Source organism: Cavia porcellus, unplaced genomic scaffold (assembly GCF_034190915.1).
Source record: "Cavia porcellus strain 051 isolate PalLab524CR breed Dunkin Hartley unplaced genomic scaffold, mCavPor4.1 scaffold_9, whole genome shotgun sequence".
Lineage (NCBI taxonomy): Eukaryota > Metazoa > Chordata > Mammalia > Rodentia > Caviidae > Cavia > Cavia porcellus.
In genome coordinates this window covers 39,834,597-39,948,196 of record NW_026947492.1, presented here as the reverse complement: position 1 = coordinate 39,948,196, position 113,600 = coordinate 39,834,597, and the positions used below count along the sequence as shown (strand labels likewise).

Sequence of the window (113,600 nt, the reverse complement as noted above, 5' to 3'; positions counted from 1 at the left end):
GGTGCAGTCTGTAGGAGTGCACTGTGATATACTCTTAAAAGGTAGAAGGAAGGTCACTTCTGGAGACTTCTGTTACCAAGCTTTAGAGTCAACGTGACAAAGGCTTGAATCCTGGCTTCCTTGCTTACTAATTGCATAGCCTTGTGGAAGTTACTTACATTGGCTTCCTCATCTATAAAATAGTGCTAAGTATGAATACCTATCTAAGAGATTTGTTGAGTATTAAACGTATTTATGAACATAAAATTCATTGGTGTGCCTGGCCCATGGCATTACTCAGCAAATGTTCATTGTTATAACAGCTGTTGTTGGGGGTAATGTTCATCTCTCTTGAGTACAGTCAGCTGGGAGTTGCCAAAGAGGCCAAGATTTTCTAGGTCAAAACTGGAAGGACCAGTGTCAAGTATAGTCTGAGTCAAGATTGCAGTTGAAACTGAAAGAAGCTAGTGCTTCACCAGTAGTGTCAGTGAATCTGAATGAACAGGTGAGGATTGGAAACAGTAGTGTCAGAAAACAGGAACTCAAAACGTTTCCAGCGGGAAAGGCGGATGAGCCTGTCTGATCTCTGGAGTAGAAAGACCACTTTCTGTGTAGGCTCCTGCCTCACTGGCAACATGATATTGCAACAGATTTGGTTTCCCAAGAACCCCAATACTTGGAAGAGAGTGAAATATACAAACAGCATATACTTTTTAGTGCTAAAAGAATGGTAGCCCTTCCTGTAAATCACCGTTCTTTATTCTTCAGGTCACTCTAGGACACACATTAAGGAAGTCACACTGACAGGCTCACTGCTCATGGATGTAGCTCCTGAACCAACCTTTTGGTGGCAGGTTCCACTCTCTTTTGCCCTCCTTGCTAGGCACTGCCTCATTTCCTTTCTGGTTTCCACTCCAAGGAGATCATGTACTAGGGACCTTTTGAGTGCTTAAGCCTTGAATTTTCAGGGCTAGTCTTGCCCCTTTTATCTTGTTCCAGTTGCCCCCACAAAAAGATGAGTTTTCTAACACAGAGCCACTTTCCCTATGGACAGCTGCTCAGGCAGTCCAGCCTACCAGGGTCTTGCCCCATGAGCATCTTATTCACAATCAGAAGGCTCTTGTTTAAGGGAAGATACTAAGTTAAACCCATTTATACTGAAGATTGCAAATTCTTGAATTTTTGCATGAAATTCCTATGTTACCTGGAAAAATTCAAGGAATAAAAAATTTGAACAGAAAAATTTGTTATGTTCCATCAGTATATTTGTCCCCAAAATGGAAAATACTAAAGTGCTGGAGTTAATAAGGCGATACAACCACCTAAAATTAAGTTTGTGTGATTTTAAAAGTTTAGAAAAATGCAATTCAAATTCGTGTTTAAAATTTGATGAGTGATGAGATAGGGTGATATAACAAATCAGCTCTCATTAATTCTTCTGTATCTTTAAGCCCAGACTAAATACAAGCATATTTTAGATACTCTTTTCATATCTGAAAAAGTTTATTGACCTCTATTTTTTCTGAAGATTGCTGTCTCATCCATATAGGGTTCTAGAATTTACAGAAATATTTTTATTAGCAAGGATTCATCTAATCTTTCCAAATTTGTCATAGACTAGAATATAGGTAGGTACACTATAAATGACCTGACTTTAACAGCTAGGGTTTGATTTTCTCTTATGTACAAAAGGTCACAGTCACTAAGATAGACTAATGTTTAGTAAAAAAAAAAAAAAAAAAAAAAGGTTTATCAGTGCAAGAAAGTTCTATTCAGTACCTTTTGAGCAATACTAATTTTTGGTACATCATCATCTAGAACCATCCCAAAGGAATAGTATTTCATGAGATACTTTTGATAACAAGAACTTCCAGAATTTCTGTGTCTTTAGTTGGGTAAAAGAGTTCAAAGTGAGATTTGATAGAGTCTTGCTTGATACTCTTTTTTGTTTTGCAAATATATAAATGACACTCTCTGGGAAAGAAGCAGTAACTTATAAGAAGGAAAGTTCTTGAAGCTCTTGTTATCAAATCGCCTTGCCCAAAATACTACCTCTTTAGGATAGTTGTAGATAATGGTATTCCAAGTTGGCCAATAAAGTACCAGGTGGAACTTTCTTTGTACTTGTAAAATCTTTTTTTTATACTAAATATTGGTCTATCTTAGTGACTATGCCATTTTTGCCCTAAAGTAGGTCTACAAAAAAGCGTAGTATAGGATTTGGGTTTTTATTTTGTCTGATTGTTTTTAAGACTACACTTCAGTTTCTGTAGACTTGGGCTTATATATTAATTCTCTTGTGAAACTTTTGAAAGTCTCTAAATCCTTGTAAACTTTCTATATGCTTATATATTAAGAATGATAAAAATAACAGTTCATAGGGTTTTGTGAGAATCAAATGATATAATCTGCCTTGTAAACTAAAATATCACAGAAATAGAAAAGTTCATTTTATAGGAGAATCTAGGGTTAATCTGATTTCTTTGAAAATTGGCATATAGCTCAACTTTTTAAAAGATAGACATATACAAATGAAAAATATTTATCCAGAGAGTATAAATTTCTTAACCACACTTTGGATTTAACAGTAAATATTGACTATTATGCCGTGGATCTGAAATTAAGGTCCCAGAACTTTCCCTAAGTTCTGCTTTCTTAAAATCCAATCAATTTCCTCTGCAATAGACTGTTCTACAAACTTCATGCCTATTTGCTTTTCTGTGTGAGTCAGTTGAGTTATTGGAAAAACAGACATTAACATTAAAGACAATTTATGAGCATATGAGTCATAGAAGAGCCTCATAAGAAATAAATGCCAGAGAATAAAAAATCACAGGAGAATCTCAGAACCTTCAGAAGCTACCAGACTCCCCTGGAAGCCTACAAGAAGAAAACCAATCTGGGCCTGCCCCCAAGAACACCACATAGTAGCTCCCCAGATTATATTTCTGGAGGTTGCAGTGTGTGTTTCCTTAAGATACTGGCTGGTTAGGCATGTGCAGTGTATCCTGCTTACTGCTTCCAGAAGTCAACTTTTAGAGAAGTGGAAGTTACAGAGGTAAGTAACTGTGGGCTGGTTTGAAAAGTGGAGCACTCCTGGTACACCAAACACCTGAGTTACCTTCCTAAAGATCATCACTGGTATATTTGCAAAACAAGAAAAGAGAATCAAGCCCATGCCATTGGCTTTGCCAAAATGCAGGTAATAAATCTTTCAATAAGTGCTTTCATATAATTGGATCACAGAGATTCTGGTTGGGTTTTATTCATTATCTCCCCTATCTGAAGGTAGTTACTAAATTCAGAGAAACCTCCTTGGACATTAACAGGAAGGACAGTGACTGATGAGTTCAGAAACCATCACATCACCACTACCATCATCATCAATGTCATCACTATGACATTTGTCAGCATTTTTTTTCTCTTGGATTTGCAGAATTAGCAGGGCTACCTGAGGGCATTTAAGAAATTTTGGCAATGCTTCTTGCTCCCAAATAATTCCTCCTTTATCTTGAAACATTGCCAGAAATCTCACTACTTGTCACCCTAGAGTATAAAAACAAATTGTCTGAGGAGAGTTAATATATAAGCACGTCAATACTAGAACTTAGTGTAAGTGACCTTATGAAATCCTTCCCACTAACTGGGAGCCACCCCTACACACACACAATTGCTTTGACAAGTAAGAGGTACAGTGGGAAACTGCTAAGAGTCAGAAGGTGCCTACCTTAGACCAGCACCCCATAAGCCTGGAGCCTTCTTTAGTCAAGGGAAGACATTGTTACAAGGATTGGGAGTACAAAAAGCAGCCTTGTAAGACCTTTGAAACAAGGTCAGGACATTTTTATCTAAATGATCATCTCCCAGTGGATGTACCTGAAAGAAACAAAGGTGGATGCCCATTGCAATTATATCCAGTGGTGTGCTGGTAAATGTTGAGCAATCAGCTTTTGAGAAGAGGAAGGGCAAGCCCTGGTTTATATATTTACCAATTTCTATGGTATAAATACTGGTGCATGGTTGATTTCAAGTTGCCAGTGTGATATCACTGAGAGTAGATTTTAGAAAAGCTACACACAATCTGCATTCCTGAGCTGGTGTTACTCCCTGGGAACTGACCACTCCTTACCATTACTTTATAATACAGTTAAGTACATTAAGATACACAGACATAGATATTAGGCACCTAGGAATTTTCAGCAGAAAAGGAATTGAAAAAGTCATAGTACAGCAGAGAAGAGAAGAATCACCAAGACACATACTGACCATGCCCACGTGACTGCTAACCAGGAGACGGGACATCTTGCAATTGGTTTTGAATATTTGCCTATTTGAAGGCCACATCACCTGCCCTATGAAATTAATGCACCAAGTTTTGTTAGCTCAAGTGCCATTCAATCACAACTAATCTAGCACTTTATTTTCAATCTATTCCAACCTAGCAAACATCCAGTCATAACCCGGCTTCCTCTGTTGACTTACTTCTGTGGAGGGAATACAAACCTTGATATGCCTCATCACAGGAAAGCTGAGCAAAGTGGATTTTGATTGTTTCAGCTTCCTGTGTGGCATAAGAGCATCACGTACTTAAATGCTAATGGAAGTGTTCCATTGTATACCTGGGTTCTATTTTTGAATTTAAATTAATAAAACATCATTATAATATCACCCTCCTCCTTTCATGTGTTTCAGGGTGAATCTGTTTCTCAGAGTGGCCTCATTTTTATTCAGAAGCTCACCACGGCCCATTTCTAAACTTTCAATTCTGGGAAATACTGTGTTATTGTACCCATATCAAGACAAGAATTGATACAGCTCTGGCTAGTTTTCCCTTGAAATACCACTGCCACATTTCTGCCACCTGAATCAAGGTTCACTTATTGTTGTTGAGGCAAGGTTTTGTTACATAGTTCAGGTTGGCCTTGAACTTACTATGTAGTACAGGCTAGTCTTGAACTCAGGGAAATCCTCTTGCCTCAGCCTCCTCAGTGTTGGGATTACATGTGTGTGCCACCATGCCTGGACCACTTCTTATTTTGCTTTCCAAGTTGAAGTTACTGTTTTTAATGACTGCCAAACTCAACGTTACCTACTTTGGTAGTATTTGAATTGTTAACTTTCTTTCTTTTTTTTTCTTTGTTTCTTTTCTTCCTTTTCCTTTTCTATTGTTTTATTCATTCATTTTTACTTGTGCCTATGGTTAGTTCAGAATTATGAGATTCATTATGGTATATTGTTGCATGTATATATTTTAATTATTTTCATCCCTATTACTTTCCTGTTCTTGCTAATTCCCTTCTCAATATTTAGAGGACTACCTCCTAGTTTTCTGTTCTAGCTAGCTTTTTAAGAATGTATTTAATTTATTTATTTTCATATTGGATATATTAAAAAAAAGTATTAAAGTTTCAATTTGCACAGACCAGCTTATTTTGTGCAACAGGACTATCTCCAGTTCTACCCACTTTCATGAAATCATATGATTTCATTTGTTAACCTCCACCTGGGAATCAAGTATGAGAATATATCAGATAAAATACATTCAAAGATGCAAAATTAAGTCAAGTTTCTTTCAATACATACAACAGAAACTACTCAACTAGTCTGGGGCCCCATTTGCTACATCATATAATAAATGCTTAGAAAGGAACAGTTGATACCAAGGGCGACAGAACTCTTTCTCTGTATGTCGCCTTTTTTCTCCCATAGAGCCAGGGGTCTTGATATAGATTGGAGAATGATCACAGGCATTTCTGGATATTCACTCTTATGGCCTCATATCCAGAGAGACAAGGAAGTTTCTCTATTGGTTCTGGCTAGGAAAATCCCCAGGAAGTCCCCTCTCCCACCCTCCAGTTAAGAATATGTCATCTTAGCATCAATCAGTGTGACCAGGAAGGTAAATAAGATGCCTGACCCACTCTGGCATGTGATCATGGTGGTAGCTGGATGTCAGAGGAGGGAAAGCTAGACAGGCACCTACAGTGGTCCTCTATAGATTGCTCAAGAAATTTAAAATAAGCTTTGAGATATATAATGCTGCCCTCTGAATGTAAAAATTGCTTTATGACTTTCTAAAGCCCTAGTTTAGTCAGGAGACTAAGTTTGAACCACAGATGTGTTTGGTTTCTGGGTTCTTTTAAAACAACCAGAAACTGAAAATTCTTGGTCAGTGTTTCTTCAAGATTGTAAGCAGCTAGACTGAGAAGACAGGACAAGCACTCTAGTTTGTCATAGCTTCCATAATGTGTCTGCTGCTTCTCTGACCTCATTTAATTCACCTAGGTCCTTAGGCCATTCTGATTTACTGATCACCAACGTGATCTTTTTTCATTCATATCTATCCTATGAAAGCTCATGATCCCCTTTGATACTTTAAAACAAAATTCAGAGATTCAACTGAGTCTCCTATGATGACAACATTAGAAAGTGTTACCTAGAACCTTGAATCTAGCACTGTGGGCTGTTCTGTTCAGATGCCAAGAGGTGTGCTGCTTATGCCCAGGTTATTCTCAACCTTGTGATGTTCACCAAAACACCTCAGGCCCATCTTCCCAAGGGAAGGTCCATCATGACCCTCTAGATCCCCACATGTCAGTCTGCAGAACTTTTACTCCTCAGCACTCCTGGCTGCATCTCTTCCGTGGAGAAATAATCATGCCCTCCTAAATCCATCAACCCCAGAAGGTGCTGTGTTAACTCTCTAGACACATCTCAATCAAAGTGATTTCCCTGTTTGGCTTTCAATGTCTACGACTTTCTATCCAGAACCAAAGGCAGGAAGGCACTAGAAAAGGCCTGTAGCAAATCTAGCAGCCTGATTCCAAGAGTTCTCTTTTCCAGCTGTGCTGAATTTCAGATACCCTTTTCCTCAAAGAGTCATATCATGGACTCTTCTTTCCACTAGAGTGAGAACAGGGAGGTCTCTGGCTCACATCCATGTCTGTGAAAAAGACTTGGCCATAGGGATAATTCTGAACAAAGTCCTGATCTCAATCTGACACCTCTCCAAATAGGTTGTTCCTGGAACTAAAGCTGGGCACCTGCTCTCTGGGGCCCAAACTTGGTTGGAATTAGCTAACATAGTGAGACCCATAAAAGCTTAAACAGACAAAGACAGTGAAGTTTGCAGCTGAATTCCAAAATGCCTGAGCTATATTTTTAAGAGAAGTCAGCCATATGAGAAACTTGGAACTGCATTATTTTGAAAAAAGGAGAAAATCAGAGAATATCTGCCCAGTGATGAAACCAGCCAGGCCAGGGCCAACCAGGACAATAGAATGTGGAGAGGCAAAGGCCAGTGAACTGCTATGCTGATAGACATTGGGCTAGAATGTTTGCCACTAGAGAGATCAAGAGTGGATGTCTTCGTAACTTTTCTCATTGCAGAGACAAAATACTTGACACCTAAAGTTAAAGAAGGAAAGGGTTATTTAGCTCACAGTTTGCAGAGGTTTCAGCCCATAGTAAACTGGTTCCAAGGCAGCATGGTAAGACAGGTATTGCAGAGGAGAAACAGTTCATGGCAGGCAGAGGTAGTAAATCAAGCAATGGACCTTAGCATAACTTTCTGCCCCTTTAATTTTAACCAGGCTACTTAGGGCAGGTATCACTCACACCCTTAATCCTAGTGCTCTGGATCCTAGCATTGTAGCATGAATCAATCCCAGCATCACACACTAGATCCAGCTACCTCTGAAAAAGCTCTGCCTGTGACTACATGAGGCTTTGGGGGTATATCTAGACACAAGTCATGATAGAGGAAGATCCCATAGCTAAATTTATTAACATGAATAAGCCAAAAGAAACAGAGATAAGAAAATGGGGCCTCCTTGTGGTGGTTTGGAACTTTCTTTCAACAGACCGACTGTCGCAATGGCGCAGAAAGTGTGTTTAAACAAAGTTTTACACACTTGCAAGCAAGAAACAGTAGAAGAAAAAATCTACAAGAGAGCTGCTGAAGATTCATACTTCTTGTGACTTTGTATGGACGCAGAGGGGTAGAAATTCAGGGGCTGCCTCTGCCTTCACTAAGAATTGGGCTCACTCGGACTAACGACAACTTGTTGAACTTAAGATCTTAAGAGAATTAGGGTTGAAAATTCTATATAAGAGCAGCTAAAACTTTTCTGCTATTCCAAATAGAGGACACACTGAGTTTTTCATCACTGATGTCTAGAGTTCATTATGGCTAAGCTTTCTCATTTTTATACATTGAAGGAGCATAGGATCTTCTCATTGGTTACTCTTGAAGGATAGCAGATATAATTCACACTTCTCTGCCACAAAAAAGGCAAGCAAAATTTCATTTAATAAAATATTTAATATATGCATATTTTTAGGAAAAGAAAAAGCTTGTAATTCTAGCATTCATATACAGTAGAGATGAGACCAGACTGAGCAAGGATGCTGTTCTATTCCCAGAGCACCCAAGGGTGTGGAGTTCATCTCTGGCAGTTGGGTGCAAAGACACTGACATCCACAAAAATTCCATATTTTATGAACAGTGCAGTGACTTGAGCTCATACAAATGCAAGTTCTTAAAAAGGAGGAAAAAATAAACAGGGTACATTTGCCCAGAGATAAGCCAAAAGGACTGTAGCTTAATCAGTGCTGAACAAGATCAAGGTGGTGATGAAGAAATAAGTGAAAATCAGCTCTTTGGGCTATAAAATAACTATGCTGGAGATGGCTACAGAGCTGCTGTGCCTTCAGGATTGGCCACTGGGAGATTGCCAAATGTGCTATACCTTGCCATTACTTTATATACACGTAAAAAGGAGGATTCAATCTCTGCATGGGAGCCAGAAGTACCCACTGATGGTCATGAAGACACACAGGACCATTATCTTCAAGGTATGGAGCTAACCAGCTGAGTTTTGGACGTGCTGGGAAAGTTACTGTTGATTTCAACTTTAAGAGGGAAGAACCACTGCCACACATCCCTTTGTGAAGGGCACCACTGCTATTGATAAAACCTTTCTCTCGCCCAGTACTGCCCTGAATTTTCATCCCTGTTCTTGCAGGTGGTGTCCTACTCTAAGAGATGCCTGACCAACTCCATTGCCTGCACATCCCCCTGTGTCTGTAGACACCAGGAATCCACCATCATTCAACTTTGGGGCTCACTTGCTTTTGTATAAACATAGGCTGGAAGTTCACTCCTCAGTCACAGTATTTTGCCCAACACTCCACAGGTTACCAGCTTCTGACACTTACAGTACAGCTTCAGGAATTCCCAGCAGCCACATCCCATCTACACAAGAGTTCATAATGAGCTGGGTATATGAGTGACTGTCTGTAGCTAGCACTCTGGGAGGCTGAGACAAGATCACAAATCTGAGCTCAGCCTACGCAGCTTAGTGACACCTTGTGTCTAAAGATAAAAGGATTGAGGTTGTAGCTCAGTGTGAAGGTCCTAGTTCAACCCTCAGGGGTGGGGTTGGGGGGAGTTCCCACTGATTCCCAAGTCCCCATTGAAGCACTCCAGGAATTCAGAGGCCCAGGTCCACCTAGAAACATTCCTCCCCTGCTTTCAAATGAAAAGTTCAACACTTTCTTCAACAGGTTGTCTTTTTTCTTCTAATTTCCCACATGTTCCTCAAAGTTTTGGTGATTTTGTACAAAGGCCTGCCCTGTCTCAAGCAGTGAATAAATTTGTACCTACCTCCCCTTCATGATAGGAATGCAATATAACAACAAAAATGATCATATATGCTACATGGAAAAACCATGTACTCTTCCATGTTTTTTTTTTTTTTGTTGTTGTTGTTGTTTTGTTTTTGTCTTTTTCATTTTTATCGGTACCGGGGATCGAACTCACGACCACCTGCTTGCAAGGCAGGTGCTTACGCCGCTGAGCTAAATCCCCAGCCCCACCATGTTTTATATAAACTGCAATTACAACCATGCAGAAAATCATTCATAAAGAAAAATGAGTGGTGACATTTTTCAAATAAGGAAGACAATGAGAAGAAATGTGACTTGTTATTAAAGAAACACTGTAGAAAATGAGGCAAACATTTGTTTAGCCATGTGAAATGATCTTGCTTCTAGAGTTATAGACTCTACCTTTAGAGTCCATAACCTAGCATGTCAGTCAGTCAGCCAAGGAGCTCCGTTAGAGGATTAAGGGCCTGATCAAATGTCTTTTGCTCTGCTCTGGGGTTGCATCTCCATTTTCCAAAGGAAGGAAACCTGTACTTTCTCAGATGTGATGCAGAATATACAGAGGTCATTTGAAATTAAAATCCTACCCCTCTATTCTTGTGTGAAACTCATGTTCCATGATCCATTTTTAACAGTAGCTTTAAGAAGCCATGAAACATGCCTCTACTCAGGAAACAATGATAGCTCTTAAACCATAGCAGCTGTCACTACTAGGCTGTATAAATTGAAATGAACTATTCAGGTTTTTTTTTTTTTTAAAAAAACTGGTTTTACCTGCCTTTTAAAACCCTACTCTAATAAAAACTTAGTGTCAGCTGGGAAATTTGAGCAAACAGCTTTTGTTGTTATATTTCCTGATATAACTGTTGAAAATAAACATCAAAGTAATCTCTGGAACTTTTCTGAACTCACACCTAATGGGGTGTATTTTTGGTTGCCAACTTCTTTCTCTTTCTTCTTTTGTTGTTTCACTTTGTTGCTTTAAGAGGTGGGATTTCCCGATGAATTAAGATCCAGGCACTCACCTGAAGGAGGCAGAGGCTTGTAGGCATTCTGTTGTCAGGCTAACCTCCTCTTTTGATAAGAGTCAGCTTGAGCAGAGACAGGTAAGTGGACTCATAAACAGATGACTTCAGAATATGGGGAAAAAAAGACAAGGAGCCCAGAAATGCTACTCAAAATACGAGTTGATACAAAGAAAATGTGTCAGCAGAATTCAGAGCACAGGTAAGTGGGACGACCAAAACTGGCTAGAAGTGAAATGACTCACCCAGTCCCATTTGGGGGGACATATGACCTGCTTGGCACTCCTTTCTTGCTGCCCGATCAGTAGTGAGAGATTTGTACTTGTATTTTATCTCCATATGTGAAGTTTTTTCTTTGATACATTTTGTTAATCAGTTTACCTGCATTAGCTCTAACTTTCACAGCAATATTACCTAGGAGGTAATATTTTGGTCTTTGCTACTGCATGATAAGCACTCTAATAATTTAATGGTTTAAAACAACAGTCTGTTGCTAGCCATGATGGTGCACACCTATAGTCTCAGAACTTGGAGTGACAGAGTGACTGAGAGTTAAGGCCAGCCTAGGTCACATACTGGGTTCAAGGCCAGCCTGAGCATCATAATTAGATTTATCTCAAAATGAAACAAAACAACCCCCAAAACACCCCACAGTAGTCTATAATTATCTGCCTGGTTTGTGGGTTAACCAGGCTCAGGTGAGCCATTCATTTGGGGGTTTCACGAGGCTGCAGTCAATTGAAAGAGGGCCCACTTACTCAGCTGACAGTTGACGCTGGCTGTTACAATTCTTACAAGTGGTGTTGCCCAGAGCTGGAGTTTTTCACAGCATGGTGGCTGGGATCCAAGAAGTAACAACCTAAAAGACTAGATTTACCATCCAAGTCCAGATTACTTCTGGCATATTCCAATGGTCAAGCAAGTCACTGGGTCCATCCCAGATGCAAGTGGAGGGGAGCTAGACTCCATCTCTTGATGAGAAATGGTAAGGTCATTCCTGAGGAGCAGCTGGGTGGGAACCATTTTGAAGGCATTTATGGAAAACACCATCTGCCACAGGTAGTTACTATTAGTCTCTTCCTACAGGTAGAGAAATCTCATGACCTAGCTAGGTCAAATTTTTAAGTTGCCTGTTCAGTGTCAGATAAATCCAGACTCCTTCTGAGGAGTCTCTACTTCATATATGATGATATTCTAAAACTTTAATGACAAAAGAGCCACCTTTTCCAAAAAGGCAATATTTTCAAAAATATAAAAATGACAGTAAAATACTTACAAAGGAGAAATAGAAATTCTATTAGGAATTGTGACATAATATTCAAGACAAATTATTGTCCTAAATATAATTTCTCAAGGAAAAAATGTTTTTCAGGTCAGATAAAGTTCCAATATTATAGGTTACTATAACTTCATAGCACATAATTCAGGTTGTAATTATACTGTTGTCATCTTTTGTGTAATGCCTCTATAACTCCCATCAGGTTAGGAATCACACCAGTTTGGGTTTTTATTACTATAGTGATAGAATTTATTAGACTGTCTAGAATATGGGATTATTACATAAATCAATAAGTAATATTGACATAAAAAGAAATACTATTAAAAGAGGAGCTAACACTTGCCAAACTGTTTTAGTGGTCCAGGTATTATATTTTATATAAACTCATTTAACCCTTTAATACGTTTTTTTTCCAGGTGAACAATGGAATGTAGGGGGATTAAATGACATGCCCCAAATCACATAGCCATTGAGTGCTGGAGCTGGGATTCGACCAAGGAATGTCTCAAGCCACATGCCCTGCACTTTCCACGTGGCTCCATGTCACAGCTTGGGGTTCCTCGGGACCATTCAGAAAGAAGACCAGTATTCATAGAAATTGGAAGAAAGTTTCTTGAGTGCCGCAGGTAACCCTGGGTGAGGGAAAGATGCTGAGTCAGGCAAAGGAGAAGGTGAGCTGGGATACAGGACACAAAGAACTACACAGGTCTGTGGAGAGCTCTGTAGCTGGGACAGTCCCACTAGGGGGCCTGTGCCTTCAATGTTATTCTGTTTCCCCACTGAAGGCAACACAGCAAATGGTTGCTGAATAGCCAAACGCATCAGAACATCAGTCCAGATGGATCATTGAGGGGTGTGGTATCACAGAAGGGAGGACCTCCTGAGGTCCCAGGCAGCCAAGCCCAGCATGGGCAATGCAGTCTTCCCTGCAGGACACTAGAATACTCAGGGCCCTAAATACTAGGCAATCGTCAAAAGGCGAAACCAGGTCAGTTAAGCCCAAGCAAAGCACAAAGACAGTGCCACAAACACTCTTTGTAACCTGCCCAAGGAGTCTTCAGAACAGGCTGATACACTTTTAATTGTCGAGTTTAAATATGGCCCCAGTTGAGTCAACTTATAGTATTTGTTCACTCTACAATTTCAACTTGTGATCATACACCTGATGAAGGGCTCCAAAAACTAAATAATTTAGGAACCGTTCCGGTGTAGAAACTGGTGGTGGGAGAGTGTTAGCTCATAATATGTAAACAGCCAATCACAACAGAGATACTCAAAGGGTAGAATCAATTAAAAATCCATCCTTTCCCAGGCCCCACCCCTCATGTCAGTGCACAATCTACCTTCCCCTTCCATGTCTGGGGAGAACAGAAACAGAGCAGAGAGAACTGGAAGCCAACAGAGACAACTACAAGATAACATGCTTGGGGAAATGCAGCTGCCTTGCGGAGTGCATATGAGCTCCCTTAATCCTTATTATGACGTGGGAATGGCTACGATCGCAGATTTTCCAGAGGAAACTGAAATTCAAGTGGACTAAGACCACACGGAAGGCAGAAGAAATAGAAAAGAAAAGGGTAGAAGGGAGGCGAGAAGGGGAAGTGAGTTAGGGCACATTTATCAAGAAAGGGGACGATAATTTTTAAAATGTTGCCGGGACATCATGCACCCTTCCTCTGCACTCAGATGAGGGAGAGGAGGACTCTAGACCGCCCGTCTGCATTCCACCTTCCATCGCCCTCTCTAAACATCTCCAGATACTGAACAAGGACCTCAGAGACCTCGGAAGAGTGTCTCTTCAGATATTTTTAGATACATGATCGTAGAAATCATACCTGGCCTCATTTCTTCTTGTATACCCCCAACTTTGCTTATTCAATTAATTAATTAATTAGTAAGAAAATGCAAACTGACAAGAAAAAAAATTAATTTCTTATCAGTTTTCATTTTATTAGTGTATGCATACTGAACATAATCATTACCTTATTTTGTGGGGAGTTTGTACATACATAACACATTTCAGCTCTTTTCCTGACAGCCTTTTCCCCTCCGCCTCCTGGCCCCCTTCCCTTTGGCAAGCTATCTATCTCCTTTTTCCTATTATCTATCTTTTATTTTGCTCTTTATTACTATTTTTTTTTCATATAAGAGAAACAAGCCCCTCCCCCCAGAAAAGAGAAACCAGGCAATATTTAAACTTGTATGTCTGATTTATTTCACTTAACTTTATGGCCTCAGGCCTCATTTCAGAATTTTTCAGAAATTCAATACTGTGAAGAGTATGTCCTGAATACTTCCTGTGTATCACGAATTTCTAAATACTGTATTTCATGTACTTTTTGCTACAGCCCTAACAGTAAAAAGAATTACTTCCATTTTTGTAGAAAATGAGCCCAAAGCTCAGAGAGGGAGGGTAACTGATCCTAATTGCACAGTGTCAGAACCAGTAATTTAAGCAAGTTAGAGCCTATACACTTTCCATTTGATTCCCTACCACAAGGTCACTGAAGTCCCTGAGACTCATACGTATTGCTCTGGCCTTGCCTTTAGTTGACCTGAACATTCGGTACAATAGAAATTGCAAAATTGTTGTGACTGATAAATTACTCAGGGCTGGGACTTTTATTTTTCTTGTCTTTGCTTGTGTGACTCTTGATACCCCTATAGCCTACAGATCTCCATCCAATAAGCTTCCTGTGCATACTGAGTCATTTGGCAAGAAGTAGCCTACAGCTAATGCAAACAGAGGACTACAGGACAAGAGAGGAAGGGGAGAATTTTGTATCATATGCAGCTGTGAGTGCAAGAACTTCATTTTGCCCTTCCCCTAAATACCAACACCCCTGTGTTGCTATTCCCTCTAGGAATGATTCTGTCACTCCTTTGATTTATGTTCCCTTAGGAACTCTACAACCGGTATACCTTGTCCTGTGCCTTTTGTAGTCATCTGTAAGAGACTGGATTTACCCTGTGTAGATGTCTATAAGTGCCACCAGTAGTTCCTAAGGGAAAGGGTACTTTTATTCAAAATATTGCTAAGGTTCTGCCCTTGTGCAGGATAGAGGGAGGGTCTGGCTCCTATGGAGTCCTGGCAGGAGCATTGAGAGATTGGCCAGAAGCAGATGAGCCAGCGCCTGAAGGGGAGAGGACCATTCTGCAGGCACATCCAAGTGGAAGACACTGTCCTCTCAGAACAGCATGAGAACAGAAGATGCTGTCCCCTGTGAACAGACTGACGTGGCCTCCAAAACATTCTGTCACCCTAAGTAATACCAATCAACCAAGAGGTGGATGCTGGGTGGGGTGGGAACATGCTTTTACCATGACACATCAAAGAAAAATGGGACTGAAGAAATGCTGGGCGTGGTAATGCACACCTATAGTCCCAACACTCTGGGAAGCTGAGGCAAGATGATTGCAAGTTTAAATCTAGCCTGAGCAATGTAATGAGACCATGTCTTAAAATATAAAAGGGGACACAGTTCAGTGTGAAGACCTGGGTTCAGTCCCCAGTACTGCAAAATGAGACTGAAATCTAGGTGGAGCTCTGGATGGCCTTGAATGGAATAGGAACAATGTCTAAATAACACTAATCCTCAGTTCTGGGTGGTGGAAAGCACAGTATATAATTTTTCCAAATCCAAAAGTGCTGGGTTTGTGGTGGTTCTATCATTCGCTGATTGTGGAATTTTGCAGGAGGTACATAACAGGAGGGCAACTATATCTCTGGACAGGGCTGTCGGGACACACTCCAGGTGCAAAACAAGTTCTTTCCCTCCCACTCCCTCAGGGTGGTGCTGAAGGCTGCTTTGTTTTTTGCCCAGGCGAAGACTCAAAGGAGAATGAGACTTGTGGCTCTCCGGAATTCTGAGGGGAGGGAACCCTGAGCTGGAGAGCCAGATCAGTCACAGGAGAGCTGGCAACAAAGGGGCATTGTTTCACCAGGAGGGCTGTGGGGGGCAGGCCTGACTGGGTGGGAGTGTTTGCTGCACAGAAAAGACTTTTCTGGCTCATAAAGGCCAAGCGCAAACAATAGCTATGCCAGAAGTCAAGAACATAGGAAAATGCCAAGGACTGCTTTCCTCTAGGGCATGAGGGGAGAAAGCTGCTCCTTTTTGTGGTTGGATGGAATGAGCCCCACCTGTAGTGTGGTAGTGGGCAGCAGAGAGGATCACTATGAGGCAGCAGGTGGTAGCATCTACTCTGCCTGGACTGCCTTTGGTTTTGAGCCGCCTTTAATTTGTGCCCTGCAGCATAGAATGGAAATGCTGGTATTACAACTCAAGGGCCAGAAACAAGGATGTAAGAAACATTTTAGGGGGCCCAGCATCATGTGGGCCAGCCACAAATGCAAACTCTCTTCATCTCTTGTTGAATGCCACCCCCAGGGCTGGGAGAGTAGATGTTTCTCTATTCTGTCTATCCTATCTAACTACTCTATTTATTATCCGTCATGCTGATCTAGGAGGAAACTCAGTCACTCTTGATGAATGGTTCCAGGACAGTGTGGAGAAAATCTCAGGCTGGATTTTCCAAAGTCTCTTTGGGATTGTCTGCAGGTCCCAGTGTGCACCAGGGCATCTCTTTCCAGGGCTCAGTCAAAAAAATAAAATAAAATAATAGGAGGGAAACTGAGATCTGGGTTTGAGGGAATCCAGAGGTAGGTATTACCACTTTGTGACACCTCCTGGTGGCCAGTCCTGGGCTGACAGAAGCTGCCTGCCCCATGGCAGATGTTTCTCTCTTGACTTGGGCACCTCCCTGTCTCAGACATCTCTGCTGAAATGTGCCACCAAGGAAGAGAGGATGAGATTTAAAACTAAACAACAAGGGCTGGGGATTTAGCTCAGTGGCATAAGCGCCTGCCTTGCAAGCAGGTGGTCATGATCCCTGGTACCGGTTTAAAAAAAAAAACTAAACAACAAAACAAGCTAGGCTGGTGGTGCAGGAAGGGGTCCTTCAGATGGGAGCCTTGAGGAATAGAGGGAAGTCTTGGAGTCCACCCAGACAAATAGACCCTCATCTACTCAGTTCTGCAATAGGATTTGGGCCCCTGCCCTCCCTCCCCCGAACTCTGGAAGGGCCACCGGTCTGCTGGGATGGGTTTGGCCTCCTCTGGCACTGTGGAGGCCAGGAAGTGGAGGGGGGAGGAGTCCAGCAGCCCCTAGGGCCTGCAGACTCAAGAGGCCTTGCCTTGGGAGCCTGACTAGGAAAGGCTAGGTGTTGCTAGCAGAGGACATTTAATATTTGCATTGTGAAAATGCTACAGGTCTCCACACTGGGGAATGCGTCCTTTCCCTGAAGAGAGCTCCAGGCGAGGCCAGCAAAGGGAAGTAGCTAAATACCAGGCTCTCGCAGGTGCATCAGCAGAAGATGCAGAACCATCAAGGGCTGAAGGCCTGCTGGCTCATCTCACAGTGACCAGACACTTCTCTGAGTCCCCAGGGCCCGCCTTCACCTAGCCCTGAGCCCTGCTTTGTGATGCACTCTGCTCTCTTAGCGTAATTGGGGTTACAAGTTTAGACAACTGTGTTTTGGCAAACATCTCTGTACTTTTCCACACCAGGCTGATTTCATAGATTCACCCACAGAGGGCAACCTTATTCCAAGTTCTTGAGTGCCCCTAGGCATCTCTGCCTTCCCAGCTGGTGCAGGGAGCTTCTGTATCTTCTTGGTTGAAGGCCATTTCCTCCTGGTGGCTTCTCTGTCCTCTCCCTTGTAGGTTCTGGGTGTCCTCCACTAGGTCCACTAGGGCAGGCTTCTCCCACACCCACAGCTCAGCGAGGCTGAGGGGACCAGGAGGTCCCTGTGTGCCTTGCGTCTGTCCTTTCATCTCTCTTCCCGCAAACTTTCTATAAGGAGCAAGGAAACCCTCTAATAAAAAGGAAACTGGCTAGGGAAAGTCAAAGTGGGTGGGTGAGTGAGCATATGAGTGAGTGACTGGTGAGGGGAGGGAGAGGGAGAGAACACACACAAGTACACACACACACACACACACACACACACACACATACACACGTGGGCACAGGTGCCTAACCTCACCCCAGGTGCCCTCCTGCACTTGCAGCACCTAAGTTCAGCACAGTGCTGTGGTGCCTGCTTGATGGAGCAAGCTCTAGATTTAGAGTTAGAAGAGCTTTTAGAGTCAGAAGAGCTGGTTGGGGTTCTGACTCTCCCTATGAGTTTCCCTGTGTAGTTTCCTCTTACAGTGGTACCTCTTTTTCATAGCACTTACCCTTATGCAGTTATATGCTTGCACTATCCTTCTGTCACTAAATACACATTTATGGAGTACCTGCTATGAATCAGAGCAGCCCTTGCTAAGCTTGTCATAAGATAGAAAATAAGTGGCAGACATAATTATTTATTAGGTGATAGCATTTACAAGGCTTTGTAGAATTTAAAACATTGACTTTAATGTGAAAGAAAGAGAGAAGTACTGGAGGCTTTGTGCAGCCGATGGGAATTTGGTTTTCATAAGGATTATACCAGGTACTGTGTTGAGAATCAACTGTAGGGAGTGATTGAGCATCTTGGAGGCCAGGGGAGTAGTGATCCAGGGGAAAGAGAGACAGTGCCTGTGCCAACTAGGGGGTGAGCCCTGAAGGTGGAAAGAAGTGGGCGAATTCTGGATATGTTCTGAAGTAGAATATAAAAATTTTATGTGCAGTTGTTTGTGGGGTGCAAGAGAAACAAATGAATCCAAGATGATTCCAAGCAGCAGGAAGGATGGAATGACCTCTCACTAAAACTTGAAAACTGGAGGTTGAAAAGAGCTGAGTGTGGGAGGTTTGTAATTTGAGATATCTATTACAAAAACAACGTAAAGATTGCTCAGACAGACACATGTCAGGAGAGGACTAAACTCAAGATGTGAAGGTGAGTTTGTCAGGAAATAGGCGTGGGAGTGAAAGTTAGAGGGCTGGAGAGTTCAGAGAGAGCGAGAGAGCGAGCGTGGGGCCCTGAGGTTCTCATGATCCTGTCTTGTTCATGGTTCCATCTCCATGTGTACTCAAAGACGAAAAATCCAGTTCTTCTGACTTACACTTTATCACATATAAAAAGGACATTAAATGATCTCTTTCTTATAAAATTGCTGTTAGGAAAAGTTAGATGAAATAATGAAATTGAAAAATGCTTGTAAGCAGTAGGTCTTAGTGTATTTCTAGAATGTAAGTTTTGTTATTCTCTATTCTTTGTATGAATCTTATAGTTTATATTACTTGTATGTTATTTCCAGTGCATGCAGAGGAAATAGGCTGACTGAGGTCAAAGCACATATCCGATAGTAATACCAGTGACTAATCTACCTAAGCACATCTTTGTCAGGCATCCTGTTAACAATTTTGTTTGTCTATCTTACCCAGCACCCTGCAGCAGACCTCATTATTTTCATTTGCAAATGACAAACCCAAAGCACAGTCAAGGTCCCATAGTGAGTGGGTGGCGCAGTTTGGGCCATGGAACTGACTTCCTTGTCCTGACTCAAATGTTCTTTCCCCAACACATAGCACCTCTTTCTCATCCCCTTCCAAGGCTCCTGTCAGGGCTGGTCTCACTATTCCTTGTCTGAAAGTTTGCAAAATTTTTCTCCCCTCATACTTCGACCCAATCAGGACCCCAAAGTTCAGGCAGTCTTTGGGAAATTCCAGGAGCAAGTTAGGTCATAGCACCTTGGTTTGTTGTTCTTCCTTCCTGGAATATCCTTTCCTTTTTCTTTACCTGGAGAACTCCTATGTATTCTTCCCATTCCTGACAAACTTTCAGGTGTTTTCCCAAATCTAATTTATATGTTACCTCTACTAAGGAGTATTCCTGGCTAGCAGGAGACAGCGATGGCTTAAGTCACATGATACTGTGTTCATGTTTCTATCCCAACAAAGACAACATTTTAAATGGATTTGACTCATGCCCCCATAAGACTACAATCCACTAGAAAATGTTCTTTTGTGCTGACTTTGTGACCACAATAGTGTTAAGAGAAGTGACATTATGCCTGAAGACTCTCAACAGATTAGATCCTGGAGCCTTGGATCCAAAAAGTAAAGCCATGTGTCATGGAATTTCTCAACAAATGAAGCCCGAAGACTTCAGGCCACAGTTGCCTGCTTTTTGTTTTGCCATTCAGGGACCTGGAACCATTCATCAAAAAATCCTGCAGGTGGCAACAGAGGCCAAGGAAGATGAAGCATTCAGAGTACCTCTAGAGTAAGGTATGCTGAGAACTATTTGGACATTTTAGTGCAAGCATTGGTCAGAAAATTGGCATGTAAGAAGGAACATGAGGTTAAAATAAGAGAAAAGCAAGTAACAAGATGCAATGTATTTGGACAGAAAGGCAATGTATTCCACTCCCAATCACAGAAAGTAGCAGAGGGTGAATCAGTCAGGGACATTGCCTCACCGCATCTGCAGAGCTGTTTCTCTATAGTGCCAGCAGCAAAAGTGTCACAATAGAGGTGGCATACAACTTGGATTTAGAAAAAACACCTAGAATTTATCAGAGTTTGGAAAATGCTCAGGAGTTTGTCATGTTTGAGCACAGAGAAGCAAGGGTCCAGTGTAAACACATTGTCTCTTCGAGGGTCTATATTTGTGGGATGATGGCTATGTGAATATCAAAACTTCTAGCTTTCTTTGGGGCTCTATCCCAAACTGTGTCTTCATAAACATTGTTGCCTATGGCCCACTTAAGAGAAAAAAAATACCAGTGAGATTGCCAAGGACAGGAAGACCAGGGTGCTGGCAGGTGTCCATGCAGAAGAACATGGATTTATAAATGTTCAAGCACCATGAGCCAGTGGGGGAAATGGAAAAAGGTGACAGTTTGCCCTGGTGTTCAAAGTCATTGGACAAGGACAGCATGGAAGAGACATGACTTTAGCTATGTGTGTGGGAAGGTGGGGTGGGACTTTTATTATAACAGCCAGAATTAGCATTTGTAAGGCATTTTCATGATCTCTTTACTCCCTGAAACATACTAACAGTGGTGGAGCAGAAGCAGAGACTGGGAGTATCCTGTCCACTTCATGAATTGTATCTCTGAGGACATTGTGCTTTTACTCTTTATCCCTTCCATCTCAGAGGAAGGCACTGTCCATTCTCATCCTGTGGCCACTTCACGCCACCTTGTTTGATCTCACCTAGCTTTCCACCCATTTATTTGACACATATAACATGAACAGATCTATCCATTTAATGGCAAACAAAAATGGGTTAATTAATATTTTAGGAAGAGAATGAAAATTTTATAAGACAAAATCATTATATGTTGCTTATGTGAAATTGAAACTACAACCTGTAGTTTATCTGGCGACCCTGTATATGAGTGATAGCTCTGAAATGCCATTTCTAGCATTCCAGAAGTTGTCAGTATTCCCCTGTTCCCTATAATCCTAGGACCATGAATCAGTGCCTATGGCTAGGTAATGTAAACCTGTAAATTGTGAGGACTCCCGGCTAGCTTGAAAATGGAAGAGCTAATATTCCCTACCCCAGATATTCAAATTTAGATTTTGAAAATATATAATCAAACTCGGTAAAAAAAAAAAGACAAACATGCATATATCTATGATAGTCAGTGGTCTGACTTCCAATCTGAAACATGGCCCAAGCCCATTCACTTGGCCTGAAATTGGAGTTTTGGTTGGACATTTTGTCCTCTACTTTCTGTCTCTAGGAGGGCCTTGCCCTCCCGTACTCCCACTTTTTCCTCTAGCTGCTCATGGCTCACTTCACCCTGGCCATCTTCCCACTGGTCTCTAGCCATCTCTTTTTCTCCATGATCCAAGCACCCCTCCTTGGCCAAGGTCATTTCTAGAGGTCATAGCATTTCTCTAACAGCCCAAAAGAAAGAAGTGATTTTTAAAGGTTTCCACCACCTTACAAGCCCTCAGTGCAGATCTTTGCTTATTGTGTCTTCTTTCCTTAGTTAGAAGGTGAATTATTTGACTACCGACCATGTCTCCTAAATGCCACAATGATCTTTACTGTGAAATACATTCTCAAAATGTATGTTTACCAGTGGGTTCAAGAACGCTCAAACACATGAACTCAGTAACTGCAAAACTAGACTAGGGCTTCCCCCGCCCCCACACTTCCTCACTGTACCTCTATTACCTCCCAGCTCTAGTTTCAAGCATTTTTTCAAGTCTGAGGCTATGGCCAGTTTTAAGCTTTAGCTTGAATAGTCTGTTTTTTTGTTTTTTTGTTTTTTTTGCAGACTATTTTAAGCTTCGGCTTAAATAATCAGGTTTTTTTTTTTGTTTTTGTTTTTTACAGAGCTGATTAGAACTTGAATTTGAAAGATGGTTTTTTGTTTTTTTGGGTTTTTTTTTTTTTTTTTTTTTTTTTTTTTTTTTTTTTTTGGCTTCTGGCTTGCTAGGTAGCTTTGCTTTATAAGAAAATTAGCCATAACACCTTCAAAGGCCTCCTCTTGTGAATGGTACACTAAGCCGGAGGTGGAGACTTGAAAAGAATGTCTTTTAATCTTAGCATTAAACTTTAGTTTCTGAGAAACATTGCATGGGGATCCTTTGTACTGAGGCCTGACACACCTTTGAGGGAAAGGGTTAGAATTTTGGAAATACACAAATAAGATGCTAAGCTGGAGAAAAAAGAAACAAGTCCTGGCCAGGCAACCTTTACTTTTGTTATCTCCAAAGATTTTTTTGAAAACATGACCTCGCTCTTATGATTTCCTGGCCTGCTTATCTATATCCTGGTTCCCATGTGCTGAGCTAGGTTGAGCTGCCTGCTCTGGGACTGGTTTGCAGCCAGCTGTGTCTTCAAAGCACTCCCTCTTCCAGACTTCCTCCAACTCCAGATTCCACAGCTGCTGGGCCAAGGAGGGCCCTTTTGGAGGTCCCATTGCCTTTTGAATTCTGTTATTTCTGTTCTCTTTATAAACAGTCTCTTCATTTTAATGGGAAAAGGCGTTATGTCAGATGCATGTATCTGTTTTGTCATTAGGCTCCAAACTTCTCCATAAGGAAAACTGGCTGTTTTTTTTTTAATTGAATAAACTAGAAGAAGCTTTTTATTAATCACCAGCTTCAAAGAGACTATACCAGACCCAATGGGCAGAACTATAAAACTCTTTGTCTCTGTTTTCTGTTTCTCTCTCTCTCTCTCTCTCTCTCTCTCTCTCTCTCTCTCTCTTTCTTTCTTTCTTTCTTTCTGAGACAGGGTCTCACTATATAGCTCAGATTGTCCTTGTACTTATGGTGTAGTCAAGGCTGGCCTTGAACTCTTGCAATCCTCCTGCCTCAGCCTCCCAAGTGCTGGGATTACAGGTATATGCCACCATGTCTGGCAGAGCAGTGTTTCTTAACTGCAAAATCTAGCCAGAAAGAAGAGGCTATAACATTTGAGGAATTTTGCTGAATTAGTGGTTTTCCTTAAATAACCTAATTTTAATTTCTAAGAGGAAGGGAAGGTGTACGCTTCCATGTGCCAGGTGTCAGGTGCTAGGGATGCAGATATAAATAGAATATAATGTCTGACTCTCCAGATGGAGAAGATGCATTTAAGCACCCTGGGCACAGGAAGAAGCAGTGTAGTGCAGTGGTCAGAGGCTCTCACCTACAGTCAGAGAGCCTAGTTTATGGATTGGCTCTACCACTTTTGGGCTGTGTGGTATTGAACAAGATACTCAGCTTCTCTTTACTTTGTGTTTTGCATACTAAAATAGGTTTAATTTTTTAAACTTCTGGCATAAAGTTCCTGTGTCAATTGAATGAGTTAAACTACTAAGCACAGTGCTTAGCCCTGTTTATCACTATCATTAAGAAGGTATGGAGGAAATGTGTGGGTGCAGAGGAAGGTGCATCTGATTGCTTGGATGAGCAGAGGAAGCTTCAAAGAGGAGGTGACATTTGATTTGCCCTCTGAAAGATGAGCAGAAGTTCAGTAGATTCTGGTGATGTGAGGTAACTCATGTGCTGGGGCATGCAGTGAAAAGCAGGGACCAGGGAGGCCAGTGTGGATGTAGCCAAAGCCATGTGGCTTCTGGGGCAGGAAGGTAAAAAAATCACAAACTTGAAATATGGGACAGTGGATTCAGGGCAGATTGGGAAAGGCCTTGCAATCTATGGAATAGGTCATTAAGTCATTCATTAGTTTCCATGATCCCTAAAATGATGAAGGAAGGCAAAACAAACAAACAGGCTTTTTAATTTGACAAATGTCACTGAACTGGTTGATAGGTGGGAGAGCCAGCAGATGGGAGAGCTGGAATTTGAACTTAGGTCTGTCTCCCTGCAAAGCCTGAGTTCTTCTGGACTCTGTACTTTCTTGGAATGCTTAAGGTTTACTTCCCTTGTGCCCAGTTAAGTGGAACTGGAAAAGGATTACTATACTGTACAGTTTAGTTTTCAGAAAATGAAATCCAAGAATCTAATAAAGTAGTCTGATGTGGAACTTGGGTAAATAGACACCAAAGCTTAGGTTGAGGTGCATTTTAGGCGATTTGGGTAGGAACTCTTGGGCTACATCCCCAAGAGTTAGACCTCTGAAGTGTGGCCATATGACAGCCTGGCATCCTAGCACAAAAATCACTATGGCAACCCCCCATTCGTTGCTCTGGAGTCTCTTGGCCCAGCTGAGAGATACGTGATACTCTCCAAGTCACTTTCCTTTAACCATGGGCTTAGTTTCCTTAGGGGTCAGACACAGACAAGGGTTTGCAGGCTCAACCCTTAGATACCAGCTGGACCCAGACCTATGATACTTTCACACACACACACACACACACACACACACACACACACACACGCACACATGCACAGCTGAAATTTTTTTGTATTAGATTGGCCCTATGTAACTGTCCCCCTTACTTTGGGAGACAGTTGTCAAAGACAGTGTCACTGCATCCCTAGCATCACCTGAAAAGTAAGTGAGAAAAACTCAGGCCCCAGTGGGGAAGTAGACCAGTGACAGTCTTGGAAACTTCCCTCTTTATTGTGAACTGGTATCTTAAAAGCCAGAGTTTTGAAACAACCACAGATCCCAGGGGAGTTCCCCTGGGGCAGCCAGCCTCCCACCTGTCCCCATTTATTCTTATTCCTTGTCTTTTCTTTTATTCCAATTCATAGCTACATCATTTGTGGGTTTTTTTGTTTAGTCTTCCACCCTCCACCCTGTCTTCTTGACTGTAAGCTACGTATGAGCAGGGACCACATCTATTTTTTGCCAATTGAAAACAGGTGTGGCGTGTGGATTTTTCTCGGTATTACAGGCGTCTCTTTCCTATTACTTTATTGGCACTGAGGAGTTTTTCTTTTCCTCAGCTTTAACTATTGGAGTCCCTCAAGTCTGGCTCTTAGGTCACCTTCATATCTTTTTCTAAGCCATCTCAATCATGTATAAAACTTGAACAAGCCTCTTTACCGTTACTGTCTGCATGTCTTCAAGGTATCTCAAAGTCCCATCTCCTGGAGTAATGTGCATGAACTCGGCCCTTTGCTATGCTCTCTGTGTAGGTGGTTCCATCAGTCAGCAGTGTGGGCAAGCCAGAAACCCAGGAGCCATCCTGACTCTTCCTCACCGTCTTCACTCTCCCTAAGTCACTGACTCAGGTTTGTAGATGTTTATTTACCTCTTATCCATCTCTCAGAGCCATCTGTTATCATCCCTGCAGTCCCCATGCTAGCTCTCATTTCCTCCACTCACCTGACTGCCTTATATCTTCCTATTTCTGCTCTGTCCCACTCCATTCTCCAGAGTCCCGCCAGAGTGACCCTGTAATATAAATGCTACCATGTTGCTATTATTACACCTTTGGAAGCCCCTATCCACATAGAGTTAAAAACCCTGCCACAGCTTCCATTATGCTTAAAAGTCAACGTTTTTGCATGAACAATAAAGCCTTGCGTGACCCAGACCATACAGTTGGCTGACTTGGAGATTATTCTTTGGCTGATCTCTTTATTATTCCCCAGCGTCTGGCTTGTGTGTGTGTGTGTGTGTGTGTGTGTGTGTGTGTGTGTGTGTGTGTGTCTCAGGGGGTTACTTCACTCTGGCATGGAAGATCCAGGCTTGGGCTGTGTTGTTCCAGGAAAGCTCCAGCCTGGTTACCTTCCAAGGCTTCTCTTGACCTACAGAGAGCTCACCCATCCCGCTATGGAAAATGTTGGAAGGGCAGTTGTATTTGCTGGCCTGCCAGCATGGGCAGCAAGAGTCAGTCTGTTTGGCTTATATGCTTATTTTAGAATTGAATTAGACATCAGTCTTTGGTGTCCCTTATGCTCCACAAAATATGCATAAATTCTTCAGAATTATCTCCTTAAAGGAAATTGGAACTTGAAGCACAGCTATTTATAAAGAAATCTTCCTTTTTTCTGTTTAATCTTAACTGTATTGTAGCCTAGAGTAGAACTGAGGTAAAGTTCACGAGTCAGGCTTGGGATTGCTACTTTGCAATTCCTGAATACATGAGCCATCATTTCTCTTTAGAGTATGGGAACATTCTATCACCTTTTGAATCTTTTAGGGGACACCGCCAGCTCTGAGCAGAAAGTGTTCCATTTACAGAATCCTGTTTTATATAGAAGATACCCAGTGGAAGGAATTAGTTAGAATCCAGTCATTTTCAGACCAGAAGGGGCATGTTATTTTGGGAAAGTTGTGTAGTCATGGCCTGGGGCAGCTAGAAGTACCTTAATAGCACCAGGAAACTGAAATAGAGGCCTTTAAGGCTTTGCCTGATGCTAGACCTCACAGTATTTGCCAGAGCCTTTAACCTTGACCTCTTATACTTCGTTCCCTGTACCTGATTTAAGAGGCTGTTCAGTGATGGCTGTGGGGCGTCAGTCTAAAGCAGGCATTTCTCTTGTTCTGTAGGCTGTCTCTCTACTTTGTTACCTTCTCCATCACTGTATGGAGCATTTGTGTTTGATATGTAGTGTCTACCAAGCATTGAGCGCTTTGTGGCCAGAGCCAGGCAAAATTCATCTGCAGAGGTGCTGAAGGAGTGATGGGCATGCAAACGGCACTGGAATCTCTGAACTTTCTGTGTGTCCCCAGGTAGGGACAATGGCCTTGGCTTCACTCGATTGTCAGTTACCATTCCTGCCAGGGATTGAGCAAGAGCACGTCAAGGCTGGAGCCAGGCAAAATTCCTCTCAAGCTGAGGTTTCCACAGGAGCAAGTGAGAGTGGAATGCTGTCGGACAGTTTCTGTTTGGGCCAATTTAAGTTCTATGTCCTGGGGCAGAGTGACAGCCTACAGCCACAGGGGAGTTGCTGGCATGGCCCCAGTACTTTTCTGTGTACAGGAGAGAAGTACTGGATGAATAGAGTTTTTTCTTTGCCTTGTTAGTCACAGGCACCTGTGTGCAGCACTGGCAGGATGGTGGGAGCCATGCAGGCAACTGTCCTCCGTCCTGGATCCCCCTTGAAACCACATGGACTGGCCACATTCCTGGTCCCAGTGTCAGGGGGTAGCATCCCTGATCTCCATTAAGGGTAGTGCCCAGAACTCCCTTCTCTGTTGCAACATTGGCTCTTATCAATAGCACTCAGTGGATTTGTGTTAGTTCCTTCACCAAGGCAACTACTCACTTGACAGCAGTGGAATATGCAGACTTCTGATCCCCAAAACACTCTCAGATAACAGGTCCCCTTTCAAGATGGCTCCCAATTACAGTACTTTGGAGGTTCACTGAGAAATGGATTCCTTTTCCAACTCAGAATACTTCACAAATTTCAGGTCTCTTATCTACTTAGGCTGTAAGCCTACAAGGGCCATGAAACTTTCTGATGGATGGAGTTTGCTGGAATTCTTTCACCTTTGCTTCTAGGAAGTGGAGACTCCTCCTTTTCTAGGACAGGAGGCAGGTACTCAAGTGATGTGATAGTTTCTCTTGCTATCCTGTTGTTAGGGTTTATATCTAGGTGTCCCCTTAAAGCCTCTTGTGATAATAGGAATCTTTGGAATGTGATTAAAAGGAACATTATAGCTTTCCATGAGGGTGGGGCCTGCAAGGAACACCTCAGTCACTAGAAGGTGACGTCTCACTTCCAGGCTTCTCCCTGACTCTGCTTTCCAGCAGACATGCAACTCTCTCAGCTTCCATGCTCCTCTACCATGCAGCCTTGCCTTGGAGCCAGCCAACTATGGTCTGAAACCTCTACAAAGTGTGAGCCAAGATAAAACTCCACTCCTTTAATTTGAAGCTTTCAGGCATTTGTCCCAGCAAGGAAGAAAGTGATTAAGACACTGAAGCCTTTAAAAGGCTTCCAGCTTTTAAAATCCAGAGACCTAGATTTTAAAGGCTTCTATATTCTATCATTGAATTCGTGTTCTCTCGTAGTCACCTGCCTCAACATACAGCTCTACATCTTTGCTTTTGTTCTCTGTGGAAAAGCAGGTGTGTGGTTGTGGCTCATGTTGGTACTCTACACGTATTTTAAAAGGTAAGAACAATTACACATTTTGAACAATTTACACTTTTGCAATATTTCACTAATGCAACACTGAGTCATTATAAGAAATGTCATAAGAAAAGTGTGAGGAAAAAATTGGAAAAATAATGACAGTGTTACAATTCTGATGTCTTTCTGAATTCAAGTCTTAGTAGTCAAGCAGATACAAACCTAGGTAAGAATACTACTTCAATATAGATAGAAATTAGGCAAGAAGATGAGAGTTCAGTTTTGCCAATTTTATTGAACCAATAAAATTCCTACTAATAACAATGAAATAAATTTCTGCAAGTATAAATGTGATACAGTTTAACAAAACCCATTGTTCTGTACCTATAAATAGATTTTCAAAATGTCATAAAAAGTGCAGTTATGAATTGTTAACATGTTAATACACAATTTCTTTATTTCAAATGTGTGTATCTTGACTCACTAACAGTTCCTTCTGCATCTCTTCAAATAATATTACCCATCCCTCCAAAAAAAAAAAAAGGCATTAAAGCACTAGAATATTACACATAAGCTGATCCACTCAGGTCAGCTTTAGTCAGAATTGTAAAATCAGCAACATAAGAAAAATAAAACCTAGTTATACATACAGAAAGCTTTCGTGGTTCTATAATCTCCTTAACTGCTGACTCATGTGGAGGGCCTTAAGAGCTGAAAAGGCTTATATGGTTAACTACCTTACACTATATCTACAGCAGGGTCTGGTTTGCCAGAACAAGTTTAAAGTGGCTGTTTATGAAGTTTGCTATTTTTAGAATTGAAACTATAAAGATAAGACTGCCATTTGATGCTGAACTTGTGTGAATTCTAAATTGCATCAATGATCTATTTGATAAAGCTTATTCTAATTTAAAACCTTATAGAGTAAGAGACTGATATATAGAGCAGTCTTAAGATCACGTCATCCGCCTTACATTAGTCCAAAGTCACGTGCTTCGTAAAAAAACAAAAAAAATTACAGTAACAAAGCACAGGACTACAAAGGCAAAACATCACAGCTTCTGATTACATTGAATAAAAAGTACCAAGGAACGCAAAGGATAATTCTGTATTAATACTGATGAAGTAAAGAACTATAATAGACATTTCACAGCATGCTACATATATCGCTCACAAATAAGGATTAAATGATGTCTAAAATTGAAAATCAAGAAGTTGGCAATCTGATTTCATGTGCAATTCAGCTACAAAGTCTTAATATATACATTCATTATGTAGCTGCCCTGCAAAATCAGGATTTAAAAAAAAGTTTTCAAGTTCAAATCCTATTTCATAAGTTGAAGGATACATCCAGTTCTTCCATGGCCAGGAAAGTAATTTTCAGGTTTGAAGGAGCTAATCCAAGAGACAAGGTCACATATTCCAAGGTGACCAGACAGGGTTCTTGTTTATCTGCATGTGGTTTATTTTCAGTATCTATTTTATTTTGGGCTAAAGAGTTAAATGTAAAGAGAAAGAAGAAAGAAAAAATTGTACTTTCTCTCCAGAGAAGATATATGAAAACAAAGAAAAATTTGTACTAGATACAGAGTTGGGATCAATTTCCTTGGTGAACAAGGGTACCGTTTAACTCTTCTTGTATTTAAAAGAAATAGAGATTAGAAAAGAAGAAACCAACCTCTCAGCTTTCCAAAGGAAAATTCTTGGCCACCCCACTGATACATTTCCTTATCCTACCTCTTGATCCTTCCTTATCAGACTTAGGGGAGCCAGTTGAAAATTTGAAAGACTGGTTAATGTAAGAAAGATATATAATTAGTTTAATTCTGTGTCATAATGTATATGCTTAGTCAGAATCTGTAAATGATAGTTTAACACTAAAGACTGAAGATTCTTTTTCCGTCTTTAATATTCTTTCTATAGAAATTATATATTCATTTTTAAGAGGGTAACTTGAGGGGTACAAGAAAATAGATTGTTTTAGCAAAAATTTTCATACCAAAAATTATATTTATCATATTTAGACTTATTCATGTTTGATGATGTCCTATGAAATATAAAATGGGGCATTTGTTTTAAAGGCCATATGATAGTATGCACTGTATTCTTTCAAAGATTTTTATAAGCATTCAAAAGAACCAGATACTCTCTTCTTTCCCCTATATTTTTTCTTTTTCTGTACTTCATGGTAGCACAGTCATAATTAGGTTAAAGCCAGAGTAAACACTTCATGATACATGACCGAATAAAACTTTCAGTCTCCAAGTCTTATTTCTTAAGTAAGCAGCTGGGTTCACTTTTGGACCTTTAAAGGGATTTAGTAGACACTGTGGTCAGGTTGGGCTATTCATGACTAAGATGAGAAACATGCAAATACCACCAGAATTCATATTAATCTATACTCTTATTCAGGGTGGTTCACCTTCTAGTCAGAAAATCACCTATAGTTCATGTGCCCCATGTTAGAAACCAGAGGCCGTTTAATCTCAAACAATGCTGAGTTACACATAGGCTGGAGAGGAAGAATTTGCATTTTTGTCTTTAATGATACTATCTGGACATCTCTGAAGAGCAGCGAGGGGAACAGACTATAAAATCAATGCATTCTCTTTTCATCCCATAGAAGACACTTGCCTCCATGAGAATGGGGTAGGGATGGGGGTTAGAAGTTTAGTCTAACCCTAGAAAGCCTAGTCAAACCCTTATGTACCCAGTTTTGTGGTATTTTTAATGGTCTTCTGTAATCTGGTCAGACCATCTAAACACTGTTATCAATGTCCTCTTACAAGAAATGTGTTTCATGGCCCAAATGCCACCAATAAAACAAATAACTGAAACAGCACTCCATTTATATGCCAGAAATTTCCTGTTCCACTAAAGGGCTACAGGTCAATCTGGACTGCTGGAGAATTTTAACTTTACATTCAAATAACTTGGACTAACACCAATATTCATTATCTAATATAGATCCAGGTTATGGATGGCAATTTAATCACTTTACAATCCTGCTAAATGCTAAATTCTGCATGGTAGAAATAGTTCAATTTCTGTATCATGTATAAATATAAAGATTCCTACTTTGATAGAAGGCAAAATCTTCTATGATTTATTTAAAATATGGAAGTAGTATTACTGAAGAGAGAGTGAACCCATGAAAAGGCTGGATACTCTGAATTTATAGGCTCTTTGGGGATGAGGTAGAGGAGAACACGGTATTTTGGCAGTTGGGAAAAGGGTAAACAGTGTGGGGTGGACAAGATTAAACTGATGTGCATAACGTGGGATAGGGTGGACAGGACGGAAGGGCAGCAAGGGGAATAAGCCAGTCAAAAGTCAGGAGACAGATGGATGGACAGGTGAGGGATGTAGAGGGAGTTGTAACAGCCATAATCTTCACGAATGGAGAAAACGTAACTCAGAAAAGTAAGTGCTGGTGACTATCAGCAGGTGGCTGGTGATGCTTGGTTTGGATCTTGAAAGGTGTTCAGACCAAGACCGGCTGAGGGAAGGGAAGGTAAGTGAAGGTGTCCAGGTTGAGGCACTTGGAGGAAGAGAAAGCAGGCAGGAAAGAGAGGACTAAATGCAGGAGCTTCCTGTATATTAGGTGGATGATGCTGAGGAAAGCCACCATCTCACTGTTATGTTTCCTACAGTTTTTGGAAACGTTTCCTTCCTCCCAGGGCTATCCTGACGTATACTTCTACCTCTGCAATCTGCCTCACCCCCAGCTGTATTTGTTCCACGTCTCACCTGAGCAGATACTGCTAACTAAGCCAAATCAGCATCGAATAAGCTCCACATACAGTGGTCATGTAAGCTTTGTTGACTGAGATAAATACATTCATATTACAGTACTTCTTTGAGGAAAGACTACTTAATTGGATTCTCAGTCTCCACAGAGATATAATAGGGAAACACAGTTTAGAATGATGGCCACCTAGAATAGATTCTGATTATACAAATTATATAATGTAAAGCCCAGTCTAAACAGAGGAGCCATGTATCTTTCAGTTTAGTATTGAATGGTGCTAAGAAAATAAATATTAGTTTTACAGCATCATTGTTGCATACTTTTAACTCCATGCAAGACCATTTATTAGATAAAAAGGAACATTTAAGGTCTTGCTTTCCAGAAATGACTTAGAACTATCTATAAAACACATCATAGGCAAAAAATCAAACCAAAACCAAAACCAACCCCCTCATTTTACTATCACAGTGCAAACCTCTTTACAGCATGCACTGAAATTTGCTTTTTTCCCCTGATGAATTTTTTTAATTAAAAAAATCTATCATGTATGCATCTATCCTAAAGGTGGTGAAATATTTTATTTATATTAATTGCTCATAAATAAATTTTTCTGTGGGACAAAAGCCTAAAATTTCAGGTTAAAAACTTTTGAGTCAGGGGCCGGGGTTATAGCTCAGTGGCACAAGCACCTGCTTGGCAAGTGCAAGGTCCTGAGTTCGATTCCTAATTTAAAAAAAAAGAATAAAAACAAAAAAAAAAATTGAACTCAGGCAAGAAAGAGTTGCTCAGAAATAATATTAATTAAACTTCAGAAGTATTAAAAATCTTTAGGAGACATTATAACACAAAATAGGGCTCTGGTTCAAGTTTTATGTGATTTTTATATAAACCTTACATTTGGTTTTCTATTCTAAAAACAGCACTATGTTGCTCTGCCATTACTGGGTTTAAACTATGATATAAGGCCAGAGCCATACCCCCAGATTCCATGTTAGTCATCTTTTATTTAAAGAGTACCCCAAGTGAGACGAATTCTTCCTGAGACTGAGACTATGTACCTAGTTTAAAAAAAGAAAAACAAAGGATGAAGGAGTTTTTCTCCAGAGCCTCTTTCCCCTAATTCTCACAAGTCCACCTGAGGAAGCCTAACCTGAGGGGTTCAGTGAGGCACTGGCTGTAGTCAAGTGGGTTAAAGAATAGATTGACTTTCACACGGGAGGTTATTTTGATATTTCTTACAGTGATCTGAGAAATGAAGAAGTATCATCAAAGCTGGAAAACTTGAAATTTCAAAGTAAATACACATTATTCAAGCATATATTTCAGTGAATTATTAAGAGTAATTTTAACACAATAAGCAAGGAATTAAAGAGTTCACATTCGCATGTGCTTTTTTTATGTATACTTGCACATTTAAGTTTGGCACAATGTGAGCCCAAGGTGATTAGCATATAATCACATTATTATACCAATTGAACCAGGTATCTTTTTTAAAAAATATCACATTTTAATATAAAAAGCTACACTATAAATTACTACCTAATAAATTCAATACTCTGGAAAAAAATACCACCCTGGCAAACCGCATCATAATTTCAAGTTTGCACTGGATAGGGAGAGTTGATAACAAACTCATTGTCAAAAGGGATTCATAGCCTGGAACAATGCTGCTGCCTTTCATCTGGTGCATAAGCACCTTTAGAAGTCAGGCTGGTTTACTGAAGCTTGTACTTGCATTGTTTTATTTTGCTTTTAGTTCCAAGCCAACTTCATTTCCTGATTACTAAAGAGATGGATCAATGTTGAGCAAAAAAAAAATTTTACTAGGAAAGATATCTATTAAAGGCACTAATTATCTACAAAACTCAAACTAACTGCTTACATTTCAGGGGGAAAAATAAAAGAACAAAAAGTGGCCATTTTAGTTACTTATACCTTGTTTCCCCTTTTGGTCTAAAGCTCATATGGTGTTCTGTGAGAATTTTCCCTCGGATTCAATACATAAAAGTCATTTCTTTTTCATTCTGTAATACAGTTCACCTGCACAAAATGATAGACTATTGATTTAAAAGATTCTAATAAAAATGCAAGAATAAAAGACACCCTCATCATGAAAGTCCTAAAGTTAGAGAAATTAAATGGACTTTTATGTTGTTATCAGTGTTCTATCATTCTCTTCAATACTTTCCTTGTAATTAATATTTATCTGTACAATGTGGTACTGAAAAAAATCAACATAGGGTATATGCAATAAACAAAACACAAGAGATCTGACATGAGTTCTTTGAATCATCTCTTTAAATAAACCACCCTGTCCTGAAAAATATTACTCATTTTTTTTTTCCTCATGGAAGATTTCAAACAAGATCCTCAAATCCAAAAACACAGAACTAGCTTACATTAATAGGTTTACAGTCATTTTTGTTTTCCTATCTGGAACAAAATCTAAAGGAAAGCAACCTAATATATTGTACTAGAGACAGATGATAAATAGAAGGGAAAAGATGATTTAGCATAACACTAGCCCATGATTATTTCACGAGAGAAAAAAAGTAAGTCCTATAACATAAGTCTAAAATGAAATTTCTGTGGCAACTATAATGGAAAATTTTAATGATGTTATTTACTATGGCAAAATGGATATGCTTTTAAAAATTACCATATATGTGTAAAATTCAAGTCACCTTTAATTAATCAAAATGTATTTAAGCAGTGCAGTTGTGTCCTACTGGATAGTTGTAAGCATCTCTTTAGGCACTTCACTGGTTCACTAACATAATACAAATTAAAGCTATAAACACATAATGTTGTGCTCTCTGAAGATAGTCTAATCAAACAACATAGACCAATGCAAAAATGTGACATTTTGGCCACTTATTCCTCCCCTATGACTTGATACCTTTTTAAACCAGTTGTCCAAAGAGATTTTTTGTGAAGGGAATGCTTTGGCATTATAAAAAGAACATTGTTTAGTCCTAGTAAGGTAAAACAGAAAAAAAGCCTAGTGCAATAAAGAAATTTGAATAAAATTTCTTTATGGCTCTGTTTTAAAGGACACTTCTGCAGTGATACGATAGGGGAAAAGTTTAGTTGAGTATTTTTTAGAACATATTGCACTCTTTTGTTGTTCCATCACATTAATGCATAGAAACACAATTTTTACCTTTGAATTACAAACTGTTTAACTATTATAAGAAGAAAATAATGAAAAACAATTTCTAAAAGCCTAACAGAAAAAAAAATATAGAACTATTAACCATCCTTTGCTTATTGTAATATAGAAAAACCTATGAGAAAAGAAAAATGTGCAAAGAAAATTTTTGGTCAGTCTTGTGTGGGTACAGGTTTCTATGTGCCGATTGGGTCAAGGGTGAGCAGCACTGTGAGCACTGATTATTTCAGGTAACTGAGGATCGCTGTCAGTGACAGAAAGGATTGTGCATAATTCTGCTTTTCATATACACATCTAATACAGAAAACCGAAACCTCTGTTGTAAGAGAGAAAGAAAATAGCTGAATTTGGTATTTCAGTAGCATGCTATAGAATTCATCATGATTAAGTTCACATTAAATTATGGACAATGGCTGTATCACATTTCATGTTATTGCCAATAGCAGTTTAAAAAAAAAAAACTACAAGTAAGAAAACACACAGTGCCTGACAAATAATTTTCCTAGGGACACAACACTGTGTCCAGTGAGCAGCTTGGTTCAACAGCGCATGCTTTTCCTCTACCAGATTTAGGACACAACGTGAAGATTACAGAATGGCCAAAGGAGGTCATTCTTTGCTGAATTCCAACATCTGAAGAACAACTGCGTGAGCAGATTGTAAGCGCTTTTCCTTATTTTTTAAAAAAAAAAAAAAGTAAAGAAAAAATACACATATACACAAACCCCAAAACACTGAAGTCAAGCATTAACAACCATGTTCATGATTTATGATCGGTGTCCAAAAATCCAACTATAAACAACGCAAAGTAGTGCTCCTCAGTATTATTTTTGCAATTGTTAGTAATGTTAAGCATCAAGAAAAAATAAAACACATCATTGCACATTACAGCCAGAAGGAAAAACAAAAACAAAAACAAAACAGCTAAACTCTGACACTAGAGAAGTGAATAATTTTGATGCTATATCACAAACAGCTTCTGATGTAAATTGAAAGTGAAAAAGTCTTTACACATATATGACACTGTCCCTGGGTGACACTTCAGGTCAAATGCCGAGTTATGGCACGAAGAGCATAAAGTAGTTCAGCTTGCATCCTTGCTTCCATTAAAAGTAGATTGACATGAACCTAGAGAGTGAAAATATTATCAGATTGTAACGAAATTATGAAAACATATGAAAAATGTTTAAGTTTTTCATATATTAGACTTAACAAAGAATTTTATTTGTACATGGCAATATATAAACATGCATGCCTGGGCACACTTATGCACATACATAATGGATTATTCAAAAGTGCATTTGTAAAATATGGCTCTGTAAGCAGTAAAAACAACCCATAATATCTAAAATATTCCCACAGTCTTTTTAGATTATACATTATGCAAACCCAATCAACCATTTAGATTATAAAAATAACTTTTATAAGTTGTTTTCTTACAAATTATGCTTCCTTCCAATTAAAGTATTACCTGGCTAAAAATCAACCCTACCTTTTTTTTTGTAACAGCCTATATTTATTACATAGAAAGCTTTTGAAAAATTTCCTTGTGTTTACTTGAAAAATATTACAGTGAAAATTTGATGCTTAGTGTAGTTTGTAGGTAGTATGTGATCTTAGTTAGCTATGCATGGCTTCTTTAAAGTCTTTTAAATGAAAGTGTGAATAGTACTTCTAGGGATACTTCTCAACTGGCAGTGAAAGTAAATACATAAAGTTTTCAAAATTACTACAAAGAAATATTTATTTTGATATCTTTCTGTCAGTTAAATATATTGTTGGATATACAAGGTATGATTGAAGAATTTGGTGAAAACTTAAATTCAAAAACATTTATTACAGTGAAAGACACCATCAGTCTCCTTTGTTTTGAATGTAGTCCTCTTTTGAGATTGTCCTTAGTTAAACAGTCATGGCTGCTTCAATGTCCTGAATCAATTCAAAAGATTTACCTTTCATGGCCATTTTGATTTTGAGGAAAATCCAGAATTCACATGATCTAGTGAATAGGTGTGTGAAGAAACACCAGCTTTTGTTATGAGTCTGTCTACTGGAAGGCAGCATCACTTACCATATGTTCTGACACACCCTAAAGACACTGATTAAAGAGCACCTTGAGCACTGCCTCAAAAATGATGGGACACATATATCTGAGATGAGGGGGAGTAAGGGCAATGTATCTTTTAATGTAATTCTAAAAATTTAAACATTCACTGTATACTTTCATCATTCCTTGTATCCTAATGTTAAATAAAAAGGAATTAGAGCCTAGAAAAGAAGAAAAATTGCAAACATGTAAATGGGGCATAAAGATTCATCAAGAAGAGATGCTGGAGTTAAGCTAGGCATTTTCTGGAAGACTTTAAAAAGTATGTTACCAAGGTCATAATGTTTTTTCCAAGGCTATATACCTTTAGTAAATGTAAGGACCTAGAAAGATTTTTTTTTTAATTCTCAAGCTTAGAAATTGGCTTAAAGAAGATTCTTGAACTTATGGTTAAAAGGAGTAGGATTTAAAGCCAACTCTTGCACTATGATGTTGGTGAAGATCCTTTAACTTAATACTAAATTATTAAATTGGGATTAAAAAACTGTTGTTCCAATAGATTAACTCTGGTGGCTAGCTAGTGTTATTTCTGTAAGAATCTCTATATGGATATGCCTTTTGGGCCAAGATACAATTACATCTATCACAATTTCTCAGTAGGTATTATTTTTAAGAATAGAATGATAGGATAATTTCCCAATGACTTTAAAGATATCAGTATTTAGATCCAACCCTTCAAGGGTTGATCCTAAAACTTACTTACACACTATGTTGGACAAAGCACATAAGCAAAATTTAGTTAATAGTAAATAAATCTAAGCTAAAAATCTTTTTAAAAACTCAGAGAATTATACCACTTCAATTTCAATGGCATCAATTTATTAATACTGTCAGGCATCATTTTTCCTAACAATATTGAATACACTTAATATGGGTCTATAGTATAACGCAGGGCTATGAAACTTACCTTTTCTGAATGTTTGAACTGACGCCAGTAACTATCATACATGCGCTTGGTAGTTCTTTCAGGATAGCAGGTCACTGTCTTAATGTAAACCTTCAGGCTTCGTTCAAGTAATTGATTAACTTCTCCATAATCATAGTCATCATACCTATGAGTACAGTGACAAAAATTTTAGTATGACAAAATCAAAGCTTTAAATTGCTAGATTTATACCAAGAGTTGTTTATTTTTTATTAATTCCATATCAAAAGTTCATTAAAGTCATTTAATAAGTATTTATTTCTTTATGCATTATTGTAGGCATTGGGATACACTGGTAAAGGAAAAAAATTGACCCCTGGTTTTTTACAGCTTAAATTCCATTAGAATATAAAGAGATGAATTAAAAAGATAAATATGTAGTATGCACATGGAGAGTAAGTGCTATGCAGAGAAAATGGATCCGCAGTCTAGGAGGAGAAAACATCTAATTTTAAATAGGATGAGCATGAAAGTCTGACATTTGGGCAAATACCGGAAGGTGGCAGAGGACACTTAAATTTCACCAGTGTTTATTTTTAAGGGAATAGCTATAATATATGTATATATTTTAAAATGCAATGATTCTCTCATAATTTATTGTTCAGGATATTCCGTGGGCACATGGCATAGTTATTTTATACCATAAAAAGTCTAGGACCAGAAGTGTTTCTCAGACTCTCAAGTTTTCAGATTTTGGAATACATGCATAGACTCCATCAGTGAAATATCCTTAATTTGAAATTTTGAAAACTGAAATGCTCCAAAATCCAAAGGTGCAAACTTAAGGATTTCAGATAATTTTGATTGTAAAGTTTTTAGAAGCTGTTTTTCTTAAATAGAATGTTACATCACTAGTTGATTGATCAGGAAATTCTGGGCTTCTTTAGTTAAAATTGCAGAGAATACTTGCTCAACAAACTGAATTCTAATTTATTGTATAAAGATTTTCTGATAGCATATAAGAAAGGATACAGTTTATAGTCAAGTTGAATGCATTTATAAGTGCAAAATTTGTTTTTGCAAATCTGTCCCTATAAAAAGCTTCTAATACCCAGCTCAAAAAGGCACATCTCCTAAAAGAGCTTTCTTGATTAGATCAATTTCACTGCCTCATTGATGCTGTCCTCTTCCTCTTAATGCTAATTTTCTAAATTTAGCAGCCATTAATTTATACTGACGGATACGTTTCAGTACTCTTATGATGTGAGCTTATGAGATCTTCACAAGAACAGAGTCTAGTTTTGCTTGCTATAACTACCACTCCTTCAAAAAGTTTTAAAACCAAAACAAACAAACCAGGATTTATTACAATGATCTAAAAAAAGAACACTTTAAAAAAATTAATGATATTCTTCTAGGAAGACTTTCCAAATTTCGTCTAATTCTATTCTATTTCCAGTGATTACGTATGCTTTTCACCTTAGTAAATTCTTACTATTGTATTTATATGTGCATCATTATTAAGATTCACAATGAAGAAAGTGCTTCTCTATAAAATGAAATTAATTTTTAAAATCAGAAGTACACACGTAACATTTTCTCCCAGAATCAAATACTCCTAAATGGGATATACTAAGACTCATGTTAGAATTTTCACTTAGAAATGTGTACAGTTGTTTGCACACCAGGCATACCTGATTCCAAACATACAGTGAACATAGTTAAATAAAGCTCTGCGCAGCGTGGTTGTGTCAACATCCTCATGGGTTGCCATAGTGTTATAGGTGAGGTTGTAGACCATCCGAAACTTCTCATCAAGAAGATGTCCAATGTCAGAATACAGCCTGTTCACCAGGGAGAACCCATGATTTTCCCAGGTGTAGTCCTAAAGGAAAGAAAATGTATTCAATTACAAAATGAACATTTTCCATTTGAACCATTTTTATTAAATAAAACTACTGAAACAAGTCAGTGAGAATATCTGTAATTTAGTTCTAGGCTTCCAGCTTTGCTAGCCTTTATCAAGAACTTTTCACATCAGTCTGTAATTGGAGTATGGGGATGATTCTTCACAGGGCCCAGGGATTGGGCAGGCTAACAATAACATACAGCCACCTTCTATAGTCAGGTTCTGTTACACACCACACACCCTTATCTGAAAAGGCACCAGAAAATCTTGGAATACTCCTATGTCACTAAACTTAGTGACATGGACATTTAGGTGATCACTTGACATAGGAATGAAAGCGTGTTCAAATCAGACATATGCCCTCTTTAGATCTCACATCACTACTGCAGCTACACTTTCTGCGAGTGGGACAGTAGTTCTTAAAAGCCTGTAACCTTATTATAAAATGTCTTATTATGCTTGTGACTGTATCATTTGATTTTCTCTCTGCTCCCGCAAAAACTGGGATGCTCATGATGTAACTAATTTATAATAATGCAAGACTAAATAAAGCAGACAGCAATTCTATTTTGTTTTTAGGGATAAAATGCTAAAATAATTATTGGGTTAACAAGTTAAGACTGCAAACTAGGATAAATAAACAGACTTACAAGTCCTATCAATTTCTTTAGAAGTCAATTTATTTACATTTTGACAGTGAACAGTTAAACGGACAGAATTCTCTAGTTTCTCTGAACTAAGGACATCTTATACCTGAGCACGAAATGTTGGCAAATGCTCTTCTCCTCGTCTGGCAAAGTCTTCATATCCAAAACCAGGATCTTCAATGTATCGAGAGACATCAGATGTTATAATCATGTCATCATCAAAATCTAGGGAAATTAATGAAAGATCCATTGTTAAAGATATCTTAATTCTGTAGTTATCAAAGCAAAGAACTATCAAATAAAAATTTTAAATGATAGTAGTGAAAGCAATATTTTATATACCTATATACATCACATAGTGCCTATATACCAGTTACTATGCTATATACTTAATGTCTATTTTTTTGTTTCATTAATACCAAGAAATACCACATAAGAAAGAAACCCCTAAGTTATCATTACTATTGTTAATGCAAAATATTCATAAAAATACAATGTGAATTAGCATAAGAGAAGTGGAAAACCGCTAATCATTAAGCTACCTAATAGATCTGAAGCTCTGAAGGGTTTTAGTTCTCTAAGAAGTTTCATGCTTACCCCTAGCACAAACCTATAACCACTTTGTGTTCTCCTTGTGCTCCAGCATTCTATTCAGGGGAACACACTAACATTCACAGCCCCCATTCCCCTCTCCATCTCTTCACTTCTCTCTCCTTTTCCTCCTCTCCTTCTTTTGATGTTTCTGGAAATTCAATCCAGAGAGGGCCTCATCAATGTTAGGAAAGTAGTCTACCACTGAAATACAGTCCAGCCCCAAATTATGGCATTTTCAGTTCTCTCTCTTTTTCTCTCTCTCTGTCTCTTAGTCTGTCTCTATCTCTCTGTCTGTCTCTCTCTCACTTTAAGATAGGGTTTCACTATGCAGTTCAGGCTGACCTTGAACTCACTCTGTAACCCAGGTTGGCCTCAAACTTGCAGCAATCCTCCTGCCTCAGCCTCTTGAATATTGGGATTACAGGCATGCACCACCATGCCTAGGTCAGTGCATTCTCTCTTAATATAACTCTTATACTTTCCTTAATTTAGTGTGGTGTCACATAATAATCAACAAAAATGAAGCAAAAAAAATGTAGCAGCAATCACTGAGGCTGCTATACCAGCCAGAGTTTTGTAGATTACAAAGTAAATTTAACTAAGATAGTTGCGTCCTAACTAAACTCTGTAAAACAGTATCCCTTTAGAAATGAAATATTCCCCTGACACTATATAACCAGGAGGTTTCATATTGCAAATACTGACAATGGTAGTTCTTTTGCTAGTTCTTTTGTGTTTTATGATAGCTTTTATTTTGCTCATATATGTTTTCAATTATATGAATTTTAAACATTTTAAAATAAATATTAAAAAGTGAGATTTTTATAATAAATGAGTTCATCCTAGGAAAAAATCTCTGCTTATTAATCTTAAAAGTAGGAGTAAATTAAGACCTGCTTTAGTGATAGTTCTGTCTACAGAAAGAAATATACAAAGATCCCTCAATCATTTATATTTTGCTATATTTCTGCTATATATAATTTGCTTACGTGTTTCCCAAAGGTCTGTGTGGTAAAGGGTTGGACCCCACAGTGGCGTTATTCCAAGTTTAGTGGAAACTTGAAGAGGTGGGCCATAGTGGCAGGTCTCTGAGGTGATGCCCTTAAAGGGAGGACCGTGGTGTATTTCATTTTGCTTTCCAGCCATGAGATGAATGGTTTAGTTCTGCCACATGTTTACCACCAGGACATGCTACCACAGACCTAAAGTAATGGGGCCAACTGATCATAGACTGAAATAGCTAAAATTAGAGAAAACCCATGAGCCAGAGGCAGCCATGCAGGTCAGGAAACCAATCTGCACCCTTCTGTGAGCCAGCTGGCACATGGGCCAGGAGACAAGAAGAACGCTGCCATCTACCTCCATAAGCAACTGGCTGATTCTGAGGAACACAAGCTGAGGTGATAGCAACTGAAGTTAAAAAAAAAAAAAATTAATGCTTGTATTGTTTGACTGACTTTGCAAGTCTAAAGCTGGTAGTCTGAGGATCTATTTAGAAGATAATAATATGCAATATAGCAACTGTGGGGGATTTCCTTCTGTCTTGTTTCTGAAATCCAATACTACTATCTCACTGTTTTATTTTGTTCCATTTTGTTTTATTTCCTTTAAAATAAATTTTAAAAATTATGGGAAAAAATCTTTTTCTCTTTTTAAATTGATTATCTCTGGGATTTATTAGAAACACAGAAAACTTCAGAATACTTTATGTAACCATTAAATTTAGTTCTAATGATAGTTAACAGAAAAAAACCCAATATAATAAAATGATTTTTTTCCTTAAATGATTCACACATGATATGGCCTATTTTTATTAAAATCAATATATAACATTTGAATAGGACCAAACACTTGCTAGTCAAAATTAAATTTCAAAGACAGTGGTGTTTAGTCAAGGGGCTAAGAAGATACAGTATGGGATACAAAATATCTTTTCAGTATTAACAAATAAACCTCAAGAAATATTTTTATCAAGCTCTAGTGATCTTGAAGCTCTTACAAATTAATATCCGAAAGCAAACATGTATCACTAAACTTAATAAAAATGTTTACATTTTCAAACATTGGTTCACCAGAAGATCCCATCCTAAGCTCATTATTTACCTTTACTTTTACTTGTTTCTCTGAATTTTTGTAATCATCATTCCTTTGACTTCTGCTCCCATTTATATGCTGATAACTCCAGCTTTTTACATTAAGGTTAAAATCGCTCTGGGTCTCCTGTCTGGCAGGCCCTGGCTAGTGCAAGTATAGTCTGCAAATTAGCAGCTCTAGGATCATCTGGAGGATTGAAAGCAACATGGCCTCTCAGGGCTGCCTGACTGATTCACAGAAACTGCATCTCAACACGATTCCTAAGTGACTCACAACCACATTAAGTCTGAGAAGCACTGTGTAGTTATCTCTAGACTGGACGTTTTATAGACATCCCAACTTAAAATGTCTAATATGTGACAGAAGACATGTTTCTTACTGTTTGAATGGTCATTGTAACAAGGCTTTTACCTCCTTAATCAGCTTCCTCTTCATATTTCTTACCACGTGATTTACGTCCTCAAGACACAAAACAACATGTTCCTCTACACAGCATCCTGCTTCCTTACCCCACCATGCTTTTGCACAGATGTTGTTTACCACTGTTTTTCTCTCCTACCAGAATAAGAATGCCATGAAGGCAGGAATCACACCTTATTTCACCGTAAGCTTTTAAGTACCACATGATTTGTTTCCTTAAATGATTCACACATGATATAGCTACCACATTGCTGAAACTATACGGGATGCTCAACAAATGTTTGTGGAATAAGTGTTAAACCAGGAACTAAAACACCAAGTTTATTTGGAATTCCCTAGGAGTATAAATCTGACTTGAAGTAACAGTAGCCTTCATGGATTAAATAAATTAAAATGGTTACCCAATTGTGTAAATAAAATCTTTCATTAAAGAAGATAACCAGCATAAACTGTAAAAGAGGTTCTTGTCCTTTCTGCAAAACTTCTGAGAGCTATTGATCAATATTTTTTAACACCAAGTACATTTATTAGAAAAGAAGAAAGTGATGAAATATTCTCGTATCTTTGAGAAATTAAAAATAAAAGACAGAATAAAGCCAAAAGTGAATAGAAGAAAATAATAAAGACAGAAAACACAATCCCTTATCAAACTGCCAGCATCATTTTTCACATAGATTAACATTTTGATTCTTACATTTCTGTAAAAATGGAAGACTCAGAATAGTCTCTGATCAATATTATGTTTATACAGCCAAAACAATTTTCAGAATTTGAGAGACTGAATAACTTAGTTTTAAAACAGTAAGTTCTATTTTAAAATGAAACACTGTATGTACTGATGACTCTGTATTAAGCTTGTGGTATTTTAATAATATTCACAATGTGGTGTTTGCTTTGTAGTTATAATTGAAAAGGTTCCTTTTTATTTCTATGAATATTAGAAAAAGTTTATTTTTAAGACTGGAGAAAAGAATTATAGCTTTTAAAACAGAATGAATTCCTTCAAGAAAATTACCTAAATAATACAATTGTGTAAAATTTTAAAGAAATGCAAATGGAAGTACAATATAATTTTGGAACTAATCTGGAAAAGCCAGTAATCTAAGGCTAATCCTCTTCATATACCTCACCTACTAGAAGGGCAAGGATTTTAAAGACTTTGATTTACAGAAACAGTACTTCACTTATCATTTTGATAAATCACAAAATAGGATGAATTAAATATTCATATCTAATTTTATAAGCAGTTGACTAGCCTTAAATAAAATTTTACACATGATAAACAATGGAAAACAAGCCTAGAAGTTTGCCTCAAATGGATCTGAATGCAATGTATTACTCACGTGTTTGTGACATGGTATAAACAAACTTACTACCTGCCATCACATACAATTTTATATATATGATACTTGATAATGACAGTATTGGCTTATATATTTATTGTGCTTTTTGGTATTTTTCAGTGCACTCCCTCTATTTATTAAAAAAGTTTTCTGTAAAGAATATGCTGCCATTTTATTCTGGCATCAGTCTCATATAGCTCGTATCTGTCTACTGTGTCTCTTGTTTGCATTAAGAAGCCACATTAAGGGCTGGGGATTTAGCTCAGTAGTATAAGTACCTTCCTGGCAAGTGAAAGGTCATGAGTTCAAACCCTGGTATCAAAAAAAAAAAGTAACCAAGAAGCCACATTAAGGGATTAACCTATACTATTTAGGTTTGTGTAAGTGTTCCCTATGATGTTCACAAATGTACACAAATTCATTTACCCGCATTTACCTTCACTGTTCACGCATGAGCTTACATTCAAAAAAGCACCAGAACAAGAGGAAAAGCAATAGCATTAGAGTAAGCCAAAGGACGGGGAATAAATACAAGCAGGATGGTAGCTGAATCATTTTGATACAGTCACATAGAAAACCCTAAAGATCATTCTATTAGCGTTCATGAACAACTAAACAAGAAAGAACCAAAGATACCTGAATGAGGAAATGAATGAAAAGTATCTCCAGAGACCACAAAAAGACTTTCTTTTTTCTCCTTTTCAAAGCGAGTGGTCATTTCTTCCTGAGATGTTTCTTCATCTTCTCTGTCTTCTTGAAGCCTCTTCATCCTTTCCATTAAGGCTTCTAACTCACTCAGAGAATCCACAATCTGGAATTACATAAGGTAATGCTGGGTGTTACTAATATTAAAAACTGATTCAGAGACTGGGCAGGGTGGCACATGCTTGTAATTCCAGCACTTAGGAAGCTAAGGCAGGAGGTTGCTGTGAGTTCAAAGCCAGCCTGGGCTACAAAGTGAGTTCAAGGCCAGCCTGAACTGCATACAGTAAAACTTTGTCTAAAAAAGACCTCCCCCCAAATTGTTTAACTAAATACCTCTCTAAATGTTACCTTATCACATCAATGACCAGGGCTTAATAACTGAAGTTCTCATGTGAGATGTTGGTCTAATTTTATATCATTAGAATTAGATAAATAAATAAATAAATAAATATATATATATATATATATATATATATATATATATATATTGTACCAGGAATCAAATTCAGGACCTTGCTTGCCAGGCAAACGCTGTGACATTGAGCTAAATTCGCAGCCTAAATAAAAATACTTTTTAAAAAATATGACTAAATTAGGAAAATATATGAGGCAATAAAGTAAGTAAGATTTTTAGGGGCCAAGAATTGGGTAGAAGATGGTGGGGGGCAGGGGAGAAGTGGTATAGACTACTAATTGTTGTAGAGTTTCTTTTTTACATGACACGATGCCCTCAACTTATTGTGGTGATGGTTTCACAGCTCTGTGATCATACTAAGAATTACTGAATTGCACATTTTAAATAGATGAACTGAATGATATATGAATTATTTCCGTAAAGCTGATTTTTTAAAAAAAAATGTTCTTAAGTGAGTTTTTCACTAACTCCAAAAGGGAAAATGTTATAAGCACATAGATAGCTAGACAGATTGCTAGAATTCTAACACCTGATATATGTTAAACTATAATTTACTAAAAATTTAGGTGGTTTCATATTTTCTACTTTCTGCCCTCCTAAGATATATTTTCCACTAGTTATTCCAACATCTTAGAGACACTGATATATTGCTTTGAGATTTGCTACACAAAGAGTTCAACATTAAAAGACATCAATGTTTAATATTTATGGTTTATAATAATATCTATTGACTTTAAAAGTCTCTTTAAGACAAATCAGAACTATAGGTATAGGTTACATTTTTACAGCAACAAAAATCATGCAAAGTATTTCAAGTGTATAATATCCTATCTAGTCAGAAAGTCAATTCTCTCTAGACACACTGAGAAGTTTAAACAAAAATAATACAATGGTTATGAAAACTAACCCCAAAGTTGTTGCCTGCAAGGGATGCATTTTCTATGTTGTTGTCATTGGCAAGATCACAAACGCAGAAATTGTTGACTGATACTATCCTGAATCCATTGGAGATTTCTGGATCTCTCTCTGGGTTAATGCCACTACCAAAAACAAAGCTTGCCAAAGCATGATAATGTGCCAGTAGGACCACAGCGTGCACTAGTTCAGGCAAAGACCAATTGTTTTCTCCAGTTTTGACAAGTTTCTGAAATGAGAAAGCAAATGAAAGTATATATAAAACCACGAGAAGCTACAAAGCAAGTTTGAGAAGAATGAACAATCAATAATATTTCATATACAAATTCTATTGTCATTAAATGCTTTTAACATGTTTCACATGTTAAAGATACAGCTTTGTTAAATAATGTTACATTAACACTATCAAATATAACAATATAATTATGTTGTGGCTTCTTCCAAATCCCTTATTGTACATGGATCTTCTGCTTTCAAAGCAGTTCTATAAATTATGCTATTTTAATGATTCTTCAGAAAATCAAACAACATTAAAGCTAGAAAGGACTTTAAAGATTTTCTAGCAAAGCCACTGTTTTTAAGGTGCTTTGGAAAGTATGTCCCACAAAATCACATGAAAATGCAATTAGCAAGTCAGCATTTAGTTATTCATGATAAATCCTCTAATAAAGACCCCACAAGAGATGACAAAAACTATCGAATACTGTCTCATATTAGAATAAGAATATAAAAGGTTTCAAAGTACTTTCCATATGATTTTACCCAGTCCTCCAGATGAACGATGTAATTGTAAATAAAACCACCACTAATAGTAATTCTTCCTCCCCCCATTTTTCCAAGGGTGAATTCTCTCAATAAATCAACCCACGATTCTTCATGTGCTCACTTGCATGTTTTCTTTGCTTCTTTTGTGAGGTTGTGTGTGTGTGTGTGTGTGTGTGTGTGTGTGTGTGCAGTCTCTTTTTGTTTTTCCTTCTCATTTGGCTCAACTGATGCTAAACAAAAACACAACTACTTTCTTTTGCTTTATTGTATTATTTCACAACATACATGCATACACACAAGATAATAGTGCTAAAGTTCAAGGAAAAGAAATGGGAAAAATAAATTCCATCACACTAATAAAACTTTTAGATTTTAATTACAATATAGTTATAGTCATATACATCTATTTTTCTGCTTTTCAAACTTGTTATTTTGACATATCCACTCTTTATGAGCATGCAATCAATGTCTTGTTATTTTTTAAGCATAGGCTTGTATTATGCATCAGTGGATACACACAACTTTTTATCTGTTCCCATGGTAGTCATCAAATTGCTTGTTTTTTTTGTTTTGTTTTGCTTTGCTTTAGTACTACAATGAACTGCTTATTTATGCTACAATTTTGTTTGTATTTTAGAAACATTTTCTAATAAAATTTTAGGGCAAAATGCATTACTATCATTTTTGGCAATACTGGCAAACAAACTTTCCAGAGGACTGGTAGAATTTATAATTCATTTATCAATTTTTGCAGAGTTATCATTAAACCAAAAAAAAAAAAAAAAAGCCAAAACTCAGCAACTTCCATATTCTTCTCTACTCTTTAAATTCATTCTAATCTGGTTTCTTTTTCCAATAAACTTCAAACGTTGCATTCACCGAAGTTACACATGACCTTCAAATGGCCAAGGCTATTTTAGTCCTCATCCTATGTGATCTCTGCAGAGTTTAGCCATTCAGTATTTCTCTTCTTGAAATTAATCTCCCTTGATGTCAACAACTCTCCTTTTTTTTTTTGAACCATTTTTATCCTGAGGGGGGTCTTTGCTAACATCCTATCCTAACCACAGTCTTCCTTCCTAGTGCAGCACTGAAGACCTAGACGGCTGATTCATTCTTTCAACTTGAATTTAGCTCATCCCTACATAACTATCTGGTTTTATTTCTAATCCACCATTTACCTTGAGCTACAGACCTGTGTTTGCTTTGGTAACCAGACATCACTCTGTGGATGTCACAGCCTTCTGGTCTCAGGTCTACACATGCTTCATATGAAGAAGGAAACCTTAGAGCCACCTCTTTCTCCTCCTCACATCCCATCAATCAGCAAATCTTGCTTATTCAGATGCAGAATAATTATTACAGTGTTATCTTTCCTCTTTATCTTATCATGTTTTTTAAAAAATTTCTAAGATGCAGTACTATGACTTGTCTACTTTTAGTCTATGCTATTTGTAATTTGTCTTCTGTACCAACTAAATAAGTATATACTTCTTTTGGCACAAAAATCTTTAATGATCTCAATTCTGTATTACAATTCTCTCCAAAGTATCTTGGCCATATATATATCAAAACAGTAACAACTGGGGGACCCAATCCCTAATATTAGGTAGTATATTTATTACTAAATTAGTATGTACTTATAAAATATATTTTATACAGATTAAATATATACTGTAAAAATAATATACACAAACAAACAAATTTTAAAAGATGGGTTAAGTGTATAACATGTACCCATTTTCTAATACTTTGAAGGATTGTCTCATAAGTCTGAGGTCCCATATGATAACTATGGCTTTCTGAGGATAAAATATAAACTGTAATAGTGCATCCACTGGGTCATAAAATATGACTCCAATTCTCCCTACTTCCCATCTCTGCCTTATATAAATACACCTACACTTTAGTAACTGTGAGCTATTAACTATCCTTTCATCATACAATAACATTTCACACACTCTTCTAGGAAATGCCCTACTCCACTTGAAAATTCCCATTTATTCTTCAAGAACTAGCTCAAATGTTACTTCTTCTAAGAAACCTTCTAATTCTATTCTCTTTACTCACACACTACTATGCTTTGATTATTGTCATTATCTCCTGCCTCTCTGGCCATAGATGCTAAGCACATCCAAGGCCAAGATCTTTATCTTCTTAGCCCAACAAAGTATCTAGAACAAATTAATAAGATATAACATGAAACTAGAACATAAAGCTTAGGACACCATTGTGCATCACAGGTTTCCAGGAAGACCACCAAAATCTAAGAGTACACGGACTGACAAGCTATATTTGGTTAAACAACTGGCCCAAAACATAAAAATCTAAAAAAGATTAAAAAGGACATTTCTAACACATTAGACACAGAGTTTTAAGAAGGCATTTAATGATAAAATATTTTAACTGTTAGATCCTATGTATTAAACAGTTACTGTGTGCCAAACATAGTACTAAGCAAAGGCATGATGATATCCCCCTGGAAGCCTTTGATGGGAGCTCCTCTTGAAATGCAAGAGCTCTCAGTCACAACACTACCTCTCATCTAGAGGCTAGTTTCTAAAAGCATTTTAGAAAACACCAAACATTTTTTACTTGCAAAGTCACATTTTGTGAATCTTAAAATTATGAAATGTTAGAACTAGAAAGGAGTTTATAATTCGATTTAGACTCTCACTTTACAGAGAGAGAAAGTGAGACCTGTAGAAATTAAAAGCACAAATTGGTACAAATTTAGAAGCATCTTACCGGTAATCTTAGTGTAATCTCTTTGTTCTACCTACTGTTTGAAAATAGAAAGCAACTTTTCTCACAGCCACTGATCAAATTACTCATATAAGCTAATTAGTGATTATATAAGAAAGATAAGTATTTGTACTTAAACCTACTGATTTTCTAAATTTATCTTCACTATGCATATTAGTCTTTTCTATTTTTCAATTTTCTAATATGCAAGTGTATAAAATCAAGTGTTAGAAAATACTTAACTCACAATCATTAACTTAATATGTCCTTTCTATTTCAAACAAACAGTACCTGAATGTGCTCTTTCGTGATCAGCCAGGGTCGGTGTGCTAGCAGCTTATTTATTTCATTAAGATTTTTCAGTCTTTGAGGGACGTATTCCAAACCATTCAACCACTCGGCAATACCTCCAGTCTTCAAAAACTCATCCACATGCATGTTTATTAGGTAAGAACACTGATGTCTAGCTGCAGCCTAAAGCACAGAGGAAAGAATTTATTGATAAATAGAATCATAGAATCTCATTCCACTAGTATAAACTGGTGATTTAGATGGAGTTAATTCACTGATTGTTCATTGGTTTGAAACAGGGTCTTGCTACACACAGCCAGAGCTGGTCTCAAACCTGCCATTATTTCTACCTTCGCATCCCAAGCAGCTAGCTGGATTATAGTGGTGCGTGATGATGCCTGGAAACAATTTTTACAGTCAATCACTCTTTTCTTATAGAATCATCCTCCTCTGAAAATGTTCATGATACTGTTTCAATAATTCTTGAGGCAATACAGAAAGCTGGTATGTAGTTGTAAAACCAAGTAACTGTCACATGAACGTAATTACTTCTTCACCCACAAATTGGTATAGATTAACCTAAAGCCACTTTCTAGCTGTTTTCAGAGAATACATATTCATTTCATTATGGTAAATGTGTACTGTATTCTACTTAAAACTCAATAACAACTCATAAACTTGTATTCTAACAGTTTAGAATCCATGTTAATTTTGCAGTTATTCTCTTTAAGATGACTCTGATACTAGTCATGTATCTCATTATCCTACTCTGATGGCTCTGTAGCCCACTACACAGAAACAGCCTCAGCGCAGACCACTCAGCAACAAGCAGTCTTTTGATCCCTCCCCCAGGGCTGCTTCCTAATAAAACAATACTGTTTTATTCTTTCTATTCTCTATATCTTGGCTTTCTCTCAGTTTGTGAAAGCATTGTAAATCTGCTTTTAGTGTAATTATTATCAAAACTTTAAGCTACAATTATAGTCTTAGTCAAGTTCATTATTCAATTAAACAGAATGCTGCTTTTTGTTGTTTTATAAAAGTTCAATCTACTAAATCCTGGCCTGCTCTGATGTTTGGCCTGCCCAGGCGTCACCCTAGCCTTCCTGATAGCAGCACTCACATCACATTCTTGTTTTGCCCATATTACCAGTCAAACTTTAGCACTGTTTTTACCTTTTCTTTTCTGCTTTTATTACATAAATAATTTTTGGGATACTACTTTCAGCATTATAAAGATCTTTAATCATGATGGAGTAAATACACAATGGTATTTTACTAGATATTAAATAAAAGACATAAAAGTACATTAAGTGGTTTAAAGCCCTCCAAATGTGTTCAAGGTAGTAAAAAAGGTCACAGCTTCAATTCTTCAGTCAGTGAAATTATAGGTGAGGTGCGCGTGCGCGTGCACACTCATGCACACACACTTTTGATGGAGAAATAATAAGTGGAGATGTTACATGAAAATAGAAGAAAGCAGAGAAACGAGCTCCTACCATTATCGCGATGTAGTGCCTATATGGTAGAGGAAGGGGACCATCCATGCGCAACATGTAAAACTGGCTCCGCAAGAAAGACTCCAGGTACTGAGTGTGTAAACTCATAACCTGCGTTATATTGTCCAGACGACCCGAAGTGGAGTATTCTTCCACGAGAAAGTTTGTACGTTCATCCACTGTGTTTGCTTGAACAACCTTATAACCAAGAAACGCAAAACAAAGTGGCTACTATTGTGATGTACATGCATCCTTGGTTCACATGAATTTTTCCATTACTGAAGCAAATGAATATTCATTTGATACTAACACTGAAATTATGCAGTTGCTCATACTAGTAACAGAAATTTTTTAAAAAGTACCATTCAATTTTGGCTCTGCTACTAGAGTTTATTAAACAACAAATGTTAGATTATTAAACACTAAACATGCAGCTATAAAACTGAAGAAAAGAAGCTCCCATCTGTTCAGCTGGGCATATTAGGCAGATTTTTCAGAGCCAGTGTCTGGCCATTGCCACACCAGTTTGTAGTTAGGCAAAAGAAGCAGCATTTGATTACACACATTTATAATTTAATCTCATCAGCTTGTAAAGATAATCACATTATGTTTAGACAAATATTTTCATCATGATCCTTTGTGAGTTTTCATTATAAAACATTTTACAAAAGCTTTCTTAAGTGATCTGTAGGAAAGCTTTAATTGAAAAATTAATAATGATGAAAGAATACCATCATTCCTAATTTGAGCCTATCATATGAATTACTAAAAACAAGGTAAGTTAGAATGGATCTCCTCCATCCTAGGGAATCAAAAGAGCTTTCTCAAAAATAAATTATTTGTATGTAGTTTTATACACACTGACAGGATTTTTTTGGGTCTTTTTGAGACAGCGTCTCACTATACAATACAGGTTGGCTTTGAACTCACTTTGTAGACCAGGCTGGCCTCAAACTCACAGCAATCTCCTGCCTCAGTTTCCCAACTGCTGGGATCACAAGTGTGTACCACTATGCCCTGCCTCCACTGGGCATCATGACAAGAATTGGTTCTGAAGGTATCAAGAGCTTACACCTTGCAGAAGAACCCAATTCTGGGTATAGTTGATGGATATTTAAAGCATAATTCTACTACTGGATTACTATTTATTTGTATTTGAGAATTATACTTCTAGACTTAAAACAAATATATTTCTTATTTCAGTGATAAACATTCTAGATTAATTCATACAACCTACTTAATGGCAAAGTCTAGTTTAAAATCTAAATTTCTAAAAGTCTAAAGTAATGGTCTTTCTGAGAATTCATGCTATTATTAAGAAACTTCATTTATTCTTCAAAGTGGGCTTCATAGGATTTTTTCCTGAAAAATAACTATAAATTAGAGAAAGGCATTATTGACTAAGGAAAATTTAATCCTGGATAAAATATTTGAAAAGTATAAACTGTGAAGAAATATTAACTATTGGTTTAAGAGGCAACTTCATTTCACCTCATTACAGAGCCATGTATACTTTCATTTGCTCATTTTTCCCAATTATTTAAACTTTAGGGATCAAAATGATAGTTAAAAATGGAATAAAATCCAGATGAATCAAATAGAATTAGGGATAGAATATTTGCTGTTTTTAATTTCCTTTCTCCAGCAAAAATTTCTTATGTCTAATTGGATATCTAAGATTAGATGCAACTGATCTAATCTTCGGTATTCAATAAATTTTATCTTTAAACCTATACTGTGAAAGTGTGCTTTAAGAAGTCTTTTATATGTATGAGACAATCATTCCACCAAGAAAAGTCCCTGGCCTATGAGGGAAGTGGGCATTCTACACAGCAGCTTTTCTAACACGTGTCCACCGACAGATAAGCTGTTGTCACCGAGCTCTGTAACATTACTTTCACTCTGGATTTTCACTCAGTAAGAAAGTCACTAAAAAGGTGATATTAGGAAAAAGAACTGCTGACTCTGGCAATGATCTAGTATTACTTTAACTCTATTAGTCTCTTCTAAGACAAAGCTGAGCACAATAGCCTCTATAAATCTTTGTTGACTGATTTCAGAACAATATCAGAGTAATCCTAGTGCTTTAAGGTAAATGATGTCTATCTAGTCAATGTATATATGGTAACTATATTCAACAGGCATTCATACCTCCTTGAAGCAGAAAAACTCCTCAGTTAGTTGTTTTTAAACTCTTTTTAGCCCACATCCAAGAGGCATCTAGTACTCTAAAGATGTGCTCATTGCTGTCATGTTTATTATACTTCAACAAATTTTGTTCAAATCTTGTTTGACTATAATTTCCTACATGTCATTTATAAACTTTCTTGCGTTTACCATGAGCTCAGTGGCACTGCACTGAGCTCTTTTTATTTTTGGATGGTTTTTCCAAGTTGCTAAATTGCTCAGACCGGATTTTACTTGGGATCTTCCTGCCTCCCAAAGCACTGTGCCAGGTGTGCACAGCAGAGCCCGGCTAGTTGCATTTATCTTCCTAATTCTCCAGCCTCAATACTGCTGCATGTACTGGACATGTGGTGACATCCTGTCCAATAAAATACTTGGGAGACAATGAAAAGGGAATTTCTGTAACATAATATTATATTTTAATTTAAAGGTTTAATTAATGAATTCATTTTTCCTTTCAAAATATCTTAACATTTATATAACCTATAGTCATCACCAAACATAACTTTTAAAAACTGAAAACCTTCAGATTAAGCTTTATTACTTTTAGCTACTTTTTTCAGAAATTATATTTGAAATAGAATATGGTTAAACTTGCATTTTTTCAACTTTTAGTACTACTTAACTATTGATAAGAAGACATTTACATTTCTAAGTGAAGCTGAAAAGAAAATCCTTTTGTTTTTGTCTGATATATGAATAAGAAACTCAAGACTAAGATATTTTACCTCTTTTACAAGTGCAGATGTTTTTGATATAATTAATTTTTAAAAGTCATACTTTATATACTTAAGACAGATAAACTTACTTCCTTCTCTGGAATAAAGGCACTTGGTCCTCTTGTCAAGGGCTGAGATACTCTGATTCTTTTATCCTGTTTTTTAAAAAGAAAGTTATATCTTGATGATGAATTTCTAAGAAAAGTTAATTGATATGCATTATTGCTAAGGTATTAAATAATCAAACAAAATAAGTAGTTACGTTAAAGTTCAATAGGTTTTGGGTTCAATCAAAGAAAGTCCACAGGCCATTTGGTGGATTAGATAATAGAACAAATTCCTAACATAATGCTGGTCCATGGTAAAGGTTCTGAATATCATTTCCCTCATTCATATTTTACATCACCATATTTAACATGACTGAAAACCATTAACTTATATATTAAAGTCATATCTGATAGTATAGCATACTGTTAGATATTAATTTTGAAGCTAAATGAAAGTTTTACTGAAAGAGGATTACATGCAACTTTCAAAAGCAGTGATTTGACTTGTGGGTATTTCTGAATAAAAAAAAGCAATAAGAATATTAATAGAAACTTCTTAAATTTTAAGAAAACTACAAAAGAGCAAGGTATGGATTAACTGAATTTAAGAAATGGAGAATACAGTCGAGTAATTCTATTTGTTTCACTTGTTATTCTATTACTATTAATAATTATCAAATGATATGCCTGAGTGCTAGATTAGTTTTAAGCTTTAAAATTATTAAATTTTTAAAACTGAAAACATTTTGCTGTTTTATTTAAGCATCACCATATATAAATCATGAACATTCCAGTTAGAGCACTGCGACTCTTCCCCATCATCATATTTAGAAGCAGGAATAGTCAGTGAGAGGCACTCATGAGAGACAGAGAAAATAGCCATTTCATTTTACGTAATAAAATTAATATTCTAACGTTCTGAAGTGGAAAAACGTCTGAATCCATAAAATATGGACAATGCCATGGTTTACAAAAGTTATACAAACTCAGCGGGAAAACTGAGGCACATGTCTATTTGACAGGGCACATTAAACTTTACATGCTACCAAACCTTCCCGAGAAAACTTCTAAACTGAGAAAATAGCCCAGGTGGTTATCTGAAAATGGCAGTATCTTTTACATCACTCTTCTTGGTACAGCTGACGAGGTTAAGATTCCAACCAGTAAAAACAGATGCCGCTATGTAGCCTACGGGTACCTTGATGAAAAGTTCTGCCTACCCAGAGCTGAAGATACTAAGCTAGACAGTAAGTTTCACTCAGGACTATCTACAAGAGTTATGTGAAAGTAATGCCATCTGACAGGAAGAGCAGAAAACACCCCTCAAAAGCAGAGGCATACAGGAATAATGAAGAGTTCCATGTCAACATCAACAGATTGCTTCTAATAGAGAAAACCACCAGAGTTTCTATGGACTCTTAGAAAAAGTAAAAGTGAAACATGACCCCCTACCCATAAGTAGGGAACTTGAGGGGTTTTGTTGTTGTTCCTTATAATCAGAGAATCTACAAAATACAAAATTTTTATTTAAATCCTTACTTCATTAGGAAGCAGTTACAAAACAAACAGGCAGTCAGGCAATCAATAATGATTTTTTTTAAGTCTGATCAAATACTGATTAATCTATCAGTATGTGACAGACTTTGGCTACAGGCTAAGGAAAGCAGACTTGGTCGTGGCCTTCATTACTCTACTAGCTTTTTCTACAGGCTTTTTTAAAAATCAGTTTTCATAGTTGTAACGAAATAAATATACAATGACAACTTTAAACTCAAGTTTCACAAAGCATTAATTATCTAGGTCATATTTATAAGGTAGTGACAATTAGGTCTTAATCCACTGTCATGGGTCCTAGAGAATTCATGTAAATGGATTAACTCAGTATTTCTAATATTGGTGTTTCTTGCCCATCTCAAAATACTCTAGATTTATCTAGAAAAAAAGAATTTAAAAGCGATAAACAGATTTCCCCCTTTTGCCTTCCTCTGTAAGTTATAGACAATAAAATTTCAAACGCTTTCCACATAACTTAATGAAACACAATTTCCTGGTGACTCATTGTTTCAAGTGAACAAAGCATTGGAAAAACTGATTCTGGGGAAGAAGCACAGGTTTATGAAGAAAAATGTCTATATGAGAGAGATCTGTTTTTTTTTTTTTAAATGAGTTGATACATTATTAACTGAATTTACCTTTAGATACTTGAAATTGTTTAGACTATAAAACTATGTTCTGGAAAAGGAGATATTTAAATCTGAAATACATTTTCACTATAAATGTAAGTACAAACTATCACATTTAGATGAACATAACAACTCTTAGTTTTTAAGCAATGGATGAGAGAAATTGAAATATTTTCATTTCTGTCAATATTTAACAAACATATATTAAACATTTGCAATGTGTTAGTAGACAAATGACAGAAATTCACATAACTATAGCATATGATATACACCAGAGCAGATGTATACACAAAGTGATGTGGGAAAGATGTCATTTTAGCAATTATCATTTACTTTGTCATTTATGTACAGTCTTCACTATTATAAATAAAGTGATGATGACCCCCACTCCCTTTTTGCAACAGGGTCTCACTGTAGCCCAGATTTGGCCTCAAACTCACAGCGATCCTCCTGCCCCAGGCTCCCCAGTGCTGGGATTACAGGTGTGCTACCACACCCAGCTGATGATGAATATTTTTGCCAAGATTTGAAGCACTCTTTGTGGTTGTCTTACTTTTCTTGTTGCTGAGACAAAATACCAGATGGCCCATCCCAAGTTAAAAGAGGAAAGGTTCATTGCAGCTCAGTTTATAGAGGTTTTTGGTCATAATTGATTGATTTCCAGGCAGAAATGCTTGCCTTGGTAGGATGGCAAGATACAGGGAAACTGCAGAGGAGAAACAGTTCATGGCAGGCAGCAGGCAGGAAGACAGAAAAGCAGCAGTTACAAGAAAGCAGCAGCAGCAGCAGCCTGTGTCTCTCTCATCCCTTCCAGGTGGTGTCACCTGCACCCACAGTGGGGCTTCCCATTATTTATACCCAGGACTATGCCAAACCCATCAGTGGACTAATTTAGTAACCACACTCCCTTAATCCCAGCATCACATACTTTAGATGCAGTCATGTCTGAAAAGGCCCACCTATGACTGCATGAAGTTTTGAGAGGGCATACCGATATGAGCCATCACAGTGGTATTTCAAACAGTTTCTTTAGGAAGATTCTCGGAAGTAGATTTACTGGGGACTAGGTAATAAATATTTTAAAATTTCTTGTTGCATACTGCAAATACATTAACAAAAATATTTTATCGCTCTTCTTCATTAGCTGAAAAATGTCCACCTAACCTGTAATTCCAAAAGTGAAAACCAACATCTAAAACTCTGATTGAACCTTTATTATATGCTAATACATAGTAATTATTCTTAAGCAGAGATGTGGATCAGATCTGTGTTTTTAAATAATACAGTTCGGGGAGGAATGTAGCCTGTGGATCCGAGAGGAAATCCAGCTGGGCAGCTGTGGTAAGAGTCTGGGATGGGAAGAGCTCAGGTCAGAGGCCCTGTGGCCTGCCTGAGAGAACTGTTTATTCACTGCACACAAAAGAAAGCTAACATCATGTTTAAGTTATATTATCATTATACTTTATTTTTTAAATGGCATCACCTTTGAAATGGTCAGTCTGGTTCCTAGTTCTTTGTAAGGAATGACTTTTTTGGTGACAAGTCCACAATCGTCACAATTGGCTGTCTTGAATGTTTATATAAAGGTGAAAAACAATTTAAAACTGATCAAAACAGCTCATAAATTCTCTAAACTCATTTTGTTCTGAGAAAAGTTTTGCTATCCCACTTTCTGTTGTGGTATGATTTTAGTAATATGCAAACAGTACAGCACAAAATCTAAATGACTTATTTTAAAAATCATTCTTGTCAAACCGTAATACCTTTCCTCAGCTTTTCTTTTAAATTCAAAATGCCTAAGCATGGGTTCCATTTGTTTATACTCTAGTGAACTTTGCTGAAGTCTCTAGGCCTGTGACTCTGTTGCCATCAGGCTAAGCCATGTGACTAAAAAATTTAACTTTAAAGTTAAAATACGCTTTTTTAAGCCACACTACTCACAGCTCAGGAGCTTGACAGGCATATCTACAATACAGGAGAGGGCTGATGTCTTCATTTGCAACTAGTACTACGCAGGACAGTGCTGCTGCTCTAGGTGCTCCTTTGGGCCTGTGTTCATTTTGTTTTAAGTCACATCATTAGCCATTTTTATGCTTTTTCTCAATGGTAAATTGTCTCTCTGCAGAGTTACTACCTTTGATGGTTACACCTTCTCAATCCCAGAACCAAACATTTTTGTGTAACTGCAGAAATGCACTCAACCAAATCAAGAGTAAACACACACAGGGCCAAATCAGGAGAGGAAAAACCAATCAGTTAGTTCCAGAGATGCTTATACTTGGTCTCAATCTCTGCTCATACTATAATCTATAGAAAACTATCAGGTCTGGCTTTTTTTTTTTCTTTTTCTTCCTTTCTTTCCTCTTCCCTTCCCTTCCCTTCCCTTCCCTTCCCTTCCCCTTCCCTTCCTTTTTCCCTTTCCTTTCCCCACCTGTTTCTATAAAAGCATGTAACATGAGGTAACATACCTTCTTAGATAAGTGTACAATATACTGTTACCTATAAACACTGTATTATACACAGATCTCTACAATGTTTTCATCTTGCATATCTGAAACTTTAAACCCACTGAACAGCAACCACCTCTTTCCCCTAACCACAGCCTGAGGACCACCATTCTACTTTATGCTTTTTATGTAAGCATACTCTTCACTTTATAGCTGAGATTCCAGCCTTCTCATTCCTACACAATTAGGTCTACCTCTTCCTGGGAAATTCTCCTCTTAACTCAGCTTTTACACAAGCCACTCAAGCTATTAACTTTTGTTCACTTAATTTTACACTCTTCGTAAATGTTCCTCACATCCGTTTCTTCATAATATCATCTAAAGTGAACGTTCTCTTTCATAGTTTTCATGTTTACATAAACAAAATGTCCTTAAAATAAATGACACCATATTAGAGTAGGATGGTCAAGCTGGTGAGGGGGATGCAAGGGCTCGAGATATAAAAATGAGCCATGCAACTTCTGAAACCTTCTTGTGTTTAGCCATGAGCCAGCTCTCCTCTGCCCCAAGTCTGGCTGTGAGGCATTCAGTGATACCATCTGGATGCAATCTTTGTACCCTGAAACTATATGTTAAACTAATGCTTTACTACAAACCACCTGGTGTTCCCCACTTTCCTACGTAGATTATAAAATCAACACACACAGCAGTAACCCTGGTTCAGACTCACAGGGTTATCTTTGTCTCTTTTAATCATGTACATGTGCTTGCGTGTGTGCGTGTGTGCATGTACGTGGGGGGAGGTATTGGGGATTCAACCCAGGCTTTCAGACTAAGGTATATCCCCAACCCTTTTTAACTGTTATTTTGAGATAGGGTCTTATTAAATTGCCCAGTTTAGACTCAAACTTGTGACCCTCCTCCTTCCCCCCTCTCAGAGTGCAGGGATTATGGTCATGCACTGCCCCACCTGATTTTGTCTTTTTTTTTTTTTTCTACCTAGAACTTTGCATTCAGTTGCCAAATCCAGTAATTGCTTTTTCCCAAACTAAGTCTTTAAGTCATCCTCTCTTAGCCCCTATGGATCACAAGAATTTCCCTCATGCTGAGAAGTATTTTCTATTGCAACTAAGAATAATGTCAATTTCAGGGCATCATTTTCCTTGCTGAGAGACTTTGAAAAGATGGCACCTACAAATGAAAAAAATGCAAACAATTCTATAAAATAACATTTTAATTTTTCTTCTACTCAGTTTTCCCAGTCCAGTTTGGGTTCCCAACAAAAACCCCAGCTAGAATTGACACATTTTCTCAGCAGATACTACATGAGCACAAAAATTCAAGGGTTGTTGTGTAATTCAGAATGACCTGTAGGCACCAATTCTGAGAGCCAAAATATTTTGTCATGGTTCTCTTTCTTCCTAAAAATAAAATCTAATAGTTATTCTTAAAAGTAGAACACTTTGATAACAATAGTAAATTTTATATAATGACCTTTAAATCATAAATCTGGTTTAGTCTTTAGGAAAACCATAACCAGTAAAGAAGCATGTGGGGTTCTTTAGCTGTACTGTTCACTATAGCAGCCACTTGGCATATGTGGCTATTTCAGTTGATCAACATTAAATAAAATAAAAATTTAAAGCCTCATCTGCAATGACCACATGCCCAGTGTTTAAAAGCCATAAACGGTTGGCCTCTCAGACAATGCAAATCGAGGCTGCTACTTCTGTCACTGCAAAAGGTCCTACAGTACAGTGATTCACAGCACTGTTCAGCTATCAAGACAATGCAAAGACAGAAAATGTCTACAAGTTCAAGGATGAACATACTGCATAAGAAATATATATATTAAGGTATTTTCATGGAAATAAAAAAACTGATTTGGATGTTAAAACTAAAAGTTAAAACCAACAAATTATAATAATAGAAAAGTTGGAAAATGACATTCATCAGTCTTAACTGATGACAACTCTGAAATCTCTAAGAAGGAAATTATCTAAAATGTTGACTCTGATGTTAAAAAGTACAAAGGAGTATCAAAGAATCTAAGAAGTTTTAAACACTAGTAACTTTGTAATTTGTTTCCAAGACAATAGTATTGTAGAAGTTACCTAATTTTATCCCATAAAATCCCATTATTTCAACAAAAACCAAACTACAAACTCATACTTTCTATTTATTAGTGGTATGTATTCTAAGAGATTATTTTACCAGTATTGCAATACTGTAATCTCAATAATGCTACCATTAGGAAAGTTTCTTTTTCAGATATCTCATCAGAACTAATAGAAGTTTGTACTTGAAATTAAGAACTTGTGATTAAGTAATTAACTGTTGGAAAACAAAACACTAAAAGAATAAAGCTGAATTATATTCAGAAAATTACTTATTTTGACATTCAACAACTAAGTAATTTACTAGAGCACTTTATATATATATATTAATCCCAATAGAAAATCATGATATTTGAAGTTAAACTTTTAAAAATTATGAATCTTTAGTAGTAATCATGTAATTATGAATCTTTAGTAGTAAATTATTTGCCTCCTAAAAGCTTGATTGCCAATGAAAATTAATTGCTGCATTTTAAGCTAAATGCTTTAAAATAAGTCATCAGATTTAATTTTCTCTTATCTTTTCTTCAGTTGATTAGAATACAGAATGCAAAAAAAAACACATTCATTTCTATCAAGACAGAAAATATGCTAATGTATTTACCTCCATTGGAGAAAAGATTATTAATAGTAAAATGTTCAATTAATTTTACAAAGAAGAGACTTTATAAAACTTTGCTTAACATACAAAAATTCTGGAAAAGTGAAATGAAATGTGCCTCTACAGACCTTCCTAATCTCAGTTTTTAAAGATATGCTTAGAAGACAGTTCACTTAATACCTTCAACATTTTAAATATACAATAATCTTAAATATGAACCACATGTCCCAAACAAAATTTTAGTTGTGAATTAAACCAATTACAATAATGAATATCAGTGTGCCATTTCAGCAGAAACACTACGAGAAGAGTAGAGATAGGCAGGTAGCGTTATACTGCAAAATAAAGTTGAATGCTGTGTTCCCTTGGCAGACAGTTTCAGGTGATGCTTTTTGCAGAAATCAATGACATCAAGAAAACTGCTGTAAAAATTCTCTAACCCTAAAGAAGAATAGATTCCAAATTGGACTAATGGTAATAGATTGGTGATTTTGCAGAAACCTTCACTGTAAATATCAATCAGTATCTACAAGACACAGCTATTCTTACTGTTCTTAGAACAAAAATCCAAAAGACTATTTTTAAAAATTGTGAGTTTTTCCATGCTAAATTTAAAGCATTTATTGGCATTTCCAATGTTATAAAATCTAAGATTAAATGGTCATTTGATGGGAAAAGATCAGGAAACACAAAATAACAGCACCAAAGGGGATAATCTTCCAAATCATAAACATTTGCCCTGTTGCTTGGAACCAGAGTGTTTCAAGGAACTACTAAGTATCAGGAGCCCAGGCAGGCACTATAGAGTGTCTCAGAGGTCCCTGACACTTTAAAGAGTACTCAAATTCAGCATCCTGGGAATCTCATCTTATTCTTAGAGCCTGAGATTTCAGGAGTGGATTCTCTTTAACTGAAGTTTTAAAACCAAGCCAATCAAGTCTTTCTTGGAATACCCCGCCATCCTGTGTAGAGTCACTTGAGGAACATCACAAAGGCCCTGTTACTAATAAGGTTTAATCTTTGACAGTGCATATGAATTTCTTTTTTTTTTTTTTTTTTGTCTTTTTCGTTTTTCATCGGTACCAGGGATCGAACTCACAACTGCCTGCTTGCAAGGCAGGCGCTTATGCCGCTGAGCTAAATCCCCAGCCCCTAGAGTGCATATGAATTTCAATTTTTTAACTTGAAATTTAAAAATATTTCTACTTGAATGTACTATATTCATCAACTGCCATCCAGCCTTTTAAAAAAATCTCTTCTCTTAGTATTAAGCATTTTCTTTTAGGCTGAAGCAGTACTTTATCTCTGAGTACTTCAACCCTGCTATGATATAGAAATGATCAGCAATTCTCCTTATAGTAGAAGCAGTTAAGTATTCAAAGATGAATGGACTTCAAGAGAAAATCTGTCCTCACAACAATATGTAGCTGGAAGGGGGAGAGTATTTAATGGCATTCGTGGATGATTCTGAAGATTCTTTTACATTCCCTTAAAACTTGACAAATGGTACCCATTAGAAATTTGTCATAATGTGGAATGGGAAATCATACTGATAAACTTTTTAATCTGTTACATTAACATTGATTGGTTTATTTCATACTTTGAAAGAATTTCTTTACTCATGCATGATTCTGTGATATTGACCACTTATTTAGGAAATAGTTCACCAAGCTTTATAGGTTTTTCAAATGTTGATACATTTAATACAATATTAAAATTTCAATATACATCACATCAGAAAACTCTGTTCAGAAGTGGCCAAGCTCATAATAAAAGGTACTCATTTTCCAAAATTATTTTCTCCCAAATGCTCAAATGCTTTAGCTGTTTTCCTTGATGAAATAGACTCCTTTTATTCATTTTTGTGAAAATGTTTACCAAAATTTTCAAGTCTGAAAGTTTTTGTTTCGTAAAAATGATCAGTAAGTAATAGTTTATAAAAACTACCCCATAACTCAGTCACATGAGTGCTTTTCCTTATAAGGAGCAGAAGTTTATGCACATTCTCCATTCTGAAACAGACTATTAAAATGATAAGCATTTAATGGTAAACAGTTAATTAAATGTATAATTTTTACTGTTGAATTAAGTACACTGTTCAGTAAAGCTGCCATGTTTTGAAAGTGTGAGTGGTGAGGGTTGATAAAAACAAAGAATTACTGTTATTGTGTTGTACTACTCATTTAATTTGGGCTTAAGGTGCCAGACACAGGTCTACAGAATCCATTCTGAGAACTACTGATAGACAATAATGTTTCTGATATACTCCCCTATCTCTTTTCCTTTAATTATATATCCTTATAAACTATTTTGGTCACTAGCAAAAATTTTTCTACATTTAGCTGGGTGCAGCAGCACATGCCTATACCTTTAGCACTTGAGAGTCTGCTATAGGAAGATCGCTGTGAGTTTGAAACCAGCCTGGACAACACAGTGAGACCCTATCTCAAAAGAACATTTTTTTCTACATTTAACACTCACATTAATACTAAATACCAAGAAGTCCTTAAAGACAATGACTATTTCTTATTTTTATATCAAAGTATTATTAAATATTTTATAGAATTATTTATTTTTAAAATAAATAAATTGAAAACAGGAGTGATGATGAAAATTCTGTGAAAAGCACATTGGAAAACATATAGTAAGACACATCTATAATTTAGTTACACTGTCAAATAAATAGACTGAAAATCATCCTAATTATGACTCAAAATCCAGAAATGACAAAAATTTATAACTCAACTGCATACATACATATATATATACACAATTTAAAAAACAAACTTTTACATAGTATAAAGTGCCACATACAAAATCAGATAGCAAGTATTTATAATTTACTATAGACAACGACTAATAACCTCAACTATATGTGAACAGATCATAAAAGTCAAGAGAGAAGAAAAACTCCAACAGCCCAATAGAAAGATGGACAAAAAATAGGCAATTAGAAGAAATTACTTATAAAATTTGAATAATTTATGTCATATAAAATATTGACAAAATTCCTAGCTAGGCAGCATACTTCTAAGCACAGTATAGAAGAAAAGGTGTTTTCAAAAACTTTAGGAAAGCAAAACCACATAATTCCTATGGATAGGAATGCAAAATCACATAATGTATTTAGCTTTAGACTCAGCAATCCTACATCTAAGACTTTGTTCCATCAACTGAAAAAGCCATTAAAAGACAAGGAAAATGTCTATAGACTATAACTAAGGCTTTAGCCTGTATGTTACATTATTAGGGTATATTGGGATTACAGGAACAAATTAAATGTCAACATGACAGAGAACAGAAAAATCATGAGCTAACCCACTGTTTTCAACAATTAAAGACATGGGGTATGGGAAGAGGAACTCAGAAGACACAACTACTGAACATAAATGGTGGACCTAACTCAGAAAATTCAGCTTTAAAAAGACATTAAACAATGGTTGTAAATTGAATAAGATGTATCAGATATTAAACAATGCTTATTTTGTTAAGTATGGTACTAGCATTATAGTTATAAAAATATGTCCTTGTATTTTAATACATAGTATAGCAGTAACAGTGAACACTTCAGAGCTTCAGATAACAGCCAGCTGCACCATGAGTGCCATAGGCTCATCACCACTCCACTATAGTACACAGAAGTAAAAGGAAATTAGTTTTGAGATTTAAATTAAGTTACTTCAGCAACAATAACAACAACATGGAACTAATGAAGTAAGAGTGGCAAAATCTTGCCAATATTGAATTTGGTGAGGGGTCTTTGTAAGTTCATTACACTATTCTTTCTGCTGCTGTATAGTTTGCAGTTTCACAAGATAAATTTTTAAAGGTACCTAGAAAAGTACTGTCATGTAAAAGGCATCTAAAAAATGGTAATTTTTACAATACAGTTTCAATACAAGAATAAATGTGCTATGAATAAAGCTTACTCAGAATAGAGTTAAACACCTTAGCATTTATTTTAAAAGTATTAATTTAATAGTTTTTTTTAAAGATTTGTTATAGATTGTTTGTGTTCCCCCTATTCATACACTGAAATCTAACCACTAACATGATTAGAAGGTGGCACCAATGAAGATGACTATGTATGCAGATGAATTCTTGAGAATGCGGTTAATTTTTAATTTTTTATTTGTTTTATATTTATTTATTTATTTTTGGTGCTGGGGATCAAATTCACAACCTCGCGCTTGCAAGGCAGGTTCTTGTGTCAGTGATCTAAATCCCCAGCCCTATTTTTGTTTTTTGAGACAGTATCTCACTATGTAGCTTACATTAGCCTTGAACTTACTATGTAGCACAGGCTGGTCTCAAATTCTAGGCAATTTCCCTGCCTCAGCCTAATTAACACCCTTATAATAGAGACCTTAGGGAGCCCAGTCTCCTTCCTGCAATGAGGTCACAGACGACAGATCTCTGTGAACCAAAAATCAAGCTGTCATTAGATATCAAATTTGCTGGCAAAATTTGATAGCAAAAGATGTCATTAACCACTTAAGACTTGGAGGCTATCAGAAATGTGAGAAATGAATGATTTTTGTTACAGCAACCTGAACAAACTAAGATAAGCTCATGACCTAGAAGACACTTGGCTAAGTTCTAGAAGTTGAAAAGTAAATAAAACGTAAGTGCTGAGCTCAAGGAAACACCACGTTGATAAATATGGATGCACAATTACAATACATGTTGAGAGCTGTAACAGAGGCGACCAATAGGAATGCCTAACTGCCTGCAAGAGTATAGACTAAAAAAGACTTCTACATAAGCTGTGTCTTTAGCAAAGAGTGGAAATTTGTCAGACTACCCACAGGAGTAAAATCTGGGTACTACAACGTATCAAGCAAAAGGAATAGAAAACTGAAAGGCTCGCCACATCAGTAACCAACATGTTGTTCTCTATGACCCATGACATTTTCTCAGGAAATAAGACAAGGGACATAGGGAATATCTGTAAATGACATGCTAAGAGCTTTGATTACACATAAACCACAGAGAATAATAGAATGATTATATTCGCCTTTTAAGAAAATATTTCTGATATTACAAAATGCACTGGTATAGGGGAGGTTAGAGAAAATAAAACCTACTAGGCTACAATAATAATCTAGGAAAGGGACGATTAGTTAACTAAAGCGTATGGACTTAGCAGAAAAGTTACTACATCTACTTAGGAGACAGAATAAATAGAACTCAGTGATTCAATATAAGAGTACTCAAGTAGGAGAAGTTTAGGATGGTTCGCAGAATTCTAAATTGAATGACTGGATGGATGAATGACACAAAATGATACAGAAGAAACCAACACAATAAGGTAGCAGGGATTTAAATTGATTCTACTACAAGGATATACATTATAACTCGGGCAAGAAGAAACACACAAGTTTAAGGATATGGAAGTATTTGCAAGAGTCAATTATTTAATCAATTTACATTTAGAGAAATAAATTCATGCTTATAATATTCTAATATTTAGTAACAACTCCATATTAGGTTATCTTGCCACTTATCAATATCTCTAATATGCTTTCTATTTCTATCACGACTACCCCAGTTTAGCCTATCAAACCCCAGTTAGGGGTGGAAAGGACATCAGCAACAGGAAGGTGAGATCTCCAACATTTTGTCTTCCAATTTAACTTTTCAATTTTTGTTTCCCAAGTTTGAATACTTCAGCTATTAGAATCTGGTGACTCCGTAGCATTCCTTTGCAATCCTGGGTCTTAGTCCCTTTCTTTGTAGAACTACACATCCTTACTTCCTATTTATTACAATGTGGTTTTGTTGCTGTTGATTTTGTCTTTTTGAGACCAGATTTCACTATGCAGTTGAGGCTGGCCTTGAACTCACTTTGTAGCCCAGCCCGTCCTTAGACTTGCAATGATCTTCCTGCCTCAGCCTCCTGAGATCTGGAATTACAGGTGTGAGCCACCATACCCAGCTATTACAGTATTGCTAAATCATTAGGTTTGGCTCAACTTGGTTCCTCCACTCTCTTATAAAACACAAGTTAGTTTGCCTCTCTTGTGAGTTAGCATTTATATGACACTGGTATCATTTTATAATCTGACTGGTGTTCAGTCTTGCATAATGACTAATTTAGATCAGGGTGTCAAAACATGAACTAATAACTTGCTAATAGGCTTCATATATTACTGGGCCTACTATACATGTAATAATATTAGTAACTATTTTTGAACAATAACCATCTTAGATATTGTTTTGGTATCCCAGATTTGTATCTGAGTCCTAAAATACACACGCACACACACACACACACACACATGCACGCATGCATGCATGCACACACACAATTCAGTATTCACATTTATAGATTTTTTAACAGGGGGTTTTTGACCACAGAATTCTCATGTTATAGTTTTGATAGAAAGAGTGAACTGTAAGTATACTATAATTAAGACTCATTATCTTCTAATAATTACAAAGACTTTAATTTGGCATTTTCATGATAACTTCTATTTTCCAGATTAGCTTGCACAGATGATATTTGGGTACTTTTTGGTTCTGTATCACTGTTTTAACTAATAGTGGGCTGTATTCTCTTTACCCTATACTTAAACCTTCAATATTTGTATATTTAATCCATATGTTTTTAGTTAATGATTGTTCATATGATCTAAATATTACTAATTTTAAGCAGTAAAGGGACATTAAGCAGGACCAGAGCATTGTAGTAGGCACCGTAATTTAAAAACACATTTCCAAATCAAAGAAATTAATCAATCAGTATGAAAAGACTAAATTATTCATTTTAAGTAACTTATACAATAGCCAGCCTGCCTGCCTTCCTTCCTGTGCTGGGGAATCTAACAGGGCTAGGCAAGCATCCTACCTCTGAGCTACAATACTGCTCGCCCAACAGCTCTTTTAAAACCACGTAACCAAGTATAAAAGCTGTCTAAAGGGGCTTACAAACTAGCTGGTGAAATACGACATAGATATCCTGACTGATAAACCCAATGCGAAGTGACTGAATGCTAGAGGTAAGGTGATATAATGGAAAATATACTAACAATTCTGAGTTACGTTTCCTTGTTGACCATCAAAAGATCATGATTAGTTTATGAGGCATCAATATGCTCATTTGGAAAAATCAGAGAAAGACAGTAATTAAGGACCTTTTTGCATTAATATGCCATTGTCATATAGAATACTATGAGAGATTCTAAATGTTGGCAGAAAAATTTCAAAAGCAAAAGTCTAAATTATTTCCCTATTGTTTTTACTAGTTTAAAACATACTTTATTATATTTTAAATAACCATTTTACTTACTATATATGCTGCCAAAGCAAGTATTTTATTTAACATATTAATAAGTTGATATTACTAGGGTTTGCATTTTGAGTAAAATGCTAAAAAATTCTATTATTGATACATAACTTAATTTAAAATAACATAACAGCTCTAATTTTGAATATATTTGATTCCTTTCAGTGTTTCACACTCTTCATTCTCTGTAAGTGATCCAGTCAAGAAAATATACCACACTGCAAAAAGTTAAAAATCTATTTATTGCCAAACTTTGTAGTGCTTAATGATACTTTCTCTAGTTCTTAAATAAATCCAAATATTATACTAAGAAATTTTATGTAAATGATGAAGGCAGTCTTAGATAATAAGATTAATAATCTTTATAAACTGTTATTACAAATAATTTTTCAAAGCCTTCACAAACTTTATATGGATTTGTTGGCCTCAAAATATTTCCATTAAAATATGTATTATAGAACTTTAGCTGTATCATTAAGGACTACTTGGGTTATATATATTGAATTTTAACTTTCCAGAGATTATTTTTTAGGGACTCCATATAATCCTAGCAAGTCTCAAATACAGTGGCTTTCATATAGTGAAATCTGCAACAAAAAGACATTTATCTCTTCTAAAAAAACTATATGAGCCATGGATTTAGCTCAGTGACTCAAGTGCTTGCCTGCTACATACAAGGTCATGAGTTTGATCCCTGGTACAACCCTACCCCCCAAAAAACTACATGGTCATCAGTGTCCCAAATGTTGTTTACAACTATCAGACCATATAGTTGCCTGATAGATCTGGTAGGTCAAGATGCCTCATTCGGATGATTTGCAGCTGCTCTGAGCTCTTGAACAACTTGTTCCTCTTTCACATGGACTGCTTCAACCTCCTCCCAGCATGGGTGCTTAGCACCAAGAGAAGCATCCAAAGAGGCAAAGGCTAAAGCTTCAAGTCCTCCTGAGTTACTACTGTTAGTTCTTGAAAAGCTAATTATACTTTCTAAAGGAAGCATTTAGTTTCTCTAGTTGTCTCCCAAATTATCAGTTCTCTGAAATAAGCGTAGTATATTGCAAGCAACTTTTCCAGTATGGTTGCATGAGCAGTAAGGAGACCTAAAAATTAACTTCAATTTCAGCAACCAGCCCTGCTGGAGGAATTCGGGTGACCAGCCCCTCCCCTACATCACTGGAACCAGGTGACCATGTTGCAGGGAATGCCAGCCACACAGAAGGACCTCGACGAGGGTGCACATGTTGGACAGGTAAGACTAGCAGGATGGAAAAATTCCAAAATACAAGTCAACAAGTGGTAAGTTTGGTGAACCAGCATTGTGCTTAGGGACAAAACACATGGAATAGAAGCAGGTGGGTGGTTCCTACCTTCCTTTTTTTAAAAAATAAAATTTATTTTATTTTTGTTTTTTTATCTAACTTTGTCTTTTTTTCTTAATTTTTTTTTTTTTTTTGTTTTTCTCTCTTTCCTAAATGGTTGGGGAGAACTCCAGCTGCAGAAAATAATCTCATCCTCCAAATCCAGTGACAAAGTCCACATAATCCCTTAATTATTTCTTCATTCTTTCTTTTCTACCCTCTTCTCTAGTTTCCCAAAGTTTGCGAGATCATCCTTTGTCTTCCAGCTTTGCTCATCTGTTTTATACACTATCCTTCTTAAATTTCCCCACCACAGGGTGCCACCACTCTACTAAGGGGAAACACTTTGCATACAAGCTCCTAATTGACATTAAGTTCTGTTACACAACTATCGATTTTGCTCAGATGATCTAAGGTACAAAATAAAGTTTCCACAGTTTGTCAGTTTCTAAACTATACTTGAAGCTATTGTTATTGCTAATTATACTACTTTAGTTTGGATGTCATATATGTTGTAATCAGCTGTTCTCTTTTCTGTAACAATACTAGGAAGTACAGATGTAATAACCTCACTATAGCCCAATGTCATGGTTTATGATGGTAGACCCCAGGCCTCATGCATTTGCATTGTGCATTTGTGATTGGTTCATTGTCTAGCAGCTTGGATTAGGGATGTGAGTAATACACTGGCCTAGGGGAGGAGCCAGGATATAATGTAATGGCAGGAAGAAGGTGTGTCTCTCTCTCTTGCCAGTTTCTGCCTTGCCCTTTGCAGCCGCCATGAACTGCGGCCCTGCCTTGTCACCATGCCTTGGAGTCAATTGAGTATGGACTGTAACCTCCAAAATCTGTAAGAAATAAATCTTTCCTTTCCCAACTTTGGCCATCGGGTATTTTGCCTCAGCAATGAGTAAAAAGTAACTAAGACATCCAACATCAAATAGGGGAACTGAGTCTGTAAGAAATAAATCCCAACTTTGGTCATCAGGTATTTTGTCTCAGCGATGAGTAAAAAGTAACTAAGACATCCAACATCAAATAGGGGAACTGAGTCATAGAGATACCAACATCCCTCTCCTAATCAATTGAAAAGGTAGGATCTTGGGACAGACACAAACCAAGAACCTCCTATACATAGATGACATCCCTGAAAAACGGACTTTTCTTTGAGAGATCTTGATACTAGAGATATAACTACCCACAATAAACACTTAAAATGATCACCACAAAAAAAATAGAAAAAATTTTTGAAATAGAAAGTAACAAAACACAGAAGCAAAATACAATCTTCCAGCTTCTAGCCTACCCAGAAAAAGTCCAGGAGATATTGACAGAGGAAAATGGAAGATAAACTTCAAATTTCTGAAATGATAGCAACTGAAGTAAAGAAACAAATTTATGAGGCTGTAGAGAAAATCAGATTAGAAATAATCTGATAGCAACTGAAACAGAGAAACAACTCCATGAAGCCATTGAGGAAATCAGATCGGAAATAATCTCTCAAAGGAGAAAAAAAAGAAATGACAATTATAATGAAGGAATTGCTCTGCATATGTAAAGTAGACATAGGTAAAAGAAAAATAAAGCAGCATAGGAAAATGATGGAAACTTTGAACAATATAGGAAAAAAAATAGTGTGTATGAAACAAATTCAAAGACAGATTCAGGAAATTAAAATCCATTGAAAGCTGATAAAATCGCTTGAATGAAACTGAAGATAGACTTTCAGACCTCGAAGACAGGACTGCAGCTAAAGATCAGGAAGGTAAGATCTCTTAAAAATCTCAATAGGAGATTTAGCTCAGCGGTTCAAGTGCTTGTCTGATAAGTGTGAGGCTGTGAATTCAATCCCCAGTACCAAACAAATAAAACTTACAATGGACCGTGAAATAACAATTCAACAGATGATGCAAAGAAAAACAACATAAGATTGATAGGTGTCAATGAAAAAAGCAGGACTCAACATAGTTGACATAAAAAGATTATCTGAAGAAGAAATAGCACAAAATTCATCAAGCATGGAAACAGAATCTGATATACAGATAAATGAGACATATACAACTCTTAATAGCCATGACCAAAATAAAGCTACACACAGACATATAATAAAGATCCAAGAAATTCAGCACAAAAACAGAACATTAAATGCTGTTAGAGAAAAAAAAAAAAAAAAAAACAGATCATGTATAAAGAAAGCCTATTAGAATCATGGGCAACTTCTGAACACAAACTCTCAAGTCAAGATCTTGGAGTGAAGTATGTCAAACTCTGAAAAAACAAAACAAAACAACTTCCAACCCAGACTAATATACCCTGCAAAATTATCTTTCAAAATTAATGGAGAAATCGCATACTTCCATGACAAAGAACAAATAAATAAATTTATGATCACTAAGACAACAGTACAAAAAGTATTGAAAGATATTATAAACAGAGATAAAAATGACCACAATTCAAAGAACAACAGCAGAAACAGGTAGGACAAGCAGTTAAACAGAGGGGAAAAGCAGGGAATGAACAGTAGGAAAATAACATGACAAAGATAAGACGATACATATCAGTTATAACCATTAATGTAAATGGCCTCAATTCACCAATCAAAAGAAACAGATTGATAGAATGGATCAAGAAACAAGAGCCAACAATATACTATATAGAAGGAACACATTTAACACAAAAAGTTATTCATAGACTGAAAATCAAAGGTTGGCAAACAATACTTCAGGTAACAAGAACCCAGAAAAAAGTCAAGAGTAGCTATTGTGTTTGCAGACAATGTGAATTTCAAATGAAGAATCAGAAAAAGCGATAAAGAAGATCACTATATACTGGTTAGGGGAAAGCTTCAAGAGGAAGAGATAACAATCATAAATATGTATATACCAAGTAGGAAAGCACTCAACTACATAAGAAAAATATTAGTAGACATAAAAAATTAAATAAGCAATAACACATTTATAATGGGGGACCTTAATACACCATTATCACAGAGAGATGGATCAACTAGACAAAAACTCAGCAAAAAAAGTATCAGAACTGAACCCAACCTGTGAACAAATGAACTTAGTGGATGTTTACAGTGTTCTGTCCAACATCAGAATGCACATTCTTTTCAGCTGCACATGAGATGTTCTCTAAAACAGACCATATACTTAGCCCATAGAACATGCTTAAGTAAATGCAAAGGAATTAAAATTATGGCATGCATATTATCTGACCACAGTGCAATGAAACTGCAAATAATAGCAAAAAAAAAAAACTGCAAAAACTGTATAAACACATGGAAATTAAATAATACCCTCCTGAACAATCAATGTCATAGGTGAAGTTAAAGAAGAAATTAAACAATACCTATAATCAAATGAAAATACAGATACAACACACTGGAATCTGTGGGAAGAATGAAGGCAGTCCTAACAGGGGAATATATAGCAGTGAATTATCACAGTAGGAAAACAAAATAAGCACAAATATACAATCTGATGTCATACCCCAAGCATCTAGAAAAAGAACAGGAAGTAAATCCCATAGAAAGGAAGAAATTATAATGATCGGAGCAGAAATCAATGCAGTTTAGACTAAGAAAACAATACAAGAATTAATGAATCAAAAAGATGGTTCTTTGAGAAAATTAAATTGATAAACCCCTAGGAAATCTTATCAAAAAAAACAAAAAAAGGAAAAACTCAAAATCCATGCAGTGAGTGATACAAGAGGTGAAATGACTAAGGATCCTGTGGAAATTCAAAAGATCGTCAATACCTACTTTGAAAACCTGTACTCACATAGAATAGAAAACACAGAAGAAATGGACAGACTCCTAGAAACACATGAATTACCAAAGCTGAATCAAGATATAAAAATTCTGAATAATCTAATTCCAGTTAATGAAATTGAAAATTAATTAAAAACTTACCGACAAAGAAAAGCCTAGGTACTGATGGATTGATAGCTGAATTCTATAAGAAATTTAGGAAAGATTTAATACCAATATTTTTCAAACTCTTTAATGAAACTTAAAGGGAAGCAATTCTCCCCAGTATTACCCTCATACCAAAACCAGAGAGACACCCCCCCCAAAAAAAAACCACAAAAAAACTACAGCCCAATCTCCCTAATAAACATAGATACAAATATCCTTAATAAAATACTAGAAAACAAAATGCAGCAAATTATCACAAAGATTATATACCGCGACCAAGTGGAATTCATACCAGGAATGCAAGGATGGTTCAACATACACAGATCAATAAATGTAATACACCATATCCACAAAGTTAAAGACAAAAATCACATGATCATCTAATAGATGCAGAAAAATCTTTTTATAAAATCCAACACTCATGCATTATAAAAACCCTACAGAAAATTGGAATAGATGGATTTCCCTCAATCTGATAAAAGCCATCTATGACACACCAGCAACCACTGTCAACTGAATGGACAAAAACTAAAAGCTTTCACTCTACAATCAAGAACAAGACAAGGATGTCCACTTTCACCACTCCTATTCAATATAATTCTGGAAAGATTAGCCACATTAATCAGATGAGAGAGAAATAAAAGGAACAAGGATAGGAAAAGAAGAATTAAATTATCATTATTCACAGATAGCATGATGCTTTACATAGAAGACTCCAAAAATCCCACCAAAAGACTTCTAGATTTAGTAAGCAAATTCAGTAGCATAGCTGTATATACTCAAAAAGACACATACATTCTTCTTTCTACATAAACAACAAACTCACTGAGAGAAACTAGGGAAATAGCATCTTTTACAATAGCACCCCAAAAATAAAATAGCTAGAAATCAATCTAAAAATGAAATAAAAATCAACACATTAAAAATTACAGTATTCTGAAGGAGGTCAAAGATGATACCAGAAAATGAAAAGATATCCCTTGCTCATGTATAGAAAGAATCAATATTGTGAAAATGATTATTCTCCCAAAACTATTATACAGGTTTAATGCAATTGTAATCCAAAATACCACTAGCGTACCTCACAGATCTATAAAACACATTCCTAAAACTCATGTGGAACCAGAAGAGGCCTAGAACAGCAAAGGCAATTCTGGCAAGGCAAGAGGCATCACAATCCCTTGAAAGTATGTTACTATGGTACTGGCACCCCGCCCCCGACACACACACACACAAAACAGACTTGAGGATCAGTAAAAAATATTAGAAGAAGCATACATAGCTACAAACACACTCAGCCACAATATCTTTGATAAAGGGGCCACACATATTCTCTGGAAGAAAGCCTCTTTAATAAGTAGTGCTGAAAAACTGGCTTTCCACATGCCAAAGACTAAAACTAGACCCATTTCTCTCACCATACATCAAACTAAAGTCCAAATGAATCAAAAATATAAATCATGAAGACACAGGGATAGGCAGAGTTCATGAACAGAACCCAAATTGCCAGGAAGTACTTCAAAGAATCAACAACTGGGATCTCATCTTATTAAAAAAAATTTTGCATATCAAACGAAATCCCCAACAGAGTGAAAAGAAAACCCACAGAATGAGAAACAATTTTAGGCAACTGTCCCTCAAAGGACTTCTATGCGGAACATACAAAGAATTTAAAAACTCATGTTTCCCAGACTCAAAAACCCAGTCCAAAAATGAGCATCTGAGATGAATATGCACTTCTCAGATGAAGAAAAGTAAATGGCAAATAAATATATGAAAAAATGTTCAACATCATTGGTCTTCTAAGAAATGCAAATTAAAACAACACTAAGATCTCACCCCAGAAAAAAGGCTATCATCAAGAAATCAACCAATAACAAATGCTGGCAGAGGTGTGGGGGAAAAAGAATCCTTCTCTACTGTTGGTGGAAGTGTAGATTGCTACAACCACTGTGGAAATCAGCATGGAGATTCGTCAAAAATCTAGGATTAGAAGTCCCACTCCAGCCAGCTATTTCCTTTGTGGGTACTTTCTCAGGAGAAATAGAAACACCATACCACAGTAATGTATGTGCACTTATAGCAGCATAACTTATAATAGCTAAATCTTGGAAACAACACAAATGCCCATCAACTAGGACTAGATAAAAAAAAAAAAAGATGTGGTCTTTTTATACAATGGAGCATTACTCACTATAAAGAAGAATAAACTTGAGGCTTTTATAGGTAAGTGGATGCAACTTGAGACCATACTTAGAGGTGAAATAAATCAGACTCGCATGTGTAAATGTTGTATTGTCTCCCTAGTATAAAGAAACTGAAAGAGTAAATAAGATCCAAATTATACAATAGATATTGTGAAATGGGAAGAAACTGTTCAAAAGAAAAGAACAACTGGAAAGGGTGAAAGGAGAAAAGTAGGAAGGAAAAATAAAAAATAAATATTATATACATATACATATATATGTATATGTATATACATATAAATACACATATATACATATAGCTCAGATAATTATACTACAAATTTCTATTAGTTCACTGAAAAGAATTGTATGCACTGTATGATCGATTTTTCATCCCTGGATCTTCAAAGCAGCTACTTTGAAGATAACAATAGGCAATGTTAACCCTTGTTAATCTTCCAGTATCTTGTCTTGAAATATTGTATCATTGTTTTTTCTCTTTAAAATAAGAAAAGTTCAAAATGACAAATAACCATTAAATACAACCATTTCCTAAGTTCCCATGAAAAAGTACATTTCCAAACCAATAAAACTAGTTCAAAGACATTTTCTAGAGGACTTAAAGACTAATCAAATGGTGATTTTATTCTATTATCAAAAGCAGAAGTGAACTTACCAAAGTAAAGTTAAATCACTCATCTATAGTGTGAATAAGATCCTTTAAAGATTATCATTTGGATAACATACATGATTTAATCAACAAAATTTGGCAAATGTTTATACTTTTAATACATTCAGACTTCTGAATTCCATATATAGCAAAGATAAATATATTTCTTTGTACTTTTAATGCTGTTTTGTTGCCTAATGAAGAACATGAAAGTATCACATAAGCATACCATATGGAACAGAAGATCTAGCTTAATTTCATTAAAAAACCCTGAAGTAACACCTTACCTTGAAAGAGACCTAAAGGTTATTTATAGAAGTGGGTGTTGAAAGGGTTAAAGCTTTATTAATTATAAAGTAGAGGAAGGAGGATTGTGAAATTGGATGGAAAATTGCAATGCTAGATATTGATGGACAGAGCTCATAAACCCTAGTAAACTAAGGCATACAGTAGATGTTGGATGTGTGTGGCTTCTGGGAAGTTCAGATCAGGTGGGTACAGTTTACTGAGTTCATTTAGTGTTTCTCAAGTTCAAAACTGCTCATAAGCAAACACAAAATGCACTCATACTAAAATGATTCTCTAATATACAACTTGAAACAAATTGCTTCAGTGTTACAGTAGAACTGCCAGGCTGCATTTTACCACATCACTTATGCATCTTTAATTAGAACAAAATGGAAGTGTAAAGAAGGTCTTTGAAGTTTGCCAAGGTAAAAGGAATAAAAATCAACTTAGGGACTGTGCTTTAGTTATGACATGTAGTTCATGATAAATAATATTCGATAAATAAATATTTATCTTCCTTAAATCAACACTATGGCCATATTAAAGAAAAAAAGCAAAATTAGTTTAGGCAGCTTAGAATTGTATTATTTTATATCTAAGAGCTAGGCAGATTTTGAGCACTTTTATTCTCCAAAAAAAAAACCTACAGTACTTGTACACATTAACTGAATAACTAAAGTTGCCATTATAACATTTGCAAAGTTAACATTTATAAAACAATCATCTTTTTCTTCTTTAATATCAATATCTAACATTTCTATATTAACACATAATGTTCAAATTACATATTTGATGAGATTCTGAAATGTACAACAAGATAGGCACAAGGATGCACACCCATAATTCCAGCTGCTTGGGCAGTTGAGGGTGGAGAAGAACAAATTTGAGCCTAGGGCATCCTAGTGAGACCCTGTCTCAAAACAAAATTTAAAACAAAGCAAACAGAAATAAGAGCTGAGACTGTAACTCAGTGGTAGAAGCTCTCCAAGCATGCACAAGGGCTTGAGTTCAATCCTCAGTTTAAAAAAAAAAGTAAAAAAAAATAGTATAATTGTAGCTATCTTTTGAATGTAAAATCAATTTTCTGATGCAGTATTAAGTACTTTAGGTTGAGAAATCCTAGCACAACTAATGTGACAACATAAAGGAAAGCTACAGCACAGTATGTTCATTCTTTTCCAAATTATATAAATTAATGTCTCCTTATAAACCGTCATTAGTCACACATACACACTTTATTATTGTTTTGGTGACTTACTTACAGCTACTATGGAAATCTATTATAAATATATAAGCACTACTTTTATGTTAATACATCTTTATCACCTCAGCTGAATTTGCTCTCTGCACTGTTTTTCTGTTAAATTATTTGCTCTACTCTATTATTTCACAATAGTAACAGTTTTTAAATTTCTATAAACTAGATATTTGATATTAAAAACAAATAAAAAGTGACAACAGATGGTAAAAAATAACATCCTGCAATCCTGCCATCTAAAAGTACTATTAATTCTGAAACCCATCCTTCTGTATCTTCTTTTTAAAACTGAAAATGAAAAACTTCATATACTAAAAGAAAAAAAAAAAAGACAACCAGACTTTTCCATTCAATAATCTATGATGACCATTGTCTATATATAGATCTATATCCGAAAAGTTGCCCTGGTACTATGTTATAATTGTGATATGTAATTTGTTTACCAATTCCCTAATCAATAGCTTAATGCTGAGTATTAAGCACTTACTAATTATATTTTAAAGATGAAAGCAAATTAACACTATACTGATACAAATTTTAATCATCTAAAGCTAAGAGTAAGCAACTATACGAAGGCAAAGTACAAAGGAAAAGAAAGATATAAATGACAGTGTATCCTAGCTGCTAATACGCATCACCCTCACTCACCTTGACTGAGGTTGGCACAGCCTAGCAGGGAAAATCAATGAATTATGCTTCTTACAGAAGAGGTAGGGATGCAAGAGGAATTGAGCAGGAAGACAGATTTTTTGCAGAGTCTTTTTAAGTAAGATAAGCAATCTTAGAGTCCAAATGTAGAAATCATAAAAAAATGGTATTTGTTAAGCTTATAATTTTAATCCTGTCCTTGCTTCCAGTGTACCAGAGATAATTTGCTTAAATACAATCAAGAATGGCCCCTAGTTTAGGCATAATTTGTACTCTTTATAAGAATAAAACTACAACTAAATCTAGGCGATTCTTTTCTTTCAGTCATGGGTCCCCATTGTAAGCTTATATCTAAGTTCCTCAAGTTTTCTATTAACCTGAAGACAATAATTACCATTAATTAAAAGAAGGAACTGTATATCATTTCAAAATACTCAAACTGCTAGGTAAAAAAAGATGTTCTGTTAGCTTAATCAGTCAGGCAATAACTGACAGGAAATATTCTCATACTTTACTTTTGCCATATTGCTATTTTAGACCACAAAAACGCTTTTTTAAATTTCCTTTTTTTCTGAGACTCAAAGTCAAAGCTGACTGTCCATTGCCATGGAAACAGTTCTATTTAAAGGACTATATTAGTCCTTTCCTAACAGAAGATAGAAAAATGGTCAATAGAACAGCATTGCTCTTCATGATTTAGAATTAAGTACATATCTACATAGACTTCTGAGGCAGTCAACAAGAGAATCTGAAAGTAAGATGGAAGGTTATTTATTAGAATTTATTATTTTTCCCAAATAAGATCAATATAGGCTAAATTTATGTACTACAAATAATGCAGTATGAGGAAAACATCCATTATCTCAAAATCAAATGCAACCAAACAATAAATTTATAGTTATTGTTCTAGTTAAAACAATTTATAGTTATTGTTAACTATAACAATCTAGTTAGAACAATTTATAGTTATTGTTCTAACTGAAACAATCTTTGCTTTTCAAAGAGAAATATTCAATTTCTTTGAGGTCCATATGTAATATCTATATACCTTAGGTTTGTTTTGCTTTAATTTATAGACCTCCTGATGACTCTCCAAAACCGTTTGTAAATAAAGAGGTAGAAATTCACCATAAGTGAAAAACAATACACATAATTTATACACAAAATTTTGTTCAAAGATTCAAAACAATTTTAAAAAATCCTAAATCTGTCTTCAGGACAAATTTTATAATAATTTCTCCTTTAAGAAAAAAAGTCTCTCCATTGAAAGCTTAAAATATCAATCTTCCTTGAAATAAAAATAATCTAAGATGGAAAAAAACCCCATGAGATATACCAATGTTAGCACTGAAGCATACTTTTATATAAGCAAGCAATTTCAAGAGACAGTTTCACTTGCTTTCAGTCATAAACTTCTAGAATCCAATTCTTTTCTTTTTTCCTTAAAGTTCAGAATTTAGCATGTTTTTCTTAAGGTAAGAGCATAATATACCTGTAGGTTTTATCCTGCAACTATATTTTTAAGCAGCCAACAAGAATCTTCCTGATTTTATAGTTGGTACTGCCGTTATTATCTATGAAGGGTACATTCAGGGAAATAAAACTCTAACCAGTAGTGAATGGCTTGTGTCCCCTGTGAATTCAACTGACTCTGAAAAATGAACATGTACTGTAAAATAGTGAGAACTCAGTACTTGTATGTAAATTTTTCTTAGAAATAACTAAGCCAATACATTATTATATATATTCAAAAAACCATATATATCAAGTTCTGTGAGTCCACTTTAGTTTTTCCACTAACTTACATCTGTCACTGAAAAAGTGACAGACACGTTAGGATTAGAAGATCAGAGTATTACAAAATGTATGCTACTACAATTTTTTCAAATTTTAGTGGTATTCTTCAATGAAAGATGAAACGTCCTTAGTACATATAAGGCACCATCCTAGTTAAAGGTTGTTACGGTTTGTGTCTAGATGTTCTCTCCAATGCCTCATGTGGTTATGGGTTCTCTCCCAATGCCTTTGGAGGTGGTAACATCTAGGGTGTGGGATCTAGGATTAAGGGTGTATGATTACTAAATTAGTCTACTAATTGGTTTGGCATAGTTCTGGGTACGGACAATGGGAAGGCCCACTCAGGATGTGGGTGGTACCACCCAGAAAGCTGGATGGAATAAAAGGGAGAGGCAGATTTCTGCTGTCTCACCACTGCTGTTAGGTGCTTGCTGTCTTCTACCTGTTCTGTTGCACCATGGACTGTTCTGTGATGCCTTCTGCCATTCCACCTTGCCTTGGAGCCAACCAACGACGGACTGACACCTATACAAATTGTGAGCTAAAATAAACTTTCCCTCCTTAACTGGTAGATGTTGACTATTTTGTCTTAGAAATGAGAAAAGTAATTAAAACACTGGTATAGTACAATCATTTATAGAAATGAGTATGGAGAGTCTTCAAACAAATAAAAATAGAAATTGCATTTGACTCAACTATTTTCTTACTATACAAGTTTCAGAAAGAGTTAAAGTCATCATTAATGATACATGCATAGCCATGTTTATAGCAGCACAAATCATAAAAGCTACATCTTGGAAGTGGCCTGTGTGATCATCAACAGATGAATGGATAAAGAAAATGTGGCATATGCCACATCCTGAGCACATTGAGTGCCTTCTGCCATAAAGGATAAATCTGAGTCATTTGTAGGAAATGGATGCACCTTGAAACCATAATATTAAGGGAAATAAATCAGACATAAGCTTAAATATCTCATGCATTCTCTTAAAAGAGAAACACAAAGTACGAATAATTCAAAAACCAAAATAAAAGGCAGATAATAGAAAACAGGGAGATAAATCTTGTGGAAATAGGAAGGGGACAAAGAGGGAGGGGAGAAAAAAGGGGAAGGGAAGATGTAAACAGAATGAAGCATGTTATGCAGATGTAGGAACTTCCCATAATGAGTGTAATCATGTACCACAAATAGGTAGTGGTAAAAATTTTTAGAAATGTTTTCAAATTATTTTTATAAGTTAAGTGAAATCACTGAGGTACTCATTATCAATACTTCTAATAAAAGACTTGTAATAAAGTAAAATAAAACCACATAATTGTTGTACCAAAAACCCCACAAACAAAAACAAACAAAAAACCCCACATAATTAACAAAGGAAACAAGATAAAAATACATAAATGACAGACACCTTTAAAAGTTCACAACTAAAGTATAATATTTTCCATTAATGCCTATACATATATCATGGGAATTCTTTTAAATAAAAGTATCAAATTAGTAATTATTTGACAAAGTAAAAAACAAGAAAGATCATATCAAAGTATGGATTGTATGCATTTAATTCTCTCATAGATAGTTATAATAATACTTGGTCAAAGTTCTCACTACGACATCTAATTTGAAGCATGCATTATTAAAATGTTTCATTGTTGATTCTTACTTCAATGGAAATTCTGACTACACAGGGCTTGACTGTTGCACATTGTACTGCTTATATCAGTTTTCAGTATTAATACATCTCCATGAAAAATATATATTGATGCTTTTACAAACATGCAACCCAGATCAGTGGTACCATATATATTCACTGAAATGCTCAGTGTACAATTTTAAAAGCTCATTCCTATAGTTACCAAATAACTTGATTTTCCATTTTTAAATTTCCAGCTATCGCTTCTGTTCATAAAGATTAGTTTTTATTGAATTATCTTCTACTCACAACATTCTTCCACAACACTCATGTACCCTACATGACGCGCTATCCTTGTCAACTCTAGAATATATGTTGTGATTTATGATGTAACACATTTCCTGAGTGCACTATGTTAATATTTTTTGAGGGAAGTAAGACATTAAGACTGTAACAAAATACAACTAGTTCAACATTTCATAATCATTAATTATAAAAAACACTATTCATGTAAGGCCTATAAGCCTAAAATACCTCCTTACATAAAGTATGCCAACTCCTGTTTTGTACTATCAAGTGAAGGACATAACTTCTATTAACCTATTGAAGACCTCTAGAGACATGGATGTTCAGTGCAAAATCATTACACTATTTAGGTAAAAACACTGGTGATCTAATTGTGCTCCTTTGGTGCCCAACAGGTTGAAGTACTTAATGTGTGTTGAATGAAGAAATAAATGGAGAATTGCTGAAGAATGTGAAGGCCATTAAAAAGCTTGACATAGCATTTGACATAGGATCCTAATTATATTAAAAATGGAATCCTTAAATTTTTACCAGAAAAGAAAATTTGTATTTTTGTATTTATTTAGACATACACTTCTGTTAATTTTTAAGAGCAACAAATACCAAAACGCCTCCTGGATAATCAAAATACTGATAGTTCATGTTAATTTTTAAATGTTCAACAATGTACTGTGGTCAAAGAATATTAGAACCTAGTTTGTAGGTTATGTTTAAAGCTGCACAACATGAGACTATCTAAGAAGTATTAATGACGCAGGTAATAATTTATTAAAACAATGAAATTACTATACAAGTAGGTTTTCCCTACTCTAACATTCACTAATTTCAAGTAATATGCAAAAAAGTTTTGATAAAATAAAAGAATTTGAACTTTTTTTGTGCAAAAATCATTACTTTTTAAAATCTTGAATTAACTAATTAGGGAAGAGAGTTTCCAGTGAAGAAGTTATTTCCATTTGGGGTACATCTTCCTCTTGAAACATTATACCCAGTAGCTGGGGTTAATCAGTGAATGTCTACGGGATGTAATTGTAATACTAACAATATTCTAGAATTTAACCACATATTTTAATGTGTTTCTATTGAAAACTCAGGGCTCTAATCCACAAATAGCAGATACAGATCTCCAGTGAATCCCTGCCCTCAAACAAAGCCTCTGTCATACTGAACTGTCCTGCAGATGTGGTACTGCATTGGATGCTGGTAGAGAAAGACCAGGAAAGGAAGTCAGGTCCAGGGCTTCTTTGATTCTTTTAACCAACAGTTTAGCCTTAAAAGTGAAAGCCAAAATGAAATAATGGAAAGGCTTCACGTGATTTTGTGTCTTCATAAGTAACAGCAAAAAGACTTACTGCAAAACAGTCTCAAACACTTCCAGAGACCCTAGTAAGAAATACAATACTACTTAAAATGTCCCAGACAACATCTTTTGTTAAAGCAATACTGACTGATTCAATGTTATTAAAATAAAATGATAGGTTGGCAGGAAGAAAAGGGCAAAATGTTGTGAGAATGTAGAAAAACAACATCCTGAGATTTGGAAGTGGCACGTAACTGGCAATTCACAGAGATGAAGAGATTAAAACTATTCAATAAGACTTCAATAAGCCTTACAGTCTCAGATAATTATAATGGTCTTCCACAAATCCAGTGTTAGTTACCTATGAGGTATTTTAGCTTTCCTATGTATTCAGCAAATATTTATAATTGAAACCTAAATTTCTTTTGACTAACCACTTCACCTTTGTAATACAGAGATGTAAAAATAACATAGATACCTATGAGTAAGAATGTATTTCTTTACTGCAAATAGCTATCAATTAGAAGAAAATAAAAAAGGATAAAACATGTATTTTACTTATTTTTGATATGTATTTTATACTAGGGAAGAAATAGCTAATATAAGGAAAAATATGGCTTAAACGTGCCATGCTTTATATTTGGTAAAATTATTTATATATATTTATAATATAGTCTTTAAGACACAAGTTAAAATGCCTATAATGCTTCATCAGAAGTTTTAAGCAGCAAAACACAGGTTTGTTTTTAACCCATCACTGAGTTCTAAATAAAGGTAAAGTGTCTGATAATATTCATATTCATAATATTCATAATATCCTCTTGAGGCACCAGCCAATACCTTGGCCCATAGGCCAATGAATGACTCACTTCTGGGTGGGTCTAAGAAGCAAAGGCTAGTTATAGGGTAGTTCAAGCTTATGAAGAATTCTGTTTCATAGTAACCAAGGGAGTGCCTGCTGGCCAAGGGGGTCTGCAGCTGGCTTGGGAGACTTCCAAAAAGGGGCCTTTGGGAGGTGATGGAGAGAAATATTTAACCAGGAAATTCTATAGTCAATTGGAATCTTCCTTAGAAGGTAGCCTACAGAGAACACTGGAAGTTTCAAGACATGACCTTAACTACACTGAAACAGCAACCCCTAGCAGATTTGAGAGGTGAACACCTGTCTATATCAAAGCAATGACCACTAGACATTTCAAAAAAGGACCAGTAGCTAAGACTGTTCTTCTGACCTCTTGGGGTGGACAATCGTTCTTACCCTCTATCAAAAAACAGAATAATTAACTGAAGCATCCTTATGGCCACAAATGCAATAGACTGTTTAAAAACAAAAACAAAAACCCAGCTACCAATACAATTTATTTTCCCAAATAACCTTTGCAATTGCACCATGTAAGTGTTCTTACTAATGACCACAAAATCGGGATGTTCAGAACAGACCCATCAGAAATACTTTGGAAACTGAATTTTCACCGTATGAATGCTACCATATTACATTCAATATCCTGCCAATATTTATAAGATGCCTTTAAGCTGAAAGCCCATTTTACTAAAAATAAACTCATTAACCAAATTCACCAGAGGTCATCTAATAAGACAAAAATATATGAAACTCGTTAGTTATAGTGTAATACAGTAAGTACAATAAATGCAGTATAACTGAATTACATGGCAGTATATAGGACAGTGAGAAAAGGAAAAGCATCAGAGGATTCAGAAATGCTTTTGGGAAATGTCACTAGAGGTCTGAAGAAACATTCTGAAAAACAAGTAGGGATTCCATGTGTTAAATGTAGACTGAGACTCTAATGTTTATGGTACACAACTTTTATAGTTTTAGTATAACTGCTATGAGACACATGAGTAAACTGGTTTGGCCTGGCAGTATAGTCTCGTAGATAGCAAATTTCAAGAGATGACCTTAGCTTCACCAGCCTACGCCCATCATTGTAATATCTAAGAGGCAGGTTAGATACTGGGAGTCATTTTTAGCTTTCCTTCTATCCGTCCAACAGAGGAAATAGGTTGTTATCCTGCACTTTTAAGACAGCACTGCAGGTAGTTCTGGCTGCCCAGCTTTTGTATGCTATATACTGTGGCTACACACACACACACACAGGTGCCTGCAAAAAATCCCCCATACTTTTGAGAAAAGTAGCTAGGGACTGCCATATTCTGAACTGTCCTATTCCCCGTCCACAGTGGTGGGTGTGCTTTTCTTTGTAACAATGCTTGTTATCAGGACCTTACCTTGACCCTTCTCTTTCTTCTCATTATTTTCCCATTTCTTCTTCTGTTGTTTCTCCCACACTTCTCAGCTTTCAAGCCCAAAAGGCTAACCCTGCTTACTCAGGGTCTTTCCTTTTTCGCCAAGGCCCAATCAATTAGGGCAAAATGGGCATAATCTTTAGATCTGACCTTTCGTTAGTTATCGTACTGTAGTACTAGAAGAATAGCCCTTCAGAGCCAAAAGCTTTGTCCTAGCCTTCTCCCAGTTTCCTCCAGGTAATGAGAGGCTCATGAAAACTAGAGAAAGATTATCTCTAATGAGCCAAAGTCTTACTGTGCAGTAGAGAAGCTACTAAGAAATCACCCAAAGGTGGTAGGCAATATCTACAAGGACTAACGGTGACTAGTTAGTTTGGCCTCCTTCACATTTTCGGTCAGTGCTACTAGCTTTTCATTACATTTCTATGTATATGCTCTGCTGACAGTAACTCTGGCTTAATAGATCTCAAATGTTTTAGTTCTGGAACCCCTCTGTACTCTCAGAAGTTACTGACCCCAAAAGAGGTTTCATTTATGCGTAGGATTAGAACAGTACTTAGTGTATTAGAAATTGAAGCTGAGAAATATTTAAATGTTTAATTCATTTAAAATAATAAAATCCATTATGTTAACATAAATCATGTTTTTATGAAAATAAACTTTATTTTCCACAATAAAATAGTGACACTGATATTTACAGTTTTGCAAATTTTCTCAATGTCTGTTTACTGGAAGCTGGATTTCCCTGCATTCATCTGTTGTGATATGTTTTGATCATAGTGTGTGAGGAAAATCTGGCTTGACACAGATATACAGTTGCAAAAAAGAAGAGTTATGAATTTTTTTTATGTATCAAAACAAAACCGAGGGCTGGGGATATAGCTTAGCAGTACAGCTCCTGCCTGGCAAGCATGAGGTCCTGAGTTCAAGTGCCAGTACCAAACTCCCCCACCAAAAATAAACAACAAACAAAACAAAAACAACCCAAAACTCAGTAAGTATTCCTTTCAAAAAGCTAGCTGCAATGTGGAAACTGACACATCTATGAATTTAATGTTCAATATAATATTAAAATTTATTTTCAATTTTCATTGCGAATGGATCTTTTACCCATGTATGATTTTGATAAGTAGCTTCTGAAAAATAAGTAACATGAGCCTGAAAATTCAAGGAAAACAACTGATAATATACACTATCAGTGATTAAAACAACATGTAGCTCCAAAGATTATGTTTATTGTATTTCAACTGGTTAGTTCCTGACTGAAAAGCAACATTGTGGTAGTATCCTTATACACTGGTCATATGGAAAATATTGGTTCAGTGAGTTATGCTGATCTTCTAAATGCTAGCATATTTTGTTATACAATTTTCAAAAAAATCACTTATTAATATCAGCCTTGATTACAAGGGGGAACCTTTAAAAATGGGGATGCTTTCTAATTTCTGAAGAATAGATATTGTACATACTTTCCAAAATTCTTGAAAGCTGAATTTTATAAACTAGAACAAATATTGTCAGTTATTTCCCTTGAATTTTCAGGTCACATTACCCTTCAAAACTGTTTATTAAATACCCACATCTGAGTAACTAAATTTTGTATCACAGGTGTTTGTTCAAGTAAAAATGGAGTTACATGAAAAAAAAGGGGCTGCAACTCAAACTGCATAAATTTGGTACTGGAGACAACTGGTCTGTTATGTAATTTATATACTTCCCATTTCCTCACACAAATAAGAACACAGATACTCAAAGGTCAAGATATGACAAAACTTAAATTCTTACTATTCAGGGTTTAAGTGAACTTGGCATCCTCCTCCCCAGTGTTGAGTTTGTAGCAAGCAAAAAACAAAAACAAACAAACAAAAAACAGTGAGTTTGGTGCTACTACCTTGATTTACATTAGTACACAGTAGGAAAGCAAATAAATTCTAATTATAAACATAGTTTTGATACTTACAGGGGTCTAAGCACCGTACTTTGAGAACTCCTACTTAGTAAAGAATTATAGGACTGTTAGATAATAAAAGTATCCAGGTCTCTCTCCTGCTACTTCTTACAGTTGATCTGCAATAATATGTCACAGTGGACAACTTGCATGTTTCCAATCATTACTACCTGGGGAATTTTAGGCACCTATGCATGAGTATTCTACAGATGCTGAAGTGGGAGTGGAGACATTCACTGTAAACCTCAGTACGACCAGGGTCAATTCAAACAGTTCATTGCAAAGTCTTAAGACATAAATGAACCTATTGTATAGCAGTGATCATACATCAGTTTGTGAGAAAATACTGATAAAATGAGAAATCACTCTAAAAATGGTCAAAGTCAATGCAAACTTGTTATTCTAACCCAATACCTTCCACAGAAGCGAGAGAAAACATGGAGATGGGGGCGTGGAGAACTTTTACTTCCACAACTCTTCTAAACTTACTAAAAATTAAAACTAATTTGCTATATCCTGGATTGCCCTGCACATTTATTAAGCACAAACATCCTTAATTCTCTGTCTTTTCAAACCAACTATCAATTTCCCTTTTCCACTTAAGTGTCAGAGGCAGTTTCATTTATTTGAAAAATTTCAAATCAATGTGTTGCATTACCACTTAAGGAGGATACCAACAGAAATGTGGGAATAAAAAATATGCAGAAAATCATTCTAATTAAAATCATAATCTTTATCTCTCACAGTAACATTTAAACAGGACTGAAGAGTTAATATTAACCAAATTACTCAATATATATTGAACTATATTTCTCAAACACACAAAGAACTGAGATATTCTAGAAAAAAGGAAAATATATGTTCTTTTCTCCTTGCATTTATAGTTGTAGTTCATGGTAGAAAGTACTTAACACATATCTCTCTTAAGCTGTGAAGCAACTTGTAAAGCAGGTAAAAATTATCAACATTTTACAGAGAAAACTAGCCTTCAAAGAAATAAAATAACTTGCCCCTCATTAAAAGACCTCTATCAAAGACCTGTGAGCTTATCTATGGCTGCTGGTATTACTACATAAATAGTTATGCTTTTCATTTATTCAATGATACAGAGTTGGAAAAAACAGCAGAATGCCTTTATAAATTAAATCTTACATTCAAGTTGAACATAGAAACACAAATATGTAAAAGTAGTAAGTTAATAGCTTTTCTAGCTACAAAGTGATAATTACTGATAATAACTTGTTTCCAAAAATTTAAATTTAACATTAGTAGCTATGTACAGGAAGGAGTTCTTGAAAAAAAAAAAAAAAAAAAAAAAAAACCAAGTGCCTCCACAATCAATGACAATCTTTCTAGTCCATGATGGAATAACAAAAAAGTTCCAATATACAGATCTAGCTATCGATAAACACAGCAGAAAAAGTGATAATTTAAGGCCTACACAAGAACAATCTTGTAACAAAAGATAATTATGATAGGCTCCAAAGTGTTAAAATTATGTGTAAAGATTTTTGGATAGCTATATTTTTCAATTAAATTTTAAAAACTTTAGCATGCTTAAGAATTCAATGCAACTCAAGCATTTAAAAACCCTAAAGTACTAGGAATGGTGGCACACACCTGTAACCCCAGCACACAGGAGGCTGGGGCAGGAGGACTGCTTAGAGTTCCAGGCCAGCCCGGACTACAAAGTGAGTTCAAAGCCAGCCTGAACTGCATAGTGAGGCCTTGTCTCAAAAAACCAAAAACAAAACCAAAACAACCCCTGAAGCATCTTAGGATTCTGTAGAAAGCATCTGCAAAACCAATGCATAAAAACTTGCTGTTATAAATTCATTACTTGATCTCGCTTATGCCACTTAAGATAAAAATTAAGCAAAACTGCCTTTGATTAAATATGTGTAATACAAGAAACCTGATTAACCCAAGTAGAATATAGCTACTAGTCCACAGGATAAGCAATTCCAAATTGCTAGTATATAATATCTAATAATTTTTGCTGTATATATTAAGCTCATACTGCTTGAACTAAATTTTTCCATTATGACAGTACCTTTGATTATAAAGCCACAAGAGGTTGTCCAATTACGTGATTGTGTAAGAAAGTGAACAAGTGCAATAATATCACAGAAAAGTGTATCAGTGAAACCAAACATATTAAAAATTTTTAATGTTAAATTCTTTTGGTCCAAAGTTCTAGCCACTTAGTACCAACATTTCAGTTCTCAAAGCTAACTGTAAAATGTCTTTTCTTTACTGGAACATGAGTGGCCTGACAATAACCTACCTTTTTTAATGCAGTTCTGTACTCTACTTGTGAATATTATTAAAGAGATTCATCCAGATACCAGAATTTCTCATGCAAAAATGTGTTATATTTCAAAACTTGTTAACTTTACAAGGAAAAGAGCACTTCCTCTTTTATTAAAAACTTTATTAAACTAATTGACAATAGAGCAAGTTAGACTTCATAGGAGTTATGGATTTAATGATAGTTTTATTTGTTCATTTGTTGCTGTATATGGTTTACTTTTTTTTTTAACTGACCCAAGTTGCCATATTAAGTCCACTGAATATTTCCAGATTTTTCTGTTTTGAAAGTAACTAAACCAAAACTGTAAAAGTATTTCTAAGAATAAATGTGATTTTCATACAATATACAATTAAATATTCAAATATTAGGTTAAACAAAATTACTTTATTTAAGGGAAATTAACTTCCTTTTCAAGTATCTCTAAAATTCAATACATCACCACAAATTAAGCCACTGACAAAGAGAAAGGCTTTCTGCATAAAGGTGATGCTTCCCACACCATTAATGAGGACTGTAACAGCAGAGAATAATTAACTCTGGATGTTCATGATTTTCATTCTTCCATTATGAACTACACAGCTAAAATTCAAAGGGATATGACTTGTTATTATAATACACTTTATTATAAATGAAAAACACAAGAAAAAGTCCAAGAGTCATTTTGAGCAGCATGGATAGATTTTATTTATAATCCATGAAAAAGAAAAATAAGTCTTTATTGGAAAAAACCCTTACATGCTATTTTTAGAATGATGAATTTAAGCTGCTAGATACTGATTGCTTTTAAGAGCACTTAAGAATAGCAATCTTAAAAAGCTTCAAATGTTGCCCAAGTCATGTCATAACTGGTACAACCAATTCTATTTTCATCTAATCTTTTTCCATGCTAGTACATGAATTAGTATTAAATACTTTTAGTTAACTAAAACCAGGAATATTGGCAGAGATATGTGCACCAATTACAAAATACAAAAATGTCAATACTCATTTTCCACATACTTCTTTTTTTTAATAATAGAAATGAGGATGTTCCTTCTAGGTAAACAGAAATACTAGTTTCTTAAAATCCAAGAGAAAGATAAAAAGAGTTCTTAAATGTTACTAAAGTGTCATGGATTCGCAGACAGTTCTCTTTTAAAAAAAGTTTGAAAAATAAAGTGTATTAGCCTAAAATTCTGATAGATTTTTTTAAAAAGTTTGGCAAACTCAATAGACTCCTCCCATTCAATTAAAAAAATAACTTGCTGTCATTTTAACTTAGCTAAAGTTTAATCAAGCATGTCTTAAAGACACTATTTCCATGTTACAGACACAACTTTTCACTTTTAAGGTCTAGAAATAATATTTTTTAAAAAGCTAAATGTAGATGACATCTGGCCCTGCAATGAAAGAGTTAACATTCAGCTAAACTGATCTGCACTTCTGATCCATTACATTTCTCACAAGCTGCCCTACAATGAGCTGAGCAAGTATCAACTGTAATTTGATCCCAGAGTTTATGGAAAAAAATAACTGCACATACTCAACATGCACATTTAATAAAAATCTGTTTCAAGAGAAATGTATCCAATAAACACAATTTAAGGCATATTTAATTGTTTGATTAAATTCAAATCTGCAATCCTTTTGCTTTCCTCACACTCTCAAATAAAATGGGGGGGGGGGGAGCGCAGCCCTACTGCAGGGAAAAGAGGCTTGAAAAACAACTTTGATTGGCACTTGGCCTGACCTACAGAGGAAGAAAAACAGTTTTTGGACAAAGAGCGCAAATATTTGAGCTCGCTTATTGATGTGCTTTGTTTTTATTCTTTTTTAAATATATAAAGAGCCATCCAAAATGACTGTATATAGAGAAACAGACAAAAACGGTACCATATTCATCTTAGCTTTCATTCCCGAGGCGTTTGCACAGCTCAGCAATTTTAATTCATTTGTACTGGACAAACACAACTCACCGAATGTTTCCACTTACTCCAATGTAAAAGTAGGGTTTGGAAGAGAATAAACTGATTTTAATACTACAAAAAAGGCTGTTAAAATCTGACTACTAACTTCTTAGGCTAAAGAGTTTTTGATCCTCTTCTCCCCTCCCCCTTCGTTCCCCCTACAACGATTAAACCAAGTAAGCTAAACAACACTGGAGTAAACTTTCAGTCACTATGGGAAGCAATAAACTGACGAGGCATCTGATTTTTCTGGATCAACCCAGGAGGGGTGCTAAGAATGGATAACACACATCCACCTCAGTACCCACCCCCAACCCTAGCCTAGCCAGAGGAGCTGTGAGGTCGAACAGCATTTCCCTTGGGCATAAAGTTCAAGATGCCTGAACAGTTCCTTTCGGGGGCTGAACTGTAGACACAGAAGGACCATCAGAAGAATGTGAAAAGGGGGCGGTAGGCACCGAGTACAAGGCAAAAACAACCGAATAACAAAAACACCCACAAGAGTTAGCCACAGCAAAGAGGGAGCCAGGTTCCTCGAGATCAAACCAAGCAGCTCTGATTTCACACCGGTCTCCATCGACAGCTAAACTGCACTGGGAGAACGATCCAACCCGTCTCTCCCTTCAGAGGAGCAGATCGCGAGGGTAGCAGGGTAGAAACGAGCTGAAAAACAGACCCACAGGCGCCCCATCCCACCCTCTCGAGGCGGGCGTCCGCCCGTGCTCGGTGCAGACCGGCTGCAGCCACGGAGCCTCCCCGCGCCCACGCCCCCGCACCGTCTTGCGACCCCTCCAGCTCGCCCAGCGCCCGCCCTGCTGTGCGGCGCGATCTGGCCAGCGCGAAGCGCCTCTCTCCGCCGGGCCGCCGAGCCCGTACCTTCCGCAGCACTTTCCGGCAGTTGGTACAGAGCAGGTAGTTGGCGGCGGCCGACGGGCTACCGCCGCCCCGGTTCATCATTGCTGCGGGTGCTGAGGGCGGGCGGCGGGTCGCGTCGCGTCGGGCCGGGCCAGGCTGTCACCACCGCCGGCCGCGCCGCCGCAGGGCCAGACGGTCTCCCCGCCGCGCTTCAGCCTCGGCGTCCTCGGGCGGGATGTCGGGATGGGAGACGACGGCCCGAGAGCGAGTGGCGCTGACCGAGCTACGGCGGAGACGGCGGCGGCTGCTCCTCACCGGCCCGTTGTTCCTCCCGCCCCCATCCTTCAGACCCCCCGCCCCCGCCAGGCTAGAACCAGCAGCCGCCCCCGCCGCTGCCGCCGCCGCCGCTGCCGCCGCAGCAGCGCCTCAGTGCGGCCCCGCCCCCGCCGCCGCGCCGCCTTCACCACCTCCCGGTCCCGCCCCCTCCCGTTGATCGGACAGCCCTGGCCACACCCCCGGGGCGCCAGCCCACAACCAATGAGCTTCCAAACCCGGGCTGTGAGCCGCGCCGGCCAATCGCAGCCGCCGAAAGCGCCTTGAATCTCCGGGCAAGTTAAGTTTATCTCCGAGGCTTGGAATTGAGAGGAGATGGCGGGTCAGTTAGGTAGCGAGGTAGGCGGGAGTACAGTTTGCGCCACTCCACCAATAAGAGCAAGAGGGTGTGTTTATATGCAAATAACCTGAAAAGGACCTGCCCGCACCACCCCCAGGGGTTCAAGCCACGCCCTCTCACTGAGTTCCTGCAGAAATGGTGAGCAAAGTGAAATAAATAGCTGGAAAGCTAGAGCTCACTAGAAAGTCTAAAACTGGGCTAAACACTTCCTGATATCCTGAAAAAGGGAATGTAGGATACAGACTAAAACGTTCCTTCCACTGAAATATTGTTTCGGCCTTTTTCAGGCAAAACCTATGTTTAGCTGTAAAGAAGACTGCAGTCTTGCAGGACTTTGCATCCTGAGACCTCAAAGAACTTTACGCATCATTTATTGTTAGGCTTGTGCAAAAGACCAGTTACGTGAAGCTTGAAATTGGGGTGAAAGTAGATATTTGAGACAGATGCATACAATTAACCGAGTTTATGGAGGTAGACACGTCTCTGGTTAAACAGTTTCCTCTATCTGAAGCACCTTCACGCAGTCTTCTCGACAATAAAAATGCTAATTGTCCAGCACTAAAGGGCCAACGAGAGGTTTGTCTTCTCGCGCCGAAGTCCTTTCTAAGGCAGCTCGTCATACATGCGCAGAGCAAGGAAATCTGCTTGCAAAGAAAGGTTCAAAAAACAAACTGTCCTTTAAAACATTTGCCCTTAAAAGAAGTGGGCTGGACCTACCTCTTTCAAAGCTAAAAAAAAGAGAGTCAAGGTTGTAGCGTCCGCATTCTAGGGAGAGACTCAGATACAATATAACTGACGGGGTGTAGGAACAGCTGAGAGGGAAGCCAGGTACCCAGAGGGGGCCAACAACGCGCCTGCGGGTGGAATGCGGATTGCTGACGCTAGACGCTAGAAACCTGCTCCCCAGTGAGAACAAAGACAGGCGCGGATCAAGAACCTGATTGGTGCTCGGAGCTCACCGGTGTCCGCAGGGCCCCGGGGATGACTTGCATCTCCCTGTGACGGAGAGCGCCTGCTCCCTGGAGCCGCAGCTCCCTACGCGGCCTTAGCAGTGACCACAGTGGACTGTGCTATGACATCACCTGTTTTCGCTCGTTGGAACCTGATCAGTATTCTCTGCTTTTCTATTTTTAAAAGTCTCTAGTCTAACAGGATTTGTGAAGGCTTACACTTCGAAGAATGCATATGTGATAATTTTAAAAAAACATTCCATTGGTTTGCATTTGTTTTTCTTTTTAATTAAAAAAAACAACCCTTGATTCCTTAGGCATTTAGTATAGTGTGATGCAAAGTCAGGAAGGTACACTTGGAGGAGCTAGCAAGTTTAGCATAACAAAGCTAGTAGACCAAATTGTGCAGTTAAAGCTGCCAATCTCCTGTGCTCAACCCTCTCTCCAAGACTGTCCCTTTTAGAGATCCGGTAAGTTAAACCAGGTCTACACAAGGAACAAAGGAAATGGCAGTCTGCTGGTGCAGGTTTAAGTAGATGATATTAGATTGGAAAACCCCCAAATAGTCTAGGTATGTGTGGCTGAGAAATGTCATACAGTTAGTCATAGCTAAAGATGACCGGGGGTCATGTAGACATGGATAATCTGGAATAGCAGTGGCATAGGAAAAGTGCTTAATATTCAGTTAAAACTGTAAAAAGCAAAATTCAGCGAAAGGAAAAATTATCACATACCTTTCAATGCAAAGAATCAAGAAATCTAGGTGAAAAGTCGCCAAGGCATGGTTTTTCTAAGAACTAAAATATATGCTTCCTCATTTAGTGAAAAATTCCTTGGGCTATATTCCTAGATGTTGTTGTCTTTTAAAGCAAATTTTATGAGGGTACATTTTTGTTTGTTTATTAGTACATAATGGCATGGAGATACATGCAGGTAATACCTTGTAGTTCTCTTTTAAAAATTTGTTTCCTTTCCCTCCCTTCCCTCCTCTCTTGATCCCCTTCCTTTATTTATTTTTTTTGCGTGTACACGTTTGCAGTATATAATGTTTACAATACTTGGGTGGAATCAGTAAATGTTCATAACACTTCCCAATTTATTTTTTTTATCCCTTATTTCTTTCCTCCCTGCCTCTTCCTTCCATGTCTTGATCTACTTGCATAGAATATTTCTATGATTTGATATTTTGTCTATGATGTTTTTGGAGGAATAAAATGTGTTTCTTGTATGCAACACACTGTTGGATTTTGTTTCTTGAACTGTTTGCCAGTCTGTGGCTTTCTGGGGAATTGAGAACATTAACATTGAAAGTTACTACTGATAGGTACTGACTATCTTTCCCTTCCACTTAACTGCTCACCTTAGCTGGTATATTCATTCCAATATATATTTACATATATAGTCATTTATAGTTTCATTGGTTCATTCTAGGGCATGTATCCCTGAACAGTTTTCAGAGTGCTGGTTTGGTGGTCATGAATTACCTTAGGTGCTCTTTATCATCAAAGTATCTTATTTATCAGTCAGTTTTGAAAGATTATTTTGCTTATTTAGTTTGCTTTGGAAATTGTTTTCTTTTATGGCTTGAAACACTTCACTCCAAGATCTCCTGGCCTTTAAAGTTTGAGAAGTCTGGTGTGATTCTAGTGGATTTGCTTTGATAAGTGATTTCTTGATTTTCTCTGACTGCTTTTAAGGTTCTGTTCTTGTGTTAGGATGCCAGGATTTTGAATATGATGCATCATGGAGAGATTCTTTTCTGATGGCTGTTTGTACTGACATATGCAAAAAAGCAAAATGCAAAAAATTAATGATGGGGCTGGGGATTTAGCTCAGCGGCATAAGCACCTGCCTTGTAAGCAGGCAGTCATGAGTTCGATCCCTGGTACCGATAAAAAGGAAAAAGACAAAAAAAAAAAAAAATTAATGATTTAATAGGAGAAGTAGAGAAAAGTGAGATAAGCAGGCTTGTAATTGAATAAGAAACAATAGAGATAGAGTAGAAAGAGTGACTAAGAAAGAGAAGAAAAACAAAACAGCAAAAACAGGTGATCAAAGAATTCTTGCCTCAACCTCCCTAGTGCTAAAATTACAGGTGTGCACCACTATACCCAGCACTATGTGTGTTATTCTCTTAACCTTTGTCACCTCTATAAACTTTCTCTAATATCTAAATTACTGATCTGTTCATTAATATTAACTGTCATGAAATATGAATTAAAGATAAATTTGTTAGCATGTGTAAAGCTCTGTATTTGACGACAACACTGCATAAAAGGAAAAAATATTAATTAGCATTTGAGAGACTGAGGCAGAAGGATCATAAATTGTAGGCCATTCTGAGCTATATCACTAGAGCCTGTCTCAAAACAAACAAAAACCACAACCACAGGAAAAATGAGTTAAACAAACAAACAAATAAATAAATTTGTCATCTCCAGATTATAGAAAAAGTTAGGCAAAGGGGTCAGGTACAAGCAATATTGTAATGCATGACTACATAGACATACTGACTATATATACATAAATCTACACACACGTATTGCTCAGTGAAGAGGACAGCGGTCAATCTTTGAAGAGTCCACTATGTTTTTTTCTCTGCTAACCCTACTCCTTATCCTAACTCTCACATGTCCCTTCTTACTGCTTTAGAGTAAGAAGCCTGCAGAGAAAGTAGCAATAGCAGCAGGGCAAGGAGCTATGGTATTTATTGTGTTTTGTTTGGTACTTAGTATTGCATGGAGGCAAAGAACGCTGGTTCTGGAATCAAACATGAATTTATGTATTAACTTGTTGTTTCACAGATATATGGCCTTGGGCAGGTTACTAAGCGTGTCTATACTTCTATTTCCTCCACTATAAAAATGGAGTAATAATGTACTTTTTTCAAAGGGTGACAATAAAGGTAGCATGAGATCATGCATTGCAATATGCAACAAGATGAGTGGAACATTGTAAATGTTCAGTAAATGTTTGCTGTAAGTTGCCACAATATAAAGGCTATGTTTTGTACTACGGTGTCACCTTCATCTGTTATTTAATGTTTCTGTGTCTCAGTTTTCATCATCTGAAAAATGAAGATAGTAGGATTAACTTTGTTGTTTTGAAGATTAAATGAGCTCTGTGCAAACACTTTAAATCAACCACTAGCTTATAAGAAATGTATTAGAAATCCTGTAATTGTATCCTGTTTTCAGAAGAACTTTATACTTGCCTCTTTTTTTAAAAAAAATCGGCGATCTTTAATTTTTGTGATATCTGTTCTCAAAAGTAAGGTCTGGGATAATAGAAACATCAATGGATGGAAAGATGAGACATAGGGTTTAGTTCAGTACTGCTGTGAAGTGCTTTATGATATTGGAACTCAGTTTTTTCATCTGTTAAATGTGAAGGGGTGATTAAGTTGAGCTGGGGAAGATTTGAATTTTGTGGGGATTTTAAATATATAATATGAGGATTTTCTTTGAGAAAAGACATATTCACACAAATTAGTTATGTGAGTGAATATTTATTTAAAATCAACATTTCTAGTACTTGGAATTTAAGAGGTGCTCATAAAATTTGCTGGATGAAATGACAATGTATCAGGGTTTAATTAGAAAAAGTGAACAGTTTACTTTTTTACCAACAAAAGTTTCTAAATTGTCTGTGAATTGTGGGTGTATTTTCATGTAAAGGTGAAGTCAACTTTGTTAACAAGAAGATAATCTTGGTAACAACATATGATAGCAATAAAGACAAAACTTCAAAAATAAAATGTTGGCTTGAGATAGTGCATTCCTACATGAACTACAAGTCTGGAGTTAAAACAGCAACCTATAAGAATCTAGATAGAAGGCTACCAATTTGGAAGAGTATGCTTTGAATTATGTGCTTTTCAGATATTCTTTCATTCACTGACTTATTGAGCCCTTGTCAAGTAGTAAATCCTGGTGATAGAATTATATAAGATAAATTTATAATTCAATAGTAAGCTAAAAATAATCTCTGCACTGGTACAGAAGATATAACATGGAGAATAGAGCCAAAAAGAAAGATTATTAGCAAAGGGCTTAGAAAGCTCTTTTGAAGATTTATGTCTGTAACTCAATGCCTTTCAGAGGTCGTGTTGGAGACATATGAGGCAGAATTACCATGTTTCAATACAATTTACAGTGGCAACAGAAAGGTAGAAGTCACCCCTATAAGTACAGAACATTACAGAATAATGAATAATAGTATATGATGAAATCCTCTTCTAATTCCATGCTTACCACTGAGTGCATTCTTGCATGAAGGTATTAATTCACTCGACATATGTTTATGGAGTGTTTACTGTGTGTCAGGCCTTTAGCTAGTCAGAGACATAGAGTAACGAACATAAAAGTCAGAATTTAAAACCTGGCCAAGAAAATGGATTTTAACAAGTCATGTGAATATGTTATGAGTGTTATATAAGGAAAATAACAGCAGGGAATACATAGCATGGGACTCTAATTTGGTCTAAGCCTCCCAATGAAGAGCGCTATAAATCAACATAGTGCACTGCCCCTAGTTTCCAGCAGGTTGATTGGTTTACATCTCCTAGACATTCACAAAGACAGTTTGGCCTCATCTGTGAATTGGGTACCTATTGGAATAAATGTTGCAGAACTAGGCAAAGAAGTATTCATTATTCCATATAGTAAGTAAAATAAAGTAACTGAATAACAAAAATACTTTTATTAATGTTCCAAATGTTTGAGATGTAAGTCTGAAGACTCTAAGGTACTTGACTAATCATGCAGCTAAGGTCATGAACTTGAAGGAGAGAAGCTGAAGGAAAGCATAGAGGAAAGAGGTACTATTGCTGCTTTCAGATGCTGTATCTAGGCAAGTCCAGATCTACTGGAATTAGCTGGGATTAGGTTTACTAAGAATAAAGACAAACTTGTTTCCAGATAATCTGCCAGTGAAGTTGAAATTCCCCCATTCACTACCTCTTCTAAGGAAATCATTCTGCCGGTGACTTGATTCTGTGTTCTTCCTCTAAAGTGCTCTATGTCATTTGTGCCTCCCCTAGCTCAGATGAGTGGACTGGAGGAGGTACACTTGCAGACAGCCACTTCATAACCTGGCTGTCCACCTGTACAGAGTAGTTTAAAATGATAATCTGAGCCAATCAGATTTCTTACGTTGTAAATTTGGCATTGGGAAAGTAAGACACTAAGCCAGTTGGCAGCAAAGTCAGATTCTGAGAGGATGTTATGAACCATATGTTAACTAAAATTATGAACAGATAGAGTAAAGGGTGAGGAAGCTATTTGGAAAAGGAGGCAGGGCAATGCCCAGTAAGAAAGCAGAGATGTCAGGACGCAGGTATTCAGAGGTGACTTAAATTCTAGTGTGTTTCCACTTCCAGCCCCTGTACATCCTTGTAATAATTCCCTTCACCCAACTTAATCTTTTCCCACTGATAATTTTCTGAAGTAACTAATGTACCTCTGTTTCTTTCAGCTGGGAGACAGTGATTGAAAGAATCCTTTGTTTCCATGTCAAGCACTTATAAATATAAAATACATTGCTCTTAGTTCTCACTAGTAAATGGATGTGAAAGTAAGACACTCCAGAAAGAAAGAACTAGAATTTACTTGGACAGAAAGCCCCACATAAAATCTTATGAACTAGGTTTCACTTAGAAAGTATGCTGTGCACAAACATTTTACAACCTATTTTTTTGTTCCTGGTTGGACAACAGTGATCAGTAATGTATTACTGAAGCTGCTTTTCCTCTCCAGGTTTAATATTAAAGTGAGTTGAATACATCTGTGTTATCAACTGCCTGACATGAAAACTTTGAGACACAGGTTTTCTCTTTTCTACTCATTGGCCTTCATTCAGATTTAATGCCTTACAAGCCCAGGTAATGATTTTCTAGAGTTTATGAGCCAAAAAGATAAAAAAAAAAAAAAAAAAAGGAAAAACAGAAATCAAAGTTACATTTCTTCAAAAGTTTCCAAGAATTAAGCAGTTCAGAAAAAGATAAAGCCAATAAGGGGAGCTTTGTGCCAAGAGGCAAGTTAAAGATCACAGTGATTTCTCTATGGGGCCTTAAGGGCACCGGGAATGACTGGCAGGTCATGCCTTTCTGATAATATAAACGTATATTAATGATTTCACTTGACCCAATTTTCCAGATGTGAAATATGCCTGAACAACTAACTGATTGGTTTCTGTAGAAACAATCATTAACTTTAGAGACAGTAATCTTAATAGATCTGGAATTGTCTTGGTTTCCATCCCTGTAGCTCATCTATCTCATCTCTGCTGAAACCACTGTTTTATTCTCTCTTCTTCTTTCTCTCCTTCTCCTCCCCTCTCCTTTTACCACTTCCCCTTTCTGGTCCTCTCCCTGTGCCTCCTCCCCCTCTCCCTCTTTGTCTCATTTATACTGTGCTCATCAACCCTTGAACCTAGTTTCTATCTCTTGAGTGAAATCGTTCTTAGGATTTGTTAAGCCCTTAGAAAATAAAGGAGACACTTCACTTGACCAGTGGGGTTCATCTTTGCAGATATGGTAAAGAAAGGAAATTGTCCCCTGGGCAACAATAGAAGGATTGTGATTGTGCCATTCTTGCACTGATGAGATAGTGCTGTGTTTTTCTTGTATACAGAGCCTGTCACTTTGCGTTTTCTATTTCTCAGTGAAGACATAAACATTTAGAGAGTCATATGTCTGTGGGGAACTACAAAGCCTAGCAATAAAGCCAGTTGGGAAGATTCTCACACGAGTGTAGCTTTAACTATGATCAGCAATGGATTGCCAAGGATTCCTATACAGAATTTGAATTTTTTTGTACTTCAATTGTGCATAATCTAGCCACTGTTCAAGTACTTTTCAAGCTTCATTTTTAGTCCTTTATAGGGTTTTGTGAAGATTAAATGATACTGTGTAAACTAACAATGTCCCTCCTATTATGAACACTCAATAAATGCTTGCTATTTTATTTTTTAATGTTTCATACAACAATACAATTTTCAATAACAATTGAAATTAATTTGAATTGTAATGTGTAGGTTCCCTCATAGTGTTTGCCAAGACAGTTCATTTTAACGTAAAAGGCCCTCAAGTGCTTGCTAATACACAGGGTTTATCATTAAACACCTTTATTGCACTTGTGTTTGCAAAGCACATTTTTGTCTTATTAATGTACCCCATCATAGTCTAATATAGAGAATTCAGTGTCAGAGTACTGTTGAAGAATGAAGAAGAGGCAGACAGAAACTAAATGTCAAAACTGCATCTCTCATTCCAACCTCTCTCTAGATAAAGAAAGATGATGGCTAGTATTTGGATTTGCATGTGTGTTCAGGTTAGTGCATTATGCTCACATGCATATATACTTCTATGTGCCAGGCTCTCAGTTCTTTCTTTTTAAGCTAAAGGTAGAAATCATTCTGCAAGCTTTCAAATAAAGAATTACAGTTTTATCATTCAATGAAGAGGAAATATTTCCATTTAACGGCTTGAACTCTGAAGGAGAACTCTGGAGTAATTCAAGAGCTGTGTGAACCAATCATAGCAAATGATTCCAGTTTTACTCTGAAGCAAACAACTACTTTTTGTGATATGACCAAAATCATAAAAGGTAATATGCCCAATTGTCTTGGTTACTTTTCTCTTGTTGTTGAGACAAAATACCTGATGCCCAAAATTAGAGAAGGATGGGTTTATTTAGCTTACAGTTTCTGGAGGTTTCCGTCCATACTCAACTGACTCCAAGGCAGGGTGGTGTGGCTGAGGGGCAGCCATTAACGACAGCTGCAAGCAACAAGAGCAAATGGTGAAAAAGGGAAAAGCATGCTGTCTTCCCTCCCTTATATTCTATGCTGGCTATCTGCCCCTAGTGAGGTGCAGCATTCACACCATCAATCCCAGTGCTAGACAACTAATCAATCACAAATGCTACCTTCAGCTGCCTCCATGACTGCATGAGGCTTGGGAAGGCCAAACACATAACACAAGTATATTCCTTATGACTAAAGAAAGAATCTAATCATTATAAATACAATAGTTTGTCTTCTAACTGTACGACTGGGTTGACAGGGTCCTCTAAGACCTGTAATGTGTAGAGGATGAAAAGCCAATGCCAAGTGTCTCGGGTGTTTAGTGTGGGGGTGATGGGATTGTTTGTTTTGGTTTTTTATTTTATTTTTAGTACTGTGGGTTGAATCTGGGGCTTCCTGCCTGCTAGGCAAGTGCTTTACCACTGAACTACATCATGAGTCTTTATTTTAAGACAAGGTCTTGCTAAGTTGCCCAGGCTGATTTTGAACTTGCAACCATCCAGCCTTACACCCTAGAACATGTAGAATTACAAGTGTACACCACAAAGCCGGGTTCTTATCTTTGCTCCTTGTGACTGACTTCTGTTTATAGAAGCCTCTTTGTAAACTTGTATTTATTATCAGGCAAATGCCTTATTTGTTTCTTGGTTGTTTACAAAACCAAGAACCCTAATTACAGAATATGTATACTATTGTTTATCAGAGAATTTACAGGAGAAAAGACAAGCAATTTATCTGTTAAAAAATATTGTTGTCAAAAAAATATTGTTGTCTATGCATGTTCATGAACAATATTGTATCATCAGGTTTTAAATAATTTTGCTCTCTTAAGCTAATGGTGCCACTAATGTAGGTTGATTTGTCCTTCCTCAGATTTAGGAGCATCCTTTCTGCCTTTCATCTACAGTTCTCTGCCTGTGTCGCACAGTGGCTTCTTACCATCCTCTTGCAGGGCTTTGATCACATCATTTTACTTCCATTCTAAGGTGGGATGAGGTGAATTCCTAAGACCCTGTGGATCCCCCAAACCATGGGCTATGACCAAGTCACCACTGCTTCTGGAGTTTCATAAACAGTTTGACAATGTTACATGATTACATGGCTTTTTAAATGTCTTTTGCTTTTCACCCTGTCACCTGATTTACTTCCAGTTTTTCATGTTCTCTTATCCCTTTTATTAATCTGCTTCTTTCCACATCATTTGTCCTACTTCCTGTCACCGTTGAACTATAAAGCAGCCAAGCCATAGTGCCTTGGTTTTATTGTTAAAAAAAATTTTTTTAAAGTCCTCCAAATTACATCCTGGTAGCAAATTAGAGTAATTTAAAAGTATTTTTGCAACAAAAAGCCCAGAGATGAGTTCTGTGGATTTGGCCTGCTTGCTACCTGTAGTTTATGCTTCTGTGTGGGGGAAGTTATTAGTAGATTTTGTCTAGACACAGTTTGGTCCTCTGTGTCTAGTGCCCACACTGATTCAGCTAGTTTTTTTTGTTTGTTTGTTTTTTGTTTTTACAGCAAGCATACATGAGTGGTTATAGAAAGGTTAGTGGAATTCACCTGGTTGAATATCTGTAGGTTATCCCTGGGCCTATCTGAAAAAGAACTTGAACTGAAGTTCAGAAAGAACAAGACTATTTTCATTGTGAGATTGTTAACCCAATGGGTGTGCCCATTTCTATCGAGTAACATTTCATTCATGTATATCGGTGTTATGGAATAGAGCCTCTCCTATTGTAGTGTTCAATTAAGTCTCTAATAACTTGAATTCATAGTTGATGAAGTTAAGTAGTTTAGAAATGCATTGTAACAGGCTTTTCCCCCCATTAAATAGCATAATACCAAATTGGCATAGCAGAATAGATGTTAGTGTGCTAATTAAAATACACATGGAAAACTGATCTTTGTATCTATCACATGATATTGCATCAATACACATTTCTGAGGACTCTAAGCATATGTTAGAGAACAAGATTAGGAACACATTAGAAATATCATAAAACTTGAAAGATAGTAGATAAAAATTTATTTTTAAGATGAAAATATGAAATTGATGAAGAGTCTCTGTTTAACTGAGCACTAAGTATTTTCTCAGGACCTTAGTACTATTATTCCTGATTTAAATGAATGAATGAATGAATGGCTTAGGCTAGATAAGATCCTTTCCAAATTCTAAAATCATGACATTTAAAATTATGTAGCGTAATTGAACCGAAGACTTTATTCTCTTTTTGAAAATAGACTAGCCCTAGACAAAAGGATCTTAGTCTAAAGTCTGTGGTTGTACCACCTTGTAACTTTTAATTTCCTAAAACCATGTGCAGACATTTTGTATATGCACTTTCTTTCCCTTGATGGACAAGGATCCATCGTGTTCCTCAAATTTCCAAGGCAATTTGATACTCCCAAAACCTTATAAACTACTAGATTTTTAGATATTCTTTGTGATAATTTTTAGATATTCTTTGTAAAATAGAACATTTTGTGTATATCAGGTGTTTTAAACATTTATAGGCATTGGATCATTTAATGCTAAATTTAAAATGTCAATGTTTTTCTGAGGAGTAAATTAAATGTCTTAGTCGCATAGTTGGTAAGTGGTAGTATTAATCCGGGTGGAACCAAAGCACCCTGTTTTTATTTATTCTATAGGACCTTTTGGGAAGACAGAACATTTGCCAAGAACCGAGTACTTTCAGTCTCAGCCGTGATTTCCCCCTGAAGCTATTCTTTATATAGTAACTGCTTCCTAAGCATCCTAAAGCCTTCCCACACTGAAGCAGCCTTGCTCTGTGGAACCAGCCTTCTAAGCAAAGCAGCAGCCCTCTCCAGACTGCTCACTCAGTTTTTTTCCATTATACTGCTAGGCAACAGTAAGCAAAATTTTATCTTAACTGTCTATTCTAGACTCAAGTCTGGCCACATGGCACAAATGAGCAACCCATACATTTGGAGAGGCTCCAAAAATCCATCCCAAGCACTGAATGGACCTGGCCCTGTTCCAAAATTTTACTAACCTTCCACAAATTGTGATTCCAGACACGTTTATACCTTGGCCCCCAGGATAATGAAAGCCACAAAAGAGGCAGAAATTAAAATGTCAGTCCAGCTGGGCCCACACTGTGGGCCAGCAATTACAATGGACCCCATTGCCTTTTAGGTCACTTGAGGGGAGCACATCTGTGCTTTCTGCAGAAAGAGTAACAAAGTCATCCAGTGCAGTTTCCTAGCTTTTTTCAACTCACTGTAAATATAATGTGCTACTTGTCAACAGCAACCAAGATTTTAATAAGCAACAGGAAAAAACATTTTCCAAAATCAGTTAGAAAGCATAGGTAGAAATTCTGGTGAGTTTTTTCAGTCAGCTACCTCTGCTATTATTTAGGAACTAAAGAACTTAAAATACATAACCATGACTGGAGAGCAAGTAAGAACAAGTGTTGCTATTCTGCTAGAGGAAAGAAAGATCAAAGATCACCCAGACGCCCTCATTTACTTCAGATTCTGAAGAATGGGTAGTATTCAATCTGTCACTAGAGAGAAAGAGAATACCCACAGCAAAAGGGATACCTGAGATGTCATGGCTTCGTGGCACTGTGGTAAAACTTAAAGACATCAACTTGAGAAGAAGTAACACTGAAGACCAAAGTTATGGGTGTTGGGGATTAAATTCTGTGGGAATGGAGGTGTTGCCAATCTCCCCACTTTCTCTTTTATTCCTTACTGCCTCCGTGACTGATGGAAGCCACTCACTTGGCCTGAAGTAATCTCCTGAGTTTTCTGTGTCTCTGAGTGTGCCAATTTCCATGTCTGTGATGAAAAACTTGTGAGTCTTTTCTAGGTTCAAAACTGAGCACTCCAAGCAAGTAGATACTTCTGGTATACCGGAAAAATAGAGATCACTCCAGCAAAAGTGAGCTTCCTGCCAATCCATATTATAACTCTAAGAGGCACTTGGTCAAGTTAAACAAGAAAACTGATATTTAATCATGGAGGAGCTTAACCTGTTTCACTATACCTTTTTAAAAAGTCTTGAAAAAGCAAAATGGATATCGGTTATTTTTTAGGGTACATATCACCTGCCTTATGATTATGTTTATACTTGGCTTCCTTTTCCACAAGATTATAGATTTCCGGATGACAATTTTCTTCATTGTTCTATCTTTAATACAATAATTTTGGGGATGAAAAAGTGAATTTAAAAAACTCAGCACAGAAAAGTCTTCTAGTCTATGCCATAGGAATAGTGAATTCTCATTAGGTTAATAAAATGTGGATTATAGAACTTGGGCATCTTTAGAACTAGTGATTGTCAGCTAAGTTTGCATGGTGTGTACATGCAGTACTGAGTGCAGTTGTGTTCTGGAACAGGAGCAAGCATTCAGGTTGCAGTGTAACTGCTGTTTTGTCCTCTGGCTCTCAATCTTCCTTAAGGTATCTAACTCTTGGCTGTTTGGGTCTGAGCAATTTTTTGCTTCTTTACTCTCAGCCCTGTTATTGTCCTCTTGTAATAGGAGGCTCCTTCCACAAGTACGGTAGGTCTGACATTGGCATGTGCTTCTCTGTTCCTCCAGGGAACCACCTTTCCCAGGGCTGTGAGGTCTCCTCAGGCCACAGTCCCCGCTGGCCTTGTCAGAGCATTTCTGGGAAGGGAGTTGCTTTTCCTTTGGAAGAAAATGAGCTGGGCCTGTAGGGTCTCTACAGAGAAGCCACATAGAAGGAGATGGGTGCTGGAGATGGAAAGAGAAAGAGAAAAAAGAAAAGGTCCCTTTGACACTAATAAGAACAATAAATCACCTATAGCTTTATTTTTTTTATATCATTTGCTACAAAAATAATACTAACTAGTACTGAGACAATGATAAGTGTTGGTCTTGCTAGGAAATTCATTATTTTCCTGGATTGAAGTCACCTACCCTACATATAATATTGTAGCTTGTGAAGGAAGCTACAGATAACTCAAATGCATGTAATCTCTCTTCAGCCTGATAGCTTCGAATAGAGAGAAGGATTATGGCTTTCATTAAATAAATATTTATTAAACACTTTCTCTGTATGGAGACATCTTTGTTCAAGGTTACATATTGAGGCTATTCTTTGAACTGTTTAATCACAGAGATTATGGACCAAAACTAGTATTCTTGGGCCCAGGATTTAGCTCAGTGGCAGAAGCACCTACCTGGCAAGCGCGTGATCATGAGTTTGATACCCAGTACCAAAAAAATGCTGATATTCTTTTTTTTATAAGAACTCTACTATGTAAAATTATTCCCTTTAAAATACTGCTCTGGAATATACATGTCAGCATTACTTCATCTGTGTTACACATTTAGTAAGTTCCAGCTATCTGCAAGCCTCAGTGTGATGCTTCCGCTTTAGGGAAGGAGAAACAAAACACACAGGGTGAAAAATTCATCAGAGAGAACTCTTGGTGGAGGATTGGACACAATACTGGGGAGACAGATTTTTTTTTTTTCCAAATGAAGTACATGGATCTCCAAAGTGTTGGAAGAAAGGAGATAATATGATTAGATCTACATTTTAGAAAGACATTTTGATGTTCTGTGGCCCAGGGACTGGACGTCTAGGAAACCAGGGAATAAACACAAGCTGGATGATTCACTGGTCTTAGTGAGAAGTGCAGAGGGATCTCTCTAAGGCAATGGCTGTGAGTTAAGAAAGTCATAGTCTGTGGAAGTGAGGACATGTAGGTAGGCTATGTTGCAGACCTTTACTACTCAAGGTAGGTCAGAAAACAAACAGCATCGGTAGTCCTGTATGAACCAGAATCTGCAGGTTAAAAAGATCTCCTATATCTTGAACAGGCATATTAAAGCTGGAGGATCACTGACCTAGCTGCTTGGAATACAGTGGTGAAGACATAACACAGTTCAAGTCATAGAGATCATACTCCAGCAGGGAGATGGGTTTGCAAGAATAATTCCTCAGCCTACATTGGATGATGGCTGTGCTTAGTGCTAAAAAGGTGAAAAACAGAAATGCAGGTTCAAGAGATTTTCCCTGAACAAGTTAAAAAGACAAGCAGTGGAACAGGTAAATAAGTAGAAAAAGAGTGTGTGTGTGTGTGTGTGTGTGTGTGCACATGTGTGTGTGTGTCTGTCTGTATGTGTGATTCCAAGAACTCAGCAGTTGTTCAGAGTGGAAAGGGCACAAAGGCTTTGGAACAATGGCGAAAGCTGCAGGAGTTTGTGAGCAAGGAGGAGAGGACATCAAGTGGGGGGTGAGGTCATTCAAGAGATCAGATCCAGACGTCTAATCATGCAAAGGATTTTGATTCTTATCTTCAGAAGAAAGTGGGAGGGAAAAGCCAGGGCAGTACCAGAGAAAACTATACAAAGCGGGGAACTGACACAGGCTTTTCTCAGGGTGCAGACGACCGTGGCCCCCTCACTGGTGGAGCCTATTGCTTTAAGCATTTTTAGTACTGACTCCATTTAAGGAAGATTTTTTGAGCAGTCTCTCTGCATTAGACTTTATGCTAGATAAAGAAGAGATATTAAAATATGTGAGATGTGATCTCTGCCCTTTAGGATATTCTAGTTAGTGATAACATTCTGCTGCATTAGAGAAGTTTATGCGTAGTCAAACCAGGAAGAACTTCCAGTTAATCACTCGCTGTATCCTCTCACATGGGCTGCTTCGACCAGCTTTCCTACCTCCTGTTCTTATATTCGGTATTTGATTTTTAAAATTTTTCTTGGTTTCAGGCCATCCTCCCAGCCTGGTATTTCTTTCCGAATCTTGCTTTAGTTATCAGTTTACTAGCTTTCTCTTCCAACTTTATTCTGCATGTACATATGATGAGCATGTCTCCTTCTTGTTAGTGTAAAACTCTACTTAAAAAACTGGTGATAGTTTTCAGGAGTTCCTTTAGCCCTTAGCATGGCAGTGAGAGGAAACTCTTTCCAGGAACTGATTAGTCAAGGTGCACTAGAATCCATATGACATTTCATCCTGAGATACATCTTCCTATTTTGAAGACAGAGATAAATGCCTAATTATGTATACTCACAACACCTGTGAATGCCTGCACCACAGTAATTGTGACATTATGTTTTAATTTTCTTATAGATTTATTAGTAAAGTGCTGGTGTTTTACTATTCATCAAATGATAGACATTCAACCAATATTTGTTCAGTAAGTTAACCCACATATTTTTATAGACTTATAGAAGTATGCAGGGAAGACAAGGTATTTCATAATCTTTTGATGGTTCAAGTATAAAACGTATTCCTGGAGATCTGCAGCCAGTTTAGCACTATGTGGGCTAGAAACTGAGGCTCACATTCAGTGCTCCGAGTTGGCTCCAGCATCTCATATGCTTTGCTTCCTGGAGCACTTCCTGATATTTTAAAGAAATTTTTAGTCTCTTTGGTTTATCTCAGAGAATATATAAGTGACACAGTGAAGTCAAGAGGAAAGAAGTATGTAACCCCTTAGATATATCACTGGTACTCAATTTAATGGACGGTGTATCAAAATCTAGTTTGCCAGTAGAATTCTGATTAATGTACAATACCATTAAATTTGCAGTGTAATTCAGAAAACCAGCTGCTGAAATTAAAATACTATTTTGATGCTAGTCATTGTGAGATATTTGTAGTTTATCATTCTGTGTTAGCATGTTTCACTTTTTTTGTTTGATTAAAATGGGTATCACTGATAGGTAATTTTATTTTTTGTTCTTTTTATTTTAAAGAGAATTAGCATAGAAAAATCAAAAAGCAAACAAACAAACAACAAAAGCCAAATGACAAAAACAAGCAAACAAAAAAAAAAACCCACAATGATACAGGATTTCAAGACAACAGGAATTTAACAATGGTGGTGATATTGCATATTGTTATCTTCAAAACAGATGCTCAGGTTACCAGATACAGGCCTGCAAAATTGATCAAACAAGATGATTTCCTTTCCCTGAGCAGTTTCTTTCCTTTTCACTAATTCTATTGTGACTTTTGGATCTTATTTACTTTCAGTTTCTTATACCAATGAGACAACATGGTGTTTATACATGTGAGTCTGATTTCTTTCAGTTATGAGTATGGTCTCTAGTTGTATTCATTTACTTATAAAAAGCCTCTAGTTTATCCTTTATAGCTGAATAGTATTCCATTGTTTAAAAATATCTCATCTTTTTTATCCATTTCCCAGTTGATTGACATTTGGGTTGTTTCCAAGATCAAGCTATTACAAATTGTGCAGCTATAAACATCAATACACATATACCACTGTGGCATGATGTTTTCAATTCTAAGAAAACACCCAGAAAGGGAATAACTGGATGAACAGAACCTCTACTCCCAGTTTTGTTTTGTTTTGTTTTGTTTTTGAGGAATCTCCACATTGAGGAATTTCCTTCACTGATACTTTTAAAATTTACTTTCATCAACTCCTCACTTCCTTGATTTTTTCTTACTAATATCTGAGTTTTAGTATGACAAAAATACTTAGTTACTTCTATTGGAATTTTTCTACAACTCACCTCCAAGTTCTATGTTATGGATTTCATTTAGGCATGAGCCTATTCAGCCCTCACAAATGAGAGGCAAGTATATTATTGATTTATAAAAAATGAAATGGATGAGAAAGGTTAAATCATTAACACATTTATTCTGATTTCCACCCCTTGCCCAGTATGCTGATGTTGGCAGGACTGGGGTCTGAATGAAACCTTATTCTACAACTTGAACTTTTAACACAGCACATGAAGTGTTGCTCAATGCTCAAAGACAATGAGGACTATACTTAGAGCTAATTTAGCATAAAGCATAATGTGTGGATTTGGTTGACTTTGCCATATTTGGAGCAAAATGAACCCCTATAGAAGGGCAAAAGATAGGTGAGGAAATGTGGTAGAAGAGGGATCAAAACTGGAGGGGTTAACTCTAATGCCAGATGCCCAGAGGGCTCCCATTCCAGAAACTTTAGAATTAGGTAACTATTATGCAAGCTTTTGAACTCACATTGATGTGTTTTCTCATCAATAAAATATTTAATTCATAATGAAAAGAGGTTGGCATTTAGTTTTAGTTTTAACTGTCACCAATTAGCTATGTGACATAGGAATTTATTTTGAATATTTATTGAGTGTGAACACTATGCTTTTTTTTTGTTTTGCTTTTGTTTGTTAGACAGGGTTTTGCTATGTAATTCAGGCTGGTCTTGAACTCATATGTAGCCCGGACTGGCCTCAAATTTACAGCAATCTTCTTGCTTTATCCTCTCAAGTGCTGGGATTACAGTTGTGTGCCACCATGCCCAGCTCATATGCCATTGTTAAAGAAATGCATTTCAGGCAAAAAG

The 113,600-nt window shown here is 36.7% G+C and overlaps 1 protein-coding gene across 2 annotated transcripts; it reads right to left on the bottom strand.

The window, feature by feature from the left end:
* Window positions 1-28,600: 28,600 nt before the first annotated feature.
* On the bottom strand, window positions 28,601-95,176 carry Sesn3 (sestrin 3). 2 transcript variants are annotated; one of them, XM_063256210.1, is made up of 10 exons: window positions 94,868-95,176; window positions 55,558-55,623; window positions 52,563-52,760; window positions 51,064-51,246; window positions 47,255-47,491; window positions 45,864-46,038; window positions 40,883-41,001; window positions 39,915-40,105; window positions 38,263-38,407; window positions 28,601-36,376 (listed from the first exon to the last, which is right to left on the bottom strand). In XM_063256210.1, exons 1-10 carry the CDS (start codon window positions 94,946-94,948, stop codon window positions 36,290-36,292), a joined length of 1,482 nt encoding a protein of 493 aa, XP_063112280.1. In that variant the 5' UTR covers window positions 94,949-95,176; the 3' UTR covers window positions 28,601-36,289. The 2 variants fall into 2 exon arrangements, with proteins under 2 accessions (XP_063112280.1, XP_063112281.1); XM_063256211.1 differs by lacking the exon at window positions 94,868-95,176 and adding an exon at window positions 89,569-89,587.
* Window positions 95,177-113,600: the final 18,424 nt, after the last annotated feature.

Coding starts and splice junctions, on each gene's coding strand:
- Sesn3 (XM_063256210.1), bottom strand. CDS start 94,948: ATGATGAACCGGGGCGGCGGTAGCCCGTCGGCCGCCGCCAACTACCTG. Junction 47,492..51,063: donor TCACGAAAGAGCACATTCAG/GTACTGTTTGTT, acceptor TTCTCATTTCAG/AAACTTGTCAAAACTGGAGA. Junction 41,002..45,863: donor TCATTCATTTCCTCATTCAG/GTATCTTTGGTT, acceptor TAATTTCCCTAG/ATTTTGATGATGACATGATT.